Source organism: Brienomyrus brachyistius, chromosome 20 (assembly GCF_023856365.1).
Source record: "Brienomyrus brachyistius isolate T26 chromosome 20, BBRACH_0.4, whole genome shotgun sequence".
NCBI classification, from domain to species: Eukaryota; Metazoa; Chordata; class Actinopteri; order Osteoglossiformes; family Mormyridae; genus Brienomyrus; species Brienomyrus brachyistius.
In genome coordinates, this window is record NC_064552.1 from 13,800,012 (window position 1) to 13,927,315 (window position 127,304).

The 127,304-nt window shown below is 42.6% G+C and overlaps 6 protein-coding genes across 13 annotated transcripts in view; 3 read left to right on the forward strand and 3 right to left on the reverse strand.

The window, feature by feature from the left end:
- Nucleotides 1-3,894, forward strand: part of si:ch211-126j24.1 (phosphofurin acidic cluster sorting protein 2) — a 77,178-nt gene extending 73,284 nt beyond the window's left edge. For both annotated transcript variants that reach the window (XM_048987436.1, XM_048987437.1), the window contains one exon: nucleotides 2,325-3,894. In XM_048987436.1, coding sequence (XP_048843393.1) covers nucleotides 2,325-2,440 — 116 coding nt within the window. In that variant the 3' untranslated portion in view covers nucleotides 2,441-3,894. The remainder of the gene's footprint in view (nucleotides 1-2,324) is intronic.
- Nucleotides 3,895-6,681: 2,787 nt separating this feature from the next.
- LOC125715655 (kinesin light chain 1-like) lies at nucleotides 6,682-23,775 on the forward strand. 2 transcript variants are annotated; one of them, XM_048987451.1, is made up of 9 exons: nucleotides 6,682-7,032; nucleotides 16,660-16,926; nucleotides 17,222-17,452; nucleotides 18,544-18,622; nucleotides 19,037-19,271; nucleotides 19,645-19,732; nucleotides 20,229-20,330; nucleotides 21,576-21,749; nucleotides 22,787-23,775. In XM_048987451.1, exons 2-9 carry the CDS (start codon nucleotides 16,678-16,680, stop codon nucleotides 22,901-22,903), a joined length of 1,275 nt encoding a protein of 424 aa, XP_048843408.1. In that variant the 5' UTR covers nucleotides 6,682-7,032; nucleotides 16,660-16,677; the 3' UTR covers nucleotides 22,904-23,775. The 2 variants fall into 2 exon arrangements, with proteins under 2 accessions (XP_048843408.1, XP_048843409.1); XM_048987452.1 differs by lacking the exon at nucleotides 6,682-7,032 and adding an exon at nucleotides 7,057-7,372.
- Nucleotides 23,776-26,004: 2,229 nt separating this feature from the next.
- On the reverse strand, nucleotides 26,005-34,030 carry sycp3 (synaptonemal complex protein 3). 3 transcript variants are annotated; one of them, XM_048987466.1, is made up of 9 exons: nucleotides 33,838-34,030; nucleotides 32,353-32,518; nucleotides 32,192-32,264; nucleotides 31,428-31,462; nucleotides 31,157-31,274; nucleotides 29,133-29,232; nucleotides 28,919-29,017; nucleotides 26,470-26,574; nucleotides 26,005-26,264 (listed from the first exon to the last, which is right to left on the reverse strand). In XM_048987466.1, the coding sequence occupies exons 2-9, from the start codon at nucleotides 32,483-32,485 to the stop codon at nucleotides 26,211-26,213; spliced, it is 717 nt and encodes a 238-aa protein (XP_048843423.1). In that variant the 5' UTR covers nucleotides 32,486-32,518; nucleotides 33,838-34,030; the 3' UTR covers nucleotides 26,005-26,210. The 3 variants fall into 3 exon arrangements, with proteins under 3 accessions (XP_048843423.1, XP_048843422.1, XP_048843424.1); XM_048987465.1 differs by having other exon boundaries at nucleotides 32,353-32,490; nucleotides 33,838-34,029; XM_048987467.1 differs by lacking the exon at nucleotides 28,919-29,017 and having other exon boundaries at nucleotides 32,353-32,490.
- Nucleotides 34,031-35,213: 1,183 nt separating this feature from the next.
- LOC125715653 (zinc-binding protein A33-like) lies at nucleotides 35,214-41,300 on the reverse strand. Its single transcript, XM_048987448.1, has 6 exons — nucleotides 40,823-41,300; nucleotides 39,010-39,105; nucleotides 38,636-38,866; nucleotides 38,419-38,441; nucleotides 37,955-38,073; nucleotides 35,214-37,421 (listed from the first exon to the last, which is right to left on the reverse strand). The coding sequence occupies exons 1-6, from the start codon at nucleotides 41,204-41,206 to the stop codon at nucleotides 36,859-36,861; spliced, it is 1,416 nt and encodes a 471-aa protein (XP_048843405.1). The 5' UTR covers nucleotides 41,207-41,300; the 3' UTR covers nucleotides 35,214-36,858.
- Nucleotides 41,301-45,200: 3,900 nt separating this feature from the next.
- LOC125715654 (zinc-binding protein A33-like) lies at nucleotides 45,201-52,845 on the reverse strand. The gene is made up of 6 exons (XM_048987449.1): nucleotides 52,380-52,845; nucleotides 49,932-50,027; nucleotides 49,622-49,852; nucleotides 49,430-49,452; nucleotides 49,122-49,240; nucleotides 45,201-46,956 (listed from the first exon to the last, which is right to left on the reverse strand). The coding sequence occupies exons 1-6, from the start codon at nucleotides 52,755-52,757 to the stop codon at nucleotides 46,394-46,396; spliced, it is 1,410 nt and encodes a 469-aa protein (XP_048843406.1). The 5' UTR covers nucleotides 52,758-52,845; the 3' UTR covers nucleotides 45,201-46,393.
- Nucleotides 52,846-67,701: 14,856 nt separating this feature from the next.
- Nucleotides 67,702-118,159, forward strand: LOC125715727 (uncharacterized). 4 transcript variants are annotated; one of them, XM_048987584.1, is made up of 30 exons: nucleotides 67,702-68,160; nucleotides 70,233-70,334; nucleotides 78,977-79,120; nucleotides 85,064-85,210; nucleotides 86,106-86,297; nucleotides 86,711-86,797; nucleotides 87,222-87,313; nucleotides 87,701-87,815; nucleotides 87,943-88,020; nucleotides 89,230-89,345; nucleotides 91,115-91,280; nucleotides 96,251-96,393; nucleotides 96,482-96,542; nucleotides 97,221-97,367; nucleotides 98,581-98,798; nucleotides 98,903-99,023; nucleotides 102,634-102,780; nucleotides 103,746-103,963; nucleotides 104,226-104,388; nucleotides 104,470-104,583; nucleotides 105,811-106,152; nucleotides 109,014-110,891; nucleotides 111,778-111,843; nucleotides 112,663-112,740; nucleotides 113,415-113,506; nucleotides 113,733-113,824; nucleotides 114,026-114,083; nucleotides 114,747-114,946; nucleotides 115,257-115,367; nucleotides 116,811-118,159. In XM_048987584.1, the coding sequence occupies exons 1-30, from the start codon at nucleotides 67,702-67,704 to the stop codon at nucleotides 117,029-117,031; spliced, it is 6,168 nt and encodes a 2,055-aa protein (XP_048843541.1). In that variant the 3' UTR covers nucleotides 117,032-118,159. The 4 variants fall into 4 exon arrangements, with proteins under 4 accessions (XP_048843541.1, XP_048843542.1, XP_048843544.1 ...); XM_048987585.1 differs by having other exon boundaries at nucleotides 104,473-104,583; XM_048987587.1 differs by having other exon boundaries at nucleotides 91,118-91,280.
- Nucleotides 118,160-127,304: the final 9,145 nt, after the last annotated feature.

The window sequence follows — 127,304 nt, forward strand, 5'->3', positions numbered from 1 at the left end:
TCTGTGGACTGCAGGCTGAACTCTGACACAGCCGTAATACAGATGGGAGGAAAAGAACGATGTTAAAATGTAGCAGCTAATGGTGACTGATGAGCAAAGTAACTCCATAAGCATGGAATTTATTGCTTTGAAAGCCGCCATAGAATGTTTTTTTTCAGTAATTTTAAATTGTTCACTGGTGTCTGAATAGGTGTGTGAACTTTGTGTGGTTGAAAAATGCCCAGAAGCGGTTTTATATTAGCTTTTACAACCTTACTATTTGGCCCTAGAATAAAACAGGCTGGGGCGGCATGGTGGTGCAGTGGTTAGCACTGTTGCCTTACATCTCTGGGACCCGAGTTTGAGTCTCCGCCTGGGTCACATGTCTGTGGTCACATGTTCTCCCCATGTCGTCGTGGGGTTTCCTCCGGGTACTCCGGTTTCCCCCCACAGTCCAAAAACATGCTGAGGCTAATTGGACTTGCTAAATTGCCTGTATGTGTGCATGTGAGAGTGAATGGTGTGTGAGTGTGCCCTGCGATGGGCTGGCCCCCCATCCTGGGTTGTTCCCTGCCTCGTGCCCATTGCTTCCGGAATAGGCTCTGGACCCCCGCGACCCAGTAGTATAAGCAGTTTGGAAAATGGATGGATGGATAAAACAGGCTGTGTTTTCCTTTTTTGGTGTGCTCATTAATATGTTGATGAGCTCTGCTCTGATTGGTTGGTTTACAGTGAGGCACTGCATCTGCACACACAGAACTGTACAGTGCACCACTTAATGACATTTCGGTCAACGACACTGCGTTTACGACTATGGTCCTATAAGATTATAATGGAGCTGAAATATTCCTGTCGCCTAGGGATGTCAGTGCAATACATTATTCACGTGTTTGTGGTGATGCTGGTGTAAATAAATCTACTGCACTGCCATTCATGTAAAAGTATAACACACACAGTTATGTACAGTGCATGATACTTGATAATGATAACAAACAACTGCGTTACTGGTTTATGTATTTACTGTGCCTGTACTTCTATCGTTATTTTCCTCTTTCTACTTTGCCAAATGTAACTAATACTCCCATTTCAGCTTAGGCACAATGTTAGCATCGTCATGACTTTGTTTTTAGCATCATAACAAAAACATTGTAATTATTTTGCGTCTCAGTCAGCAAATGATTGTACAATGCCAGCTGCGTCATGCAATTTTAATCAAGAACTCCAAACGTAAGCTAAGCGGCGCGTAAATGTGTTAGTAATGAATTTGGACTCTGCTTTCCATGTTTTTGACTTCAGTGTCGATTACATGCTTGTTTAGCTACAGGCAGCACAAAAGCCTCTTGTCAATGTCACAGACTTCGTAATGTTGTTTGTTACTCTCCTGCAAACCTGAACAGGATTTGCCTTCTTGGCCTGCTAGTAAATAATGATCTTACATCAATGGCTGTCCGTGTATTTTTTTCCTCGCCAGGGGCCCTTGTGGACACTGTGTGCTCACGCCCCTCGAGAGGGAAAATGTATGTTGCAGGTTGTTTAGGTCCATTGGGCTTGGAAGTGGGCGGGTGTATGTTAAGGTTGTGGGTGTGGTTAAGACTCTTACATACCAGTCTAGGATTTTTGAAGGGACTCGTCTTACTGCCGCCTTTTACATATGCGGGATTTATATCTGAGAGAGTGAGGAACAGTGTTTGAGATTCACAGTGTGTCTGTCCCATGTACCAAGCTCCCCTTATTTAATTATGCCACGGTAAAGTCAGATTTTCATTCTGTGACACATTTAATTTTTTTTTTACTTTTCAGACATTTTCAACACTCAATTTCAGAACAAACAGGCCTTGTGTGAAGGTGGTTTGTGTAGCCAGTTGTCTCCTAGTGGTCTTATTATGTATTACAGTCGTGTAATTTTGTCACTCCGTATTTTCCAGTTAGTAAAATATACCTAACGAGACCTTTCCAGTGTTCACTTTGAACGGCTACCTTGTCAAATGGTGGTTTCTGTAACAATCAGCCCATTCCTAATGGTTCAGTCAGCTGTAATTTTGTCACAGGACATTTTTCTTCCAGTGATGTGGACTTTCCAGGGCTGTGTCACTGCTTGATATGAGTAAAACCAGAAAACTTGCCCAGCCGTAGTTCATGTACTGAACGATCTCCACCTGGTGGTATAAGGCGGTATAACAACAAGCAGCAATTTTGTCACTCGACATTATCTCTTTCAGTAATATATACATTAATTTCTTATCTATATATGAAATCGAAGTATATTACCCTGATAACATACCGATGACTCACCAGGTCGTTTCATCTTTCCAGAACATTCTGAGCTTTGTGTCCTCTGCCCACAGTATCCATTGATGGTGTGGAGTGGAATGATGTGAAGTTCTTCCAGCTGGCTGCCCAGTGGCCCACCCACGTCAAGCACTTCCCAGTGGGGATCTTCGGCTACAGCAAGCCTGTGTGATGTCGGTAGCGGCCAATAGACTTTCTCGGGAAAAGAAATTGACCAAGCAAAAACCGTAATCGATTTCCTGTGGAAACTTTACAATCTCAAACCAGTGTTCTTATTTTTTTTCAGCTGTTGATGTTATCGTTGTTGTTTTTTTTTACACCAGCAGAAGGAACAATGAATCTTTTTTTAAGAGTTACGTTGCCACTGAAATCAATTTTGTGGTTAGAAGAGAGACGTCATTCTTCAATGACAGCAGCTGTGTTTGCTGTGTTTGTATCGTATTGTTATCTTTTTATTATTTCTGTGAAATCCAGTGTGGATAACTGTTCCATGTACAATGTTAGGTTTCTTTGATGGGTTTCAGGCTGTGTTGTGCAGATGCTGGTTTTCTTTAGATGCACAATGAGAATGCTGCTGTGATACCCTCAGTGCACCACTTCCAGCAGATATGCTGTTTAATCTTCTGTGTGTGTGTGTGTGTGTGTGGGTGGATGAATGGGTGACCTGCTCGCGTTCTTCACGTATTCTGAGCAAACTGGCCTTTTACTTTTAAAGAACATTGCATAAACAAAGCAAAAAAATAAAAAATCGAACTATACCTTACGGACAGAAGGCAGTATAGGAGATGTTGGCACTGACGTTGAAGGACGGTCTCAGAAGCATGCCTCGGAGGATCTCAGCGGCGTGAGGAGTCACGGGCGCGCGAAACCGACGGAAACCGCTCTCGGCGGGAGACGGTGTGTCATTGCCGGCTGGTTCTCGCCGGGGCATGTCACTCGCTCTTTTCTAATTCTCTCTCTAGCAGCTGAGTACCAAGTGCATATGACTGTTTAGATGTGCATTTACATGGGTCCTGTGTGTAGGTGTGTGCATCACGTGTGGCTGTCAAAATCTCTCTTCTTTTGCTTATTGGCCATGGAATGCTTTTCTCCCCCTGCTGGTAGTTTTTTCACATTTCATCTGATTGTTCTGAATCCTTTCGCTGATGGCTTTGTTCACAGCAGGTTACGTCGCAGTACGTTAAGGTTACATTCGGATGAAGTATGTCCTATCTTCTCTTCTTGCAATGCTTTTGTTACCAGGTCACTCCTAATGAAATCACAAGGTAAACATCAAATGGTATATTTACTTGATTACCCCTATGTGGTTACACCCATCCATCATTGTTTGTACCTGAATTGTTTGTATTATGTATGAGGAAATAGTCATGAAGATGGTTTGGGGGGAGGGTTGCATGTCACTGCCCACAAGTGTGAGGTCATGTGCTTTCTTGATGATTAATGGACTTTAATTCGTTTTTACACTGCGGCTTTTCTTTTGACATTTTGAGATTTTATAGCGAATCAATTTTTCTCCTCTGAAATAGAGGAGGTCAGGGGTTTGCTGTGTTTTTGCAACTGCAAACATGCAGCATCTCTGCAGTTTGGATGGTAGCTTGAGTTTGCCATAGGTGCAGATTGGGGGGGGGGGGGGGTGATGGTTGGGGGCAGGGAGTGAAGCCTCGTTGAAGTGGCCGGCTCTCAGTATGGGGCCCTCTTTGACTCCCAGTGGCCACTGAATGTCTTCATACAGTGATGCATTTCACAACATATGCTCTGTGTCTCAAGCCAAGTTTTTTTTTCGAAAAAAAAAAAACATTTTTCTACCGCTGGGATTTTACAGACAAACCCTTTACAAACTGGCAGACTGTGATGTCTAGTAGAGTCTATTATGTCACATAAACTCCACTGATAATTACCTGCCTGTACAAAGGGATAAAATGTTTGTTTTAAGTGCATTGATGCTATTTTACAGGATATTCATTAAGCAGAAGTTTTAATACTAATGTTTTGATACTTTTTGCATCACACCTGATGTTGCCATTGAACTTACACAAAGACTATGAATTTTGAGTTTGTTTATAAATCCACTTTCTGACTTGAATGAATTAGAAGAGGCTTCACATTTGAAATTCAAAAAGGAGGCTTTTTTTGCTTTTAATTGAAGGTTGCTGTGTAAAAGGATTTCGACTGCTGTTGGTTGACAGGTAGAGTTTCAGCATACGAGCAAGGCCGTGATTTCCATGTGTTCGCGTCTGCATCTTCGTTCGTTCTGATGTGCTGCTCAATGTTGCTGGTGGAAAACTCGAAACTTTCCGTTAATTTGAAGAGTGCCCCGCTTTGGAAATCCCCGGCTTTTATTTGAATTTTGAACCACAACTATGTATTTTTTTTGCTGTGCTGTTTTCCACACACAGTAACCCTTCTAGGCCTTTATAGATGTCGTGTGCATCATCAGTTATATAATGCAGAAAGCACAATATTACTTAATGCCCTGTAAAAAAAACCACTAACTCTGAAAAGTATATTAACACACACTTTAATTCATCGATAAAGTTTAAGCCATAATGAAGAATTAAAACTAAAAGATCATCTCCATTAGTGACCTCTGATTTTGATTAATTTTACTGAATGTTCTAATGGCCAAAGGGAGACATATTAGGAATTAAATATTCTTTCAATAGAAATAGTAACATGTGGATTCTGAACTTAATTTTTAGCCTTGATATTGTTACATTTTGCTGATGTTTAAAATGTTTTATTTCTCTGAGGTATGCACTTTCTAAGCACTACAGCACAATTTTAAACCCCCTGGTAAACTTCATAAATAAAGTTAAATAAAGGAGTAAAATGCATGGGTGTGTAACACATGAACTGTGAATCAAACAAATAATTTTGCATAAAGCTGGTAAAAAAAACAGGAAAACACCCACTGGATCTAACAGCCCTTTCTGTTAAACTTTCACTTTATGAAGCACTATATAATTGTTTTTAAGCAGTAAACCTTTCTGTGAGGGACAGTCTCTTCCTGTCATGTGTGAAAGGTCTGTTGTGGCTAATATAACGACAGGTTATTTAGGTGTTATGTTTATCCATAAGCGGTGCATCTTCACATGTTAATAAAAGGACTATATGTGTTCCTATACATTTTACACCTTTTAAAATGTCCTGTGTGACTTCTGGTTGGCTTCTGAACTGTTTGGGTGTCCTCCTAATCTCAGACTACGACACTCGTCACTGGCCAATGAAAAGAAAGCTTTTTTCTAAGCACTAATTTTTGGAGAGAATCTACGGAGAGAACACACAAAATTTTGTTGAAGCTGGCCTGTCGTCATACTTATATTTAACATTTTTGGCCATGTCTGCTACTAATACTCTAGATAGCAGGCACCTTTGCACAAACTTTGTTTTAAATTATATGACAGTATTTTTAAATTTACCACTAACGGTAACATGGTTCAATATTTGCATGTTTTACAATGGTTGTAAATATATACTGTAATTTTATATTTTGTTTTGTTTTTTTCTCATGCTCTCATGAGCAGCGGTGTTTATTAAAACATTTTTAATCTTCCTTCTGTGTTTTTACCTTTTGTGATTTTCTGGTGCCTGGCAACCTTTCGGTGCACATGCATATACAATTAAAACTAAATAATGCGCAAGATGAACGTCCCGGACTAGACAGACAATATGGCCCCGTAGCACCACCTTGTGGAGCGTTTGAAAAGCCGCGTGGAAATATCACGATGAACAGATACCCTGCGCAGGGGAAGCCTGTCCAGTACAAGCTACATATACACAACACTCACAGGGTTGTACTCCACGGTTAATTAAGTCACCGTTTACTTCAGTTACACCTGGATTTATTGGCACACGACAATTAATTACCGTCTTTGACTAAAACTTGAAAATGAGGAGCATAGACGGGATGCCAGTCCATCCCGTTTAGCAGAGAAGTCTCGTCGAGTTCATATATGTTCAAAGTAAACCAAGACCCTTACTTTACTGTCGTTATATGATTTAAAATTACTAATCTGGTAGCAAGTAGGCCTAGTTAAAATCATGAATAAAGTTAGGAACTAAATAATAAGGCTACTGTAAGCCTATTTATAAGTGTATGAATGTCTGAATAAGAAATTATTCACCATATTAATATGTCTCCTCGCATCAGTGTCAGTATATTCCGTCCTTATATGGTGGAATTCACCTATGGTTTATTAAATTTATGTACTACATCTTAAAAATTCAGTCATTAAAACTGATCACAACAAAACACTAGTGTACAAAACCGCACACTACTACTGCACTGCTTATTACAGTTCAGCATCTTTCTACTTCTTCTTCTTCTTCTAATAATAATAATAATAATTATTATTATTATTATTATTATTATTATTATTATGAGCGCGCGCTAGGGCTACTGGGAGACTGGAGAGCGGACATATTGGATTTAAAGGGACTTGGGAAAAGTTGTTAACTGGTGTAATTCTGTCATTGATTAATTGTAATAATAACGATATTGAATAAGCGCGGTGTTTAATAAACTGGGAGATACATGGCTGATATAACCTCTACACAAAAGCAATTACTATGATGCACCTTTACTGTCGCAGTGCTGTCACGGTGCGAGCCGGCGATGAGCAGCAGCCTTCGGGCAGCAGTAGGCGAGGCTAAGCTGCTTCATTACGAAGGTCTCAAGAAGGTCTGATCAGCTGTGTGGAGCCCAAACGGTGTCTGTGCCGGCTTCCTGTCGCCGACGGAGGAGTCCGATCGTGTGGTGCGATTGTAAGTTATTCTATATTTTAATTCTACTTACGTCTGGTGAAAAGAGGAAGAACGTTAAGTCTTGAAGGAAAAAAGAAAGTATGGCGTTGTTGAACGACTAACCGATTCGGACTGTGTGCACGTTACTGGTTTTAGTTGAATATTTTTTAAGGATCGGATATTATCTTACTTTGTGGACGTCCGGATGTTATCGTCCCTTACTGTGCAAATATACAGGTAAAGAGTTACTGTAACTTTTTACAGTTTACGGCACTAGTCTGTAGCCGTGTGTCTCACTGTCGTGTGGAAACAGCCAGTTTAATACCAGTACCAGATCGACTGACGATTATCTGGAGGGAAGGTAGATCGCTTTTTTTAAGTGACCATATCAAATTAGCTGACAGATTAAAATGTAGCTAAAATTAGACTTTTCACCAAAAGTGATCGATGTGATTGTCGTCCTACTCAATGTGTTCACATGTATCGTACTTGTGTGCATTTCTTTGACAGCGCCATTAATTTTGTGCAGATTGAGTTATGGTATAAGGCAAGGTTATGTCGTGCATTGTTTAATTAACGAGATTGCAATGACCGGTCTCACCACAACTTGATTGTGTTTTACTGGAATTAAAGCGATCCCGATTTGCGGTCATCAAAATGGTCGAAGTAAAATGTCAGCTAGGTCGGCTTTATTTTAGCATTGTGCTTCTCCGTGTAACTAGTAAATATTAAGCTGTCAAGGGAAACGAAACGCAATAGCGTATTTTATGTTATCAAATCACTAGAAATAAGCATTAAAAAAATCTAATTTTCCTGCAGTGTGTTAAACATGTGTGTGTTTTAGTTAATGTAAATTTAAATAAGGACATTTAGGTGTGGTTCATAATGTAAATTTTTGATGCCAGACTGATGATCGAGCTGTCCGGAATATTATGTGAAATGTTAATTTTCCCTCCCGTGGTTTAAGAAGGTCGGTCATCTAGTCTTGTAACTGGAATTACTGGTTGCATCCCGTCCTGTATGTCGGCTTATAGCGCATCTGCCGGCGGAGTCAGGCTGGTATCCCGATTTTCTCTTCAACCTCTAATTTCATAATTTCATAGGCTGTACTTTAAAGTAGCTGCAAATATTATTACTATATTATTATAATATATATTATTTATACTGTTAGGAACCCCCCGCGCCCCCAAAATAAATAAATTACAAAAATCACAGCTAATAAAAGTATTTTTGTTACAGATGACGTCTATAGCTTTCTTGCTGAACGTAGTTAATTCGTCTCCTCATCCATACTTATAAGTTCAGTAATATTCAGCTGCACAGTAACCATGACCGCAGTACTGTACTTTACTACCCGCACCTCCCATGTCCCCTGTATTTCCCGATTTCTTCCCCTGCTCTGCAAGTTTTCCTTGCTTTTCATGACCTAATGCTGGCAGCCATTGACGTGGGACTGACATTGCGTCTTGTCGTATTTCCTACCCAGGAAGGTAGCACCAGATTTGTGGCCCCGGACACATTATTAAGGCTAACAACCTGCACTCAGCTCAATGACAGTAAAGTTGAATCTAACCTAATTTTATATTCATTTCCGTACTAATGGAAGTTACACAAGCCCACAGCCCGGTGGCCTGTACTACGAAGCGGGGTTACTGGCTTACCGGGATAACTTGTCGGATTTAAGGTACCACGTACCGTTTAAATGGACTTCATATTCGTTCACTTACATTTTTCCCAGACTACCTTAAATCCGACAGGTTACCCGATAATCCAGTAACCCCGCTTCGCTGTTCAGGCCCCGGAATCGTTTCAATTGGCCATTCCGGCACTGACAACTGACGATGCAGCTTTTCACGGTTGTGGCAGGAACACTTATACAGTAGTATAGTAGTAGTCGTCGTCGTCTTCGTCCGCCCCCCCCCCCCCCCCCAAAAAAAAGGAAATAGACCTTTACGTTTAAATGATTAAGTTGCCTCCCCCCCCCCAGTATCAAACTCTTCCCTATGTCATGTAGGTAGGTACCGCTACCCAGGAGCTGGATCAGGCCAGTAACCCAGTAACTGGTTATTGGACTAAATACCCCAACAAATCCAGTGTTTAAAGAAAAAATTACCTAGCATTTGTAGGAGTGTAAAGTGTCCACGCATTGTTTATAGACAATAAGTCAAGACGTTTAAAGGTGAACACCCAGCTAGATACAGTAGGGGGCAAATTATTTGCTAGCAAGCTGGTTAATGGCAGAAGTCACAATAATTAAATGGGCATGTTATTTTTAAGTGAAAGGTCAGGGCAAGTTGAGCATGTAGTTGTACAGCACATTGACACGCCCGGCACACGACGAAACACCTCGGGATCCCGGTTGGTGACCCCCGCCCCAGGTCCATACACAGGCCAGTCCCACCCTCTGGAAATGGCCATCTGTCTGCCGCAGCCAGGTATCACGTGGGCGTCCCCTTGGCCTGGTCCAGTTACTAGGTCATCAGCAGTCGAAAAATATGGACGATATATGTAAATCAAATGAATGCTTACATATTTTCATTTGATCATCCGTCAGCCTGGCTGATGCTGGCTCATGCAGTTCAAGGAGATGCAGTTGTATTGTAACAGGTTCTTCTGGAGAGGTGTGATCCAAAACCATTCAGTCATAAGTTCTCATGCAATAGCAGGCGCTGTTAGCTTTTGAATCGGAATCTTTGGAGGCTGTAGCTGCCCTGGTTTGAATGCAGGTCATGGCAGCCAACGTTCCCTGATGGGGCGAAGCAGACAGTGCTCTTGTGGGAGGTGGTATGTGCTGGGTTAGGGGCAGGTTAGGACACTCTGATTGGAAGGTTCAAATCCCATTATTGTCAGAGTAATGTCACCATTGGGCCATGGAATTCCCGATGCTGCTTTCTCAAAAATGTCTGTCGCTTTTCAGAAAAGTATCTGCTAAATACTGTCCATGAGTCCAACTGGTTCCTCAGAATAGCGTCAAAGACGATTATGTCATTCACACAGTCTGTGCAGGTCAGATGGCAGGTAATTGTGAGTGCAGAGGAGAGGAGTACATTATTATTTACCACTGAAGTCAGGCACAGATGCTGAGGTGCTGTCCTGTGCTTGGTGACACACTTTTCTCCACATCACAAACAGTGTAAGAATGCTCTCCTCCTGTGTGTTTTGGTCGTTTTCGCTCTGCGGGACTCCATTACAGCCTCTGCCCTCCCTGCCGGTCTCCTGGACGACGGCTCGTCAGGTGCTCTGGGCAGATGCAAGCATGCGTGGCAAAACAAACAGGTTTGGGGGAGGAACAGGAAACACATTACAGAAGTACTGGGTCCAAACAAAACTAGCTGAACTGTGTGGAAAGGGTGCTGTTTTGGGGTTTTCACAAAGCGCGGTAAGCGAAATGCCGCTTGAGACTTCTTCTTCGGCATGTTACAGCTTCTGGCGCTTAGCTTTGCCTGTCGAAGTTGTCGACGCGGAATCCTGGTGTTTCAAATTCTGTTGGGATTTTTTTTAAAAGCTATTTCAGCATAATCTGTGGCAGCCGTCCGCATTGATATGTCCAGCAAAGATTTGCGGTTACTTGCCTCTCATTTAAATCCGGTGTGTGAATTCTGTGGCATACTCCTGACTGAATAGAAACGGCATCCCACCCGCATCCCACCGTGTTCCAGTCTGAAGTTGGACTAGGCCCTTTTTAATGGGAACGCCTCTCTTAATGCTGCGTGAGTCGGCATAAATCACGCCATTAGTAGTGAGCAGCTTGACAGGCCTTGCAGAAACGCTCCGATAAACTCTTGCAGCTGACATCCTGTTTATTTAATAGTTTTATTCATGAGGTTTGAGGGGAGAAAAGCAGTGTGAATAAACAGCGCTTTGAATCGGACCCCCTGGTAAATAAGCCTCGGCAGCCCGGACCAGTCTGAGGGCCTAGTTCTCCAGCAGGCTGGTGTCCTGCTGGTCTTTGGCCGCTGCTCAGTCCTATGTTGTCCATTGCTGGTGTTTGTGAGCTGAAACAAAGGCCATATTGAGGGAGTTTGTCTTCCTGAGCCTCACTGTCAGCTGTCTGCAACATAGACCACATCTGCGCAGAGGGTCTCGAGAAATGAGTCTTTGACTGGCCATGTTTATGACACTTTTCACTGGTCTGGTTAGCAGTTAATAAGTATGATAGCTGTGCAATTTGTCTCACCTTTTCTTTGGAGAAGAGTGTTATGCAAAACACAGTGCAATAATTACTTTGCATCTTAACAGATCTGTTCAGAAGGCAAGGTGCATCTGACATTTGACAGTGATCTAGACCCTCTAAACTGGGTGTTATTGCTGCTCCCTTACAGGGTATGTGGCAGCTCTTAGTGCCAGTTGTAGTGGAAACTCTACTGATAGGATCAGTTCTGGTGGGAGGGGCATCCATCCTAGCCCCTTCTTATCCTAATGCTCCCCAGATATGACTTTTCTTGTGTTTCTCATTCTGACATCATCATTTTTTTTGTTTGTTGTTGCTTGAGTGTTTCATATGATGCCAGAGGGTGGTCTTCTTGGGAGTGAGTCATGGTGGTCTATCCAAAGGCACTGCAATGTAGCACTGGTGAGTCATCGCTGCTTTTTCAGCTGAGCGTCTTCACAGCAACAAAAACTTCTGGAGCATAGTCATCTTTAGGCATGCTTAGCTTCTAGATGTGATTCTGTGGTCATTTGGAAAGACCCATCTGTGTACTTCGCTGTATGTGTGTTTCATATAATGCGACCTCCTCCTCTTCCTCCCACCTTCTTCATTGTGGAGGTTTTCTATCAGCCTACAGGCTCTCCCCTCATCACCTCAGTGGAAGGCTGCTTTCTGACAGTTGCTAGATGAGTTTCTGGGGGGGGTGTTTTCCTCTGAAGACCTTTCTCCCGGTGATGCATTTGGCATATCAGCATCTTCAGCATCTTCACCAGCACTAACATGGTCATTATCTCAACAGCTTTTTGGAAACCTACTTCTTTTTCCAAGTCTGCTGGACTGTGGATGCACTACTGAAAGTTAGACCACCCCAGGTCTATTTTATGTGTCCAACCACAATGCGTAAAATTGATTGTGCTTGTTCGGTGCCAGTCTTCCTTGTATACAGGCAGTGCCCAGGTTACAAACAAGCTCCAAGTCTGCCTTTATGGTGAACTTTCAGGTAAGTCAGAAATATAATACTGCAGCGCATAATAATAATTATTATACAGCAATAATAACGGTAACTATGTACAGTACTGTGATGTAACTGGAGGCGATGACCCGCTGAAACCACGCAATGTTTTCATGAGCGACACAAAGCACTGCCTGGTGTTTGTTATTATGAACCATTATTTTCATCCATCCATTTTCCAAACCGCTTATCCTTCTGGGTCGCGGGGAGTCCAGAGCCTATCCTGGAAGCTATGGGCACAAGATCGACTTTAAGGCAGTCTCAGTGTGAGTCAGTTATTCTTTAACTCACCGAATGCCTGTACTGCGGTTCAGTCTAATTAACATTTCGTCCACAGGGGCATAAAATTCACGTATTATTTTATTTCAGATTTCAACATAAAATTTGCATTCCAAGTCATTAATGAAAGAACACATTATAAGTATAGTATAAGAATATGTCTGTCTGTGACCTGTGATGCTTTTATGTGTGTGAGTGCTGGTGACCTGAATGTGATCAGTGATCATTTGCATAGCCTCATTTGCATGGAAGAAATTTGTCAAACCAGTTTGATCTGTAAGAGTTTGTGTGGAGTGCAGTGGTCTCGGGATTAGCGCCAAGCTCTGGGTTTTCTGCTGAGCAGATCTGCTGAGAAATAAAATAATATAACAAGACAAGAATAAATAACATTAAGATGGCAGTAAAAATTGTAAAATAAGACAAGTAAGATGGAGGGAAAGGGTAATTGTAGTTGTAAATGAAGATGTACAATTAAAGTGTGGGATTGCATAAAGGGCATGGAGCTATGGGACTCCTTGTTCAGTATATGGACAGCCTGGGGGTCGAAGATTTCCTTCAGTTTCTTGACCTTCAGGCTTCAGTCGTAGCCCTTCCCTGACCACAGCACTGAGGAGAGGCCATTGTTGGCATGGGCAGTCCTTAATTATTTTTGTTGCATCATCCCTGCACTGTTCCTGAGGGTGGGCTGCAGGTTTGGAAGAACACACCCGTCGAGCTGAACGGTGTACCTCTGCTCTTGGTGTACTCATGTCTGGTTCATTCTTGATGAGGTTATGTCATTCCTTCGGAAGCACAGCTAGACATCATTGGTCAAGGCCACCCGCATAAATGACGATTGTCGTGGAAGATGGGTTAGGAACTGTAATGTTCTCAGTTTGCATGAAGGCTGATACCGCTGGGTTTTTTTTCCAAGGGAAAGATGCTGATCTCTCCAGATTTATCAAAGGGTGAAATTAAACACAGCGTTTATGGCACAGGAGATGTTTTATTCAAACCATTCATATAAGAGACGAAAACATTTTGTGCTGATCCGGGTTATTAATTCACTTGTTCTTTCATTGTCTGATAGATAACAAAAACCCACTTGGCTCTTCTTCTTTTTCTTTGCTAGAAAACTTTTGCGTGCGGGTTCAGAAGCGATAGATCCATTTCAGAGGCTTTTGAAAAGTAACACTGCTTTTCACACTGTCTTTTATAACAATTTTTATACTGTGGCGTCGTCTTAAGTTGGCTTATTTTCACATTTATTGTTATGAAGGTTGGATGAACTTCAGAGCTCAAAGATAAGTATTGCTGTTAGAGCTATATACTTGTTTTTTGGTGGGTTGTTATTTGGTAAATGCTGACAAACATCCATCCATCCAGTTTCCAAATCGCTTATCCTATTGGGTCGCGGGGGGTCCGGAGCCTATCCCGGAAGCAATGGGCACGAGGCAGGGAACAACCCAGGATGGGGGGCCAGCCCATCGCAGGGCACACTCACACACCATTCACTCATACATGCACACCTATGGGCAATCTAGCAACTCCAATTAGCCTCAGCATGTTTTTTTGGACCGTGGGGGGAAACCGGAGTACCCGGAGGAAACCCCACGACGACATGGGGAGAACATGCAAACTCCGCACACATGTGACCCAGGCGGAGACTCGAACCCGGGTCCCAGAGGTGTGAGGCGACAGTGCTAACCACTGCACCACCATGCCGCCCCTGCTGACAAACACTGATGCAATAATTGAGCATTTCTGGAGATACATTAATATTATTTGGCTTTATTGCAAGTAGTGACAAGTTTTTAGGATGATTTAGTTTATGTCTCTAAAAAGGCAACACCCTTCCTTTTATTGTAAGGTGGCATGGTGAATTATCGGGACTCGTCAGACCGCTTCTCTCATTCAGTCTACAAGCTTCTGAACATAATGCCTGTGGTGAATAGGAAGTGACCCCTGTAGTCAAACAGCAGAAGTCACTAAGGCAGGTTCCCTTGGAGCCAAGCCAAACTGGTATTTCTCCAGTGTGGACGGCACTCTGCAAGCGCAGGTCTGGCCATTGTCAGCCATCGTGTCTCTGTTACTGCTCAGTAAGATATACCAGCTAGTTTCTGCTGTAGCTTTTTCCGAGCATAAATTTAATTTATTTGTTGTTAGATTTGTGTTTGCAGTTATCTGCGGAAGTCGCATTCCAGACCCATCAGCGATAGGTGAAAATCCACGATATAGAAACACCATATAAATAAACATTTTTAAAATAGTTTAAGCTTGAAATTGTAGGGCTTAAAACAAAACGAAAAGTTCACAAAAGGTTTGCTCGAAACAATCAGACCACAAGCAAGGTACGTGATACGCAGAGAACTGTGATACATCAGGGTAAAATCCGCGATATAGCAGGGGATCACGGTATAGCCACTTAATGCTTTAAGATACTCCAGAATAAGGGAGTATCTTTTCTGTTCCCCCAATCCTAGGAATGACAAAGACCCACTGCTAAAAAACACTGCAGACCTCTTTAAATCCCCACAACCTGGTAGCTGAATATCTTCTTTCCCACCCTACTCCTGAACAATTGTATGACTTCTCTACCCCCCCCCCCCCCCCCCCCCCCCCAGTTATTCCTGTCTGTGCAGCTTGCCTGTGGTTTTTAATGTGTGCACTAAGCTGGTGTCATACTGCATTTTTACAGTGTTTACTTTGCTGTAGCCAGCTTATTATGTGTGAGAGTAGTGTCAGTAAAATCCTGTGACATGTGGAGTAGAGCTAGATTCCATATATAGCTCTGTGGAAAACTCTTAGGCAATCCAAGAAAATGTTTAAATGATTTTCATGTTGGTATAAATCTATGGTATTATGTCTGTAACAGTGTGTTACCTTAACCATTTCATTACCTCCCCTAATGTTACCCCAGTATTTACAGTAACTGTCCAATAGTCAATGTACACTGCCTGGCCAAAAAAGGTCACCATTTGAATTTATGTCTGCAAATGCTTAAGAACCAATGACTGGACCATTATTACAGCTCAGCAACGTTATACAGCAATAAAGTGAAGTCAGCTGAGTACCTGAATCTCCTGAATGGCCAGGTTACACCTCCATCCATCATCAATGGATTTTTCTCTTCCCTGTTGGCATGGGCATATTCCAGGACAAGAATGCCAGGATTCATTGGGTTCGAATTGTCAAAGACTGATTCAGGGAGTATGAGGAATCATTTTCACGCCTGACCACAGAGTTGTGACCTTAACCTCACTGAAGGTCTTTGACATGTGCTGAAGGGTGAAAGGATGAAAGTAAAGGGTGAGATGTTGCATAAGTTTGTGGAAACAGTGCCATGACAAGAAGCTGATTCTGATACAGGTGACACATTTTTGGAAATTTAATTCCTGTTTCAGCTACAACCGCACAAATGATTTGATTTCATGCTCGTATTGCTTTATATGGCAAATGTACACTTGCATACAAGTGGATTCCTGCGTAATACAGTTGCCCCAAGGCACTTGACAAGAATGTGGGGAAATCTGATATTTGTTCCTTCATGCTAAACAGTTCATGATACATGAAAAAGGGAAAGTGGAGCACGATACCAGAAGAGGACCAACAGGGAGCTGGGAAGGTGGAGCCCCTCCATTTGTTTTGTTTGCCCCCCCCACCCCCGTTAACTTTGATTATCTGTATGTGACGGTTTCTATTTGAACAAATACAAAACTGGGCATGTTTGTACTTATGCATACTGTGTAAATATATCATGATGTCATAAAACAACTAAAAAAATAATACCAGAAGGCAATGGAGGAGAGGAGCCACCTCCTCCCCCCCAGGCATGCTAACTTCATATAATACAGAGAGAATGAGGCTGCTTCAATAAAAGCAGATTGAATGCTGTGGTCATAGTCAGAGCCAATGAGAGAGACAGTTCTCCGTGCAGGTATGTGTGAGCCGGCAGTTCGTAGGCCGCACCAATGATGTCACAGATTGCAGGCCACACCAATGATGTCACAGATTGCAGGCCACACCAATGATGTCACAGATTGCAGGCCACACCAATGATGTCACAGATTGCAGGCCACACCAATGATGTCACAGATTGCAGGCCACACCAATGATGTCATTGGTGTATTTTTATTATTGTTCAGAACAACTGCTTAATTCCATAAAATTCAAATAAGAGTGTACTGCAAAAAGTGTAATGCTGCCCCATCCCCCCAACTACTCCTAGGACGGCCCATTCGGGAACATGTCCGTGATGGTTTACCCACGGGAAGAAAAGCTGGAGAAGCTCTCGCAGGAGGAGATCATCTCCAGCACCAAGCAGGTGATCCAGGGCCTGGAGACGCTGAAGAACGAGCACAACACCATCCTGCACAGCCTGCTGGAGGCGATCACCAGCCTGAAGAAGGAGGAGGAGACCAATGTGGTGCAAGAGAAGTCCAGCCTGCTGCACAAGTCGGTGGAGATGATCGAACTGGGGTTGGAGGAGGCACAGGTAGGCCATAGAAAGAGCTTTGTATGGCTGGGGTGGGGCATTGACAGATATGCCAGATTTCATGCTTGCCAGCAGGGGGAGTAGTGGTTGGTGACATATGTTTATATGCAGTGAAGTCTGAGCCCTTTAGTGAGGCAACTGCTTAAATAACATCACTTGTTCGCAGTTTTAGACACAGTAGTGATGTGGGTGTGGCTGAAATAGCAGAAAATAAATTTCCTAATGTGGCCACACTTGTGAGTCATTTCGCGAGCTGCCAGGTGACACCGGACCCCCTCCATGCTCACACCCGCAGGTGATGACAGCGCTGTCGGGCCACCTGAACGCAGTGGAGTCCGAGAAGCAGAAGCTGCGGGCACAGGTACGGCGCCTCTGCCAGGAGAACCAGTGGCTACGCGACGAGCTGGCCGCGAGCCAGCAGAAGCTGCAGCACAGCGAGCAGAGCGTGGTCCAGCTGGAGGAGGAGATGAAGCACCTGGAGTTCATGAGCCAGCTCAGGAAGTACGATGAGGACGCCTCCCCCTTGGTGAGCGGGGCTGCCTTATCGGGCGCTGCCACACGCTCTAGAGCTTTGTGGCTCGGGAGACATGCAGCTTGTCTTTCTATCCGGAATTTGTAAGTGGGTTTGTTCTTTCAGACGGCAGAAGTAAAAGCAGAGCAGCTTTCACAGAGCGAAAATAACCTGTTTTGTGAAAAACTGAGGCGTGGAAAAATTCTCTGGGTTTTTTTTTTTTCTTTCTTCACAAATTGCTTTTCAAGGTAACGGTATTCACTTTGCCTCCTTGTCTGTGCGTCGTATAACTTGGCCTGCAAAATGCAGAAGTAAATGAATGAGAGGCACAAATGTAATGTCCTTCTGGATTGAAAATAAGAATGCCATAATTGTGTTTCAGGCTGAAAGCAGCAGTGAAACATGCTGTGAAATGCAGCTGGCTTTAAATATTAAATTCCTGTGAGAACTTGAGTGATTTTTCACAGTCAGCCAAGAGATTCCTCATAGTGAGACTAACAATGAGTATATCAACAACCCTCTTAGCATTGTCCAGGCTTTTCTTTCAGTCTGTCTCATATTTGCCTTTTTATAAGTTAGCTAACCAACTTCAAGGGCAGTTGTTCCGTCTGGCTCTTCAAGACTTTGACACTCCATGCTAAGAAATAAAGCTGTTTTCATAGCCTGAGGACCTTGAGCTAGACTGAAGGTGGGAAGAAACAGGAAAATTAGTTGGCTTTAAATGCAGTATAATACCATAAATCATGCCACAGTCTAATGAAATGGCCTGCAGCTGAGTTGCAGACCCAACTCTTGAAATTTGATGAGTTGATGAGGAACCAAATGCATTTCCATCGATTCCATGTCATTACAAATTGCTGCCTTGCTTTCATGGCTGGAGATAGCTACAGGTATAAAATAGAAGAAAGCTGACATAATGAAAGAAGTTGATCATCAGAAGGGGCAAAAGGAGGCAAATAATCTTAAATCTCTGAAATATACAGAGGTTTAAGGGGGAAATATACGGTATTTTTGACATGTACCTCAGTCAACAGCAATGCTTGGTATCTCCCCATTGCCTCTAATTGCTTGTGGATTTGACCCAATACCCTCCCACACTTTTACAGGAAGAAAAGGAAGGTGAACCTCATAAAGACTGCCTGGATGATCTCTTTCCCAATGAAGCAGAGGAGCACGTGCATCCAAGTACGTAGTCCTCAATGTTTACATCAGTGTTTCCCAGTCCGGTCCTCAGGGACCCCAGGCAGGCTATATTTTTGCTCCCTCCCCAGTAGGGAGCTGGGAGGGAACAAAAATGTAAACACCGGTTTATCATCAGCATTTACTCAAACAATAATACAATTATTACGCTGCGTTGCTAAAGGTTATGCTCATTTCTATATATTATGTGAAACTGAATTGCTATAAGCTCTAATGTTATTTTATCTTTCCGATGAACATGAATTAAACTGGGTTTTTTTTATATTCTTATGAGAAAGTAGATGTAATGTACAAAATGCTGTCTCCTTGACCCAAAAGACAGTCATTTAAAAGGAGCCCATGTGAAATAAGGGTACCTGTGACAGCATTTAACCGCCCACCCCCCCCGGTCCTCTGCAGCACAGCATCAGCACAGCAGCAGCACAGCGGCAGTGGCGGCGGCCCAGCGGGGTGGTTATGAGATCCCGGCCCGCCTGCGCACCCTCCACAACCTGGTGATCCAGTACGCCTCGCAGGGCCGCTACGAGGTGGCCGTGCCCCTGTGCAAGCAGGCGCTGGAGGACCTGGAGAAGACCTCCGGCCACGACCACCCCGACGTGGCCACCATGCTCAACATCCTGGCGCTGGTCTACAGGTAGGTCAGCCGGGGACAGAAAGACCCTCCTTTTTATAGAAAGTACACACAAACAAGTGCAAAAATGTGTAGGTTTTTTGACTGTTAAAACAGTGTATGCCAGTATTTCTCAGCCCTATTGTCAGGGACCATGAGACAGTCCCTCCCAGCTCCCAGCACACCTGAACCAAACAATCAAAAACAATCATTCTGACATCACAAATGATGGTTTTGCCTGTACCATATTTTCTCTGACTTTCAATTCATTTTGTAAAGGGAATACAAAGGACGGTCATATGACAATGGATACTTATTATTATTATTATTATTGTGTGTGTGTGTGTGTGTGTGTGTGTGTGCACATCACTGCATATTTTTGTGTTTTTACATTCAGGGACCAAAACAAGTACAAGGAGGCCGCCCATCTGCTATATGATGCCTTATCTATCCGTGAGAAGACTCTGGGCAAAGACCACCCAGCAGTAAGTGGCGAACAGGAAGTGAGCCGACTTTGTGGAGGGATGTAGTTTGACAGATATGATAATGGTCAAAATAACCATGTCGTGTATCCAGTGTCATATGAACATCCTTTGTATTCCCTTTACAAAATGTATTGGGGGAACCATCATTTGTGATGTCAGAATGAGTAACTGTCAGTCAAACCCACATTCATTACTTAGAGTAAAAGGGTTAGAGTTTGGTTTATATGAGGTAGTGCCACAGTGACCCCTGTATGCATTGCACTGTAATTACATGTAAAACACAGAGACTGTCAGCTCAATTCAGCATGCACTCTAGAATGTAATGTCCTCTGGATGCTGGCAACTGAGGACTCTAGGACCTGATACCTAAGTCACAGTATGATGAGCAGTGCAGAGGTCAAATCAGAGACAAGCTACCAGTGCATTCATGTAAGTCAGCTTTAGCACAAGCAGCTTAGGAGCAGGAATTTGACCATGTCTGAAATGTGACTGGCAGGTGGCTGCAACACTGAACAACCTGGCTGTGCTGTATGGGAAGAGGGGCAAGTACAAGGAGGCTGAGCCTCTCTGCAAGAGGGCGCTGGAGATCCGAGAGAAGGTAGGGAAGGACACGTCCATGGCCAAGTGGAATGGAAAGCACCTGTCATTTTGCAGCCAAGCAATCGTTGGACCGTGACTTCCTTTCGTTTCAAATGAGCAACAGTGTGTTTGCGGGAAATGCTGCATTTGCCTGTCCCTCAATGATCACTGTAAGAGTGACCATTGAGGATTAGTGGGTGACATGCCTTACAGTGACCTATTCATCTAAACCAGCGGTATGCAGCCCAAATCCTGGAGTGCCAGTATCTAGCAGGTTTTCTATCCTACCTGACGGGTTACTATCTGCCTGAGGTCAGGTGTAGTTCATCAGAGAAGGGGAGGATGGAAAATCTGCTGGAAACCGGCACTCCAGGATCATGGGTTACCTACTCCTGATCTAAACCAGTGTTTCCCAACCCAGTCCTGGGGGAACCCTGGGCAGTTCACGTTTTTGCTCTCTCCCAACTCCCAGCCAATCAGGAACACCGAATACCTGGTGCAGGTGCGCTGGGAGCTGAGAGGAAGCAAAAACATGGACTGTTCGGGGTTCCCCAAGGACTGGGTTGGGAAACACTGATTTAAACTATTACTTCTGTAGTTCATATTAGAGAGAACTCTGTATTAGATTGTAAGTTAGTCATGTGACTGATAAGACAATGTCAAGTACAAATATTCATGGTCAGTAGAACTTATAATTCAGATCAGTTTTATCTGTATAGTGCATTTTTACAACATCCCAGTGAGCAAGTCAGAGGTGAAAGTGGCAAGTAAAAGAAGGAAGATTCTTTAGGAGGAACCAGACTCAAAGGGGGAGCCCATCCTCCAGGGGGCAGCAGAGGAAGCCGTAACCTTAACCAAACCCAAAGGGGTGAGCCCATCCTCCAGGGACCGGCAGAGGAAGTCAAATGAGCAAGATGTCAAAGTCCCAATTCACACTGTCCCAATTTTAACATTTGAGTCTAAAAGTAGGAGGTACGCAGGTGATGGCGTCACATGTAGCAGGGTGTGCAGGATATCTTGATTATTTGGGGTCTCCAGGCAGCACACCCCTGGAGGGGTAAGGGAAATAAAATGTGCAATTAGCCAAAGTAGGGGAGACTATAGGAACTGCAAACAGTTATGTGAGTCCATAATGTAAGCTCCGGCAGATATGGCTATAGCAGCATTAGTACTGTAAGGGAGAACGCAGGCATGGGGAGTCCCTGAAAGCCTTTTTACCCTTGTTTGGTTTCTCTCCTCATTAACGTTCTGGTATTGCAATCAGGTGCTGGGGAAGGATCATCCAGATGTGGCCAAACAATTGAACAACCTGGCTTTGTTATGTCAAAACCAAGGCAAGTATGGGGAGGTTGAGTACTACTATCGCCGAGCCTTGGAAATCTACGAGCGCAGACTCGGTCCAGATGACCCCAATGTGGCCAAGACCAAGAACAACCTGGTGAGAGAAAGTGTGCAAAAAGCCCTTATCTTTGAGTATGAAGCTAAATTAGATGCTGTTATAAAGTTCATAAAGGTGTATTGATAGTGATGCAGTTCTTACAGTGAAGTACTATTATAGCATATTAAATGCATATTGTTGATTAAAAAAATATATATATGGAGGAAAAACTTCCGGATTTTGGCTTGAATTTAATTTCCCTGGCATTGACTGGGCTACAGTGAACCATTAAACCTGTCCGTCACACAGGTGTCTGTTTTACGGTCTACTTCTAATATTCCTGTCTTTAATTTTTTTTCAGAATCTGATTGAGAATACATAATTCACTTCACATATGTAATATTTGTGCTTACTTTTTGTTCTATTAAGCCATATTGGAAGGTGATCTGCAAATAATTGAATCGCCAGTTCAGTTTCATTATCATGATGGAGAAAAAAAAAGAATAACCAGGACACACACACATGCCGATCTTCCATTCATTTCTATGAGAAAAACCCTAATCCCAATCACGACACCCTTAACCCTAACCCTAACCTAACCTTAACCTTAAGTAACCAAACAAAATACAAAAAGGTCTGGTTCAGCCTTGTTTCTTCCTGACAGAAATAGGGAAAAGGTTAATACACTGTTTTCTTCTTTGCGTGGCTTTAGTAAGGATGTTACTCTATCTTCAAGCTGAAGCTCTCACAAGTGATGATGATGATGATATTTAGCTTTTCAGTAGAGTAAATGTAACTTTTTCATGGGTGTCTGTGATTCTTAGAATGTGTATGTGATAAACACCTGTTATTTTGATATGGTGGGATTAGTTTTTTCAGTCCTCACAAGGGCAAACTCAATTTTATAAAAATGTCAAAAGTTTTGCAGTTTGTTTGGTTACTTAAGGTTAAGGTTAGGTTAGGGTTGGGTTAGGGTTAAGGGTGTCGTGATTGGGATTATGGTTTTTCTCATAGCAATGAATGGAAGATCGGCATTTATTACATACATGTGTGCGTGCGTGTATGTTTTTAAATCAAAGTATATTTCTTTTCTGTAGGCATCCTGTTTCCTGAAACAGGGAAAGTACAGGGAGGCTGAGGTCCTATACAAGGAGATTCTCACCCGTGCACATGAGAAGGAGGCTGATGGTAAGCAGGGCGGCTGGAAAGTATAGGCCCAAAGCATATGTTGGATGAAAATGGATTACTCCGCAGGTACAGTACATCTTTACAGGTTCTGTAGGATGGTGCGTCCCAACCCAGTGTGTCAGGAGTGTCCTAAGACTGGGTTGAGAAATACAGATATAGACGGTCTTCTCAGACCACCCCTACAAACGACTGTGACAATCCTCATGGACATTCCTACAAACTCTTTACTTTGTGATAATTGATAATGTCCTGCAAATGAAATTTGATTAGTGCTGGCCAAAAACCTAAGCTGAATCAGCGATGGAGTATGTGACTTCGTACACTAATAAAGATGGGGAAACACACCCCAAGCTGCCTGTGCCCCCCCCCCCCCCAATTGTGTGGGCTTTCTGCATATGTTACTGATGCCCCCCCCCCCCAACAAGATGAACTATATCTTTTTAAGATGGAAACTTGTTCTACAGATGATGAAAATAACTGACGCTAATCTACAGCTGTGAGTTATTGTGTACGTATCAAAAGAGTCTGAAGAAACTCTTAAAATGACAATTTTTAATGACATGCTTAGTCATTTTTGAGCAAAATATTTCATTGAATTCTATTTTAATATAATACTGCATTTGGAGATCAAAGCTTTCAGTTACCATCATGGTGTCTTTCTGTGGTTCATTAAATTTCCTGATGGGTTTGTATTTATTCCCTGGTAGCTTGTAAGAATGAATAAATAAATACAATTTAAAGTGTTCCAAGGTTCTCTTTCTTTTTGCATTAAAGTCTGCCTTATACTTTTACCGTAACTAAAATGTGTTGACTGTCATAAATATGGAGACATTTGTATGACACCATGGTTTCAAGTGTGCTATTTGGATGACACTGAATAAAGCATTTTAAGCATTGATGTTTTTCACTATTTTAAATGAAATTTCCTTTTGGGTTCCTTCTGGATAGCTGATTTTCAAATATTTTAGTATAATTGATATTAATTAAGATTTCTGTGTATGTGTACCTGTTATTGAATGCAATCAAAAAAGTAAAAATGGTTAAGGTTAGGGCTGGGTGGAGGTTTAAGTCATCATGTTGGGAGTTTTTCCCAAAGAAATTAATGGAGCGTCCCTACAAAGATATAATTACAAACCTGTGTGTTCCAATTTTTGTTTCTAAAAGTGAATACTGTTTGATACTGGGTACTGTATATTTTTTTCTTTGCAATATGGACCAAGCAAAGTCCATATCCAATTAATGCACTCCCTAGTCCTTAAGAGTGCATATAGGTCTTAAAGCTTAGAGGAGGAGCTGTGCAAAGAAGTTGCACAGTTAGTGAGTTAAGGTAAAGGATAATATAAAATATTAATTTGGTGTTACAATGCAAAATATACATTTGTATCTGGTATTGTAATTGTTTATTAATCATTAACAACTGAACTGCGTTTTAACTGTATTGACAGGTAATTTAATTTGAAATGAGTGCCTTGTATTTTGATAAAGGCCCAATCCACTTTGCCGTCAGACCCAATATAAAAGTAAACAGACGCTCGGATGCCCAGGCTCATTATGTGGGAACCATCAAGGATGAACACACAAAAAATACTTGCATGCTTTATCTTTTTTGCATTGGTTGAATGCTTAGGAGTAGTATCACTGTGTTTCTGGATATTTTGTAGCATACTTCTGCTGTGGACAAGAAACAAAAGGAAAAGCTTGAAATGAAAAAGTCACTACATCTACATTTGAAGGATTCATGTTTTTAAATATATAGAATTTGTGTGTATGTATCTACAGTATGTGTGAAGCATATGGTGTGAAAAAAGTACACCCGATTTCAGTTCTATGTTTTACATATCAAGACATATATATATATTTTAATAGTCAAACCTTAAGTGAGTATACCTGCATGTCAAACATTATTTGCACCAATGCTGCTCATTTGTTCCCTCTGCTGGTTGTTTTATGACATCAAAGTGCAATTTTATAAAAGTAATGCATTACAGCATGCAATAAGATATAGTAGCCACTGTGGTAGCAGAGTGGTATTTTCCCTAAATCAAGGATGCTAAACAGTCCTGCATCCTTCTTTTGTGCTATTCCAGTTCAAAAATATTTTGGTTACAAATGAAAAACTGCAATTTTCACACAACTCAGTGTAACTACAGTTTTGACTAGTATTGAGCAGGGAATGTATTCAAATTTAGCCTGTAATGAATAGATCAAATAAAATGAGCAAAGTGCAACATCCCAAAGTAAAATATAATTTTAATAATATGTCTCCTTCTGAAAGCCTAATCCAGGATATCTGCAGGTTTTGATTTTAGGTAAAATTTATGAAGTTTTTAGACTTCTTAATGCCATGTCGCAATATTGGGGTCACCCAACCAATTTTTGTAGAATTTGCATTTTCTATCAAAAAAATGGTGTAAAATATTACTTACAGGTTATCTTAGAGCAATGTGTTACATACCCAAAGCAGTCAAATTTGAATTGAAAAGTTTTGGGATTAACTAAACAACTGTCCAAGGTGTGTGGAGCTAGGTGGGAAGGGTGGGGGTGCCAAATAAGGCTTTTTCCTTTCAAAACTGCAAAGGAACTCATTCAGGTCATTGATTAGCTGATTCTCCTTGATTATACTGTAGTCCAAAACATTTTCCATTGGTTGCTAATTTAAACGAATCCCCATTTAGCCTGTTTCCTGTGGACAGCGATATGAGCCATAAATTGTATAACTATTTTCATAAAATTATGAAATCTGAAGTAAAAATGGATGACAGCCAAGTGAAAATGAGAACAGGAAAAACAAAGTAATAAGTTTCACACATATGTGGGTAAAAAGTCGCATCCAGCCTGTTTCCCTTTAATCCCACAGTGATGCTACTACCTATGAATAATTCAATTATATTCAGACGGCATTACTGATATTAACATTAAATTGTTGCTCATTGACACTGCTATGTTATTTACACCCTTTTTCAGTAGTTTTCAATTCAGGGTATTTATATGTAATTAATGTGCATGTACCATAATTGCTATAATTAGCAGCCTGAAGTCACTGGGTGGAGTTCTACGAATTTTGAGTAAAACAAAGGCAAGAAATTAGGCGTGCTGAGCACAAATTAGCACAGACATGAGTGGAGAGTTATTTACTCTTGAAATTTATTCAATAAAACCTTAATTGCACACAAAACATTTTGTGTACCAATTTGTTTGACGCAATCAACAATCAAATCTATGAGTCAAACTTTGTAAAATTTTACATATTTTCTCTGAAATTACAAGAGGCCTCAAAGACTATTGCCGCTGAAAAGTCAAAACGACCCAGGTCACCTGCACAGTTGTGATTCTTCAAAATATCATTGACTGGAGAGATTTACGTACAGTTGCCATCTCTTGTTTTTGCTTGAATGGGAGGGAGGAAAAAGAAAATTGAGATGTGGGTCTAGTAAAAGTAATAATGTGACACTTCTATCTCATTTAAATTTGAATCCCCAGACTATGTGCAACATTAAATGCATATTACGTGGTTTGAATGGCGGAACCGTCTTTTTTTAACTTTTATATAGTTCCATATAATGTAAAGTAATTGAATTTGTTAACTGCTTACTGTGTCCATCAAAATCTTCTTCTGCAGCATACGCATTTCATTCTTCAGCTCTGCCTGCGCATCCATCAGGAATGTCTGATGGCTCTTCTCCATGTCGTCCATGTGCTAAACACACAAAGAGATACTATATTACAGAGATGTTCATGAGTCACCAAATTAAAGTCCAAGTCAAGTCTGAAGTCTCCATCGTGGTTCCAATTTGACATTACTTATTTATTTTTATTTCTGTTAGAATCTGATACGACTAAATGGGAATCACCACTTACATAGTACATCCATCCATCCATCCATTTTCCAAACTGCTTATCGCTCTGGGTCACGGGGGGTCCGGAGCCTATCCCAGAAGCTATGGGCACGAGGCAGGGAGCAACCCAGAACAGGGGGCCAGCCCATCGCAGGGCACACTCACACACCATCCACTCACACATGCACACCTATGGGCATTTTAACTCCAATTAGCCTCAGCATGTCTTTGGACTGTGGGGGGAAACTGGAGTACCTGGAGGAAAACCCCAAGGCAAAGACTTGACCCCTGGCTTTGAAGCAATAAAGTTTTTGTAAGAACCTAAGAACTTTTCTAATGTAGATTTAAATACTTATACTTTTTCTCAAAAATAACATTATGATGAATACATATGTTGAGCAGAACGGGTAAACTTTAATTAGTGTGAACAGTTAAAAAAATAGTCCAAAGAGGGTCCAAACTTGGCAACAATCATGTACACACATACGAACATATACACACACAAACCTGTACCCATATCTTTGTGGGGTCCACCCATTCATTTCTATGGACAAAACCCTAATCTCAAAAATGACAACCTTATCCCCTACCCAGCACTAACCTTAACCACAATTAACCAAACAAAATCCAAGTCTTTTGGCCTTTTAAGTTTTTTGATTGCACTCAGAGATTTGTATAAAGTTGAATTTCTTGTGTAATGTACACCTGGAGAGTTCAATGCTTCGCATGTGTAGAAATTTCAACAGAGCCTTACAGACTCTTAGTGTTCACGAGTCAGAGTCGAAAAAATTATTTGCAAGTCGAGTCGGAAGTCAAGTAAGAGTGACTGGAGTGCGACTCAAGTCTGAGTCGCAAACTCGAGTCCCCATCTCTGCTATATTACTGTGTGATTGCATCATGCCAACAGATGACAGTACTAGGCACCACCACATGGCATCCCATGGCCCCTGGTCTTTACTTAAAAGTGAAACCATCAGTAGTGAGCGAAAATGAAGGAAAGGGAACTGCTAACTGGGATTCATATTGATCCAAGCCGGCTGTCTTATTCTGAGCACTTCCTTGCGTTGTCTTTTAAAATGTCTTACTGTACAACTCAGCCAACAGCTTCCTCTGACCAGTCTCCCAATCAACTAAATAGGGTGTTCATCTTGTTGGTAAGTAATGCTTGATGTTATCACATCATTACTAGCAGTCAATCTCCACAGTCTGGACCAGGATAAGGAGCTGGAAGATGGATGGATACTAAGAGGCAATTTACAATTACAGTATGTTACTGGAAACAAGTCAATATTTTAGACCAATAAGATGAGCCCTCAGTTCAAACTACAGAAAGATCCCCCTTCCCTTCTTGTACAAAATAAAGTAATAAGTAAATATGACTCCATCTATCCATTTTCTGTACCCAATTGTCTTATTCGGGGTTGCTGGGCTTCAGAAAATGGATGGATAGATAAATGATAAATACAGTATGTATTCACATACTGTATCACAACCTGTATCACTTGGCATCAAAATAAGGATGCAAATAATCAACTGTAATCTGGAAGTAGTTTTGCTAACAACATCCATCCATCCATTTTCCAAACTGTTTATCCTTCTGGGTTGGGGGTCCAGAACCTATCCTGGAAGCTACAGGCATGAGGTGGGGAACAACCCAGGATGGGGGGCCAGCCCATCGCAGGGCACACTCACACACCATTCACTCATACTGTACATGCACACCTAAGGGCAATTTAGCAACTCCAGTTAGCCTCAGCATGTCTTTGGACTGTGGAGGGGGAACTGGAGTACCTGGAGGAAACCCCACAATGACATGAGAAGAACATGCAAACTCCACACATATGTAACCCAGGCAAAGACTCAAACCCGGGTCCCAGATGGGTGAGGCAACAGTGCTAACCACAGCACCACTATGCCACCCCCTCGCTAACAACGTGTTCCAAATTATACAGAAGTAAAACATTCCCATGTACCAAGTAATGCCAAACAATAAAATAGGTATATTTTATATGTGGCATGTGGAAGTGTGGCAGGGAAACGTGGTTCAGTCCATAATGTGCCGCCACTTACCGCAAAATATATTGATTAGTCATCAAAACTGAGAGTGTATAGTATAGAATAATAATATACAACATTTATTAATGGGAAAGGCCTTATATTAATTCATGTTGCTTATCCGACTCAAACTATGAAATTATCCCCCACCTGCAAAAACTGTTCATACAGATGTTTGATGCTCTTAAGCTTCTGACTCTGAATGACCCTTGCCTGCTGAATTATCTTTTGCTGCTGTCTGAACAAATTCTGCCAAGAATATGAAGAGAATGAAACTCTGTTATATCACATTTAGTGCTTGTATTCAGCCCTGTGATCGTATACTGGTTAAGCGGTTGCAGGATGGATAGATTGATGGACTCACATCCAGCTTGTCTTCCTGTTCTTTAGATCTCTGTGCATCATTCTCCCACAGTTGCAGCAGAGAAGCCACCTGCTGGCAGTGGTCCTGGGTCAGCTTCTGCCTGCAGGATTAACAAAATTGTATATACAACTTAATGTATCACATGTACTGTTTTGGCCTGAATAAATGACAACCCTATCTTTATAAAGAAAAATGCATTTATTAGACACAAACATATACGAAGTTAACCATCTAATCACAGATAATAGTATTAATATAAGTGGATTAAATTTAAATTTGAAAATAAATATTCCAATAAACTAACTCCATTTTTTTATTTTTATTGGGGGGGGGGAGACCCCACAACCTTAAGCTGGGCAAACACTGTTCAATTTTTCCAGTCGTTTTGTAAACACCCAGCTCACATTGTATGACTTAATCGCAAAAGATGAAAAGGCAAAGTTCACGATTTATGTCCGCACACTATGCGGTCCGATACTCTGATGCGACTTGGCTGCTCACACTACACGAGCAATATGAACACGTCGGACTCCCGTACCCGGAACTGTAAACGTCGACAAAGAAGCAGCAGCATCACCATATGGGTAGTGGCTACAATGCACTGTAAATCAGTGTTTGTTTTGTTTGAATTTAGCATTTGTTGAAAATTATTGGAGAGCTGGAGAAAGTAGGCTACATTCCTAGTATGGCGTTAATTAACACTAAAAACTAAAAAGAAAAACTACTGAAACTACAGTACAAAAAAGAACTCAAAAAGTTTAAAAGTCTGTATGTATGCAAATATATATATTTATGTGTGTGTGTGTGTGTCTCTCTGGTCTCTGTATACACAGGCAGTTCCATGGTCACGAACACTTTGTAAGAATGTCGGAACAGGTATTTACGGTTCTTATTTAATGTCAGTTAGTCAAACGTTTGTTTGTCTTAGTGTATAGTGCATATTTACTGGACTGTAAAGAACCAACATTATAGCATTCCATTATATTTAACTCAAATATTTTCTCAAAACTGGCTTTATGGAAGTCCATTCATAAAACAAGTCAGACGATCTTAAACTGGGGACTGCCTATGCACATACCTATAAGGTAAAACATTATGATCACCTCCACATGACAACTAATGTTGACGATCTAGTAAAAACAGAGCATGTGAAGGTCTGAAATATATCAGGTGGTAAGTAAACATTTGGTGCTTGTAGTTGACGTGAACTCAGAAAAAATGCACAGGGGTAACAACCTGAGTGACTCTAATTAGGGCTAAATAGTTATGATGAGGCGACTAGGTCAGAGCGTCTCTTAAACAGAAAGCGGAATGCTCTTGGTAAGCTGTGGTAAATACCTACCAAGAATGGTCTGAAGAGGGAAAAACCACAAACCACCAATAGGATGTTGGACAGCAAAGACTCATCAATGTGAGATGTAAATGAAGGATATCCCATGTGGTACAAACCAACAGAAGGGCTACTGAGGCACAAATGGCAGATTATTTGGATGATCATCACAGGAATAATGAGTCACAACACATGGTATCAAGCCCTGCTGCGTATGAGGCTGCGTAGCCACAGTCAGAGTGCCCATGCTAACCGGTATCTGCAATTGAAAGCACCTACAATGGGCACATGGGCATCAAAACTGGATAATATATGTGTTACAGAAGAAATCAAATGATCATATAAAACTGTGCATTGTGTTTACTCAGGTTGTCTTTTGTATTATACTAAATTTGTTTGAAGATCAGAAAAAAATGTCATAAGTAAAAATAGAGGAAATCAGGATCAAATACTTCTTCACAGCAATGTAAGTATATAAACATGTACATACACACTAACTGATAACTGCTGCTAGGGATATAACAATAGTTTCATGTCAGTCCACTCCCTTGCTCCAAACTCCCACAGCCTCAGGGAACTCACCAATCACAGTACAGACACTGCACTAAACGTGTGGCCATGCAACCCCTGCACAAATACTGCTTGTAACTTAGTGGCAATGTACCGCTTGCGTTTGTTGTCTTCCCCTGCTCACCTCTGTTCCTGCTGTGCTTTCCAAAGCTGCTCCAGTTTCTGGGTGCTGCCTTTCAGAGATGTTCTGGTGAAAGCCTCCAGACGCTTCTTCTTAGCCTGAATGGCCTTGCTGATGTCCTCTGTAGGTGACATTTCCAGTGATGCGCTTACAGCATGTTGTTTTAAATGCACACTAATAACCAGCCGCCAGTACTGTTTAAACCAGTACCTCCTCAAGAAACAGTAAAAATTAAAACAAGCGGAGATCTAGAAACAGAAAAAATCCTACTTGCCTCCAAACCGCTCCAGCATAGTCTGGACCTCATTCCTAAAAGTTAGGGAAGTTTATTTATGTGGCACATTTCAAACACAGGGGTAATTAAATAAACGAGACAATACATTGTAACAGGTAAGTAAATATAATAAAATACCATAAAAAGAAAAAGACATAATAACAGGTACACTGTAAACAAGAAAAGGACAACTTAAAATTTCAAGGCACTGCACTATACTGCGTGAGATTTTTGAGTTTTGAATAAAACCACCTATTGTAATATCAACTAATTATGTTTTAATATGTATAAAAACTTCACATTTTTAGTTTTACATACAAAGAATTCCTAACAAATGTGCCCACTCTCAGACTCAAACTTTAAAGTTTTTACACATATGAAAAATAAATCATCCGAAAGACAAAGAGTTGGCATATTTGTTAGGTATTCTTAGCATGTAAAAAAAAAAGTTTTTATACACATCAAAGATACATTATCTGAACTAAAAACAATTAGTTGGCACAACAATATGTAGTTGCCCTAAAAACTCAAAAATTTAGTGCAGCAAGTTGCCTTAAAATGTCAAGTCTTATTTTTCTTTTTTACAGTGTAATTATGGTTAAAATACAGTAAAAAGAACCAAGAGTAATAAAAGTACATAACTTACAAGAATTTCTACATCTGGGATCAATAGCGTGTATGTTATCTTCATCATGAAAGGGATCGTGTCATTACATCTGTTCAGCACTGGCTGCTACAGAAAATAGGGTAAGACTGTGACCAACCCCACAGCCAGCTGCATGTCGTCCTCCGCCGATGCACATCTTTTCTTTCCTTTCTCCACTATCGGGGTCTCCTCTGTAAGATGGGATAAAGGAAAATGCATCCGTATAAATGCAGCAGGTGCAGCCGCAGGTTCGCCCGCGGGTGGAGGGTGACCATGCACCTTCCTTAAGGTCCTCTTCTGAGCCGCTCAGGTCACTCTTCCCCTCCCCTATGGCGAAATCGAACACCTGGAGTGGGTCAGTCGCCTTTCCGGCGATTTTGGCTGTCTTCTTCTTCCTCGCTGCGGATGCCATGGTGTCTAATTGGGATGAATCACTTGTAATGCACTTCAAGAAAAAGTTAAAACAACTTAAAATTTCAAGGCAACTTACTGCACTAGATTTTTGAGGGCAACTCAAACTTCTAAGGTTTTAAGAAAACCACCTATTGTTATACCGAGTAATTATCTTTCGTATTTTTAGTTTTACATGCTAAGAATTCCTAACAAAGGTTGTTCCAACCTATTGTCTTTTCTTAAGATTTATTTTTCATATGTGAAAAGACTTTAAAATTGAAGTTTAGCATACTAAGGCTTCACCCATTGCAGTGCCCAGGGGTACAAACACAGTGCTGAAAGATGTGCTGGGCTGGGGTTGAACTGGCAATCTTTGGGTCAGAGGCACAGAACTTTAACTCACTGAGCTACATGCTGCCCCCTATGACTAGGACGCTCTGTGAGCTGAGCCTCTCTACTCACGGGCTAAAGGTCACCAGTTCAAGCCAGCATCAGCACATGTGGGGGCCCTTGAGCAAGACCTGTGACCCCCAGCTCCCTAGGCACCGTAACAGGTAGCTGCCCAACACAGTCAAGTTTGCTGTCATTTCCCACAGGGATCCTCAAAATGTGTTTGCTATTATTTATTACTATCATGTTTAAAATAAACATGCTATCTGAGCTGTTTTGTTATCTTCATTTATAATTAGTTTTTAATTCTTAGAATATTTAACTCAAATTTTTAAGTTTTCACGCATATGAAAGATAAACCATCTGAACAAAAGAGAATTAGGTGGCACAACTTTTGTTGTTTGTAATTCTCAGTATGTAAAACTAAAAATCAGCATTTTTTATAGATATGAAAGATAGATTAGCTGAATAAAAAATAATTAGCTGTCACAACAATAGGTGCTTTTCTACAAAACTTTAAAGTTCAAGTCCTCAAAACTCAAAAATGTAGTGCAGTAAATTGCCTGGAAATTTTAGGTTGTCTGAACTTTTCTTTTTAACCGTGTGGGGGTCAAACGGCTCCCGCGTGACATACTGCCACAACTTTGTTCATGTTATACTTCTATTATTATTACAGTAATAATGATATATGTAATAATAACAAAAATTATAATAATACGCCTTATTATTACTACTACCCATAATTATGATTATTGCCTGCGTGAGGGATAGACAGTGGACAGGCGTTAACTACTTGGCTGAATGAGAAGCGAGTTATATTCCCTCTTTGACATTTAAACTAACATTTTTCACAGTTTTAATGTCCCATTTTAAAGAGTAGTAAAACTTTAAATTATTAAGGTAAATTTTTACCACGCATGTGATACTGTCTGCTTATACACTTCGGCTAGCAAGTTAAAATGCGTTTCCCCGTTTTCTTACCTCACTGAATACGTCGGCGCTTTTGTCACTTTTGTCACTGTTCACACACGTGATTATGTTTCTAAGATACTACGGACTATACTAATAAATAAATTCACAGGGAGTCGAAGTAAAGGGCCGAGCCCATTAACACGAACAGACCCGCTCCTCTCTGACCGCGCAGAAACCGTTAGGGCGCGCGCTCTCGAGGCTGAAGGCTCCTTTTACGGAATTTCTGGTCCACCTTAAATACCGAATGCAATGACGCGATTGCGCCTGCAGGGGGGGCCGCATTTCATGGAGGCTTACCTTCAGAACTTCATTTGACTTTCAATCCGTGTCACCTTAGCACGCTTCGGCTGGCTTGTTACCACTTTGAGGACAGGGCAGTTTCAGTAATAGTATATGTGTACTTTATTACAAAAAGAGACAAACTCGTTTTTCCGATCCCAATTCAGCAGGAATTGAGTTTGAGCGTGCTAAATTAACACGAATTGTAAGTGATCAAAGCCTATTAAATACAGTAGTCAATATTTTTTGGTTTGCCCAGTGCTCCATTCCCCTCCATATCTCACACTGTTCGCTTCTTTAAGTGAAGCTGAAAGTTAGTGATACAATTTACAGTATTTAATTCAAAAGGGCACTATTACAGTTAGGTCCATATATATTTGGTCACTAATGCAAGTTTTGTTAATTTACCTGTTTACTGAAACATATTCAAATTACAGCTACATAATGAATATAGGCATATAGTGCAGACTCTCAGCTTTAATTTGAGGGTACTCACATCGAAATTGGAGGATGTCATGTCTAGCCCTGCCCTCCTTGTCTGTTCCCTTCATTTCCCTTGAGAGTGGCTGCTAATCTATGGACGGTATTTTCTACAAAAAAAAATAAAATGAAAATGATAAAAAGAAAATACAATCTCCACTTTGCCATTTAGTTTGGGTCCTAAATTCTGTGCACAAAAATCCTGCAAAAATGAAAATTTTAATTAAATAGCACCATTTGTATCTTAATTTTCCACTCAAGTGTGAAAAATGTGAAAAATAGAATTAAAAACCCGGGCAGTGGGCGGAGCTACGGATCACTGCTACGCTTTCTCAGTGTGTTTGGGAATTCCGTTGTCTTCGTGTTTCTTGGCCATGGTCAACCTTGTTGCCCAAATTGACGGCAAAGTCACACGTGGCTTAAGTTAGCTACTTATCTGCGGCTTCCGATTCGTTTAGCTTCTTATTCGTACACCTTCACCAGCACAGCCTGCACCACAATCCAACAAACCCCACAGTAGTAACATGCCTTGACATTTTTAAATATTTCACCTATCTAAGAAACATTTATTCCAAAGTATTACATGCACTTTTGTTAGCACAATCTCAGCACTATTAATGAGACGATTATGAATATCATTCTTTATTTTTTCGTTTAAATGAACTTTAAACATACTTGGACGCATTCTTAGCTTACAGATATAAATCACCCTCAAGGACATTAGGGGTGTATATAGGATCTGTTAATGAAAGTCTGGATTGTCCGATCAAAAGTCCTCTTATGCTCCCCGCAAGGCAGTATGTGGGTTTACAATACTATTGATAACGTCAATCTCAATGTTACGATCTTGATTGGATGAGGAGATTTATTTAGTAAAATATGCCCAGGGTACTTCCTGTATTAAAGTATCAGAAGTAGGAGATCCTTTAGAAATAGGTGATGCCTATCCAAGCCAGTTTTTTTTCCATAGTCTTTCTGTTTTACAACATTGATGCTGAAGACAGCCAACATTCTTGCTCATCCACTATAGAACACAGTGCTTACTAACTGCCATGAAAAAATAAACGTTTATTCCAGGTCACAGCAAGTCCATCACCTTTTCCTGACAGCCACAGGGATCTGATGTAACAGTCCGCTGGACATAACTCACTGAATTCCAAGTTCCATTGCCATGCTTCTGTAACAAGCAAAGTCCAAGTTCTCCCTAATAAACAAGTTATTTTAAACATGAGCTTAAGGAACAAGCATTGATGAGACACATTTTCATAATGAAACTCTTTCCGTCAGCAACAGAGCAATCAAAATTTTGTGTAGGAGCAACCAGTCACACAACTCCCTCATCCTGCCAATTTCAACCCCAGCGATCCCAAGCAAAACAGGCAAGGGAGCTGCAGATCTACCAGACCACTACCAGAGCCAGGGAACAGCACCCGAAGACATGTCATTCTTACAGGGCAGATCCATTTCCAGTAGCAGAATCCATGACAACAAAATGGGGCCTGAAACAGCCTAATGCAGAGGAGACAGTCTCGGTGTTATGAATAATCGCTTCTTTCCATCATTGAGATTTAACCTGGTGACCAGGCCTGTACCAGCCCTCTCCTCCTTATATGGCATCTCTTCATTGATAACCCTGGTCTCGGCTTCCAGTATCCCCATATCGCAAAAGATTGGGATAATTGAAACTTTGTTGATCGCCAAGGGGATATTCTCTTTAAATCACTTCCCCAGTGTGATCTCTGTAGGTGAGAGCAAGCTGGTCATGAAGGGATGTCACCTGTTGCAGCACCCAGGGAGTTGGGGGTTAAGGGTCTTGCACAAAGACTCACAGACAGGCCAAGGCCAAGCTTGAACTGGCAACCTTCTAATCACAGGGATGGAGGCTTAGGCCAGTGAGCCATCCGCTGCCCCCAAGCCAGTTATCAACACAGGCAGCGGAAAGATCCTGGATGCCGACACACCGTCAATAACGTCTCTGATTTGTGGCAATATTTGGAGATAGTAAACAAAAGATGCTGAGATATCAAAGGCAAACAGAAGCATTGTCAAAATAAGATAGACAAGACAAAAACAGACGAGATATGACAGCAGCAGCAGCCAGACACAGGCACCATCTTGCCAACCTAGATGCCAAGATAACTTTTACTTTATAATGTTTCCACTCCTTACAGTATAAACCCAACCCTAGCGAGGGAACAGATACTTCAGCTTGTCCCAGGACATCCCAGTTTTCCCACTTCAGACAGTATAAACAATAAAACACAGGCATCCTTACTGGGATAACATTTTTGTCACAGACACCTTTACTGAGCAGATCTTCAGGGCTCCAGCATTACTACCACCTTCTATTAAACATGGACTGAAAAATGGAAACAGTGTCCCAGTGAATGTGTCTTTAAAGGTGTAGATGAGTGACATGTCAGCGGGGTTGAAGAAGGACACCTCCCCCCTGTCATAGTCCAGCTGCACTCTGATACTCTGCAGTTTCCGCTCCAGTCTCAACCAGGTCCGTGGTGAGGTGCCTGCTTTATACTCATTACCATTCCTCAGAAGTACAACCCAGATTCCATCCTCCGGTTTGCATATAATCCCCCCTTTCCTGTTAACAGATCCTTTTGCTACTCCTAGATCCCACTCAGTTTTGTCTCCCACATCCACCTCCCAGCTGTGTTTTCCTGAGTTAAACCCCTCAGAGCCCAGCACACAAACACAGGGGTAGAATCTCTCTGGGCTGTCAGGAAGTTGCTGTTTCATTCCAGTATTTCTCACGCCGATCAGATCATCAGACACAGAGAGCCAGGGGCCTGCAGTGTTTGGGTCCAGAGTCACAGGAGCTGCGGGTTGCAGAAGAAGCTGCAGTTAATAATCTTTCTCAATACAGTAAAAACCATCACTGGAAATAAGACGCCTGGTGAGTGACAGCATAATCCACTCAGATACTGCTCTCTGCTTTATGCAGCCATTTCCCCCAGTACTCACTGTACCAGTGCTGCTAGGCTGAGCTTCCAGTGAGTGACAGTATAACCCACTCAGATACTGCTCTCTGCTTTATACAGCCATTTCCCCCAGTACTCACTGTACCAGTGCTGCTAGGCTGAGCTCCCAGTGAGTGACAGTATAACCCACTCAGATACTGCTCTCTGCTTTATACAGCCATTTCCCCCAGTACTCACTGTACCAGTGCTGCTAGGCTGAGCTTCCAGTGAGTGACAGTATAACCCACTCAGATACTGCTCTCTGCTTTATACAGCTATTTCCCCCAGTACTCACTGTACCAGTGCTGCTAAGCTGAGCTCCCCTCGAATGACAGTGCAACCCACTCAGATACTGATCTCTGCTTTATACAACCATTTCCCCTAGTACTCACTGTACTGCACAATCTCCAGCATCTTCTCCCAGACTCTGAAACTCAGAGAACCCAGGTGTTTGGCCACATCTATCAGCTCCCCTGAAGGCAACTCTGGGTCCTGCAGTGAGCACTGGGTTCTGCAAAGACAGTGACAGACTGGAGTCAGTGATGCAGTGGGGTCTGAAGGTCAGACACACAATAGGAAGGTGGCTGAGGATCTGCAGCATCATTAACTCCACTCAGTCCAGAAGAGCTGCTGACTCACTGGCTTTGCATGTGTGTGTGTTTGTGTGTGTGTGTGTGTGTGTGTGTGTGTGTGTGTGTCTGTGAGAGAGAGAGAGAGAGAGAGAGAGAGAGAGAGACATTGGAATTACACTTAAAATTTCCACTTAATTTTCTATGGATCTTGGAATCATTTAGTCCAGATTTCAGTAGCAATTGAAAATATATAGTTAATAGTTATTACATCTACTATCACATACCTTTCTTTGGTGTCCTCGTAGGCCTAAAAAAGAAGAAAATAATATTAAACTGTATTATGAAAAATATCCATGGCAAACCAGCAAACACCATAAAGAACAAAATTCCTGGGCAGAAATGCTCAGTGTCACTGAGATGTATATCTGCTTCAGACACACATTAGGATTGTTTGTCTCAGCCAGCAAACACACAGAACAATGCAGGAAGATCATCTCCCACCTTCAAGAATGAGATGTCCTCAGCTTCCATGGCCTTCTCAGTATCTCTGATCTTCTCTGACAGGGTAGAGACCTGTTTGGAGATGTCTTCTATCTTCTTCTTCATCCTCTGGCTCTTCTGCACATCTTCCTCTCTCAGTACAGCAAGTCTGGCCTCCTCTTCCTCTCTCAGGAACTGATGGAGTTTCTCAAATTCCTCCTTTATCCTCTTCTCAATGTACTGGGACTGATTCTGATAGTGAGAAATGCTGCGTAAAGCTGAAGGTACATCTCACGCCGGCCAGCCGACCAAAGTTGGCAGCCTTGGAAATTAGAAATTAATTTTTAATTAAAAATTTAATTTAAGTTTTAGTTTCTCAGAATAAATCCCCATACCTTGATGTATTTGGCTGTTTTCACAGACTCTTGTTTAACTTTTGCAAACTTCTCTAGCTTTTCCTTTAATGGACTCAGTGAAGATTTGAGATCCACCTGAGAAAAAATATACAAATGTGTAATGAGAGATACATTCAACATATTGCTTACAGGTAATTAAAACTAAATTTCAGCTTTCATATCTTTCTGGAGCCGAGCCTACAGAGTCCTGGGCGTTGGGTATCCAAAAAGTACAGGGCGCTGGGCAAGGGACACCCAGGAAGTACAGGGCACTGGGTAGGGATCACCCAGGAAGTTCAGGGCACTGGGTAGGGGTCACCCAGGAAGGGATGTTAGTCCATTGCGAGGCACACACACACACACACACACGCAGACACACACACACACACACACACACACAGACACACACACACACACAAACATGCATGCACTCACAGACACTTGTTTTTGTTCATATATTTGTGGGGATCATCCATTTAACCCAATGTTGATCCCAACATTGAAAACCTTCACCCCCACCCATCCTTAACCTTAACCATAAGTAACCCAACAAAATATAAGACTTTCGATATTTTTATTTATTTTTAATTGCAGTCACAGATTTTATAAAATTGAGTTTCCCCTTATAGGGACTGAAAAATAGTCCCCGCAACAGCAAAACAGCAAGTTTTATCACATTTTGGTCCCCACAATGTAATATATAATGACCCATGCACACACACTATTCAGCATGCTGCATACACACGCACATACCACTCAGCACTCTGTACTCTATATACCCTTTATCCATTATATGCTGCATACACACACACATACCACTCAGCACTCTGTACTCTATATACCCTTTATCCATTATATGCTGCATACACACGCACATACCACTCAGCACTCTGTACTCTATATACCCTTTATCCATTATATGCTGCACATTCCCTGTCCTACTGCTGCTATGGTTTGCACGATTATTTATTTATTGGTATTTACCTCAATCTTCCATTTTTTTTGCTCACTTTTGCTGTGAGAATATAGTATCTGTCATAATACTGTATTCATTCAAACTACTACCGTTACTGCTTTTGTTCTGTAATATTGAATTGTTGCTCTTGTGTTTAACTAGTACTGTCTCTCTTTGCTCTCCTCGCACTTGTACAGCTCTGCATGCCCGCACTTGTGTAGTCTTATGTTGTTTTTGTTTTTGTTCTTTGTGTTACACCATGGTGATGGAGGAACCATATTTTATTTCCCTTTGTAGTATGAATATAGCTGAAATGACACTTAACTTGCCTTGAGAACTTGATAGATAATGAATAAATAAATAAACAGATGAATAAATAAATATGTTGAGCTTTTTAAAAGGTCATTTATTTAACAATGAATACTTTCTGATACACGGCTAATGTCCACAGAAGAATACAAAAGGCGTAGGAAATAAGCAGACCTGTTTTGTGTATTAACAAACTGCAACTGTTTTCAGAAAACTGACAGTCATGATCCCTCTTCTTAGTCATCAGTAACAAAAAGTACAAAAGCCACTAAACTAACAATAAATGTAAAATCTCCACAGAAAGCAAGCAAAATTGTTTTACCTATGAATCTTTGTAGCATATGTTTAAGTGTGAATATCTGTCATTCCAGACGTATCCTCATGAGTTTAATGAGCACTTCACGTAGCCCTGTGTTCAATATCAGTGGTATTGACGACATACATGCTAATATTTCAGGATGAATTGGCTGCCACCTCACAGCTACAAGGGTCCATAATTACACTAATATAATATCCTGATGAGAAGATGAATGACGTAGAAGAGAATACCTTCTTATCCTGTACAGCTTCTTCCACTGGACAGAGCTGGTGGTTTCTGTGCTTCTTTGCAGTCTGACAGACCACGCAGAGGAGATCCTGATCGTCCTCACAGAAGAGTAGAAGTTTCTCTCCATGAAGCTCGCAGCGAGATGCACTCTTGTGTTTTAGATGGTTATCCACGATGTTTTTCAAAGCCAGATTTAAAGGAGGATCTGTCATGGCGGACTGCCTCTTGCATACTGGACAATCCTGAGATTTCTTCTCTTCCCAGAACTTCTGCAGACAGTCTCTACAGAAGCTGTGGCTGCACTGCAGAACAACAGGATTCTTAAAGAAGTCTAAGCAAATGGCACAAGAGAGCTCCTGCTCGAGAGATGAAGCTTCAACAGCCATTTTACAGATTCACTAAGTGCACGTTTTTTTTTTTGTAATTTCACTTTCACTTCTCTATTAAGACATGCCTCTGGGATAGTTAGACAACAATATCTCAGCAAAGTCAGAACAATCTTTTTTATAGGAGTTTAGCCATTTAAATTGTATACAAATTGACCTATTTTGGGGGATATTTCAATTTTTGTATCAAGAAGCCAAAATATGAACTGTAAAGTACTTGTAACATTCTATGCTTCACTTCTGATCATCGTTAAAATAATGTCACACCCTGATGATTAATCTCAATTAACTATAGGTTTATCAGGATATAGCGTTTGTTTTAGGCAAAGAGAATAATCTGCCCAGTCTTTAGGAAGTGATTTTGTGGTCGAATCAGTGTTTTATAAAAATAAATTGTTGCTTTAAATTCGCGACCTGACTTTGAGAATTCAGATACGTTTCTAGTGAAACAGTATGGTACAGTACACTGTTTGATGTGAGTATATCTTTGTGCACCTCAACTAATTTATATTTCACTTGGCAAAGAGGTCACCCTGTCTTGATATGGGATCTGATCTATAGAAATCCATCCATCCATCCATTTTCTGTAACCACTTATCCTTTTCAGGGTCGCAGGGGCTACAGTATGAGCGCAAGGCAGGGAACAACCCAGGATGGGTCGCCAAACTATCGCAGATGTATAGAAATGTTTACTCCTATTTGAACAATTGGTAATTGACTGCATGTTCTGTTTATCCAAATATGCTGTCCCACATACATGTCTTCAGGCCCCTTCCAACCCCCCCTCCACATTTCAGGTGGTGACCATGACAATAGGTAAGCTTCACCTTTATTGGACTCGGTCTCCTCCTCCTCAATCAGTGCTAAGGGTTGGGGTTAATCTTGAATTGTGTCCTTTGAATTGCATTTATGAATGATCTTTCATCAGCATTATTAATTTAAAAGTCTGAGATCAGCTGTGACACCCCAGCAATGAGGAAGCTATACAAAAAATGTCATCTATATTGGCTAAATGGCTTTTTTCCCTAGGCAGCACGGTTCCTTAATATCTGCAATTCCTGTTTTACTGATCTTTTCCAGCTCTTGTCCCTAGTGAATCGGACAGGTTTCTGCACAGGCATGTCCTTCCACATTTGAAGATCCAGGTGTGTAGCATCATCCCATAATTCAGCCATCCTCATGAAGTCCTCCTGGAAAAGAGGGCAGACCGGAACCTGTATCTCAGCCACACTGTTGCAGATGAAAAAAAGACTGATAGCATGTATTCTTCTTAGACCTTATAGTTTAAACAGCTCTCTGCATCTGGATGTAGCCTTACTTCAAGCTTTCATATTTCTGCGAGACTTTTTTTCCTCCAAAGAACTCCATTGTCGCATGAATTTTATGATTCATTATTATTCATTATTATGGAGTCTTTTTTGTGTGAATTTTCTTAGATCAACATGAACCTCCCAGGTAGGTATGGTCATCTGTTTCTTGAGGCCAGTGTAAATTTAAAAGAGAAGGTTTTACTATTCCTATGCAGAAAAAAAATCCAAATTCAAATTTAATGTTGCCGAATGGACTATCATAAAAGAAACACAAAGTAATGTAGCTGGTTACAATTTTATAACAGGTTTTCTTAATATAAACTTTTATATGTATCATGGATTACTGGTCATGAGTGAGGGGAAGGTTTCTGGAGGCTGGGATGCTGATGCATGTACAGTATGTTGTTTTCAAAGTTCCTTCGCCCTTTTCGGGGTATAAAAGCGTTATTTTCTTCTCTCTGTCATCCCTTGGTACATGACATTTCTTCATTGCTCCATCATCTGTTGAGATGCTAAAACATCATAACGTCTCTTCACTCAAGATAGATAGTACAGTATTATATATCAATGTACAATGTAGTTTATTATTACAGTACTATATTTAATGTTGGTAATGTTTTGCTGTGGGGATCTTATCAATTACCATATGCATTTACATGAAAATCATGTTATATATCGGGTCTGCAGACGGTTCAAGATGATCTGCGGTTTCAGCTATCCATCGTAGGTCTTGGAATGTATCACGTGTTGGGGGCGACTACTGTATATGCAGGTTTAAACAAGTAATATTTAAGACTTTCAACGACTTTTAAAAGGCAAAGGCAAACAGCATTCAATGACAGAAATTTGTTTGTGTTTCCCATGTGCAAGGAGAGATTCCACAGCTTTGATTCCCATCGTGCTGAGTTTGTAGAACTTCTTGCACAGTGTACAATGAGCCACAAATGTATTACTGGGTTTCAACCATATTACAAAACTGTGAACCAGTTTCCTTCCGAATTTGCAGTTTGCAGGATGACATTACAGGCTAGTGTAGAGCAACTTCTTAGTTACCTGAAGCTAGTGCCCCACCTTCCCCCCGCAAACATAAACAATGAGCTTATCTGCTCATTCCAGTCTGTTTTTAGATAAATTCATGTAATACTTTTTAAGGATTGACGGGTGTCCCGTCCTGACTCATAAAATGATGATCGCAGCAGGGTTGGAAAACCCATCATTCGTGCTCAGATGCTGGAAAACATGATTAAGAAGCCTTGGGTCACACTTGCTGAGGCCATTTATGTGGCTAACGCCATGCTAGATGGTGCAGACTGCATCATACTGAATGGGGAAACCACCAAAGGAGACTTCCCTCTAGGCATCCCAGAGACACAGAGACCTTGGCGGCCAGTGATAGTGGTTTCTGGAAACCTTAGCATGGAGAATCCAACTGAGAAAACCTTGTTACTTTGTTGTGTGTCACATCACACTTGTTCGACCCAGTTGGAACTACCGGTGTTGATGGTATCAAGGTGTCCTTTTAAGATCGCAGCCTCGACATTCATCATTCTCTCGCTGTCAGGAAGGTCTGCCTGTCTGAACTCTAAGTACAGGCCCTGAACCCCAATCATCACTCTCACTTATAACAGACAGGTCACCCACTATGCATAATAACAAAAATATATAAATGATCATTAGCTGCTAGCATCTTACGTATTTGATTTCTTTCTTTCTTTTCGTTAGTACAGGTTTCCAGATCTCAGCACTGACTGCCCGGACCAATCCTGGCATGCTCCCACTAACGGATCAGGCAGAGCTAGCACTTACCAGGGGAGGTAGATGGGTACTTTGGAGGTGACTGGTATACCATACCATCGTTTTGGTAGCTTCTACTGGCAATCTCTGTTTTTATAATAGTTTGGTTACTTTCATTGATTTGATTAAATAACAATTCTTGATTGACTAACTTCTTTGCTTGTTGGAGATCAGCACTCTAGCTTCAAATAATCCATTCATCTATCTATCTATTCATTTTCTGTGACCACTTGTCATGGGTCATGGGAGTCTACATGCCCAAGGCAGGGAACAACCCAGGATGGGGCACCAACACATTACTGGGCGCATTCACACACCATTCACTCACACACCATTCACTCAAACACCATTCACTCACACACCATTCACTCAAACACCATTCACTCACACACCATTCACTCACACACCATTCACTCAAACACCATTCACTCACACACCATTCACTCACACATGCGCACCTACGGGCAATTTGGTAAGTCCAATTAACTTCAGCATGTTTTTAGAATGGGGGGGGGGGGGGGGGGGGGGAGGACACAGTACCCAGCTACCCAACAACCTAGCATAGTTATTATGGGGATGGTTTCATTTAGGGGAACTTTTTATAATTTTCCTATCTTTTAGCATCAGCCAAGAATTGGAAGAACTACCAATTTTGGTGACTGCAGAAACACTTCATTACATTGTATATAGTTCACCATATGTAGTTCTATAAGCATTATAAGAACAAAACAGATTTTGCTTTAGTCTGTTCTGGTTCCCTCTGACCCACATGACGTCACCTAGATCCAGGTCAGGCCCTGAAAATGGATTTTATGTTAACAAGTGAATACCCAGTCTCTCCCAGAATGAAAGCTCATCTGTATAATATACGAAGAAAATATGGGCACATGTATGTGAGACAGCTAACGCTTTTATTCTTGACCACAAACATCTGTATATGCAGTGTGTGCTGTGTGGATATGAACAAAGCTTATGCAGTCCAGGGCTATTGGGGGCCTGAACAAGGCTGGGGAACACCCTGCATGGCATAACAGTCTGTCTCAAAACACGCAGACACACTCAGCAATTTAGAGATGCCATTTAACATAACTACATGCCCTTACACTGCGGGAGATCAGAGTACCTGGAGGAACCCTGCACAACACGGGGGGGAACATGCTAGCTGCATGCGTGCTAACTGCACGCGTGCAAACCGCGGTGGGTTTTGTTATTAGTGTGTGTCACTGCTGAGTGTGTAAGCGACCCACAGCAACACAGTGATGACAAAGCAGGGATGGGAGGAAAGAGAAGGGCAGAGGAGTGACAAAGAAGACAGGAGCAGTGAGGAGTAGGAGGAGTAGGGAAGGCAGGTGTGAGAAGAACCCAAGTCTGCGTCTCCTTCATGCATTACTCTACCCTGAGCACAGTTATTAGCACATGCTCCTGTTTGAGGGACCACAGCGCCTCCTCGTGGTGACATTTTTCTCCCTCAGGCTGCAGCAGCAGTTCACACTGCACCGTAGACCCCACCTAACATGACGTATTAAGTCCGACCAAATCAGAGGATAAAACTGAGTGAACTACATCTCCAGCAGGGCTGCTGCAGAGCCAGCCGTGTCAGTCGGGGTCTGAGGAGGCCGATGTGTGGAAGCAGCAGCTACAGACTGAAGCTGGCTGGGTCTCTGACACTGAACCTTTAACCTCTCACTGTTTCAACTCTGCTTGCCAAGCTGCTCTTCTAGAAACTTTTAGATCTTAAAAGCGTTGGTTAAGCACATTTACGTTTATTCATTTAAAAGATGCTTTTGCCTGAAGCCGAATGATTAGGTACAAGGTCATGACTCATCGACAGAGTGAATACAAACTATTTCCTACAGCACTAATTGATATAGAAAAACACAATTAGAAAATGGGTAACTTTTACTTGATACCTTTCCCACTCCTTACAGTATAATCCAACCCTAAACAGGTGACAGATGCTTCACCTCGTCCCAGGACATCCCAGCTTACCCAGTTCATAGAGGATCTGAGACACTCTTGACACTGGGATGACATCACTGTCACAGACACCTTTACTGGGATGACATCACTGTCACAGACACATTTACTGGGATGAAATCACTGTCACGGACGCCTTTACTGGGCAGATCTTCAGGGCTCCAGTGTTGCTTTCATTATTATTCAGATATGGACAGAAAAATGGAAACAGTGTCCCAGTGAATGTGTCTTTAAAGGTATAGATGAGTGACATGTCAGCGGGGTTGAAGAAGGACACCTCCCCCCTGTCATAGTCCAGCTGCACTCTGACCCTCTGCGGTTTCCGCTCCACGCTGAGGGGGGTTGCTGGTGAGGTACCTGCTTTATACTCATCACCATTCTTCAGATTTAAAACCCATAATCCATCTTCAGGGCTGCATATAATCCCCCCTTTCCTGTTAACAGATCCTTTTGCTACTCCTACAGTCCACTCAGTTTTGTCTCCCACATCCACCTCCCAGTTGTGTTTTCCTGAGTTAAACCCCTCAGAGCCCAACACACATGGACAGGGAAAGAATCTCTCTGGGCTGTCAGGAAGTTGCTGTTTAACTCCAGAGTGTCTCACGCTGGTCAGATCATCAGACACAGAGAGCTTGGCGTGTGCAGTGTTTGGGTCCAGAGTCACAGGAGCTGTGAGTTCAAGACAAAACTGCAGTTAATATTTTTTCTCAATTGTAATAGTAAAAAACCCTCAGTGTTTTAAAGACATCAGTGTGAAGAATATTGCACTGGAGCACAGCCACTGCCCACAGATTTGTTTTCACTTTTGTATTCGGGTTTTGTCTTTTGCTTTCCTTTGTTGCCATTCTTCTCTTTAAGTACATGCAATGGCCACTCTTAAACTGAGGCAAACGTCACTAATGTTCAGTCACTGGACAATAAAACCGACGCTCTCAGAGCTGCTGTGTCTCTGCTTCACGGAGATGCGTCTCACCGCCCACATACGGGAGCACGCAGCTCAATCTGCGGTCTTTACCACCTACAGTACCACGCGGACCCAACTGAATCATCCAGTGACAAAAGAGAAGCTGTCGTTTGCTGCCTCATTAACAGCTTGTCTCCCGCCCAGAAACCAAAATTTCTCTCCTCCCCTATGGCAAGCGGCTCAGAGTGACCAGGACAAACACTAAAACATTTTAAGACAGTATATTTCCTAATATCATAAGACTGTTCAGCAGTTATTAATAGCAGTACTGATGCTGCTGTTGGTTGAGTTATTTTTGTACTGTTCTGGGGAAGTTATGTGGGGGGGAGGGACTCAGTAACCGAGCCCACCTGTGGCACCCTTAGATATGTATGCGACTTGGGTCTCATATAAATCCATCCATCCATTTTCCAAACCGCTTATTCTACTGGGTTGCGGAGCCTATCCCGAAAGCAATGGGCACGAGGCCGTGTGGAAGCTAGACAGTCTAAACAAGAAATCAGATTTGGTCACATATTTGTACGAGCTGTAAAATGTTACTGCAAAGCACTGCATAAATAATGCAGCGGTTTTCAAAACTGCATTTTGCTTCTTCATGCTGGCAATCTAGTGTAAGTTGATTTTTGCCTCCCCATTTGGGGAAAATGGTTAACGATCATCAAATCAGAAGACATATACTGTTTGTACATGCACTTACTTGCATGAAACAGTTTTCTTACCTTGTAAATAGTTTGTATGGTTTGCGAACCGTGGGGCGGCATGGTGGTGCAGTGGTTAGCACTGTTGCCTCACGCCTCTGGAACCCGGGTTCGAGTCTCCGCCTGGGTCACATGTGTGTGGAGTTTGCATGTTCTCCCCATGTCGTCGTGGGGTTTCCTCCAGGTACTCCGGTTTCCCCCCACAGTCCAAAGACATGCTGAGGCTAATTGGAGTTGCTAAATTGCCCTTAGGTGTGAATGTGTGTGTGAATGGTGTGTGAGTGTGCCCTGCGATGGGCTGGCCCCCCATCCTGGGTTGTTCCCTGCCTCGTGCCCATTGCTTCCGGGATAAGCTCCGGACCCCCCACGACCCAGTAGAATAAGCGGTTTGGAAAATGGATGGATGGATGGATGGATGGGTTTTCGAACTGCCCCAATGCTTTTGGGAGGCTAATTTTACATTTATAATGAAATAAAATAGATTTAGCCAATAGATTTCAAATCTTTAGATTTTTGAGTCAACGTGAGATTAAGGCTGAGAGTGTGTCTGTCACGCCAGATGCGTGTGAGTTGGTAACCCTGCACTTGTGTAAATTGGTATGTTAGTAAGAAACATGGAATTTATGAAGCATTTTAAACGCTTTGAATTTCTTTTGTTTGTATTGTACTTTTTAGAAGTAGGTCAATAAATTGGTGAATATTTTCAAAATACTAATAAAGGAAACAGTCATAGGGTTTCGTTATACACCCTTCCCTTCACTCTCCAATACAGCACTAGATTTATTTATCACTAGTACAGAATTATTTATTTTTCAGATGCCTTTGTCTAAAGTGACATGCTGCTGAGGAGGATAACACATCACTGGCATACAGCTGTCTAAAGTACCAGTGCTGCAAAGCTGAGCTCCCAGTGAGTGACAGTATAATCCACTCAAATACTGCTCTCTGCTTTATGCAACCATTTCCCTCAGTACTCACTGTACCAGTGCTGCTAGGCTGAGCTCCCAGTGAGTGACAGTATAATCCACTCAGATACTGCTCTCTGCTTTATGTAGCCATTTCTCCCAGTACTCACTGTACCAGTGCTGCAAAGCTGAGCTCCCAGTGAGTGACAGTATAATCCACTCAGATACTGCTCTTTGCTTTATACAGCCATTTCCCCCAGTACTCACTGTACTGCACAATGCCCAGCATCTTCTCCCAGACTCTTATCTTCAGAGACCCCAGGTGTTTGGCCACATCTATTAGTGCCCCTGAAGGCAGCTCTGGGTCCTGCAGTGAACACTGGGCTCTGCAAAGACAGTGACAGGCAGGGGTCAATGATGCAGTGGGGTATGAAAGGAGTCAAATAGATAAGAGGAAGGTGGCTGAGAGTCTGCAACATCATTAACTCCCCTCAGTCCAGAAAACCTCCTGATTGGATTAATTAAAGACCCTGTGAGTAGTGATTGAAAATATGCAGTTAATAACTATCACATACCTTTCTTTGTTGTCCTTGTAGGCCTGAAAAAGAAGTTTTGCATGGTAAACAATCAGACACCATAAAGAGTGAAATTTCTAGGCAGAAATATCACTAACATGTTTTAACTGCTATATCTGCGTTAGTCACACAGCATGTCTACTTGTCTCAGCCAGCAAACACACAGAACAAAGTAGAAAATTCATCTCCCACCTTCAAGAATGAGAAGTCCTCAGCTTCCATGACCTTCTCTATATCCCTGATCTTCTCTGACAGGTTGGAGACCTGTTTGGAGATGTTTTCTACCTTCTGCTTCATCCTCTGGCTCTTCTGCACCTCTTCCTCTCTCAGTACAGCCAGTCTGGCCTCCTCTTCCTTTCTCAGGAACTGATGGAGTTTCTCAAATTCCTCCTTTATCCTCTTCTCAGTTTGCTGGGACTGACTCTGAAAGTGAGACATGCTGTGTATATCTGAAGGTGATTTTCTCAGTGAAGTTTTTGATTCTCAGAATAAATCTCCATACCTTGATATGTTTGACTGTTTTCTCACACTCTTGTTTAACGTTTGTAAACTTCTCCAGCTTTTCTTTTAATGGAATCAGTGAAGCCCTGAGATCCTCCTGAGATAAAATATGCAGAAGTATAATGAGATGTACATTCAACATATTGCTGACAGGTTATACACAACTTGCTTCTTGTATACTATTGTTCTGAATTACGCCATCCAGCTACCTGGAGCCAAACCCAGGAAGTACCGGGCACTGGGCTGAGGACAATCAGGAAGTAAAGGTCACTGGGCAGAGTGCTGTGTTCCTCAGTCTGGACATTTTTGCTCGTCCATGCCTCAGTCTCTGTGATTCCTGCGAATCCCCTGCAGGGTTTGCTCTAGACTAAACTGCATCTGGGTCGTGTTTCTTCTACTAGGCATGACGTTAAGTAGGTAGTGATACAATAATAATATACACCGTAGAATTGAATATATTTTGGGCTATCAAAGCTAATTTATTTAACATTGAAGATACACTAACAAACTACTAATAAGCACAGTGAAACATAAAATACATAGAAAATAAGCAGACCTGTATTTTGTTTATTTATAAGCTCCCAAAGTATTTATAAAACTGGCAGTGAGTCATGATCCCTCTTCTCTGTCACCAGTAACACACTGTACATGGTCACTATGTCAGGGTCAGGTCCTGTTGTTCCTAGTCTTCCGTGTCCTTTCCCCATATGGCCAGCAGGTGTCGCTGGCCATCCTGTCCCTCCTGTCAGTCTTTGGGTTCTTCCCTGCTCCCTATCAGCTGCATGGCTCAACTTGTTGAACATGTGGCTACCTACAAATCCCTTTGTCATGTGTTTGAATCACACCTGCTCTGTTTTTGTATTTTGTTCCATAGTGTTTCATTTGTATGAGTTTATCTAGTTCCTGTGTCTTGTGATTTGTGTTTGGTTTCATTCTTTCTGTCTGTGCTTGTATTTCTATCTGTCTGTTATTCCCCTAGTGTAGATTCTGTTTCCTTGTTTCTGTCAGTGTCTGAGTTGTTCCCCACCCAGTTCCCTGAGTTAATTAGTTCCACCTGTTGCCTGTTCTTGTGCCTGCCATTGTGTGTTTTCATAATTGCTTGTTGTCCTGGACCCTCCCCGACTGGTTAATTGTCTATGTCTCACTCCTGCTGACTCGTTACCCAGTTCTGTTTTCATATTTAAGTTCCTGCCTGAGTTCAGTTCCCCAGTAGTTCATTGTTCTTCATTTTGCTGTTTGATGTTCTGTTATTTTGTGGCCTGCCTGCCCCATTTGTAATTAATCTTTGTTTATCCCATTTTTGCTTTTGACCCCTTGTGCTCTGTTTGTTTTTGTAGTGGTCCTAGTGTTTTCGATTGTTAATAAACCCCTGTTTCCCTGCAAGCCGCAAGCAGGTCGTCCACCTCTCTGCGTGCATCATGTCTCGCCATCGCTCTAAATCCGTCCTGGTCCATGACACACTGAAGTAAAAATGATAACAGATATCAAAGCAAAATTGTAGAGTAAAATCCCGTTTTAGTGGACTAGTGAAATAGTTTTCCATCTCACGCAGGCAGTATGGCTGCTATAATCCAGGGGTCCCCAACCACCGAGCCGTGAAGCATTTTTTGCCGGGCTGCTGCGAGTGGATAACAGAGGCGCTTTTATTTTGGAAAACACTTCCATCTGTGGCCCATAGGTGGCGATAAGGCAACGCACTTGGTGATTGCAGTAAAATCCCGTTATTGTGGACTCACTTATAACGAAATATCACCTATAACGGATGAAGTCTGCTGGTCCCGGCCGTGCGCCTTTAAGAACATGCAGAAAAAGCATCGGATATAGTGGACTCGCATATAACGGAATTTCGATTATAACAGACAAACAGTTTGGTCCCCAGGGCCGCTTTTAGCTGTAGTTTTATTCGGACATAATGGATATGCAGGCTGCGCCTACAAGGCGTGTGGCGTGCCGGTGATATCCAGTGCAGATACGTAGTCGGGATTATTAATAGTCACGCATCTGCTCAGATAAAGTTGCATTACTAGATGTACAATATAAAAATCTATGCCACAAGTGTGTCTACTGGGGTGTGGTATGAGTAAATGGTGTCCTGTAGTTGTGTTCTGGGCATACAGCAACTCTGGATATAACGGACTTTGGATATAACGGACGTTTTGCCAGGTCCCTTGAATTCCGTTATAATGGGATTTTGCTGTATTACTTCTGGGTTTTCATAGTCTATGTTTGAGTTTGAATTTGTTTCGTTCCAGAAGTGCCTTAATGGTTATTAGTTTTAGCCCTCTGTTCAATATCAGTGGCTAGGGAAGTATTGCGCAGATTCCTGCTAAATATACATTCTAACATTACAGGATGAGTTTGCCACCACTTTACAGCTAAAAGGGGCTTCGTTCATAATTACACTAATATAACATCCTGAGGCAAAAATGCATGATGTAGAAGAGAATACCTTCTTATCCTGTACAGCTTCTCCCACTGGACAGAGCTGGTGGTTTCTGTGTTTCTTTGCAGTCTGACTGACCACGCAGAGGAGATCCTGATCGTCCTCGCAGAGGAGCTGAAGTTTCTCTCCATGGAAACTGCAGTGAGATGCAGTCTTGTGTTTTAAACTGTTATCTACAATGTTTTTCAAAACCAGGTTTAGAGAAGGATCGTTAACGGAGGACTTCTTCTTGCATACTGGACACTCCTGAGATTTCTTCTTTTCCCAGAACTTCTGCAGAAAGGCTTTACCGACACTGTGGCTGCACTTCAGGACAACGGGATCCTTGAGGATGTCGGCAGAGCAGCAGAGCTCCTCGTCCAGAGATGAAGCTTCAGCAGCCATGTTACAAATTCAGTAAACACACTTCTTACTCTTACTGTCTCCCTTTCACGTCTGTGTTAAGAAGCACACCTGGCACAGTTAGATAACTATTTGAACAATATTTAGAACAATCTATTTTTATAGGGCAGTCAAAATCATTTAAGCATAGGTGTTGATTTAGGGGGGGACAGGGGAAAACGTCCGTCTACGTTGAGATGGGGGGACCATAATCATATATTATATAATTCTTGGTTTACAAAAACATAAAACACATACAATAAATATAAGTCATCACATAATTGAGGTTTTTTTCCTGACAGTTTTCACCCACAGAGCCCCTACCCTCTGCCAAAATGGTTTACTCTAAAGTTCTGCTCTGGGGTGCATTTCACAAGTTGTTACCTGATCTAGACAAGCAGAAATCTAAAAGGACTCTGCCAACATCAGATCTACTCAGATACATTACGGTAGCTCTCCTTGAATAGAAGTAAGTGTCAGATATATCATATAAGTGACAGTATAAAGTTTGCCGGATTTCTAGCATAGCCTTCCCACCCCGGGTGAAGTTAGGCCTGATTTCACGTAGGTAAAATGTACATGCATAACGTAAATCTAAAGGATTATGGCAGCTTCAGGCCTGCTCACATACATTAGAACATTGTGAGTGACAGAAAACCCCATAGTCCTCACACTGAAAAGCCTCTGAGCGATTTTTATGCCACTCTGGACTGACACAGACATTGCAGTAATACCTGCAGTAGTGTTGTACTTTAACGCTGTGTAACAATCGCAGACGTATGATGCGACAAAAAAACGCTTTCGATCTTTTTATGTCCAAATAATGTTCATCCTGGAGGTAAAAGGTGTGCTCCAACTATAGGGGGATCACACTCCTCAGCCTCCCTGGTAAGGTCTATTCGGGGGTCCTGGAGAGGAGGGTCCGTCGGATAGTTGAACCTCGGGTTCAGGAGGAGCAGTGTGGTTTTCGCCCTGGCCGTGGAACAGTGGACCAGCTCTATACTCTCAGCAGGGTCCTGGAGGGTGTGTGGGAGTTTGCCCAACCAGTCTACATGTGCTTTGTGGACTTGGAGAAGGAATTCGACCGCGTCCATCGGGGAGTCCTTTGGGGGGTGCTCCAGGAGTAAGGAGTGCCGGGCTGCCTTATAAGGGCTGTTCGGTCCCTGTACAACCGGTGCCAGAGCCTGGTCTGCATTGTCGGCAGTAAGTCGGACTCATTTCCGGTGAGGGTTGGACTCCACCAGGGCTGCCCTTTGTCAATGATTCTGTTCATAGTTTCTATGAACAGAATTTCTAGGTGCAGCCAGGGCGTTGAGGGTGTCCGGTTCGGTGACCTCAGGATTAGGTCTCTGCTTTTCGCAGATGATGTGGTTCTGCTGGCTTCAACGGACCGTGACCTTCGGCTCTCACTGGAGCAGTTCGCAGCCGAATGTGAAGTGGCTGGGATGAGAATCAGTACCTCCAAATCTGAGACCATGGTCCTCAGCCAGAAAAGGGTGGAGTGCTCTCTCCGGGTTGGGGAGGGGGTCCTCCCCCAAGTGGAGGAGTTTAAGTATCTCGGGGTCTAGTTCACGAGTGAGGGAACGATGGAGCGGGAGATCGGCAGGCGGATCAGTGCGGCATCAGCAGTGATGCAGGAGCTGCATCGGTCTGTCATGGTGAAGAAGGAGCTGAGCCAAAAGGCAAAGCTCTCGATTTACCAGTCGATCTACGTTCCTACCATCACCTATGGTCATGAACTGTGAGTAGTGACCGAAAGAACGAGATCGCGGGTGCAAGCGGCCGAAATGGGTTTCCGGTGCAGGCGGAAGGGTTCTCCCTTAGAGATACTGTAGGGTGAGGAGCTCGGTCATTCAGGAGGTACTCAGAGTAGAGCCACTGCTCCGCATCGAGAGGAGCCAGATGAGGTGGCTTGGGCATCTGCTTAGGATGCCTCCTGGATGTCTTCCTGGTGAGGTGTTCCAGGCATATCCCACTGGGAGGAGGCCCCGGGGAAGACCCAGGACACGCTGGAGGGCTTTGTCTCTCGGCTGGCCTGAGAATGCCTTGGGATTCCTGTGAAGGAGCTGGATGAAGTGGCCGGGGAGAGGGAAGTCAGGGTTTCCCTGCTTAGACTGCTGCCCCTGCGACCTGATCCGGATAAGCAATAGATGATGGATGGTTGGATAATGCGCATCCTGGAGGTAAAAGAAGATCATTTTATCACCAGGCACATTTGTTGTCTGAACACTTCTTAAAAACATCTGTCTTGTCACAATGGTACCACACGACAATCTTGACCCCAAGCAATTGCTCAAGCTAGTATCATTCAGACTAACTGCATTCTGCATCCATTTAGCCTCCAGTTCTGTGGCATTGTGTGGGAGATCTGGATTTAAGAGATGTGCTACACAATATGCAAAATATAGATTATTGTCAGAGTTGGCAGGTTCTCTATCATCGTAAGCAAATCATCTAAATTGATTTCACTTCCAATATCCATGGCAATGTGGTTGGTTACTGAATCACCCTGCAGTTCAACTTCACACCCCTGTACAAATCGATTGTGTGATTATGCTCTATACCAGGGGTATTCAGTTAAAATGTAAAGAGGTCCAGTTAGAGAAAATTTCTTGAAGCAAAAGTCTGGAAGATCATAATCTCTAACTATTTAGTGTGATATATATATTTAAGTAGTCTGTTACTTCAACATTACATGTAATCAATACCTGAGTGTCAAATCAAATTAATTCAGTACAATTCAAAACCTTTTTTGACAGTATTTACTGTCACGTGACATAGAACTTCGGCCAGCTGGCTGGAGTGAGATTTTCAATTCAAGATGTCTGCACATATATGTAACAGTTCTTACCCTGTAAATAGTCTGCTTTTGTATTTAACCGTGTAAATACACCTTTGACGTAGCTAATTTTAGTGTTTATAATGGAATAATATAGATTTGCAATAGGATTTTCTGCATGAGTGTGAAAGCGTGAGTGTCATGCTAGATGCTTGAGATTTGGCAACCCTGAAAACGTGCATTTTTTGTTTCACCTGAGTTGATTTATTTAACATAAACATTACTTCATACTTGTTAAAAAGTGGAAACTTCATCAAACATAAAATCACCAATAAATTACATCTATTTATGCAACATGTTATATAATACCTACTGTGTTTGAAAGCTTTTCTGCTGTATGATATCAGGACAGTTTAGGTAGCGGGTGTGAGCTTCGCTGCTGCTATTAACACTAATGGCACATTAGCGCAAACAAAGGGCTTTATATGCTGAACTACGTCTTGCTTGGCGGTTAAAGGTGTTTGACTTTCATTGGTGCGGAAAACGGCAGTTCTACTACTAAACCACTACCGAAAAGACTATAAACACTACCCCGGTTAAAATAGAAGCACCCCGTCAGGTTTTAAATAATAACTTTCTGGTTTTGGTTATCGGTCCGGGTCCGTGTGGGACAGCTTCTGGTTCTGGACCCGGACCGCAGTCTGCCTGTTAGTGACCTCTGCTCTATACCATCAAAATTAAAGCCTTGTCTTATTTCTGTATTGTTAAATCTGGGTCTGCGTGTTACATTAAGATCCACATTAGCATCACCTCCACCCTAACCTTATTGTTGTGACACATCCATATTAACCATGGCCTGCGGCTCTACATCATCCATTTCTGTGTCATTTACAATCTCAGGAGCTAGCCCGTGTACATTATCCATAGCATCCCCTATTTACATCAGGTCCATTTTCATTTAAATCATTTATTAAGGCAAGTAAGAAGGGGTTAAATTCACCATTCAGTTCAGCAACCATCTCAAGCAGTTCAGGGTTCATCACCACTTTATCATCATCGTCGTTTGTACGTATACTTTTAGCTACACTGACACCATCAAAACTAGACTGTCACCGTCTTTCAGACATGTCTGGACTTATTCTTTAGGTACCTCAGATAAATGCACCAAAATATCAGACAAATGATTGTAAAAACAGAAACACAATTCTTTCAGTTGATTCAGAAATTCATTCCAGGAAACACACCCTGCTGGGGAACTCACAGATAGCTGCCAGGATGGTAAAAAGTCAATATCACACTGAACCATTGACTGTGGGGCTGGTAACAGAGTCCGGCTTGTTGACAATGGATCACTGCTTACAGAAACCCTTTGGACTAGTAGTAGGCTTCGTATTTCAGAAGTTCTCCGAATCCAAAATAGTTTGCAAATTTCCCTGTTAAACACACCTGCTAAACCGGGCAATTAGCTGATTAAGGTGTGCCTGAGTAAGTAAATCTGCAAGCTGTATTGGATTCTGGCTCTGCAGAACTGGAACTGGTGAATCCTGTCCTACACTATCCACAGCACATACTTTTATGTTTGTGTCACAATGAACTTTATCTGTAAATCCCCTACCTTGTGTCTTCTGCTCGTTGTGGTAGGCTCCTTGTTCACCTCGACCCTGTACTGAATAAACTTTTATGGAAGATGGATGGATTCAACATGCATTAGCAAAAAGTACATTTACTCTTTCTAGATCTCCATCCCTAGATATATACAGCATAACGGTTCTCATATTTACACTGGTTTTCCTAGATTTACATCTGTGGGGGCTACAGCGGAACTGAGACCCTCTCTACTGAGACCATTCCCTGACATGGCCTTGGAGTTGCTGCATAAAAGGGGATAATCTATGCAGCGAGTGACTCCTTTCTATGTGAAGTCTCACGTTTTACCCATGAGACTCACAATTCTTTGTCTTTGCTGTTGTGTCACGGATTGTGATGCACTTGGGCCAAACAAAAAGTTCAGTAACAGAAATGACCTGCTGTGAAGTCTTATCTGAATGCACATACATATATACACCCCCCTCTTTAGCCCGCCTGCATTCCTTTCTGGGTTATAAACAAATATGCTGGAGGGGTCTAACTGTATGCTGCAAGCTTGGGAAATAAAGCTTAGATATTTGATTACAGGTATATTCTGCAGCTCGACATAAGCGGTCAGATTATTGTTTTATAAGTGTCTGTCTAACTGCAAGTGTTATTTTTTAGTAATAATAATAATAAAAGCAAAACATACCAGCATAAGGAGTCTTTTTTTAATGGTTCACAGTTTTCACCGAATCATACGTGTTTTCCGTCACCCAAATCCCTGTTTTCACTGCAGTTAGGTTGACATGTATGTTGAACACAAATGAATTATAATCTTGAGTCACATATAGACAATGGGAGGTTCAAAGGAACCTTATTTCTTAAGGCATAAATTCCTCAAGAGCTCATAACTTTGGGAAAGTTGATGTTCGCCCATCCGTTTGGCATCTGAGTGATCACGTACCTTTGGCGTCTCCTAGGTGGGAGGTCTCAGCAAGTCTGAATAATTGCAGAGCGTGGAGATCTGTGACCCTACGACAAACGGCTGGCATGATGTGGCCCCCATGTTCATGCCGCGCGGCAACTTTGGCGTCGCAGTGGTGGACGACCTGCTGTTCATGATGGGCGGCTACGATGGGTTCAGAGTCACTACCAAGGTGAAGTTCTACGATGTGGAGACAGGCAGCTGGTACCGTGCCCAGGACATGTGCACAGCCAAGAAATCGTTCAGCTGCTGCGTAGTGCCTTCTCTCCCCAGCATCATACAGCACGCTGCACCTCGCTAGTCTCTGATGGCCACCCAGGAAGAGATAGACCCATCTCCCCCCCAACAGCCTGCCCAGTGGGTAACCTCAAGTACACCCCTCCTCAAATTCTTTCCCTAAAAGGTACAGCGCTTGCAGACAGTGTTTCGATGCTTGCTTAATCTTGTAAAAATGTTGCAATCTAGCCACTCAGTGGAAACATCAAGCATGATCAGTCTAACACTGATGTGGGGGCTCATGCATGTGCAAGAGTGTGTGTATGGCTGTGTTTGGTTCCCTGTGCTGCTAGAGTCCTGAGCTATCAGACATGCCGTTTTACCTTTCCATGTGATCTGCCCATAGCTGTAAGCACACACTGACGGATGCTGTCTGTCACACAACCACCGTCTTTTCTCTCACCAGTATGGCGCCATAAACAAATATATGTGCCAGCACTTCATGTGGTAGCTGCCTAAAATCTCTCTTTCTCTCTCTCTCTCTCTCTCTCTCTCTCTCTCACACACACACACACACGCACACACACGCTGTGCAGATGTGCTGTCACGCTTTCAGCTTGCTGACTGTGTACAGCAGTGCCTTCTGCTTTTTTGCAAAGCACCCGCTGTCGTAAACTGTTGCACTAATGCCTCTTTCACCCATAAAAAGATTGTTCTCTGTCGCTCGCTGATGACATTTCGTTCCATGTTCCCTATCCTCCTCAGCCTCTCCACGGTGGGTGGCAACCTTTCGGAGGGCGGAGCTTATCCTTTTCTGTTTAGTGCTTTCACCCACTGAGCGTGCTGGTGTGTTTGAGAGAGAGTGCACCCCTCACTATTTCCTGCCACCCTCACGTGCAGCTTGTTCTAGAGGTGGGCAGAACAGCTATGCAGGAACAAGGTCCAGAACTTCCTTCTGTCACACTGAGATCATAATCCTGGAGGAAGGAGCAGTGAGTAGAGATCCCTGTTCAGCATCTCTCTCTCTCTCTCTCTCTCTCTCTCTCTCTCTCTCTCTCTCTCACACACACACACACACACACACATGAAAAATGACCCTCACAATGTCAAAATAGCAGCTTTTTATTATATTTTGGGGAACATTTGGTCCCCACACACACACACACACAGAAGATTTGGTCTATAGGCCTTTTGCTGTTACTCAGATCATACCGGACCAGAACCTTAACATCATGGCTGCTGGTTGGATCAGAACTGGGCTGCACCCCCCTCAGTCCAAATTACGTTATGTCATTCAGCAGGTGCATGTATACACAAGTTTCCTCTTAGCAATCCCAGTCAGAAATTTCAAATGTCACCACTGAACTGCTGCAGGATGTTCCCATGATCCCTAAATACCCGCCCCTCACCCGCAGATGACCCCCCAGAACACAACTACAGGACACCATTTACTCATGCCACACCCCAGTAGACACACTTATGGTATAGATCGTACGTTATAGATGATATTCGGTTATAAGCGAGTCCACTATAACGGGATTTTACTGTAATCACCAAGTGCGTTGCTTTATCGCCACCTATGGGCCACAGATGGAAGTGTTTTCCAAAATAAAAGCGCCTCTGTTATCCACTCGCCGCGGCCCGGCACAAAATGCTCCACGGCTCGGTGGTTGGGGACCCCTGGATTATAGCAGCCATACTGCCTGCGTGAGATGGAAAACTATTTCACTAGTCCACTATAACGGGATTTTACTGTAATCACAACGTGTGTTTCCTTATCGCCACCTATGGGCCACAGATGGAAGTGTTTTCCAAAATATAACCCCCTCTGTTATCCGCTCGCCGCATCCCGGCACAAAATGCTCCACGGCCCGGTGGTTGGGAACCCCTGGATTAGAGCAGCCATACTGCGTGCGTGACATGGAATACTATTTCTGTTTTCATCATGGGCGTCGCCGCCAGTAAATCATTAAACGTATCCCCCTCACACTTAACATAAAATATTAGTTTTATGCCAGTTTGCCACCCCCACATTCAAAATGCTTCTGACGCTCCTGGGTTTCATGACTGTTTTTCTCCATGTTAGTATATATCACTAATGTAATATCTGTTTTCTCTTTAACCTGCATGTGTAATTCTTCTCTGCCATCTCATCCAGGTAGTTCCCCAGCCTTCTACCCTATGATATAGCTCACGCTCCCATGACCATCAACGGGAATATAGATGAATGGATAATCAGGATTTAGTTGTCTTTCTTATGTGGTACATCGCTATATCTACTTTGTCAGATAAGTGGACTTTTTAAACAATCTATTGTATCTCCCGCCTTTATATCATATGTGTAGTTCCAGGGAGAACCAATAGATGGCGATATCGTACAGCAATTGGATCTAAAGTACCATCCTGAAATGTGCACTAAGACCGAACTTCATTGATTGCTAGGGGGAAAATTATTGTTATCTGGTACCAGTAAGAATATTACCATAGGAATGCATAGCTGAAGCTGTTTCTCAGGTGCACCAATTGTACAAGCTAACTCAGGAGTCCTAAGAACATATGGTCTTGAGACATTTCCGAAGGTTTAGAGAAACTCCTTTGACCGGATGTGGACAGGAAGCTCATTCCACGATTGAGGAGCATAAGAAACATCTAGGCTTCGGCTTATTTTCACATGGTGGGGAGATGACCAGATGCTGTTGGTTTGCTGGTCGAAGAGGTAAAAATAGAACATAGGCCTTTGCCATAGGTGATTTCCTCCTCTCACTCTTTCGGATGGATGTCTTCAAACCTGCAGGAACTTGCCTAAAAAAAACATAGGCAGGAGCATGTCTCCCCAAAGCAATGACATCAACAGCACATGGTGCTGCTGGCCGTCTCTTCTATATGTATATTTAAAGCAGTCCAGGCCCAATTTTTACCCCCTAATTGGTGGGATAGAGCATGCTTTCAAGTTTCTGCATGGAAACTTCTTATTGGATGTACACACTACCAATTACAGACATGGCGTCCTCTCTGACATCATCAAGTTAAGGGTCTGACTGACATTTGGTAACACAACCACTCCATAATAACAGTGTAGTGTTTTCTGGGGTAGACCTTCTACAGTGATAATGTGGGTTCTTTTAATTTAAAGTTTTACAGAGATATCCTGGATTTTTCATGACTTTGTCAGAGCTATACAAGTCTGGTTGTTAGCTTGGCCCACCGCTATACATGTCACGGCATTTACCGGATTTTTCTCAGAGCAAAATTAATATTGCATCAGAATAACGTATAAGTTGCCCATCCCATGTTCGGTAGCAAGTTAGTTGGGTGCGGTTTTACTTGTTAGATTGGCAGAATACCTAAGCGTTAGGTAATTTTGAATCAGCTGTCAATCACACTAAAATAATACAGTAAATATCCCACGATTTCATTATGAGAAAAGGACAATATTCACAGTTGAGCAGCTGTAAAGACCTTTACTCTTCCATTTTTCTTTGCTTATGTTTATTCAAAGACCTTCTTATTAAAAAAATCTTTACCAGTAAACATTATTACAAAGTAGGAGAAGAAAAGTAAGGAAGCCAATGAAATTGTTCTTGAATTTTGGGATGTGAATTGAATACGTCTAACCGTGAGCTGATGGCTCAGCTTACACTAGGAATATGATATGTCACCACTCTGTTCTCTCAGATGAGATGTATACCTGCTTTTCTAATCAAAATGATTGAAGTACAGAAAACGAGATGATTAGCAGATTAACGCAGACTACCGGATTTCTAACATTCACTGAATTGTTTGAATATGAAACGCTACCTGTTTCAGAATGGCTTTTGTTCCTTTTATGTGTATGGAATCATGGCAGCATGACCATCTGTCTGAAAGTCATATTTCAACTGTTAAAGACGACTGGAAGTTTAATTGGATAGCAAAGATTTTAGGTTTTCTGCGCAATATTTCCTTCTCATAAAGAGAAAATTAAGTTTTTTTGTCCAATGCCCTCCTGGCAAGTTCTGACGTGTTCAAAACGTCTGCCGATGCCACAGAGCAGCGGTAGTCAACCCTGATCCTGGAGTACCGGTATCCGGCAGGTTTCCTATCCTACCTGACGGGTTACTATCTGTCTACTATCAGGTGTAGTTCACCAGAGACCAGGGAGGATGGAAAACCTGCTGGATAGCGGCACTCCAGGATCCAGGCTGCTGACCGCTGCTGTAGTTGGTAAGCTAGTACAGCAGTTTGCAGCTAGCTGATATGGGCTTGTGTTATTTACTGTGTCACACCTTCTAATTTCCATTTGATGTCCATCCATCCACCTGCTGTGGCTGCATACCTGGTACAGGGTCAGGGAGAAGCTGGAGCCTATGCCAGGAAACACAAGCATGAGGGAGGGACCATCCTGGGCGAGATGCTCGGCTGTCAAGGGGCACACGCTCACTTACACACTATGGTAAATTCAGCAGCTCTAAGTCTCCTCGGTGGGATGCAGAAGGGAACTGGAGAGGAAACCTACACAAAAACAGGGACTCCGCACACTTAGAGCTGGGGTACAATTCAGACTCACAGACCCGGAGGTGTGAGGTCACCATGCTGGCCAAGGAGCCATCGCGGCCACCCCCCCACCTTCCCTTACATTTAAACATTTTCACTATCTCTCTATCAGGAACAAAAGGTTTTGACCGCTCTTCGGTCAACTTTCCATGTCAACGAATCCAAAAGCTTGCACCGCAGCCAGAACCAGCATATGATAAATCCAGATTCCTCCATGTTGTTGATTTTACCATGAAACTGCCGTCCGGCTTGGAAATGGAGGGGGAGGCACATTTCAGGTGTGTGATGTAATGTTTTTAATTACTCATGCATGGCACAGAGAATGCCGTCTTTCTTCCCGCCCCATTAAAGGTATCTGTTTTGCAGTTTATTTCCACTTCAGCTCGTTTTAATTGCCGCCTTTATAAGCCACCCCATTCTCAAAACTTCGAAACACTGAAATCCATGCTGTTCTTATTTCTTATGTTACACTGCAGGCTGGTTGGACTGCAGTACAAAAACTCATTTTTCGTGGATGCCCGATTTTTTATTTGTATTAATTTATTAATTAATTGATTTATTTATTTAAGGTGCAAACAAGAAGAACATCAAACATCCAAAAACACAATTACAGGAACAGGACAAAAATCAGACAGCACTATAATAAAATAAATAAATAAATAAATAAATAAATAAATAAACAAACAAATAAATAAATAAAATAATAATAAAAAATAAAAAAAATAATAATAATATGCATACACCTTACAAATTCATATGTATATTTATGAAAATAAGAGGCAAGTCACATATCAAATGAATTAGCAAATGATTACACGGCAACGCGATAAATATCCACAGTCCATGTCTTGATGTATGAATATCTGTATTAGAGGCTCCTACTTTTTAAATCTAAGGATATTTTTTTAAGTGTAATTATTTATGATACATTATATGCTTAACATGGGAGCAAAAAATAATAATTAACAAATTACACACATTAGGGGAAGCGGGAAGCACATTCTCTGTTGTGCTATTCAGCCAGTGTGGTGTCTGTATGCGAATGAATGAATTCCATTGTGTCAAACTGTGTGTTTTGTGTATGGTTAAAGAATTCTATTGTGATTTCCAGATTTCTGTAAAAATGACTATATTTGTCTTGTATGATGCGGTTTATGGATGCACATTTCAAATGTAAGATTTATTTAATGCAGGAGTTGGAACATTCACATCATCCCTCATATCTGATCTCTCTCACAACTGTCTGCCTCAGTGAAACCATTGGAAGACTTACTGGACAAGCACCATTAGCACAAAAGAAGAAGCAGAAGCAAAAAGAATCAGTGAAGTAAGCATTCTGTGCAGCTGGTAGGTGATCACAGTTCAAGTGATCCTTTGTCACTTTCACAGGTGCATCTCTTACCTGGAACTGGCAACCCAGCCGGTACGGTGAATGACATCATAGGTTCCTCATGACTCTCATTTCTTCTCACAGAGATAAGAAGAATTTCTGGGAATGCAGGTGTGAAATTTTGCCAAAGGCAGGAGATGATTACATCGCCCTCTGTTCCCGACCCCTCACTCTCCTCTGCTTCATCCTACCCTGCAGATTTTACAGTGCTGTAAGGGTGAGGCTTATAGCACCTCTAATGTATGGCGAGGCAATAAACGGGGAAAGATCATTCAAGTGTGAGAACCTGATAGCATAAATGTGCTTTTGCAAATGTGCTGTTCATGGCGCTATTTATTACGACACCCGTGGTACCTTACGCCTCGTTCGAATATTGGGTTGTTTCGCTTAGAAGCAAAATATGTGGACGGTTGACAAAAATGCTTTGTTTGAGCAACTGTTTTTAGGATGCCAAGATGACAATTTTGCATTATAAAGTAAAGGGCAAAGTGACAGGGGTCCGGCATTTTCACGAAGCCCTTTGCTAGTCTCAAGGCAAAATAACTCAGATCAAGATCAGTATTGATGCAGGCAGAGTTTATGAGTCTAATCTACTTTCAGCACTTTGTTTGCTCACAGTAAATCATGTTTTGTATTATTGAGTTCTTTTACACTAACCTGAAAATCACATGTCCATGCAGTTTGAAGGAGGGGAGGAAGGACAGAGACAGAAAGACTGAAGTATGAATGATTTCCACTCAGGTTTCTTCGGGCTGAAGCAACATGAGCCCCCAAAAGTTACAATTTCCAGAAGAAAACAAAACCTGCTCTCCATTATTCAGTCTAAAGATACACACAAGTGGGTGAGCTAAGAAGAAGGGAATCTGAGCTTTGGCGAGAGTGTAACAATAGTGCTCACACAAACATGTCACTCTCACATTCTCCTCGTTTACCTAATTTAGGTTCATACAGATTTCTAAACATACAGTGATGTACTTGCACTGTCTGCTTGTGATGTCAGCATTTTGATTCCATCCTGAATAAGATGTACAAAATGACATTAACATTTATTAAGCCACATTGTAATGAATGAATAAACTCATGAATATGTGGTTCGGTGGGCTAAGCCTCTATGCTTGTGATCACAAGGTCGCTGGTTCAAAACCCAGCCTCAGCACGTCTGTGGGTCCTTGAGCAAGGTTCTTAACCCCCAGCTCCCTGGGTGCCCCAACAGGTGGCAGCCCTTTGCAGACAGCTTACTCTACAAAGAGCAAGTTGAGGGAGGCATAATAAAGTGTTGATTATACAAAAAAACATAAACCTGTAGTTGTACAAGTCTACATGCATTAGTTTTTGCCTCATAATGAAATTAATGTTCATTTTGAGTTCCATGAATATCATCAGTTATGGATACAAGTAAAAAAAAATTAAAAGCTTGATCTGATAACAATATCAATAATTAAGCATCCATTCAAATTTCAGGTCTTCAATTCTACCCAACAGCAAGCAGAAACAATAGTAATAACTTATTTTATAGTAACATGAGAAATATTTGAGGAGACAGTTTGTGGAGGTAATGATTGCCTTTGCCTGACAAATTTTTACCATCTCCACTCCATTTATGTCTTTCCAGCACTGTGCATTTTCAACAAAAAGACTATTATTCATTACACAGGAACACGGCATAAGATTAATACACATAGATTGTGGAATCTTGTGGAAGTAATTAGTAGCCTTCTTATGCCCAAATCTTTGGTTCACACTGGAATATGGCATGAGTGAGACATGGGAACCTTGTTTTGTTGGCGTATTTCAAATCAGCGTTTGAATATCTGTTAGAAATCTGTGAGGAGCATCAGTATGACCTAGAAAGGACATGCTTGGAGGCTCGGTGTCCAGAAGAGGTGCACTGCATAAACACTGTCCAGAATGCAGTGCCAGAACTGGCACCTGTTAAATGCATTCATAAGAAATAAATCAGTACCAGTGGTGCAATCCACATCAGTGTATAAAAACAGTGCATTGCAGATTTGAGTATCGGTATAAAACTTTAATTGCATTCCTAAGAGTTTAATGATTTTCTAATATTTGACTATTTGACAATAAATACTGGACTTCAGTATGTCAGTAAGAGTCCAGATTAATAAACTTAGCTGCTCATATACTCATTTATTGTAAGTAGATCCTGTTACTGTGATGCATCTATGACCCCCCCCCCCTCCATTTTCATGAATATTTCTTCAGGAATTGATTAATGAGGTAAATGAAGCACCTCCCTTAGCCTCACATTATGGGGTGCGGAGGTGCTGCAGTTGCCCCTGGAGATGTTCTTCTGGACTGATTGCAGTCATGGCTTGGTGTCTGTGTCGGTGAAATGTGGCTTCTTGAAGCCTGTGCGGATGTGAACATACACCAGGGGTGAATGAAGCAAATATTTAACGTCTTTAGCATGTGTTTAGGGGCACCTGGTTCAAATCATTCACAGGCTGAGTTATTGTATGCTAGTGTATGTTTCTCTACATTTTCTTGTAAAACTTGCTCTGAACCACTTTTGTCAACTTTTTGTAACAACAGCACAAAAAGTAAGACTATTTCCTTGCTGCAAATCGCTTTATCAGTTTTAAACACTTTTCAAATCTTTTTTAACCCCCTACCCCCCTTGTCCTGCATCATTTTAAGCTTTTTCTTTACAGCATTTCCAACTGAGCTGTGTTTCTTTTGACGGTGTACTTGTATGTTGTCTTTTACGACTGAAAAAAGAAAGTTAAAAAAAAACAGGACTGTAAAACGGAGCTGTGGTTCGGGGGTAGATTGCGTTGTTGATGCTTAAGGCATTACCTCATTCCCAGGCTGCACTCGCAGACGATTGGTCTGGTTTGCATTTGCTTCTCGGTCACCTCCTTATCTGAGCAGCCACCCTAATTTGAGATCCTTTGACATGTGAACTTTAAAGCCCTTTTGTTATACCAGTCCTTTCTGCACATGCTCTGACAGGAACTGGTGACTTCACTGCTGTTTTTAACAAAAATCTGCTCTCTCCCTCCCTCTCTCCCTCCCTCTCTCTCTCTCTCTCTCTCTCTCTCTCTTTCTCTCTCTTCCTGTCCTCCCAGACAGCCCGACGGCCGCTCTCCTCTCGCTTCACTCCCTGCTTATCAGCCTGGATAGAGGCAAATTAGTGGCGACTCAGCTGCTGGTGAGGCGTGTGGGGCGTGCCTGTTCCTCGCGTCATTTGCCCGTGCCCCCCCATCTGGGCCCACGTATATCTGTGTGGGGCAGTGAGGGGTGGGGTCAGCCAGCCCTGCATCCTCAGCATTCTGCAGTTGGACAAAACTACCTGGAAAACTGGGCCTCCATCACGTTCGACTCAGACAGCTGCCTCTTCGCATTGCTCTTTCATCCTCTCTCATGTCTGGGAGGGAGAAGGACCCTTTTTGGTGGTTATTTCTGCATTGACGCTTATTGACTCCTGTCGTTCGGAACCTACGACTCAGCCATGTCAGAGAGTGTGGTGAGGAAAATTCAACCTTTCACGATCGGGACCAGGCTGTCTGTCCCCACCGCACCCAAATGCCCCGAGCTGATGGCCGCCTTCTTACCAAGCCAGGTGCTGGACACCTGTAAGGCAGGGACCAGCACCAACCAGGTGTCCTCTGGCACTGACTGTCCTCAGGTGCACGTCGCCCAGGTGGCTGAGGCGGAGAGCGTGCAGGAGGAGGTGCCCCTGGATGATGGTCTCAGCAGTGGAGCGCTACCACAAAGCAGTGCATCGCGGGCCATCAAGAAGATACACATCTCTGGCAGCACTAAACCCACTGGGGATGTGGATGTCCAGTCCAAGCACTGTCGTACAGCTGAGACCTCCGGCTCTGAGGACAGCTACGAGGGAGTCTGCAGCCTCCTACCCAAGATCACAGAGGCCAGCTGTGAGAATAGATCTGATTCCCCCCTTAAGGTACAGCCTATATCAATCATTAATATGTTTATTTGACACCATACCTTATTGACATTATGCATGCATTATCAAAACGGATGTTAAAATGAACAGGTTTTTGCTGTTGCGTAGAAGAAGCCTCATGTAAGTTGACTTTTTTCAGTTTGCATTAATGGCAACTGCAAACTTTACTAAGCCCTGTACTTGATTGCGTTTTATTTAATGATACGGCCTCTGTTTTCCTTGTGCTTCCTGCACACTTACACTGAACACAGACATAAATGATAAACGAAGGCAAAAAGATACCTTTTGGATGGCGTAACGTGGTATTCCCTGTACGCTGGCGTCCGGCTCGCTGAGTGATGTCTAATGGAAACAATGACTGGAAGCAGAAGGAAACAAGCTGAGGAAAAGGGTTTTCTTTTAAAAATGCCGCTCCCAGGTAGCACAGATTTACGTGGCCTGACGTTTAACGTGTCCGAACAGGCAACGCACATGGAGCCAATTAATTTGTTATTTCTTTTAAATGATCTCTAGTAAGAATGGCTAAACGTAAACAGGACGTTCTCCGGTGAGAGCCCTGCCTTTAATCACTTTCACATGAAGAGCAGCTCTGCCGCCTCTTCCTACTGACACGCTCCCGAAACACGCGGCTGTGTTGTGGCAACCATCTGCTAGCACATACACAGTAATGTGCAGAAGTCTTAGGCAGTCAAAGGAAATGATTGTGTGAAAGATCTTCACATTGGTGTAAAAATATCATTTTATGTCTCTCAAAGAGTTCTAAGTAAGCCATTTTAAAACATCACTCTAGTATTTGCAGAAAGCATCCAATAAACTTATATAATTTTAACACCCCATGTTCAGATAATCAACATGCCATTGAGTCATGTGACCAAGCAAGTTAAATAATGAAGTGAGCTGGTGGAGAAATTTAACAAATACATGGAAAGGCTGTGATGTGAAGCAGTGTTCATTGCACTGTCTAACAAGATATCAGAATCTTTTTGCACAACAGGAGAAATAATTGTTCATTTTTATTGTGTTACTGTTCATTTGTACGTGTTCTAATGGTAAATTGTTTTTTTTTCTCCTGAACAAATGTGCACCCACTATCCATACAAAAATCTTTAAACATTTTCTTTGATTGCCTAACACCTTTTCTTAGTAATGTCTATCGTTCAGAGTAAAATTTCACTTCTATTTATGCATTTCTGCTGATAACTTTCAAAGAAGAAATCTTCTATAACTTCCATAACATGTTAACCAGATGGCTGACAGTGAAACAGAATACTAACAACAATAGCAATAATAACAGAAACAACAATAGCAATAATAACAGAAACAACAACAATAACAACAATAATAATAATATTTATTATTATTATTATTATTATTATTATACTAATAATAATGATAATACATTGCAAAAGCCAATCAAAAATGAATGGAGCTAAAACCCTGGATTTTTTATGACATGAACTGAAAACAAATAATAAAAATATAGTAATGATATTTTGTGTGACTGTGTGTAAAACAGATTAATTTGCTATATTTTCAGATACCATACAATCTATGTGAAAAATGTATGCTATTTTTATTAAGCATGTACTGAGAAGTACTAGGACCATGGAACGGCAGTAGGCATGTGCTATGGATTTTGGGAATTACTACAGTCTTTAAATTGTCACCACAAAGGATGACATCATTTTTATATGTTGTTCTCTGTGCATACTCATTGGCTGTTGAGACTGCCAGGACATTACATCAGGTTGGATGTCCTGGGGTTAATTCTCCACAAGCTATCCTGTTGCTCCCCGAAGCTACTAGAGTTAAACATTGCATGCAGCTGTCTACTCTGAAGAATGAGGCACTCTCAGAATGAAGCTGTGTAACATTATCTGCAATACTTTGGATTCATGTCATGGAGGATTTTGATAGAAGCATGTCATTTACACCAGCACCAGACCTCACAGGAATGCCAACTTGCATTTTGTAGCGTACCTAGCAAAACTGAAATATGCATGTCCAGATCAATGCATATAGGTTTCTCTATAAAACAAATATGTATAATTCCTTATTTAATATTGCAGGGTCTCCTTAGGAAGAATGCCGACTCAGAGCCAGGGAAGAGTCAGAGTTCACCTGCTAGTGGATTACGATGTCTTGGCGATAGAATAACATCCACCGATCAGGTATTCATTTACAGTTTTTTCAAAATAAACATTAGCATCATCTCTGAAATATTTATGGTAATTATTTATGCTATAAGTATAATTTTAAGTCTTATTGCGTAGCCTGTTCCTCTAACAGGTGAAATACAATCAACTGCTTTGGCAAGAACAAATGTGTTACATTATATATAGATTTCGAAAGTTAAAATGCACAGGGAATATAGAATCCAGTTCATTTTTGTTTTATTGTTGTTTGCATGTTTATTGAAAAAATGGGAGCAAAACTATTTGAAAGCATTAGGTTTTTTTAGGTTTTGTCTTAAAATAACAGTCCTAAAACTGCACCCAAGTACAGAACACGTATTGAATGCAATTTAACATAAAAAGTCAGCAGATGGTGCAGTGGTTAAAGATGCTTAAGTTACTAGCTGCCAAGTACTTATTCTAAATGGATAAATATCCAGCTTTATAAATGCATAAAACTGTGAGTCCCTTTGCAAAAATGTGTTAGCTAAACAGTGAAGTAATAAAGTACTTTTTAAAAGTAATACGTACTGCAGAATATTATAGGGTATTAGCGGATCTTGGCATGCTATAATATAAAACTATTATTGCCACATGAGGTAATTTGTGTCTCATTGAAAATTGGTTTGGTATGACGTTTGCGATTGAATTTTTGTGTGTGTGGATTATGTTTACATTACATTGTACCCCACAATGTGATTAAAAACCTGTTTATCTGACGTTGTGGGGAGCATTTTTCAGGTCCCCACAATGATCTGGGAATGCAATCAAAAAATAAAAAATGCATCTCGTATTTCGTTTGATTACTTAGGGTTAAGGTCGTCATGTTGGGATCACAGTTTTCCCCACAGGAATGAATCGCCAGAAAGATATAATTACAAACCAGTGAGTGTGTATGTGTGTGCGCGCATATCGGACATTATGCATCGGCATCCGAGATTTGCGTACAGTAGGTAACAGCGTGGATTAAAAAAAATCTGCCCCATCTGGTCACCAATTTGTTGGTCTAAATCCCGGAAATGCAATTTAATCAGAAATCCTGGGGAATTGCAATTATATCTTTTATTATTAAGACATCTTATTGGTTACTGCCACAGTTTAAATGTATGCAACACTTTAATTACTCTACTCTTACTTACATGGGAAGTTTATGTTGCTACATAATAAATGCATTGTTCATGTTTAGGAAATAACATTAGCATCAAATGCAAAAACAGACTGCTTACGAAAATCAAAATGATGCACGAAGTTATCATGTTTGGGCAACTAGTTCAGTTCATAAATTTTTTGCCTTCACGATCCCACAAGAGATTCAAGACTCTTTCTCTATTTCCCGAGGCAGAAATCTGTATCGCACTATGAATCATATGCAAAACAGCATGAATTCAGTTGCACGTATGATAATAGTCTCTTGGAACTTAGGAAGTGATGTCATGCCTGTGAGTGCCAAGCCTGAAGGAGCAATTATTTCATGTCTCGAACAGCCACACTAGAAAAAGCAGGGCTGCAGTTTTCATACTATTTTGGTGTTAAACGTGCGTGTACTTTGTTTTGCCGCCTATAATTTTTATATAGCAAAAATGTTTAAAATGGCAAAGTGTGTGCGCACACACACACACACACATATAGCGTAAGAATCAGATAAGAGGGTAACGATCTGGAAGTATTTTGCGCTAGTAGCACAGCGATTTGCAGTCTTTGCAAAAACAAAGTTTTGAGAGGTGGAAGCAGCGTTTAGCGGAAAATCTCGGTTCAGGATTTAAATGCTGTCCCTGCTGTGTGTGTGGAGCTTCCATGTTCTCCCCATGTTGCAAAGGTTTCCTATGGGTTCTTCAGTTTCCTCCTGCAATCAAAAGACATGCATTTAGGGAAATTGGCAGCTCCTGTTTCCCATGATTATGTGTACATGTGTGAACTCTGAAAGGGACAGGGACCTCATTTAGGGTATTCCCCTATGCCTTGGGATAGACTTCAAACCTATGACCCTGTAAGTGGTTGGAAGATAAATGGGTGTTTACTTATACAGCACCAAAAGGCCTGTTATACTAATGAGTCAAACACTGTAGAAGAAGAACAAAGTATACATTTTTTGATAGCTTCCCTCCTTGTTTTCTAAGATTTCGGTTAGCTGACAGTATTTTTGTGAAGCAGCAACTGGCTGTCTCCTCCATAGCACAAATGCGCTATTAACAATTTGTTAGTATAGATTAGCTTTCTCTCCCTATAAGGTGATAGTTGTAGGTCTGACCTTTCCACCAGCTAAAAGGCACACCAGCTATAGAGCTGGATGGTCGACCACATTCGTAAGGAGGGATGGGCTGATCCACATTAAATATATAAATAACACATTAATATTTATACTTTATATATTATTATTGTTTGTTTGTGATGCATTTGCAGTTCAATCTGAATATCTTCCAACAAGGATAAGCAAGTAACGAATGCTTAAAATGCCCCACAATTTTTCACCCACTGGCATCATGTACTCTGACCATTGAAAATGCTTCTGATGCCCCTGTGTCCATATTAACATAGATAAAAGGGCATGATAATCCGGTTATAAAATAACGCAGCCAAACTGTGTTGTGTTTATGCCAGTGAATTCCAGTCCCAGGGTGATGGTAGATTAATTAAGGTGGGTGTTCAGATTACGTCAGCGTGGCTTGATAAAAAAATTACAAAGCAGACAGCAAAAGAATCATCATCTTCATACCAGGAAACGGTCACTAAACAGGTAACAGGGCTGCAGTTCAGTGATACAGTGGTATGCATAGTTCAGTTCAGTGATACAGTGAAAGTATTTAAAGGTACTTTATATCTATGTGTTTGTGAATGTGATTATTTTGTCGCTAAGCTCCAAGGAATCTGCCATCATCCCTCAGGTTCCTGTGTGGCTGTGGTGGGCTGTGTGTTCCTGCCGTTATGTTTTACTCCAGCTTCATGTTTTTGGTTACTTGTTCTCCCCTGGGGTGCGTGATCCCCATGTCTTTCTAGGTGGGCTGATTGCCCTGCAGCCATTTGCCTGCTGACTTGCTTTAATCCTCCCCTTTCCAGCAGGGCAATTGAAAGACCCGTAACCTGTGTCTGAGACCAGCTCTCTGCCTGCAAAGCAGAGCGCAGGCAGCACTAAAGCACCAGCACTCCTCTCTGTTCTCTCATCTGTTCCAGGATGAGGCCCCTCCCACGATGACATAAGTCCTTAGTATGGGTTGGCAGTAGGCAAGCAACAAGCCACAGTCTTCCAGTCGGTTCCTTATCCACTTAGTTTAACAAGGACCTTAGTCAGCAACGACTTCATCAGAAGTCTAATGCTCATTTTCCCACACGTGCATGTGTTTTATTTAACTTTAGATCACTATTAAGTCATTTTTTTTTATATTTATTTTTCTTTTTTACATCAGAATGCCAGAGTTCTCTAATAGGGCTTTGTACATTCTGGGTACCAGATTTTCAGCAGAAATTAACAATATTGCCTGCAAATGCTGTGATTGCGCCAATCATTATGAACTTCAAACTGTAACTTGCAGAATCTGAAGCCAAGTAAGTTATTACTGATTTTCCTCTGACCTTCTCCCCTGTCTTGTGTGATTGAAAATGTTGTGTAATAACAATCAGGGTTTAAATCATTTATATACATAATAACCACAGAATGCATTAAATAAACGTTTCAAATTTGTGACAGTGTCAAACAAAGGAGCATTTCATGCTAAGATTTTGGAAACCACACGTCCGTCTTGATTCAGTTTCCTCGCACATGTCCTATCCTATTTAACATTTGTCAGGCAGCTACCAAGACTATAGTGACATTTTCCACCTGCATTTTACATAATTTTAAGAATTATTTCTGGTTATAAGTAGTTGTTAGACGCAGAATAATATTTTATCGTATTATGTATTTTTATTTTGTTGCCTTTTATTGCCGTTTTAGCTTTTCTCTGTCCAGGGACCCTGCTAATGTTCCCAACACATGTGAGTGAGACAGCCAATCACAACACGGCAAAACAAAACGGTCAAATAAGTGGCCAGTCTGGAACCGCGCATAACTTGGAGTTCCATTTGTGGATTCTTTCTGTGCATTAATACGAGCAAGGTAATTACGGTTTTAGTGAAAAGAAATAATTATATTAAAGCAGCGCTGTTTGTCGAGATTCATAAGAACAGCCTAAAGATATTTTAACTGCCAGCAGAAAGACAGGAATAGTGAGGACAAGACAACGATACAAGAAAAATTTCAGTGAGGTTATCCGAAATACTGTCCACAGCTAGGCTATATTGGAGCTGCGGAGATACAATGCTAGCAGAAAAATTCCAGTATCTAAATGAACTTTAGTGCAGCCTGATTTTTTTTTTATTAAGAGAAAATTCATATTCATTAAGAGAATTCATATTCAAGCTAGACATGTTCGACAATGTTACCTGCACACGTGCACTGTAGACTAGTTTAGAGGTATGTTGACTAACAGCATCGACTGAATGTAGTGCTGCCCCCACTGAGCAATTATGAAAACCAGCACTGAAATTAACAGGCAGTTATATTAGTCTGTCTGAAATTTGGCATGATCTTGTAATCATTACCAGAGTTGTTATGATCGATGTACATGACGTAACCCATGGGTTCCCAAACGTTTCAGCCCAGGATCCATAAAATAAGTGTCCTCATGTCTTAATAACATAATAAGAGACGCTCATTTGCATACTAAAATAAACATATATAATAGTTCTCTACTATTGATTATAGTCGCATATCTGCATTAATGCGCAGAAGAGATCGCTGGGGTTCTCGTTTCGGCCCAAATTAGCACAGAACCTTGATACCAATTGCAACCGACTTAATCAAACCATTCAATTAGCGTCATCTCACAGGGAATGGTTGTCAGGCTTCTGATCTTAAAGCCAACAAATTGGTTTTAGATGTAGTTTTTTTAGATTTAGTTGTCAAATAGGTTTCTATTTGCCAAATAGGTTTTAGATTTAGTTTTTTTGTTCATGGACGTTAAACTTTTGTTTTGTGAACAGTGTGATAAACTGAGAAAAAAGTGTTGGTGGACATAGTGGTGTGAAAACTTGTTTGAGTCATATTCAAAAGAAATTATATTATTTGGCAGTGACAATATCATAACCTATGTTGGAGCACCCACGCATGTTTTCCCAAACACCAGAGGTTCTTGGATAAAAATATGGTTGAGAACCACTGCTCTGTATTATACTAAAATGAAAATCGTACTCCTGATATGAGCTAACCTCTGCATAATGTACTCTGACCTTTTAAAACGCTGCAAACTATGGCTGCTTCATAATACTGTACCTAACACAATGACTGCAATTATTTTGGTCAATATTGAAACTATGATTGTTTTTGTTGCAGAATTATAAACAGAACACTACCTTTTTCACATCATAAGACCTGTCACTCATAATGAGTGTAGATTTTAAAGGATGAAAGTAATTGGAATTGCAACATGGAACGCACAGAACAAAGGAACAGTATTCCCAGAAAAGGCCTGCAGACCATCAATTCTAACCTTTTCTTTTCAAAACGTACTTTCAGCTAACCTTTTATTTAGCAGTACTCAAAATTCACGGTTCGGTACAAACCTTGGAAATAGTTTTGAAATTAGTTATAGATAAAACTACAAAAACAAGCACAGAAACTGTTGTAAATCAAAGGGAATGCATTTGTCGATGCGTCTTAATAGCAAAACCTCATACATGCTTATTTGCTCATTGTCAAAATAAATTTAAATTTAAAATATAAAATCACAACTGTCATAATGAATTACATTTCGTGTTCTATACTACCAAGTATGATTGCATATCTGTACTGAATTTCCTAGGGAAAAAGTCTTTGGTCTTATCATTTACTCTCCCTAGTGCGATTAAAAGTTTGCGGTACATATTGAATTGCCAAACAAATATCAACATAATATTGAATTGGGACGCCTCTGCCAATTCCTTTAACTATTTTTAATGCTTTAAAGTTTATTTTCACATATTCTGGAAATCATCTTACAACCCCCCTCACGACCCCTTGCGGTCACAACCCCCATTTTGGGAGCCACTGACATAACCTAGGGAATCGTATACTGCCAATTTGACCTTCTATAAGTATCATAAATATATAAGGTATACCTTATATATAAGGTATATATAAGGTATACCCAGTACACCTCAATATAATAACCTTACATGGAAAAGTATGGAATTTGATTTTGCTGCCTTCCGATTCAGGATAGGTATGGAAAAAGGAAAGAAGGCATGTAAATATTTTGATGCTTCCTGACTATCGCAACAAATTGACCTACTTTGTATTTTAAAAAAACATCTGGTTTTACATAGTAAGAATTTTCATGAAATGTGCATGAGCTGAAGAGCAACATCCCAAACCAAGAACTGGGGGTGTGTGTGTGAGGTTTGCGCTTGATTAATCTTCAGGAAATATTGATGTTGCTACCTTGGAATGAACCACCTCTAAAATGGGATAATGGAAGTTTTAATCTGCTTAGCTTGGCAATACCAAATATTTTATCTGATTGGCTAAGAATCCCAATTTTGAACGGAATACAATATTCAAAGTGCACTGTATGAAACTAGCATATTGAGTTTTCGCTTAGTTGTAAATTAAGCTAAATCGACTAGTACACCAAAATATGTGCATAAATGAATGTTGAGTAGTATTTTACAACTCCAGAACTGAATATAAATCTCTTGTGCCACTCTGTAAGTATTGCCAACAACTCGTACAATACAAAGTCAAACTAAGAAAAAACAGCACACATTTGCTCAGAGATGGCACCTTTGCTGAGCTCGGTTGAAACTGTCACTGTCTAACATACTAATGTTACCTTGCTTGAATGAATAAAGGCAGACTGCAGAGTTATTAATGATCCTTGCACTCCCGGGTTCTCATAATGATTCCGGTTTATATTATGGTCCTGTTTTCAGAGAGATGAGACATAGGTCAGCTGAAAGGGTTTGCTTTTCTGGACATTACAGCCAAGGGCTGTGTGACCCAGAGTTATCCTGCTAAATTATCTGAGAACTCTGGCCCAGTTTTTGACTCATTTCCCGTGGGAGTCCGAGTCGCTCAGCAGGCTAAGCCTTTGTCTCTGTGATCAGAAGGTCGCTAGTTTGAGCCCCAGTCTCAACAGAATAGTTCCCTATTATTCAAATCACAGTCGTCGAAGTTCGAGCACGGCTGGTTTTCCAGCCTTTCCTTTACATGTGAGCCAGGCGTGAAGCCTCTGGCCAATCAGAATCAGTAATTATTAAACTAACTACCTGGGAGAACTGAAAACAAGGCCTGGATTTGGAATCGAGGTCCAGATTTAAAGAGCCCTGGAATAGTCCCATGTCTGTGAGCCCGTCAGCAAGGCCCTTAACCCCCAGCTCCCTGGGCGCTGCCCAGTGGCTGCCCCTTCACAGTGAACCCCAAGCTTGCTCTCACCTGAATGTAGGGCAATATGGTGCAATGATATTTTCTCCATGGGGATTAGTGAAGTATCTCCAGTCTATTGTAACTGACATAGCTGGTTCCACTGTAATTCAAAGGCAACTCCAGAAACTGCCATCTCAGTAGCTCAATTGTTTCTTCTTGTTTCTTTGCCCCTTTCCCCTTCACCAGATACCTGAATTGAGGTTTTCAATGGCTCTCATAAAGTAAATGAAGTGGAATGAACTGGAAGCGGCTCGGAATCTCTATCAGCTGTGCAAAGTTTTAACGTCGTTGTTCTTTTTGTGTTAATATCGTGTTGCTGGTCTGAATAATAGGCCGTCTTTGCTCCATAGTATTGCAGATTTTGTTTTATGTATTTTTCTATTATAGAAATCATTATCAAGATGTAATTTAGGGGATGTAATGGGAGTGTGTCTCAGTGGGCTAGACCTCCATGCCTGTGATCCAGAAGTCCTGTCCTTAACAAAATAGTCACATTTGCACTGGGCCCTTGTGCAAGGCGCTAGATAAATGTCTGACCCTGCACTCATATCCCTACGTACTGTACGTGTCTCAGAGGAGAGCAAGAAGGGATATGTGAAAAGAAGCATTCTCTTGTGCAAATGGCAAATAAAGCACAATCTATTTTTTTGTATTATTATTATTATTATTATTTTGTTAATACAAATAATAGATGAATAAGCACTACTGCTATTACTGCTACTGTTATATCATATGTTTAGTAACCGTTGCCTGCTGAGACATACTGTAAATAAATTCAGAACGGATTTGTTAAGATGTTAATTTTCTGTGACCAGATTCAGATGAACCTTGAGGTTCAAAGGTTGAGGACCCCTGTCTTTTGTTCCTTGTAGGAGGGGGATTTGTTATCTTCTTTATGGCCACTGGCTTATTGCCTTGCTTCTAGAGAGCGGAATGACAATCAAAAGTGAACTTAAACCGGGCCCACCTGCTTAATCCTCTAATCTTCTGTCTTCCAACCTCTTATTGTGGTGGGATTTAAACCCATAACTCTGGAGGTTTGAGGCAACAGTGCCATCAGTACTGTAGTTTACCTTTCCTTGAAGTTAACTTTTAATATAATTTTGATGGCGATATGAAACGTAAATGTAATAATAGCATATGTACCTTTAGTGTAGAAGGAAATACCGATTGTTGATTTTTTTCTGTGTTGATCTTTGGACAGGGACTTTTGCTGAGAAGTCAATCTCCCACCAGAGAGCTCCAGAACAGGAATGACCCTGTCTGCAGTAATACAGGAGTGGGCGTTATGCAGAATGATTGTTCCATCACTCAGCGTAACACCTTCTTCAACAGAGAGGTCCTCCAGGTATGGATTACCATTTTTCAGGGCATATGATTTATTTATTTTTCTTTGGATGGCAAATACAGTCAAAGGTTCATTTAGTCAATGAACGTAGATTCAGAACGTTTGCAACAGTATGATTTTAAATAGAATACAGTAATATTATTGTTTTATACATGGAAAAGTATCAGTGTTGACACACCATAGCACAACAATGGAATGTGTTCTCTGCATTTAACTGATATGTGACATAGGAGGGGGTAGCTAATTCAGCATCTGGGGAGCGGTACCTTTCCGAGGGTGTCTTGCTGGTTGGGGATTCAAACCAGCAGTCGTTCAATTACAAGTGCGCTTCCCTAACCGTTAAGCCACCACTGCCCACAAAAAAAAGGGGTTTCCCCACAGGGAAAACCGTCTGAACAAACGCCAAACAGCAAAAACTCCATATATGCTTCATATATATGACATGCACAAGAGAATAGTCCTGTGATTTAGAAATATATGAATAGTCACTACTGAACAGTTTACGTATAACATACATTTATTGGTTTTTGTTATTCCTTTAGCCCGTGCACTAAGTAGTAAATGTATCTGAACATCTGTGAAACTCCGCAAATGCTTTAGAACTTTGTAATTGAGCAGTAAAGCTGAACTTGTAATGAAAGATGAGTATTAATTTTCTGCATGTAGCTGGCAGAACCTTTATGGCTGTTACGGCATTTTCTTGGCAGCCAGGAATAATTGTTCGCAGTTGTGAGAGGATGAGCAGGCCGGGGCCTATCCTCAGAGTTTGGGGTGAAGCAGAGCACGCCGGCAGGCCCTTGGTCACGAGTCACGAGCTTCACATGCACCTTGAAGTGTCTGACACCATGAGGAGGGGAGCCGGTCTGGTCGAGATGGTGACGGATGTGGAACTCGCTCAAGAATAACAGTAACATGGGGAAACAGGCCTGCGTCCCTTTGACCCTGGGGAGCACAGTGGTGTTTTTGTCAGCGCTGGCGTGCTAACGGACTCGGGGTGTGGGTGGTAAGGGGAACAGCTACAAGAGGAACAATTATTCAGAGATGAGATCATTGTTTGGCTGTGTTGCTTCATGCCTTTGGCCTGTGGAAATCAGCCTTAGCGGTACAAAGCTAGTGCTGTTTTGTGGTGGTGCTGACGCTGACAGATAGCACAAGGTCCTTTTTCAGTGTGTTTAGGACGGATAGTTACAGGCTGGAATGGGTGTTGTTCATCCCCCCCGTATGGGGGAATTATATAGGAGCAAATACCTATAGATAGTAATGGTTATAGCAAAAGGCCACATGCCTACCAGCTAACAAGGTACGTGTGCAGAACTTTAGCTGACGTAGCGTGAAAGTCTTCTAAAAGTTGGCAGATAACGTTCTTGCTGTCACATTAATGGGACAAAGGTTCTCTCAATGTCAGCATGATAATTACTACCTGAACTTGCGTTTAATGCAATTAATGCTGAAATTAATTAATGTTATTAGTCTTAGTTGTAGTAGTAGCTGTAATAATGGGGTACTGTTCTGGGGCACCTAAGGAATATTGGACAGTTTTCCAGAGTCCATTGGTGCTGTGCTTTACACAACACTCCATAGGATGCTTGGCGTTGTGCGTAGGGTATGGCATGTTCCTAATGTTTAGTAAACGTTTCTAGAATGAAAACATTGTTAGCAGAGCAGCATGACCAGCTTAATAACACCTTAAAAACACAACATAAACAATTTAGCATTTCCTTCAGTCCGTGGATGTTTTATGCTGAAGCTTTAAGGTGTTTTATTAATCAGTTCCACTGTGAATTTCTACGTCCCCCCGTGAAAATTGAGAAAGTGTAAGGCATCGCTCAATGTGACAATCTGTTTAGGCTTTTTAGACACTTTTTAGTTTAGGTCCAAACTTTTGAGGAACTTGACATGTTTCACGCTACATCTGATGGAATGTGTCACGTTTAATTTCAAAAGTTTGCAGACAAGATTTTGGTGGCAATTATGTAAACTTAATAAAATGATTATAACTATCCATCCATCCATCTATCCATTATCTCCCGCTTGATCCGAGGCCGGGTCATGGGGGCAGCAGTCTCAACAGGGAGGCCCAGATTTCCCTCTCCCCAGCCATTTCATCCAGCTCCTCTGGGGGAATACCGAGGCATTCCCAAGCCAGCCTTGCGATCTCATTCTTTTGGTCACTACCCATAGCTCATGACCATAGGTGAGGGTAGGAACGTAGATCGACTGGTAAATCGAGAGCTTTGCCTTTTGGCTCAGTTCCTTCTTCACCATGACAGACCGATGCAGCTCCTGCATCACTGCTGACGCTGCACCGATCCGTCTGTCGATCTTACGTTCCATCATTCCCTCACTCGTGAACAAGACCCCAAGATACTTAGACTCCTCCACTTGGGGGAGGACCCCCTCCCCAACCCGGAGAGAGAGCATTCTACCCTTTTCTGGCTGAGGACCATGGTCTCAGATTTGGAGGTACTGATTCTCATCCCAGCCACTTCACATTCGGCTGCGAACTGTCCCAGTGAGAGCCGAAGGTCACGGTCCGATGAGGCCAACAGAACCACATCATCTGCAAAAAGCAGAGACCTAATTCTGAGGTCACCGAACCGGACACCCTCAACGCCCTGGCTGCGCCTAGAAATTCTGTCCATAAAAACTATGAACAGAATTGGTGACAAAGGGCAGCCCTGACGGAGTCCAACCCTCACCGGAAACGAGTCTGACTTATTGCCGACCATGTGGACCAAGCTCTGGCACCGGTCATCCCTTATAAGGAAGCCCGGCACCCCATACTCCTGGAGCACCCCCCCACAGGACTCACCGAGGGACACAGTCGAATGCCTTCTCCAAGTCCACAAAACACATGTAAACTGGTTGGGCAAACTCCCATGAACCTTCCAAAACCCTACGGCGAGTATAGAGCTGGTCCACTGTTCCATGGCCAGGGCGAAAACGACACTACTCCTCCTGAATCTGAGGTTCAACAATCCGACGGACCCTCCTTTCCAGGACCCCCGAATAGACCTCACCAGGGAGGCTGAGGAGTGTGATCCCTCTATAGTTGGAGCACACCATCCGGTCCCCCTTCTTAAAGAGGGGGACCACCACCCCGGTCTGCCAGTCCAGAGGCACTGCCCCCGATGTCCACGCGATGCTGCAGATGCGTGTCACCCAGGACAGCCCCACAGCATCCAGAGCCTTAAGCAACTCCGGGGCGGATCTCATCTACCCCCAGGGTCCGGCTACTGAGGAGCTTTTTAACCACCTCATCGACCTCCACCCCAGAGATAGGGGAGTCAACCCCCAAGTCCCCATACTCTGCTTCCATGTTGGAAGGCATGTCGGTGGGATTGAGGAGGTTTTCGAAGTACTCCCTCCACTACACACAGAAGTCCAATAACATAGCACCGCTCGGGTTCAGATTGGGGGTGGCGTTCCTCCCAATCACGCCACTCCAGGTCTCACTGTCATTGCCCATGTGAGCATTGAAGTCCCCCAACAGAACAAGAGAGTCCCCATTAGGAGCACTCTCCAACACCCCTTCCAAGGACTCCAAAAAGGGTGGGTATTCTGAACTGCCGTTTGGCGCATAAGTGCAAGCAACAGTCAGGACCCATCCTCCCACCTGAAGGTGAAGGGAGGCTACCCTCTCGTCCACTGTAGTAAACCCCAATGTACAGGCGCCCAGACAGGGGGCAATAAGTATGCCCACCCCCCGCTCGGCGCCTCTCCCCACGGGCAACTCCAGAGTGGAAAAGGGTCCAACCCCCCCTCAAGGAGACTGGTTCCAGAGCCCAAGCCGTGCGTCGAGGTGAGCCCAACTATATCTAGCCAGAACTTCTCAACCTCGTGCACCAGCTCAGGCTCCTTCCCCATCAGTGAGGTGACATTCCATGTCCCTAGACCTAGCTTCTGCAGCCGAGGATTGGACCGCCAAGATCCCCGCCTTCGGCCACTGCCCAACTCACATTGCACCCGACCCCTATGGCCCCTCCTATGGGGGGTGAGCCCATTGGAGAAGGGACCCACATGTATTGTTCGGGCTGTACCCAACCAGGCCCCATGGGTGCAGGCCTGGCCACCAGGCACTCGCCATCAAGCCCCACCCAGTTACCCACGTCCAGACAAGGGAAACCGTGGATCCAATATTTTTTTCTTCTGAGCCGCACTTCATCTGGTTCCTCACCCAGGACCTGTTTGCCTTGGGTGACCCTACCAGGGGCATAAAACCCCAGGCAACTTAGCTCCTGGGATCATTGGAACACGCAAACCCCTCCACCACGATAAGGTGTCGGCTCCAGGAGAGGTGATTATATGGTCACCCTTAGATTGCATTTTTACTTCAATGAGAAGCAGCAAAAACAAGCAGTTGAGTATTTAAGAGGAAATGGCAGGCATTGTACTTTGTGTTGTGATGAGATGGATTATGGAAATCCGAATGATTGAATATGTCCATCCATACATCTTCCAGTACAGGGTTGCTGGTGACTGGATTTGTTTTTGAGTAATTATTTTCTGTCATTTTCAAGTTTATACAAGAATTTATTCAGACCATATTGAAAACATTTTTTGTACAAAGTCCAACCATCTATCCATGTAGCCATTGTTTACATTAACAGTTTTAATTTGGATTTAGAGAGAAAAAAGTTTCTTCAACATGTTAGTTTGTTGTTTTATCCATAAAAACTACATCTCAATGTTTGAATTCCCATTCTTTACAATATTTAATGATTTGATATTTAATTTAATCTCATTCAAAAGCATAGGCCAGAGGGAAGAAATCAAGTCAAGTGAAAGTGACTGTCCTCAGATATTGGAAACGGACCCCTTTTGTTGCTTTGTTCCTTCTCTTTGCCCCCCCCCCCCCGCCCCCGCCCACCCAAATGCTGGTTTTTCATAATGTTAAATTGTTTATTTAACTGTCTTGTGGATTATATTCCGATAACCAGTTAATAAATTCTTCCTTTTAAATGACACGGTTACATTCTGCCACTCACAGTCTGATGAAAGTCAATGTATTGAGCGTGTACCAAATAAACAGATCTTCTCCCTGAGGTCTTCCTGGCTCAGTATTTCTGGAGTGAGGTTGTGTCCGTAAGCAAGCCACTAAGGCAACAGGCACACCTCACTTAGCAAAAACAGACTTAGTTCCTCCAATTGAACACAACATGTTACTGGAAAATGAAGAACAGTTGCCAGATAATTTGTTTTTAATAATTTGTTTTACACTGTATAACTGCAGTGGAATACTGATTATGGCTGGCCAGATTAGGTCATAGCCTTTCAGGACCAAATTACCTAGCAACGTTTAATGTCTCTCACTATTCCGGATCTGTTTGTCTAAAGTATTTTATTGTTATACGCATATTTGAAATTTGTTTAACTGATGAATTGTTTTCCGATTATGAACACACAAACATTGAAACACATGGTATTTTACCTCAAATAAAATAAAAGGTTGTAGCGTTCTGTTTAAAACTTAGAGGAAACTCACGATGGTCTGTGGCTGGAAAAACTGGATACTTTTCGGTGTGAAGTCAGTAACACAGGTTTTCCAAAAGCGCATGACGTTTTGGGCTGGGGGGGGGCGGGGGGTGAAAGTCAAGGAGGATGATCGGAGCTGCCAGTAAGTAAGCTGTACTGTACTGTTTCTCAAGTGCTGGCAATTTTTCATTGACACTGATACACTGTAACATACCAGGCTGATTTAGCTTAAATTAACTACAAAATAGTTATGTTAGATCACTCAGAATGTACAGTATGTATCTTTAAGACATTGCCTTTGCTAGTGAATTTAGAAGTTTCTCTCATTTGTGGACCCGTCTCACTGGAGTATAATACCGAAGATGTTCTTCAGCAGGGCTGCAAGGTGAAGCAGTGTTATCTAATGAATGATTTGATTGCTTCAGTCAGTCAGTATCTGCCTCTCATTGGGCTTCCCCTCCTTTTCAGGCAGAGCAGTGGATTGATGGGAAGCTGCAAGATTTGAAAGATGGTTATAACACCTGCTGGGCCTCACTTCAGGACTGGGAAGAGGCATCCCAGACCCTGCAGAGAGATCTCAAGGACTTTGAGAATACACTCATACAACTCAATCAGGTGAGATTTGTGTACTCCGCACAGCACAGGTGCTGTAGTCCTACTCATGCAACTAGAGAGGTTAATGAAATAATGACAAACTAGATATTTTAGAAAACGTCAACCTGCTATTGTAGAGCACCGAGGTCGGTGGCGTCAGTCAATTAGCGATTGTCTGTTTCACGTGTCTCCCTTCCACCGGCACTGAATTTTAAGCAGATCTCTACTAAAAGTATGCAGTTCAGTTCAGTCTGTGGTTTTGTGCTGCTCTGTGGTAAATGTATTTCCCAGTCCCTGCGTTTGAAGCCTCTTGTTTTGTTGGTTTTCTACCTAATAAACTCTTGGAATGACCCGAACTCTCATGCTGACAACTTTTTCCTCACTGCACTTGGATCTGCACCCAGTTCTTGTGCAACGTTCACTCCTGTTATTGTCTCATAATAAGGTGAATTAATGCTGACTAGGTACTTATCTTTTTTTTTCTTTTTTTTTATGTATAAATATATGAATCCCGTCCAGTAGAGAAGCATAAATCAATAAAAATGTTTTAACATTTTTATTGTCCAGTACAACATACTAAATGTCTTCACAAGTAGGCAGGCAGAGACATTGAACTTCTCTGTATTTTAATACGTTTTATTTGTGAATAAATTATCCTGTTGAATTTGCTCCTTTCCCTGTTGTAACCCTCGGCGATGAGATAATGTTCAGCACTTGCAAAATTGCACCCATGTCGGGTGTGAAATACCCACTTGAAATCTGTCCAGGAAAACATGACCTTTCTCCTGTGATAATTAAAATGCCGGACGAGGCTCGGGAAGGGATGTTCTCAATCTGTCTGAACTCCTCGCTTCGTTCAGATCTGAGATCTCTTTTCCATGCTTTTCTCCCGTGGGCCGTAACCTGCTGTTTAAAGATGGGGGAGCAGCTTGTGTGTGAGCAGAACCCCAACGCCGACCTGGTGAAGAAGCAGCTCGGTCAGCTCCGAGATCACTGGCACGCCCTGAAGCAGGTGGCCACCAAGCAGGCCGAGCCATTTGCGGGAGCCGGTAACCTACATCAGGCCAACAGAAAAGTGAACAAGGTGGAGGTCTGGATAAAGGAGAAGGTGACCCGCATACCCTGCCTGACAGCATGTGACCTGCCCACCGGGGTTTATATGTGACACTTTTAATGTTCTCAGATGCACACGAAATACCTTATAAAAGTCATTCTGCATTGTGTTATTTGTGACCTGAAGGAAAATTGTTTTACTGCTTTTATCCAAGTAGACTTGGATAAAATTTTGTAAATGTGCATGTATGTGCTATATATCTTAGTTACAAACTTGGGGTAATAGCAAAGGGGAATATTGGGCTTTTTTTTACTTCTTTAGCATGCTTTGGAATCTGGATCTCTTACTTGTCTTTACTTTCCATCCTACGCCGAGGGTATTTCGAATCGCAACGGCACCGATAAAAACGTACATTCCCAATTCATTCGGCTAGAGGCCTGTAAAAACATCAGTTTTATTTTCATCATCAGGAAGAGCAGCAAAACCTGGCAGAGACCTGCAGGGAAAACACTGACAAAATCCAGCTGACTAGAAGAATCCTGGATCTGGAACAGGTGAGTGCTGTAAAATAAAGATGGAACAGGAAAGGTTTCATCATCTCCCGAGTCCCAGCCGTTGTATTTGCTTCTTGTCATGTAAACTGAGTGACTGTAGCTCTGATCCAGCAGTGGCCTCCATGTGTTCCTCACAAATTATTTTGATCTCTGAAAGGATTGAACTTTTCAGTTTGTAAACTGGAAACAAGCCTGTATATATAAAGTTGGTATCAGTTTTTCCATTCGTCTTCACTTAATGACAGCTAAGAGGTACTTTAAATGGAAATGTGTTAGAATATATTAATGTAATGAAAGATAAAATGGCGTTGCACAGTTATAGTAGTAAAATAGTAAAATACTAAAGTAATAATGGAGGCTTACAGTATTGTTTTCCAGGCCAGGTAAGGGAAACACGATATTCATATTTTTCTCTCGGGATTAGGATGAAAAGAACGATCTGGCACCGAAACTGGAGAAATATTGGAGAACTGAGAGCAAGAACATCACTGGCAGCAGGAGAGATGTCAGTGAGATGTAAGCACCATGAATCCACCAGCAGGGAGGGGCAGGTAGCCTCCTGGTTAAGGGGCTGTGAAATCGCATGAGGGGCTGAGGCTTTGGAACTGGACTTCCTTTAATGTAATACTAGGCATCTGCAGATTTCTGTGGATTAAAGTGGTACTAAGGAATCCCCTATGAGCCGGTGACAAGCCGATTTTGCAAGCACGGAAACCAAAAAGTGTATTTTGGAAAGTTCATTAAGTGTTGCGGTAAATTTAGCTTTTATTTTTTTCATTATGACATCCTGTCATGATCTCTTGGATTCATGATGGAGAAACTGATCATAAGAAGTGGAGGAGTTGAAAATAAATACTGGATATAAAGCAGTGACTGTTCTCGCGGGCGGTATCTTTGTTTCAGGTTCTTTGAGATCCAGTCTCGTCTGAAAGATTACCATGAAAGTCTTCAGCTAGCCTTGGAGGTTTCCTCATTTTACCAGCTAGCAGACAGCATCATTAATGCCATTACCAATAAGGTACTTCGTGTGAGTTTTACAGGTCGATTCAGGCCACGTTTGCCTTCAGGCTGTATCGCATCATTTTTCACTGCTATGTTTGTTGAGTCACCTTCTCTTACTCCTTGTTGTTGGTGGTTTGTCTCAGAGCAAAAGCATTTCTGTGACAAATGACCATGGAAGCAGTGGAGATAAAGAAATTAGAGACATAGCCAGTCAAATCACGGTGAGTGTCTTTATTTTCTGTAAAGGCTGCGTATAAGTTTCATTATCATCATATTACCTGTATCTGCTTAGTCATTGTTCAACAAAACTAAAATGGGTATGGCATTAACAAAAAGAAAGAATATATACGATGTATGTATACATAGTTCTAGTCAAAAGTCTGGAGACACGTACTGAAACCCATCTGTAAAGAAATAAAATCATCACTGTAAAAATCAAAATAATGACCCAAAGCACACCTCAAGGTTATGCAGTATAATCTTGTCAAGGAAGGACATGGAGTGTTGTGACAAATGATTTGGGATGGTTTGGGAAGAGTTGGATTGAAGAGTAAAAGCAAGGTAGCCAATTTGTACCCAGAACTTGTGGAAACTCCTTCAGAACTGTTGGAGAGGCATTCCAGGTGGCTACATCTGGGAGCTGGTTGAAAGAATGGTGAGAGTCTGCAATGCTGCCATCGAAGCAAAGGGGAGCTGTTTTAAGAGTCTAAAATTGCAGTATTTGGTATGTATTACTGGGGTGGCATGGTGGTGCAGTGCTTAGCACTGTTGCCTCACACCTCTGGGACCCGGGTTCGAGTCTCCGCCTGGGTCACATGTGTGTGGAGTTTGCATGTTCTCCACATGTCATCGTGGCGTTTCCTCTGGGTACTCCGGTTGCCCCCCACAGTCCAAAAACATGCTGAGGTTAATTGGAGTTGCTAAATTGCCCGTAGGTGTGAATGGTGTGTGAATGTGCCCTGCGATGGGCTGGCCCCCCCATCCTGGGTTGTTCCCTGCCTCGTGCCCATTGCTTCTGGGATAGGCTCCGGACCCCCCACGACCCAGTAGGATAAGCGGTTGGAAAATGGATGGATGGATATGTTTTACTTCAGTCACTGGAGACCTTTTATTATAAATCGAATGCTAAAACAGAGACAAATGTATTAAAAGCTGGTGTGTCCGGGTTTTTGACTGGCACTCTGTATAAATACAGCTTATTTTCATTAATCTGATGCAAATGCTAATCAGCTGGAGCCAGCATGCATGTAAAAGGTTATCCAGCAGGGTCCAAAATAATTACATCCAGGAAGGAAAACTGACTTTTTTTACTCAGCAATGAAGTGTTCCGCAAATACATTATGCAATTATTTTCCATCTTTAAAAATATAATTGCTGCAGTCTCATGAAGTCCTTCTAAACACATTAATTTCCGCCTCCCCCCCACCCAGATGCTGGATCTGTTTGTTTCCCGCTTGTCAAGCTTCCATCCCACCCTGGCAGCCAGGCTGACCCACAAGCAGGGCGAGGTGAAGGGTAGCTGGACCCTCCTCCAGAGCCTCCTCAGGTAGGGCGGCGTCTCCCTGCATGTGGTTCTCCCTGGAGCTAAGAAGCACCAGCGAACAGGACGGGCCTCAGTGTCTGACACTTTAATCTGTACAAGCTACTTAGTACGGATTCATCAGGTCCACTGTCCTACAGGTTCTAATTATTTGGGCAGAAAATGGATGGATGGATACCTTGCTATACAGAATGGATCGATTTAAGATTTTTGTCCTTGATACATGGCAAGGTGCAACAAGCATGTCAACTACGGATCTTAAACCAATTTTATTCAGATTTATTCACAAAACGACATTTATTTTTATGTAAAAAAGGCAGCTGTACGTAATAGTAACACAAGTAGTATGGAGGTATGAAGATTTGCAGTGTTTCATGGTAAATGGATCTTAGTAGTTTGAAGGAGTTTTATATCCCCTTTATGAACTTTAATTCATGAAGAGAACTTTTAATTCTAGAGGGAAGTATCCAGAAAGTCTCTGCACAAACAAGCAAAGAAGTTTAGGAAGAGTTAGATTCAGAGAGAATAATCACCCCCCCCCGGCTCTGCAGTCTGGCTTGGTTTTTTCATCTCAGCACCATTTCTCTGGTTTATGACATTCTAATGGGAGATCAGAAAGCTTGTTTTGGAGGCCAGATGTGATTCTGTCCGCTGGTGCCAAGCCAAAGGCCGACCTAACATGGTCTGGAGGCTCCACACAGGCTCTGCATAGAGATGTGTTCTTTTATTGTACACAAAGAATCTGTCAAACTGGGCACTGTTTCCACTCACCGCACCATTTTTCATACATTCGCCCCTTTCGCTTTCTTTCACATGTTAACACATTTGAGAAAGGCATCCCTGAAGAGTAATCACGATTAAGTTAATCACCACTGTACATTTCAGTGTTATCATTACTGATGACTGTAACACTATAAAAAACTTATTCTCAATATTAAGTCGTCACTTTTAACTGTATTTATGCTAAATACTGGTTTCCTGATTTTTGCATAGTGTAACGTAATTATGGGCAGGCACATAAACAGGTAGTAAAAGTATGGATTAAGACCCCACCCTACCCCACCCCAAAAGTTGGAGACCTGTTGGTAGGGTTGCTGGATACCCCATGACTAAGATTTCTAGCTACAGCTCTGATGTGGGTGGCATGGTGAGTCAGTGGGTAGCCTCCAGGTTTGGCATGATCTTCCCGTGTCGTGTGAATTTCCGCCGGGCTCTCCGGTTTCTTCCTAAAGTCGAAAGATATGCAATTAGGCTAATTGTGGTCTCAAAATTGCCATAATTTTGTGTGCGTGTACCCTGCGGTGGACTGGTTTCCCACCCAGGATAAACCCCAGTTATCTCCGTGCTGCCTGGAACCGACTGCAGATCCCCATGTGACCCTAACCAGGATAAGGGGTTAGAATATGGATGGATGGATGGCTGGATGGATGGATGGATGGATGGATGGATGGATAATGTAATTGTTATTGTAGTTTGGTGCTCAGAAACCTGTTTTTTCTCTGTATTCAATCTGATTGTGATTATCTTCAGTTGAATATTTAGAATAGTGCGCCTATAGGCTTTTATAAATGGTGTATATTCCACCGCATCCAAACATTTATTCAGTGCCCGCTAGCTGGAGACAGCATAGAGCACAGCGGAGCATCCAAGGAGCTAAATATCCTCAAAGCCCATTCCACTTTGTACAAAACTGACGTATGTGACGTTCACATCAATCATTACTTTACTTGTTACTGCAGGAGTTCTGTGTTACTCACTGGTAATGTTCTCTCAAGCAGGAAGGAGGTTTCGGATTCTCCCTCCAACACGCCTGCTCTAACCAGAGAAGATGCTGGTCCGCTGAGCATGTCCAGCGAGCCTCAGGCTGGCGTGGAGAACGAGGCCCTCAGGATCTTGGGAAAGGAAGACAAAGAAGAACAGAACCGACTTAAAGGACATGTGGTGAGGGGCTGCTCACTGCTAAGGGACAGGAGCTGTTATGCTTTACAGCATCAGGGTCACCGGTTTCATTTAGCACCGGCGTAAATAGGAAATATTGTTTATTACAGGAAAGTGCAGTAATGTTTAAGTACTTCTCATATTAGCCTTTATTTTTAGTCAGTCGAGTAAATGAGGTACATACTAATTAATAAATGCAGGTAACCAGGGCTGGCAATGAAGAGCACCCACTGACCACAGGCGAGCCATTTGACCAGTGTTTCCCAATCCAGTCCTCGGGGACCCACAGACAGTACATAATTTTGTGGCAGGGAGCATGGAGGGAGCGAAAATGTGGACAGTCTGGCAGGGAGATTGGAGGGAGCAAAATGTGAACCGGCTGTGGGTCCCTAAGGACCGGATTGGGAAACACTGGTTTAGGCGAAGTATGAGTTTAGAAAACTGAACACTAGCCTGCTGGCCAGTAAAATAATTTCATGTCAGACTACATTCTTCACTGAACTTGCCCGAGTCACTAGTAGCAAAAATTAACCACCCCTGCAGGTAGCGCAGTCTGCTCTAGGGAGACAACCCTGCCGGGGGGTTCAAGTGAATGGCCCCAAACGGCAGAGACGATAAACGGAGAGCTATCGCTCTACCTCCCGCAGTCGCTGAATGTGAAGCCACTAATTTGCAATGGCTTCTTCTATTTAAAGAATGTGTAGCTTAAACGTTTTAAAGGTTGCATTTATATGGGCTTGAAATTCCATGTTTCCATGGAAACAGCATGCCGTGATTGTGCACTATGCAAAAATAGTATGTCAGAACAAATACCCTTTACCTTTACATTCAGAATGTAATAGCTTTAATACTCCTGTGTCTTTAAATGGCAGCATGGTTAGTATGACATTTGGAAGTAATAACAGTAACAAGAGGAATTGGTCCTGCTTTTTAATATATTACAATCTGTAAAGGGCATTTGTGTCACTGGTAATTGAAAGCTCTGTATTGAATTTGAATGCTAGGTTTCCTGGATACATGGACATTTCCCAGATTTGAGGAGCAGTGTTCCTGTTTTTATGATGGTTAAGTTTCCTCAGTTGAATACCTTAGTGTCAGACATGTGCCAGAAAAAGAGGAAATGGTCTCTATTAGTTGTTAATATAAACAGGAAGCCTCCGAGTGGAGTGAAGAAGCCTGTAAGAATGCACACGGAGAGGGTGGGATGAGACCCGAGACCGCAGCATCGCGCATAAGACTGCAGACCTAGACAATGCAAAAGTGAACTTTCTGCAGAGAAATTGCCGAGTTCCTACAATGTGGAGAGCTTAGCTGTAGGTGTTTGCTGGGTAAATAGTTGTCCGGTCATACCCTCAACTAATTGGCAGTCTGTAGCGGCCGTCTGGTCTGAACAGCATCGACCTGCTACTGCAGAGCAGCATGGGCACAGCTGTCAGTCAAATAAGTAATGATTATCCCCACCTGAAGACGACTATTTAAGTCCTGAGCCTCCACTCCCCGTCTGAGTCTTGAGCCAGAGACAGAGGTTTTGTTCAGTGATCGTTGCTGTACTTCTGACCTTACAGCTCCTGTTTTGTTGGGTTTATATAATTATACCTATTCAGCAGATGTTTTTGTCCAAAGCAACTAGGGGTTAAGGACCTCGCTCAAGATCCCAGTGATGAAATCACTCTGCCAGCCACAGGTTTTGAACTGGGAATCTTCCGGTCACAGGCCCAGTGTTCTAACCTGCTGCGCCTCAGCTGCTAACCCAAACTGTAATTCTGACCGCTTTCCCCTCCTTGCACTTGAGTCTGGACCCAGTGACCATGCAGCATAACCATTATGAGTGTGGGAAACCTGAGAGGGACTCTCCGCTCAGCTGTGACCCTTGATCTCTTAGGGTTCCATCACTGTTTTGTTATATTGATGGCTATTACAAACTGCACTAATGAGCATGTTCTTATTTGCCATAATAGTTGTCTACAATCAGATTTACTCTCGCCATGTTTCTTTACGCTATAACCAGTGATTCTATTTGTGACCCATTTGCCTAATTACATATTTTATAACATGATCAAATTTCTATCAGTCTTTCTGATTCTTTAATAATCTGTAACAATATGAGTGCTAAATGATATACAGTAGAAACAACAGGGAATGTACGAGTTTAATAGTTCTAGCTATTGTTGCGTGATTTAAGACTCCCCATGCGCTGAGTCTCCCCGATTACCAAAGGTGACACAAGACGCACAGCTGCGTTTCAGGTATTGCTCTCTCCTTATTGGCCACTTTTACGGCCCACAGCAAGCATCCCATAACAATGGCCACTTGTCTAGCGCTCCCTGGCAGCAGCTGACTGTGGGTGTTGCAGTTATTTATGTTGTATCTGTGGGAGCCCTTGTTATTGGACTTTACGGAGAGTTTTACACAAGGCCGAACAAAAGCCTGGAGTCAGAGACACCTCTCAGTGCCAGCTACCGCCTCCGGTCAACTAGCAAAACAAATTTGTCTCAGTTTCACAATGCTCAACCTCCCTCTGGGGAGCTCAGACGAGACTACAATGCACCGAGTCGCTGGAGGTCTCGGGCCCAGCTGCGCAAAACCTGTAGATAACAGAAAGGCATGACAGGCCGCCCCTGCCCAGGTTCAGGCCCGACTCAGTTACAGGTGTGGGAGGTAGTTTCCAGCGGGTGGCGGCCTGCCAGAGTGGCAGCCGGCCGGCTAAGCGCTGGTGGCGACGGTGAGGCCTGATACCCATCCGCTGTTTCCCGCTAACAGCCTCCAGATGCTGGAGCTGCGCACCAGCTGGGCATGCTGACGCCGATCACTCATGGCCGCCAACATCCCGCAACACGATGCTGGGAATTGTGGAATGAGGCATTCCGCTAGTGAGTGAAGGAAGTGGTGACTTTCAGAGAGTCTGTTTTTTTTCCCCCCTGGTGATAATATATTTTTAATTACCAAACACTATAAATAAGTATCGTTCTAACAATGAAAGTCATACTAAGATGTACGTGAATACCAAGTTAAGTAAGAATGATCACAGGCTGAAAATTGTGCCGAAAACGTATAGCCCTCCTTGAAATGTTTGTTTACTGTTCCATTGTGGAACACTCAGAATGCGTATCGTCATTGTTTTCATTTAAGGGTATAACTAGCCACATAACCAGTATCGCGTTGGCTCTTCTGGCTATAGTGTGTTTCTCTGATACTGCAGAAGAGATAGAGTTGGACATCTTTGCAGTCCTGGATTTCTTATCCTTTGAATGACAATGACAAGCAGTCGCAAGCACGTTCCAGAGTCTATAGCGTTTCGTTCTTACGTAGCTCCTCTTCCTTGCTAATGGCTGCGAGAGGCCAGTTTTGGATGGTTTGGGAGAATTTGTTTCAGACCAAACTAAAGTCATGTGTGTCTGGTTAGTTTTTCATATGGCCTGCAGTAACGTGGTCCTGATTCCCCTCATCCTCGGAGTGAAGGTTCTAGACCATTGCAACTAAGGGGTCCAAACAGGGGCCAGTTTGTCTGTTGGAGGTACCAGATGTATTTCACCTTACTGTGCTCAAAATCGTAATTACACTAGATTGCCACATTAAGAAGCAAAAGACCATTCTAAAAACCAATAAGATGTTTGTTAATGCAATGTTTTGCACTTGCATTTTAAAATTTTAGCAAATATGTAACCCCCCCTCCCTTATTTCTTCTTTAGACTGTCATGCCTTCACGAGCTTGATTATATTTTTGTCTGTCGTTTCCTTTGCTTTTCGCCAGCTGAAGTGACTTGACCACCCTGCGCACCCGCGTCCATCCAGGAATTGTGCTGACGTTTGTGTTTCACCTGTTCCCAGTGCACAAAACTTTAGCCCACATATATAAATGTTAATAATAATAAGAATAATAATAATAATGCATGTATTCCAGACCCACGTAGCATATGCATTTAACGGGGCCACAGGGAGGGCCATGCACGTTGTCATGAGAGCACTGCCCCCCCCCCCCCCCCCGCATCCTCGTCACTGTACTGACTTTTAACTCACAAATCGTCTCCAGCCACCAGTGTCAGATGGCCATTCCCACCTCATGTCGTCAGATCAGACAGCTGCAGGTGTTTCCTGGTTTATATGTAGCCAAAGCATTTAGCTGGATTAATTCCTCACTGGAGAATCCGTGGCCAATCCAGTGAATAATTCAACTGCATATTTGTTTCAATCGTACTTTTTCCTTTGACCGAGATGTTACCTTTTTTGTCTTGCTGACAATCCCAAACTCTTTGCCTGTGCACAACTTTCCTATCAGTTTGAATTTTGTTACACTCTTAGTATTCGCCCCAAGATTATTCTCTGCTCCCCGCTGTCTGCAGTGAAGCCCTGCTTTTTATTCTATAGGCTTAATTGATGAGGAAGGACAGCCACTACATGCAGACTGTCTGCTCGTGTCAGTGTTAAACGTCCTGTAAACCTGTAAGCACTGCAGTACAGGGTCAGCAGTATCAGTTTGTGACAAATTATGGGGGCTTTTGGAGGATAAATTACACTGTAAATGCCTATCCATCACAGTAAAATTTTAATGATGGAGATTTAATACTTCACTTTGAATTGAGGTATAACTTACTGGCTGGTAGGAGCTCAGGGGCGTCGGCATGTCTGCCCCAGTGCTGAAAAAACAATTTGCATGCATGTCATCTCAGTGCAGAGATTCTGACTGAGTAGGTAACATAAATACTCAGTGCTCAAAAGAATATGAGCAGTATATGATCATGTTGGCTTTTAATTTGGGCATATAGCAGTAAAGCTCTGCATTGGCATAAATTCCCAGGCCTCAGCAAAACTCCAGAGTATTTAACACACCCTGTCTAAGTGTACAGACGCCGGGACTCTGTGTGTGTGTGCAGATTGCCAGATTTCATCTGGGAGATTTAATAGAAGACCAAGGCTACTTTTTAGGTGTGAATATGAACTAGCCTCCGTGATAAGACAAATGTTCTTCTTGACAGAGCGTAACAGACCTCGGGGGGGCTTGGAAGCCAGCAGATGACCAGGGTGCGGGGCGGTTTTCAGAAAGCTCCGCCACATCCACAGGAAATTCGAACAGTAATATGGATGATGTCATGGGAAGGAGCCAGAGAGAGCCGGAAAGGTAAGGCTCCACTTAGTTATTCTCCCAGAACAGAAGAAAAATGAGCCATGTAACATGCAACATTAAGGCATTTGTATTCGCTTTGCAGGGAAAAACAGATGACCAGTCCCAAGCTGTTCCTCCCAGAAGGCACAACATCCACAGACAAGGTGATGCCTGATTCTTTTATTACATCAACACTTATTAGAACCTGTTTCTGTTCTTGAGGTTGGGTTAAGTAGCCTGAGGTTGTCGCTGTCCCAGTCGGTTGAGCGATATTAATTATGACGGCCGCGGGATGTCTCTGAGATGATGTAATTTCAGCAAGGATAGCGGGGGCCTCTCTCCTAATCATAGGAGTATGTAGAAACATGTGTGCCTGCAGTCAGACTTAAAGGAATTTTTCTTTTCGTAGACGTTGTGCCAGTAGCAGAGTTTGGGGTTTATGAATCAATATGCCACTTTTTCAAAGAGCAGAACCTCTTCCTGTTCCACCAACGTGCCTTTTCTCGTCCAGATGACTAATAAAGACTTCGATTGGTCGAAAGGCCAGGTTGCCATGGTCTCCTACATCCCAAATCTGGTTAACTGTGAGCTGTCAAAGACCTGTCTGGCTTTATAGATGAGGTTATACTGTCAAGCAGGACTAAAATTACTCAGCTTTCTGAGTAGATTAGGCTGTTTGTTTGTAAGCTAGCATGCCATTTATATATGCCTGTGGTTGTGTACAAGAAAACTGAAACGTGTCCGAACATATTTTTAGGGTATTGAGGTTGTTCAGTGTTAGCTTGAGGTTGCTGCTAAACTGTAGCCCCTAATATGACGAATATGTCGCTGCTTTCCTTCAGGAAGGGCAGCGTCAAAGACAAGAGCAGCACCCAGAAAGTACTAGGATAGAAGGGTTCTTTGTTCAGTTGGAGCTGTTGTGGGAGGAGTTACAGAAGAACCGGGAAGGCCTGGTGGAATACCAGGATTTGGAGAAGCTCGACCAAAAGGTACAGCTTTAGGCAGAACACATGGTTAAGTACATGCTCATGGTTAAGTACAAGCCACATCCATCCATGTCCTAACCACTCATCCCAGCTAACGGGGAATGTTCCCAGATCTTTAGCCAATGTTATGTGAAGTTCTCCTCAAAGTTGGCAGATAATGTTCTTACTGTAATGCTAATGGAACACTATTTTAACATTTTACATTTTAACAAAAGGCCTGTCATTGTTGTATAATATTGATTCATAGTGAAAAATTATTTTATAAAAGCACTTCATGCTCTGTACTGTGGACAAGCGATCCAACCTTGAACCCTTTGATAACCTCTCGATAACCTTTGGGTTTGAAAGCCAAAGTGAGGGCTGCACTGGGGACAGGATGCGAGTTTATCGGGGGGCATGCAAATAGAGATACCAGTTAGCCTAATCGCATGTCTTTGGACTGTGGCAGGACACCTGCATGACACTGCGAGAACATGCAAACTCATTAACCAAAACACCCACCATAGGAGAGCTCTGCGCCACCAACCCTGGATGTGTGTAGCGACAAATACTGCCCACTGAACTACTGTAACATCCTGAGGGTCACAATTAAACATTTAAAAGCAAAAAGAAATGGTGCGTTTGCATGTTCTCCCCATATCGTCGTGGGGTTTCCTCCGGGTACTCCGGTTTCCCCCCACAGTCCAAAAACATGTTGAGGCTGATTGGAGTTGCTAAATTGCCCATAGATGTGCATGTGTGGGTGACTGGTGATAGGCTCTGGACCCCACGCGACCCAGTAGGATAAGCGGTTTGGAAAATGGATGGATGGAAGAAATGGTGCTGTTTATTGTAGTCTATAAACCAATGCAAAAATGAAACGGACTCCGTTATTATAATGGATTCTGTTATTATACTGTATCTAATCAGTTGGAAATTAAGCCTGCCCACTCATTCAGTCATTTAGCCAAAGGTCAAGTACAAAAAATTGAACACTAGCCAACCTGACTGGTAAAACAATGCATGTTGTACTGCATTTTTAGTGAATTAGTAGTAAAGTGAAGTAGTAACAATTCTTCATTTCTACCCTTGTATGTAATTCTCCTATTTTCCTATCATGCAGTTTTACTGGATGGCATTGGATTTACAGATAGATATATCGATCTTCCTCTATTAAACATGTGTCAGAATATAAACAGACGCCTTCTCGTTCTGCTTGCTTTCTGCCACTGTACAGGTCATCGAAGCTTTGAAAGACCTGAATGACCTGGGTTGCTGCTTGCAGTCAGCGGACACTGCTTCAGTTCCCAGGGATCCTGTGAGTGGAGCCAAACAGCAGAAACCCGTCCTTGAGGGGAAGATGCCTTCGTGTGGCTCTGAGATGAACCAGCCACCGAGTGAAGGACATTTGTACACGCAGCAGCTGTGGACACGGTTGCTGACAGAGGATGAGAAGTTAGTACTCTTGGCCGTATGGGGATGCTATTGAATGACAGACGGTAAACTCTCAAATCTTGGAAGATGGAGTTTATCATACCGTATATTGCTGCGCGTTCTAGGTACCAAAGCACGCTGAGAACTCTAAAGCAGGAGAACCTTGATCCAGAACATTCAGACTGGCAGATGGCCCTGGAGGAGAGCCGGGGTTTTCTGGAGAACGGTCAGGGCAAAGTTGAGCAGGTAGGCTCCAAATTACCCCAATGCAACAGTTACAAGCAATGCTGCAGGCTTTATGACCCAGTGAACATGTAATCTCACTATAGCCTGTGTGGTACAGAGGTTTAATACAGCCAGTGATATATCTCCCAATAAAGCAGAAGTGTTGCTGGAGAAATGGCTTAACATTTTGTAAAATTTCTGAATATTGCTTAATATTGCTGAATTATGTTTCCCCAATGACATGTTCTGCAGTTGTAATATTTGTATTTTCTATTATGATTTACCAGTCTTGGTTTCCAGTGAGATGAGCTCATGTCCTATTAATGGTGATAGTAGAAACTCTGGGGTTTGCTGGAATATAATTAGCATGAATGACATTCAAAAGTCCGGTTTGTAATGTGTTTCTGTCATGTTTTCCGCTGCGATTTGGGTTTGGCAGCGCCATTGTTATGTCTGGAAGAGAGTGGTCCTTTTAGGAACAGTGTTTCGCCCGCACTGCAAAAGCTTTGGCAAGCTGGGGAAATGTTTAGCAATGGGAAGTCGGGGCATTGAGGAGCTGTTTATTCAGGTAGAATAAGGAAGCTCACAGCAGTAATACAATCTGATGGATATAGCCAATGGCAGTGCTTACCACCACTCAAACCACATGTTTGCGGGTGGCCCCCTGTTGGCAAAAGACAGTCACTGCGCTTGGAGAGGATGTGACTTTTTGAGTGGACTAAACAAAAATGTCTTTTGATGTAGCAGAGGTTGGTAGTCTGGCGTGGTAGCCTGTAAAATTAGGCCAAGAAGACCTGCACAGGACTAAAGAGGCAGATCTTAGAGTCGTCAGTGCAGCAGCTATGGAGCGATGCGAGAGATATTACGTTACATTTATTAAGCAGATGATTTTATCCAAAACAACATACAGTTGAAAAAGTAATTTAACAGGACCTTCTATCAAAGATACAGTATGCAGCTGCTAGGAGCACTGCAGTGTTAATTTTGCTGATCAAATCTAAAACGAAAAATACTTGTCGATGACATTTTTTCTGTGACAAAAACGGAGCATACACCGCTTGTGTCCCGTCCCGGTTGTGGGTTCCATACCCCTAGTAACCTAACGGCCTGCTATAATGACAGCTTTCCAGATGTTTCTTTCAGGAATTTAGAGTGGAGAGAGGTAGACTACGTGTGTGCACGTGTGTAAGTGCATGTGTAGACTATGACTAAACTTGTTAGTTTCATTTGGCTGCACGTACTGTAGATTTAGAGTAAATATCCTGTCATTTTCATTGACTAAAACTAGACTCAAACAAAAACAAAATAAATAAAATGAATAAATATGACTGAAACTAAGTTGCATTTTCGTCAGAGGACTGAGACTAAAACTACATCAAAATATGGTGTCAAAATGAACACTAGGGCACAGCCTGTTTTGGTTAGTGCCTGACGGTTTGCGAAGCTCAGAGACAGCAATGCATGCTGATTCCGGAAGAGGCCCCGGGTTTAAAACCCACCTTGTTTGCAGTGTTATTATAGCCTGTGATCCCATTATTTGAGAATTCATGAAATTGAGAAATTTTAATTAGTAACCTTTTGGTGACTATAGAGAGCAGTGTGGCAGTTCAGTGGTTAGCACTGCAGCCTTCCGCCAATGGGGGGGGACCAGATTTCCCCCACAATGTGATACAAAATATAACTTTTTATGTTGTGGTGTCGTTGCACCCTGGATGGTATGTCATGAACTTACAATGACACAATTACACTGGGGAAGCTGCCTGTATGTCTTTGGGCTGTGGGTGCAAACCAAACTACCCACAGGAAACCCAGACGATACAAGAAACACATGCAAACACACACAGAGCGAAGGTGGGATTCGAACCCACAATAGTGCTAGGAAACACAATGCCTTCGATGGTAATTATAATAACAATGATAACAGTCCATTGATCATTGCTTTTTACGCGTCGGCTATCAGAGGAGCGGCTGAGGATGCACGGTGACTCGGCTTCAGAGAACATCTGCAGGAACATCTGGATCTCACTCCTGTGTCTTCCTCGCCTGTGATTCATGTGCATTTATTTAGTACTCAGACTACACTTTATTTAGTCTGGCTCTGTAGTCCGTCTGCATTATTTTGCATTCATTTTGCAATTTGCTGTACTGTAGTTTGACACTGGTTATACAGTGAGATCCATTTCACTTTTAACTGCATTGCTTTCACCTTGACACACCTTCCTGCTCATAAAAAGTCATTTAGTCACCCATTGCAGCCTGTTTAGGGAGAAAAACAAAACAAAAGCATTCATGGCATTTGTTTGGTGACAGGTCTTTTATTATTTGCATGATCAATCTGTCAATCAATCAGTTAATCAATCAATCAGATTTTATTTATATATCAGTTTTCCTGCAAATTCAATGCAACACAAAGTGCTTTATATAATAAAAAACAATATCAACCCACCCGTACTGCCACCCTCACCCAAACTATGTAAAATGAAGGGACAAAAGACATGAAAGACATAAATAAAGTATAAATAAATCAGTAAATAAACAATTAAATAGATAAATAAGTGAATAATAAAAAATAGACACGACAATAAAAACAAGAACTGATCATAAAAACAGGATATTGGGAAACAGGAATGAGGTCAGTAAGTTGGAAAACAGACCTGATTCAGCATCGAAGTTTAATTCGTTTGTGTCGTCACTCAGCACTCATATCAGCAGGTGTGACGCTTCAGACCCCCGCAGCTTATACCAGTAACCTGACCTAAAATTGGCAGCTGTTGACAGCTTCATTAAACAGCTTCATATTGCAATTGCTAGCAATGTTTTCGTTAATTTATTTATATTTATAATGTATTTTCAGTGAAAGTACGCAAGAATATTGTTATGAAACACTGCCAGTAATAAACAGAAATATTTATCACTATAAACAAAGCATTTGTTCTCTTTAACTAAAAAGTATGAAATACTTTAAAATGTTTTTATAAGCAGTTACTTCTATTTTAATTTGGTGACGTTTTATTTAGTATTTTTGTGATCATGTTTATTATTTATTGTTAAAAATGCTAATACATGATTAAGGTGTGATGAAAAGACTGGAGCAGAACGAGACCCTCACAGGAAGCGAGATTAAATGGGCATCACAAAGCTTGATTAAGCAAGTGTAACGGGAATGAGTAATGTGTTATTTTGCCATTTGTATGTTCATGATGGGCGGTGTAATAGTGCAGTGTTTAGCATTGTTGCCTCACACCCCTGGGTGTGGGGTTTGAGGCTCCAGCCTGGCTCCATGTGCGTGGAGTTTGCATGTTCTCCCTGTCTTCTGTGTGACCTTGAATAGGACAAGTGGGCACAGAAAATGGATGGATGAGTATAAGTACAAAGGAACTCTTCAGTTTTTGCATTTCTCATATAAATACAAGTCAGGGAAACTAGGTGTCTGAGCACAGGGTCAGCTATTTATACAGCACCCTAGGAGCATTTTTTGAGGGTTTAAGGGTCTTGCTCAAAGGGCCTATGGTGATGTGAATATTCTGGGAACGCTGGGATTTGAACCAACAACCTTCTGATGACACACGCAGAGGCCTAATCCACTGATCCACTCTTCTCATAATGAGCTTTTATGTGGATTTTTTCTCAGACCCTCCTCGTTTGGATCAACCACAGCGTGTCCCAGTCCACCATCCTCAGCATGGACATCTTGGATGCAGAGAGGGACATGTCCATCGACCGGGAACCGGACTGTGCCCGGCTAGAGGTGCTGCAGGAGCAGCAGGACAAGCTGGAGGTCAGAACCCGCTTTGGCTCTTAATACAGAGTCAGGGCACTACAGCAGTGTTTCCCAACCCGGTCCTCAGGGGCCCACAGGCGGTTTTTGCTCCCTCCCAGCTCCCGGTAAAACACGGACTGTCTGAGGGTCCTCGAGGACCAGACGGGAAAAAAAAAAACTGCTCTCCACGCTGGTCACCGGAAGCTGCAGGCTCCCCTGCAGCTGTCAGCAAATTAAGCAAGTAAATCGACACGGGTTTGTAAACAGCATCTGTCAGCACGTGTTCTTCATTACGTCTTATTGGGCTATAAAGATAAGTATATGTTTAATAAATGTTTTCCGTCTACGCCAATTAAGAATGCAGCGTGGCCTTTCAGAATTCTCCTCTGGAAAAGAGGACATCTTGCGGTGACGCCTGGCGTGCCCCGAGTTTCCGAAAGCCACCGAGGGCTCAGGCAGTCCCCGTTTCGCTTAGCGCTCCTTCCAATTATATAAGCTGCAGCATGTGATCCCACCACACAGAGAGCACCACGTCCTGCCAACAAAAGGCCTCATTGTGCGATGGCGTGCGTGCACTTGGGATGGGGGAGTCTCAGGCTCCGGTGGTCCGCTGCATGAGTCATGTTTGGGCCGGTGTTACGTGCATCCCATGTACGCACAGCTGCGCCGCGTCTGATACCACGAGGAGCTGCGTTACCTCACCTCTCTTACTAAAATAGCACTATAGCTGTGGAGCAGACACCTCATTCCTCTGAAGCTCGCTTGGGAGCTTTTTCAGGAATTTTCCCACTGAAGCCTTAGTGTTATCGATTACTACAGAAGTGTTAGAAAGGCAGGCTGTCGCAGCGGCTGAAATATTCAAGGGATCTGGTTATTATTAACGGTAGAGTACACGGGTAAAAAGGCAGAGGTCGCAATGCAGTTGATACCTTTAAGATCTGCTGGCCCCCTCATGGTAGGTTTCTTGGATTGTTCCCTGTCAGACGGATTATGAGAGCATCAGAGAGGAGTTGGTGAAAATGGGGGTGCTGGCCGAGCGATCCGAGGTCACGTGTCCTAGGAGTGACCAAGTCCTGGGGGAAGAGGTTAGGGCGACTCTGGAGGCCTGGGAGGAGCTGGACAGCAGCATGGCGGAAAACCGGGGCCGTCTGCGGCAGCTGCGGCAGCTGCAGGATTTCTTTTGCAAATACCAAGCGATGATGTAAGTGATGGAGAACAGGAATGGTGTCCTTTTACCGCCAAGCCCCCGCATCCATTGCTCTGTTATTCATAAATATCACAAGCATGCTGTTTGATGGTAGCTATTACTATTGCCATGGCAACGTCAATGAGTAAGAACTGTAGTGTTTTTATAAATGTATGGAATATAAAAACATATAAAACAAAATAAATTTGACGTGTGTCAAGTATGATGATAATTTGTATCTCGTGTTTTTTTCGTTCCTGAATTTCTCCCTGCTTAGTTTGTGGCCCGAGTTCACACAGGGCTGTGTCTTCTCTGGGACTGTGGCGAGCTCTGGAGACGGGGGCTCGGAGCTGCATAGGGAGCAGAAATCCAGGCAGTTCCAGGACCTGGCTGCTGCAGGGCAGAAGCTCATCGATGAGGGACATCATCTAACAGAGATGGCAAGTTAGCTTTTCTGTTTGACTGCGGTGCTGGTCTGACTCAGCGCCGTCATGGATGACTGACGGGTTATGATTCCTCAGCAGATCCAGGAACGGACGTGGGAGCTCCGGACCATGCTAGATTGGGTCCGAGGGCACTGGAGTCACAGGAAGCAGAACTCTGAACCCGGAGGCAAGGCAACATCAGAGAAAAAGGTACTGCGGTAATGCACAGCTCTGGTAGAACGTCTGTTGACTTGCCAGTGAATACGATAAGCCAAGTCAGTGTAGCTCTGATATTACTCACAGTTATAGTAAAAGAATTGGATATAATTTCCAAAACTAATAAGTATTGTAGGGGCGCTGTGGTGGTACAGTTGTTAGCACTGGGACCAGGGGTGGAGTCTCTGCCATGGCTTCATGTGGGGAATTTGCATGTTCTCCGTGTTGTCATGGGATTCCCTCAGAGTTCTCTGGTTTCCCCCCACAGTCCAAAAACATGCTGAGGTGAACTGGAGTTACCAAATTGCCTGTAGGTGTGCATGTGTGAGTGAATGGTGTATGAGTGAATGGTGTGTGAGTGAATGGCGTGTGAGTGAATGATGTGTGAGTGAATGGTGTGTGAGTGAATGGCGTGTGTGTGAATGGCGTGTGAGTGAATGGTGTGTGAATGAATGGTGTATGAGTGAATGGTGTGTGAGCGAATGGTGTGTGAGTGAATGATGTGTGAGTGAATGATGTGTGAGTGAATGGCGTGTGAGTGAATGGTGTGTGTGAATGGCGTGTGAGTGAATGGTGTGTGAGTGAATGGCGTGTGAGTGAATGGTGTGTGTGTGAATGGTGTGTGAGTGAATGGCGTGTGTGTGAATGGTGTGTGAGTGAATGCTGTGTGAGTGAATGGCGTGTGAGTGTGCCTTGTGATGAGATGGTGCCCCATCCTGGGTTGTTCCCTGCCTTGCACATATAGATTATAGAATAGGACCTGGACCCCTGTAACCCTGAATAGGACAGGTGGGTGCAGAAAATGAATGGATGGATAATTTTTGGATACAATTTCCAAAACTTACGTATTCCACAGGATATGTTATTGTGAACCTTTTTTTAAACTGAGTTTTGTAAACATAACAAAAGTGGATTACATGAGGAGTGAGTGAGTTTTAGTTTCCAACACTATAACATATGATGAGGAAGCCTGACTTTAGATCACTGGCAGTCTCATCTCAAAAAACAACAAAAATGGAATCTGTGTGTTTTGGAAATTTTGTGCTACACTCAGCAAAATCCTAGAACATACCTAGAACTGTTCTTTAATTGGTATGAACTGAATTACTGTAAAATATAATTTATGTTGACGTGTGAGCTCAGATGCTTGGTTTCCTTTACCTGAAAATATACTGTATATACTCAAAGATAGGTTTACCCTCTAAGTCTTTTTTTTAACAGCCAATTCAGTCAGAGCCCCACCCTGCATCAGAGACGTCCATCTCTTCACATCCCCCCGGTGGCTGTCATGTTCTTCTGGGAGCTGACAGCTGTGATGAGGGGTTGAATAAACCGTGTTCTGAGCCCGAGTCCAAATCTGCACCCACCAACCAGGAGTCACCAAATACAAGCCCTCTCCAGAGAGAGACTCCCAAGTCTCCTGTCTTTGTCCTGACTGAACCCACAGCTCCTTCTCTGGGTGGCACCGTGAACCTGGTCCTCAGCTTTGGGGAGTCAGGGGGAGGCCAACTGCAGGTGCACGACGTCCCAGAGGAAGCGGCTGCCTCCGAACCCAAACACAGGGTACCCTACTCCTATGCTGCCCGTTCTGTTATTATTTAACTATAGTAACCCTCACAACAGCTGCAAAGGGAAAAAAAACTGATTTCCCCTTACAGGGAATAACGTTCCTGTCCGCCTCTTTTGTAGTCATCTTTCACATGCATTTTCATCTTATTACCCAGACAGCTGAATTTTTCCTCTTTGTCGTTTTAAAAAAAAAATGAAGAAAAAGAAGCTCCCAGAGGTCCCGCCGCAGGGCTTTTTGGAAAAATAATTTTGGTAGTGAACGAGAAAGATTTATTTTCAGAGCGCTAAAGAGGTAACAGGTGGCGCCGAATGCCAAGCGCTTGAGAACACGCTCGGCTGTTCTGCTCAGGCACGACGAAGCCGCCTTCCTCCGCCGGGAAGCGGCGCCGCTTAGCTCTGCACCTCAGGACTGAGCCGTAAGCGCAGCGCTCCGGCGCCATTTGCACGCCTTAAATTACGTCGTTATCTGTAAATTCGTAATCCAGGCATGCATACCCCAAGGGGCATTACACAGCATGCAAACAGAGATTAGCTACACGAGAGCATAAAGAGTATTGGAACCAAACCAGTTGTCCATCAATTGTGCTGAGGCGAATGCAATTTGTGAGTATAATTTTAGCATTAGTGACAGAAGAGTGTAATATACAGATTACTTTGTCTCTCGTGCCAATAACGACCGCATCTAAGGGAAAAAGCTAACATTACTTTTCCACGCGTGTCAGTTTACGCGTGTCAGCCTCTTTTCCAATAATTTCCCCTCGATCAGTGTAGATACCTTCAGAAAATATTATACTACATACTCAGATGCATCTCTCCTCCAGGCTGGAATTACGTCCGTGTTTATTTTTCATGCACTTTTGCGTTTTATATTAGATTTAGAAGTTGCTTTTTGGGAAGTTTTCCTTTATTCGTTGTGTCGTGTATGATAGGTGAGAATTGTCAGGTATGGTTCATGAGTCCAGTGTGCAAATGCAATTTGTAGTGAAGTGTTTTCGTAAGCGTTAAGATTCTCTAGGATTTTCTTTGAATCATTAAAGAGCCATACAAGGTAATTCGGAAAGAACGTGAGAAGTTGGCGGTCTGCTCCATTTTAACGTAATAAAATTATCTTTAAGCACAAAAATGTTTTTGAAATGGTTTCATGTGGCGCATTTTGTGTATTCTGTTTGGAGGATGGAAGTCATCTTGCCTAATTCAAATAGAATGTTGTTTCTTTGTGTGGGAAAGGACAGAATCAGTGTTTTTATTTTCATGGTACTAAAAAATTTTCAATTAGATTTGAATGTGTGATGCTCCTATTTTGCATCAACAATTCAGACAAATGACTCAAATTGCCGAGAAACGACCTAATTCGGTTAAGTGGGCACTCACACAAACACAAATAATCTGTTGTTTGTTGTTGTGTGCTGGAGGGACTCGAGGAAAAAAGTGCCCTTCGCAAACCATATGGAGTGTGAATATGCGAACAGGCTGAATTGCTCGAATTACAGGCTTGGCCCCTACAGAGCTTGGATGTTGGTTTCTTCTTGCCGTTTTATGTTCTGCACAATTGTTTGGGTACTACATTGGTAGAGCAACTATGGTTAGTGTTGACAACAGTGATATGTTGCTTTTATGTGCACAACTTTCTGGATCACTATTTCATAGCAAGGAAACAATGCATTTAAAATTATTTCAATCTGCTTTACATGAGAGTAGACAACACACTGTTTTCTTCAGAAAAGCTGACTAAAATTGTTCAGAACAGCAGGTCAAGACCTGGGTTTTTAACCATAGCTCTAGTTGTCTTGAACGGTGTTTCCCAATTTGATTCTCGGGGACCCCCAGCGGCCCACATTATTGCTCTAGGTAGGAGCAAAAATGTGGACTGTCTGGGGGTCTCCGAGGACCGGGCTGGAAAGCACAGTGGAATCTGACAGGGCCGTTAGTTTGATTGTCCCGTACCTGCCTTTTGCCATTACTTATGTCCCGTACATGCCTGATGCCATTACTTATGTCCCGTACCTGCCTTTTGCCATTACTTATGTCCCGTACATGCCTGATGCCATTACTTATGTCCCGTACCTGCCTGATGCCATTACTTATGTCCCGTACATGCCTGATGCCATTACTTATGTCCCGTACCTGCCTGATGCCATTACTTATGTCCCGTACCTGCCTGATGCCATTACTTATGTCCCGTACATGCCCTACAACAACTGGCATGTGTTAGCCTCCATGTTTTCCTGGAGTGTCCTGTATGGCATGACCTCCTGCTTGAGTTCCCATGAAGTTCACTTTGAACTGCTTCCCAGCAGGACAGAGGCCAGACGCAATGTGGCTATTAGCTGAGGAATGTGCAGCAAGACATTCAGAGGGCCCCCACATCACTGAATATGATTTATGAATGTGGCAGCATAGGATTAGTCAAGCAAGTCATAGGTCAAACCATTGCAGCTGTGTACGAGCACTTTTTACACCATGTGATATTGATCAAGTCCTGAGGAGAGCTTGAGTGTAGTAATACATGGCCTTGAGTGTGTGGTACGAGGGTTTATTGCCAATTCATAACAAAGCAGAAGTAACGCTTTGTTTGCATGTGTACTAAATAATTGATTATAGTTTGTTTAGTCTTAGCAGCACCTAAGCTCTCAACTCACTATCCTGTGTGACGTCATTACTAGTAATAAGTATATAATTTACATCCTGCAGTCCATTTCCCAAGGAACACAGGAATTTACATTAGTGTAGTTCATTAATCTAGTTAATGAGGCTGCCTGCTGCACTCAGGTCATCTTTGAGTTATGCAGGTACCTTCTACATTTGATGCATGTATTACAGATCATAGACCATATGATGTCTCTTCTTCTCACTAGGTGAGTGCCTATTTGCATGTCAAGGAGAAGCAAGCCTCAGATCTTCTGCTTGTGACTGGCCCTCCGACCCACATCGTTAGCAAAGCCCAGGTATCCATCTGTCCTCCTGCCACCACCTGCTCCCAGGAAGTAAGCATCACACCCTTCCAAGATACAACTAGGTGTGTCTCCAGCTCCACCTTCAGCACGTTGAAGAGCAAGAGTGAGAAGAGGAAAAAGAGATCCCACAGACACACCATGCGGAGTATGATGGGAGTGGATCCGGAAGACCTGGATCTAGTTCACAGTTGCCCCATCTATAGCAGCCATACCTGGCCACTTGATACAAGGAAAAAGAAAATACCAAAAGCTAGGCTTGCTAACACAGATTGTTTGCCCTATCTTAAAAACCCAGTCGCAAAGGACATTGTTACAAAGCATAAAGGGGATTGTTTTGCTTCAAATGGAAAAATCCCCAGCGAGTGTGACAAGAATCAATACAAATATCTCCCTCTTGGCTCAACTTTGACCTTTGACCTTCCAAAGGACTTGGGCCACATTCCCAGCATTCCAGCTGTCATCACCATAGACCTGCCAGAGACAAATGGCAAGAACGTCTTCAGTAGCAACGTGGGCCAGAATTTGAATACAGACAGGCACGAAGGATTAAGCACTTTCGAAATGACACACTCACCATCAGAGCTCAAAAGAGAGGAATCCAAATCTGACAAAATCACCGAACAAAAGCAAATGCCCTGCAAAAAAGACTCGTGTGAAGGTCCCGAGTCACAAAATTGTGATTTGAACCTAGCTTCATGTCTGCCCCCATGTGAACCCCTACCTGAACAAGAACACACTACCGAGGACCATCTCTGCTGCACTTCACAGAGTGACACATCAGACAAACTCAGTCGTCTCTCTGGCTTTAATAGTCCGTTTGAGGAAGTAAAGCATAATAAGCATAGATCGTTGCCCTTGGGACTCTCTAGTACAAAGCTAAACAATAACAGTCATAGCCCCCATGTGCAAAATCAGGATAACCAGTGTAACAACAAAGCCCATGAGCACACGTCAAACTTATTCAAAGTCAAACACGTATGTCCAAGTGTTCACACCAAAATCCGGGACTTGAACGGACATATATACCATTCTCCTGCTATGTGGCTAAGAGGTCAGGTGAGCTGCTCAGCTGCTAGCTTAACTGCTAGCTCACCTGCTTCAATGTCGCTCAAGACGTCTACCACCAAGAAGGAGGATTCAGCTGACTTTGGCCAACATGTGAAGTTCACTGCTGGGAAAGTTGTAGGTGGTCCTGTTCCAAAGGCAACAGGAGAGGTGGTGGGGTCACTGGAGAAGGAAGTCACTACTGTTCGTAAAAAAGACAATTGCAATTCCTCTGAATCGGGAAATGGTGTTGTGCTGGGCGCCATTCATCCAGATCATGGACAGTTCGAAGAGGAAGAGGCGGAGCTAAAGGACATCTGGAACCGAATCAATGGCTACAAAACCTGCCAGGGTGTCCACGAGAAGCTGGCCCCCGCTCCTACCACACAGTCAAGAAAGCTCACCCCCCCAGACCAGGACAAGCTCTCCAGGAAACCGGTTAATGTGTCTACACACAACCTCCTGGTGGCAGAGTTTAAGCTGCCAGCTTCTATACAGAACCGTCTGGGCTACAACAAAGAGCAGAACCCAGGGCAGGAAAACCTCATGCAGAGAGAAAAGGCATCGTGGCAAAGTCCTCCCTTAAATCAGCAGCAGGGACAACACACAATACTGACAAACCAGACAGCTCTCAGTCTAGGAACATCTCCCAGCACAGACTGCCGTAGTACATCATGGAAGTCGGAAGAAGCCATAGGAGAAAATAAAATCAACAACATTAGCTACTCTTCAATGGTAAGGTTTTCCAGTCACTTATGAATGCATAGGTTTCAGCAGTTCAACTGTGTATTTGTAATATCTGAATATATGTTTTTATCTCATGTCATGTGTACGTAGAACACTGAAGCATCATCCATAAAAATTCCTTTAAAAAAATGTGGTGAGAATAAATAAATTAGTTTTCAACAGGACCAACCAGAGAGCCTGCTGTTCATTCACATCTGTTCAGAGGACTGGACTTCCTTTTGTTGAAACAATATCATGTCAAAGCAATACATTCACTCACCAGTAGAGGGCAGTCTTGGTATATGATCTGAATACAAATATTTCAAAAGTTTATTTTCATTATAAGAGCGTAAAGTCTTGCACAAAGGGAGGCTGTGTTTCAGGACTACTGTATCATTTCTTGGAGAGGAAGTAAGTTCTCCAAATACCTAGAATTCCAATAATAAACAAAGATGCTTTTAGTACATTTAAGGTCTGGAAATAATCACACACTTCATTGCAGAAGGGTAAAAGCCCAGATTGCTATTTCCACAATATTTTAAAGTTATAAAAATGCAATTTTCTTGACTTTCATACTGTGGTTTTAATTTGTAACTTGATGATAATTTAGATTGTAATTGCCAACATGGTTTTATGTAACTATATAAGATTATCTATGTATCTATATCTATCTATATCGATCTATGTATCTCTATCTATAATGAATATTGAGCTCAGGGTGTTATTTGGGGTTATTTGGAGTGTTGCCTCAATACTATTAGTACCACACTGAGGTCATGTGTAATAATGTCTCCTACATGTATGCAATGAAAAGTAACATTTACGATTGTTGTGTCGTCACCTAAACTCAGTCTGATTCAGTGTTTATGGATTCTTGCATTTATACCTTCCCCAGAATGAGGAGGTCCATTCAATGGATGGGGTTTTGGAAATGATGCATCACTCAGAGACTGCAGGAAAGGTGGGGAATAGCTGTGATGTTGGGATGGTTGTGATAGTCCTGATGTTTGCTTTGACGCTGTTAAGGTTTCATACTCAAAAGCCTTATTATTTCTAGTGCCTGTTTCCATCTGTTACACCCCAAACACTTTAAATGGAAATGGCATTCATGTAGCAGGAGGAATATGGCAATATGCTAAGCGGCGACGAGGACAGACTGGCTTGGATTAATCCGCTTTCCCTTCATAGTCAGGAACCCAGACGCTAACTAATATAACAGTGTAGAATCCCAGGACCAGTTTCTCAAAAAATCAGATAAGTTAGCAATCAAATTATAAAAGGGAAATGAATTTCATGTTTAGAAATATTAGCTTCTCTCTTGATTTCTGGACTTTGATTATTCAGATATCTATAGAAAGGAAAATATGAATATAAAAATCAAAATAGTTTATGTTGCCATAAGTATTTAAGACGTAATAATATTGCTTTTACATTATTTAGTAAAACCTGTGACCCAGAGCAAGATAAGCTCTAAAGCTTTTGCGAAGAAGACAATTTATAAAAGTCCAAGGCAGAGCATTTTCTGTAAGGCCAACACAGCTGGACTGTGTGATAACACAGTGTTTATGCAGAGCTCCTCTTCAAAATGATGCATTTGAGAGCAACTCCCTGACCCTCTTGGTAGAGAGAAGGGCTCGGTGTTTTACCCACGTTCATGATGTTTAATGGAAAACATGGTCATAGAAAAGCAGATCTTCAGGGCAGATCCTGGCCCAGCAAAACAGTGCAGCATAGCTTGCCTTCTCTGCTGCACGTCACTGATATGGTTTCATACTTGAAGGCCACCTGGACCACGTTCCACACCCTGCTGCTGAAAGAGTCGCTGTATTTTTACCGGCACAAGAAGGACATTCCGGAGGTAACCAAGACTACCGCTGTGTTGTGTTCGCTATTGTTGCCGCTTGGCAGATTGTTCCATCGAAAATCTGGTCACAGTAGGTTTTTGGTTTTAACCACTTGCTAACTGGCCAGTAAAGCAGACCCATACTGGGATCATTACTTTTAATTACTTTTAATTGAAATCTTGGCCTGCCTACAAGAATGTAGCTACTCACAGCTGAACTTTTTAATGTTTTTCATATTCTTTGCTGAATTATTTTACAGCTCCGGCTAGTACTGGAGAAATAATTCAGCTATTTCCTTTGTATTCAGGACTAGCTAAGTCAATAAATATTTCCTACGTAGACATTTTGTTAATGCAGAGTTCTTGGTAACACTTTACTTCTGGGGGAACAAGTAACTTAGTAACTCGGTTTCTACTCAAGCACAAACCATGAACAAATATACTGACTGCATGAAATACATGAAGCATTATGATTGCTTAATAATGAATAAACATGGTATCAGTATGTAACTATAGCAACTTATTTGCTGGTTAATTAATACATTAAGTAAGAGTATATTGCTACATTATTTGTGCTCCATAAAGTAAAGTATTACCAAATACTCATATGCAATAGTATTACATTTACAGTAAATGATGTCCATCCGTAGTTCAGATGTTTCATTGACACATCCCTGCTCTACATTCAGAGCTCAGCACCTGAGCTGACCCTTGACCTCACCGATGCTGAGTGCAGCACTTGCCCGGAGTGTACAGGGAGATCAAACTCTTTCTGTCTGAGGTGAGCATGAGAACATCTCATAAAAGACTCATCTTTCAATCATGCATAGTTATAATAAATACAGGATGCATCCACTTAAATGCAGTCTACTATAAATCTTTTATTGAATAATACGAAAATGTTAAAAATGGCCGTATACGTTTCCCTGGATCTACAGTGAAGATCTTGTCTTTAATGCCTTAGCGTGGTATTACATGTAAATGTTTCTCCTCCTTTTTGTGTGTAGACTGGGAAATGGGTCCAGGCACCACCTCAGTGCCTCTTCGCCGTTTTTGATGATGAAATGGATGCTGAAGATCCAGGCTATTTCAGCCGAAGGTGCTGAGTTTATACAGTCCCACTGTCTTGCGGGATTCATTCTGTCCTAATGTGGATCATGTGCATTTGTATTGCAGCTGCTCCTTCGCATTTCAGGTTCTGTTCACCATCTTGATCCTTTTCCTTCGAAGTTGCTGCGTGTGTTTGCAGATGCGTGCATGTTTTGATGTTTGTGTGCATGCATGTGTGTGACATTACCAGGTCGGAAGAAAACTCAGAATTCCCTTTCATCATTTGCGAAGGACCTCTCCCTCTCCATGTAAGAAATGCAGCCTCACACACTCCGCTTTGCAGAGGATACACACGCGCAAACACACACATAGACAAAACCTTTCCCTTGTGTGACGTAGCTCTCGATCTTTAGTCATCGTTATTTGTTTGCAAATATTCTGCCCGAGCACGTAATTATTTGCTAAAAGAGAAACTAGCTGTAATATAAAAAGTACTAAGTGATTAGTGTGCACTATTTTTAATTATGCTTTCATAAATTATTACAGAGCATTAAATGCGGAGTGGCCTTATATTTAATCAGTCATTGATCTATCCTTTTTTGTTTAATCGTTCAGTGAATTAACCTGGGTGATGCTTTTAAATTATGTGAAGAAAGAAATTACGCGTATCTAATAAGCAACATAAAATGCTTATTTTTTTATTATCTAGTTGCAAGTAATATCCACCTCACCTGCATTATAGCTACAATAATTCTTGTACTTCATGATATGTCCACTAGAGGGGAGAAGCACTGCAATTTTTTTGATGCTGCAAGGAAGAGTTCTATTATGGCATCAATTCAGAAGGATAAAGCAATACTAGAGGAGACAATAGCACTAAGGGCAGTTTCAGTATCGGTATATAAAGATGATTTAAAGCCTTTTGCAAATCTTTCTTTTGGCCCACAATAACTCAGCCACCTGTTTCCCAGGGAAGCCACCCCAAGCAGCCAAACCACGTGCCACTGCATCCCGGGGACTGACGGCATTTCCTCTTCCACTAAACACAATGGAACATGCAGTGCCAGCGCCGCAGAGTTGGGTGTCATGGCAAGCGAGAAGCCTCTGAACCCGCAGGGGGATTGTGGGGACATGAGGACCACGGCCTCACGTCCAGACCCAGGAAGCACTGGTGAGTGATGCCGTCAGCATTAATGGTTTTTCACGCCTTATTTGAAGCGGTTAAGATTTTCCAGCCTGATTTGTGCAGCAGGCAGTTTGAAGTGTCACACCTTAACATATACTTAATGTAGTAAAATGCACTGGTGTCTTTGTGCTTTGGAAAAATACAGAACAATTCAGCTACTAAAATGTGCAGTTCCTTTTCTGGCCAGCAGGTGAGTCTGGTCGCTGTGGTCACCATCTTCGTTAAGCTTTGGCACTGTTCATTAGAGGATGTCCACTTCCTCACTCCAATGCCAGTTTTATGTCTCCTTCTTCAGACCAGTGCCATTCCTTGACCGGGGATTCGAACCCTGGGCCGGCTCACTCCTACCTCTCTTCCAGCCAAGGCTGCCCCGCCAGGTCGTGCCCCTCACATTGCTTTACCTCAGGTATCCCTCTGAGGCAGTCTCTGCCTCCCCGTCACAGACAATGACCACTCCTTTCCTAGGAGCCTTTCTCACGATGCTGCTTTTATTCGCCATCTGCACAAGTACAGGTACACTGACATGCTCCTTTATCTCCGTCTTCTCTCCTTTGAGACATACCCATACATACTTTGATTTACGGATTAAGGGTCTTGTTCAAGGGCCTGACACATGTGTGACTATTCAGTCAAGGACAGGATTGAAACCGATGACCTTCTTGTCATAAGCACCGAGACTAAACCCACCCCCCAACCCCTGAGCACATCCCCTTCACCCCGCTGTAGCCCACTTGTATACAGTTTACCGCAGCATAAGCACCTCACACACAGCAGGCTACTACTCTACTTTACCCATTATCCCCCATCAAGGCCGCGGCTGTCTTCAGGGCTTCCCCTGGGGGGCCCCCTGCTGTGCCTCCTCCTTGCCACTCGCTGTGATGAGAGTCTGATATATCCAGCTGGGAGATATTCAGCAAAAAGCCCTATAAAACATTACTGTTATTATCCTGACACTTGCGCCTTTTCTAATGAGGAGACAGGTTGTTAATGGAATCGCACGTCGTCGGGAGTCGCTATTAAAGCAACACTCCAGACATGACGTACAGGAAAATTGTTCTCCAAAAAGCAGCCATTTATTTTTAATAACTGGTGGATGCTACATTGCTACCAGAACTAGCGGTGAATGTATCAGGTTTACAGGAGAGCACTTAGTGATGAATTAGGGGGAACGGTATGGTTTAATATAGATGAAATGCATCCCTTCGGTCCTGCGGTGGGTTTTACGACAGAATTCCTCTGGGGCCGTTTGCAAAGCGCCTTAACGTTGCACGCTGAAGTATCGCCCTGCCATTTAGCAGTCTGACGCGCACCCATTGTTGGATTATACCTACAGAATAGTGTGTGTTGGATAAAGGGATACGATTGTATCTTCCATGTTTGTATCAGATCCCTTTACTATTAAACCGTGGCTTATAGATTAATTATACTGTATTCATGCAGTAGCCATGGCGACAGGGGTGGGCCTGGGTGGTTCTGGGCTCCACCCAGATGGAACTCAGCCCCCCCCCCAATTCAGCATTTACCATGAGCGATTCAGCACGATAAAATGATGGTGCCTGACATGAATTTGTGTGCGTGGTTAAATCAGTCACAGGAAATGTGTTATTGAGATGGAAATGTTCTTCCTCTTAGTTTATTTGGTCTTAGTAATGTCTCAGCCATGGGTCATTTACAAACTGATAAAATAATATGCAGCGCAGTCTGTAGTGTGACTCTCTCACCAAAGGAATTGTTACGGGACTGGATCAGCTGATTCTCTGCTGGCACTATGGTTTCCGGTTCCACTGTGTTGCTGTGTCTCGAATGTGTGGTGCAATCACAACCAATCAGAGCGCTCTGCTTCTTTCAGCCACCTATCAGAAGATCACACCTGTTGCCCCTCCCTGTGGGCCGTCTGTGGGCAGTTCCAGCTACTCTGTGACTTTGCTCATTGGAGAGCAGCCCCCCGAGGCCGCTGGTCCGGGGGCCCAGTCGCTATGCCCCGCTGGCCAGCGGCAGGAGCCCTCCCTGGACGCCCGTCTCGCGAGGAGCAGCGCGAGTCTTCCGGAGCAACAGGAGTGTCACCAGTAGTGATAATGTTGGTGTGGATTTACCTCACTGGGGACGGCAGTGTTGTCTCAAAGGCTGGCTTGTGTGCCTGGGTGCAGAGCATATTGCAGTAGGCCTATACTTTTTCACTAAACCCAGTGTGGGACCAGTACAGGCATTTGACAGTACCTTGGGGGCTATTGCAGCATACTCATTCGGATCATCAAATGGAAGAATCCGTTATTAAAAAGGGCCATTGTGTGCATGAGCTGTGCAACATACGGCCAAAAGTATGGACTCCAGCGTGTCATTTCATTCCGGAACCAAGGCTATTAATATGAATTTGTCTCCCCATTGTTGCTATAATAGCTTCTGTTCTTCTGGGACGGCTTTCCATTAGATGTTGGAACATTGCTGGTGGGATCTGCCGCCATTCAGGTTGACTATTGATGTTGGGTGATCAGCTCCCTTTCTGTAAGCTTGTCTGGCCATAATACTTCGCAACTGAACATGCTCCCAGACGTTTGGACCTTCTCAGTCACCTCACTTGTGGTTGACCAAGACAGACATGTGGCAAAGTGACTTGTTGGAAAGACGGAGTCATAGTGCCAAGTGGAACATCACTAACATCTTTTATCCAACCACCCATTCTGCTGCTGATGTATATTACAGGATGTTGCATGACTGTGTGCTTCATTATACATCTGGATCAGCAATGGGTTTGGCTTAATTATGCAATTCCTCTAATTAATAGGGGTGTCCACATACTTTTAGCCATAAAGTGTATGCACCAAAAGATGTTTACCATTTTCTGATCATATTTAATATTTGTCAAAGATTCACCAAATACTCTTTGTTATTGCGTTTCCTCTGCTACGTTTGAAGATGATGGTAAAGAAACCAATTTATTCAGTAATATGTGTTGGTGTGGTGTGTGGTGATAATCTTAGATTCTGTAATAGATAAAGGTTACTACAGAAGTTGGGTTGTCTGGTCAGCAACCAGAAATACACTTTGGATGTAATTGCCTTAACTTTGCCTTTTGTGTATTTAACTGAAATTCATATTCTAACAGGTTTAAATTCACACAGGTTTGGGTACTTATGTGGTTGGAAACTGCTTGCCTTGATTGGGAACCAAAAAATTTCATGAAATAAAAAGTCAACTTTATTTACTGCACCAGGCATGTCATTCCTTTGTTTTGTGATTTTCCTCCACATACCCTGGCTTATTCCTGCAGCCCAACAAGATGCTTTTGGGCTAACTGGTGTCGCTAAATCTCATAGCGTTGGATTGTGTGTGCGTCCCTGTTCCCTGTGATGGACCGGCATCCCTTTCAGGGTGTAGCCCAGCGTGCTTCCCTGTACAGAGTGGCATAGAACTCCAGGCCTTCTCTTCACCCTGGATGGATGGATGGATGGATGGATTCATTCATTCATTCATTCATTATTATTACAGTCAGCCCTCATGCATTCGCGCTTTGTGAATCTGCGAAAATTTCATTATGCTGTTTTTTATTAAATATTTTTAATTTGTGTATGTATTTTTTGTGGTTAGCACACACATAATATTTTTACAACATTTCTGTACATCTTTACGTAATTTTTAATCAATTTAAATCAATTTGACTAAATACCTGTACCCTGTACATACAGTATGCTCTATTTTCACATCACACATTTGTTTTTTTTTTTAAAGGTAATGTATTAAGCTAACTTTAAATGAAATTAAAGTGTTTTGGGAGCATGACTGGGGTCATGTTTAGGGTTTAAACTATAGAAATAAGCACATATTACCATTTTTAGTGAATCTACCAAGCATCCGCAAATCCTCCTCATTTGCGACGGGTTCTGGAACCTGACCTCACGAATGTCCAAGGTCTGACTGTATTATTACACTGTAGTAATAATAATATTATAGTAAGTTATCTAAAATCTATCCTACACCCACTTACATCAAGTCATTAATGAATTGTTAATCCTGGAATATAGAGTATTCTGGCCACCGTCACAAGGCCTAATGTTTTTTCCATATTTCTTGATAGGATTTATCTCATAGTTACAGGTATTGATTTTGCAGGGCAGGAATATTCAAATCTGAAGGGTCTGTTTAATGATCAACTGTATGTTCAACAGAGAGCTTTCAAAATTCAGGTAATTCATGATGTCTTGGCCAGAATTTCCTGCCATATACTCCATGTTTTGTTTGTTTAAATGATTTATGCCAGTTATCTTAGCATTAGACTTTACAGTTTTTAATGATTTAAATATGACTCAGTTGTTTACCAAAGCAGTCCCAGCTGGCTTCCTTTTCTTATTCATATCACAGTCAGGTGCCTTTTGACTCAAACCTTCTTTGGAGCTCAGAGTCTCCACTTCCTCTGATACCTGCTTTTCACATAGTGGCTAATATTTTTGACATTCATAAGACCTGAATTGAAATGATTCAGGTGGGTGAATTTAATGCAAGAATGTCTACAGAATGGTAACCTTAACAGACACTTGTCTAGGTAACAGAATCTGGTCCCAAGCCGTATGTGAATATTTCCACATGGCAATTGAAGAGCAAAACTCCCAAACCCACTCAGTGCATTTTTAGTTGTTTTTGAGATGAGACCGCAAATGACCTGAAGTCAGGCCTCCTCCTCATGTTACAGTGCTGCGGACCAAAACTCACTTGGTCCTCATGTACTCCTATGAAGAACTTCTGTAAAATTCCCACAATGTATCCCGTGGACTTAGCAAGATGTGGAACCTCAGTTGTCGTGCTTTCATTTTCGACCCCAGAAAAACCAAAATCATTTGATTGAAAGTAAATTCCTCTTCATGTGCTTCCAGTAAATGAGTATCACCCAGTGAAAGGTCAGCCGGAGACCTCAGATCCCGCTGTCAGTTAAACCACGACGCTGCACTTCGAGTGATGATGTTCAGTGTCTTTGGGAATGAAGCTTCCGCCGTTCACATCCAGGATTTGTGAGCAAATTGGGAATTTTGTTCACTGTATTATTTATCGATTGACGTCTTCGTGCGTGGCTCTTCCGTCCCCGGCATGAGCTGAACGCTTTTCCCCTGCAGGCTGTGTGTGAGAGCTGTCAGGAGGCAGACTGAGAGGTGTTTATCATGAGCAGCCGGCTGTCTGCTGGCCCTCAGCTCTCCCTGCTAGAAGCTCCCCTAAGCCATGACTTGGCAGAACGTTACGAAAAATAAATTAAACAAAAGCAGCAAACGCGCCATGGTGTCATTATGCTGCTTGTGAAATTGTGCCAAAATGATTCCTGTCAATAATTTACATTGCTGTGTTTCCCTTGATATTATATACCTCATAAAATAAACATTGTAGCCTATTCATGACTTTTGTTCAATTTTAAAACGTGTTCTTCGGCTAGTGTGACCACTCAATCCATGTCAGGGGGACACTTAGAGCTAGGATAGGATTTGTAAACTACCATTTCGATTAATAAGACCTGGATTTTACTTAAGCACTGTGTTCTTGCTGTCTGCTGATTGGTCGGTAGTTTGTAAATTCTGAAGTAGCTCATAGTGTCCCCCCTGACATGGATTAGGTTGTCACCCCATATACGGCCCTTTTGCACGTACATAAAAGTAAATTACCATAAATACATTATTGTCTGAGTAAAGATATTAAAATCAAGAAAGTTACGATCTGGATAAGAAAAACAGTGCTTCCATTTATGAACTTATGCAATGTGTATATATAGATTGTGACGTGACTCGATCGGCGTACTGGGACGGCAGTGGGTCCTTTCACATGCCGCTGTGGAAGAGGAAGGTCGCTCATTTGGTTTCTTTGTCTGGCCGATAGTCTGCCTCCTGACAGCGCCACTGACTGGCCATCCCCAGCCACAAACTCTACGGAAAAGCCAGTTTGAGCCAGTTAGACCCTCTGATATAGTACTTGGTGGCTGCCCAAGACGAGCAGTTGCTCTGTTGTCTAATCTCGAGCGTCGGTAGCCGTGGCTCTCCATCACACATCTAGGTGTGGACAGGACACCCACACTGATGTCCGCCATCTTTTGTTCGTTTAGCTCCTTTGAACAGTCATCAGAAGACAGAAATTCACCTCTGGAAAAACACATGCATTTAATCTTAATAATACTGCATGTGTACTGTCAAAAGGATTTGTAAGTTAATAGCGTTGTTTTACTTTGTGTGAACCTTTTAAGCTCTTCTAAGGGCTTTATTAAGGTACCAAAGCAGAGGTGCTCTTATTCCTTTCCATTTGAAATGCCACCTGTTATGCTGGGCCCCACTCTCCTGTACACGGTTCCCCACCCAAAGACAATCAGGCTTGTTCCACACAACCACAGTGAAGACCTTTCGCACTTCTGCTCACGGTCACAAAATAAACACTCATGAGAGCTTTACTTACAAAAAAAGTTCAAAGGGGAGAATGAAACAAGTGGGTCTAAGTGACTACAGAAGCAAGTGGGTGTAAGGTGACTAGAGGAGGTGGGACCAACCAATCAGATGTCTTCAGCCTTCAGTGAAAATCTCTCTGAACCAATCATTTTTTTCGTTTACATCTTTATGTACGTAAAATTCCCATGGTCAAAATAGAGAAAGCCCATTTACACAGCCAGCGGTCATGTTAGCCAAGGAGGACCTGCCTCTCCTCTGATATGTATGTCTGCAGATCCACGCTCAAGAGGCCCTAAGTTAGATAATCCTGGATGAAACTTGCCCTGAAAAAGTGTAGAGTAGCTTTATCTCATTTACCTCATACAGAAGCGTGTGACACGGGGCGTAGGCTTTAAAACCGGAAGGAATGGAGGTGACTTGGACCTAATGGGAGTCATTAGGTCTATGTCCCACTTAAGCTCCCAGCTAATTTGTTAATTGCTCCAGTTGGAGCACAGTGTTTCCCATGACTAAACAGGATGACACCTAAGCTCCTTAGTAACACGCATGAGGGGCGAAGCAGGGTGGGGGGGGGGGGGGGTATTCCCACCCCGACAGTCTGACAGTGTGCTGCGAACTGAACAAGGCGGTTTAATGGCTTATGTATAAATCTGCTCCCATTTTAATAGGGTCACTTCACCTTTGTGTTGTGGGGACAAGTCCACACAATGTAGTACGTCCTGTTGGGGACATTTTACAGATCCCCTCAATTTTATAAAAATCTGTGAATACAACCAAAATCATAAATTAGACAAAAGTCTTGTTAATGGTTTGGTTACTTATTGTTAAGGTTTGGGCGGGGTAGGGATTAAGGTCGTCATTTTTAGGGTTAGGATATGCCCATAGAAATGAATGGAGAGTCCCCACAATGATAGGAATATATGAAGCGTGCGTGTGTGTGTGCGTGTGTGTGTGTGTGTGTGTGCGCGCACACGTACGTATGTGTGTGCATGCGTGTGACTGTCTCTGAAGGACCCTGGTCCTTGGAATTCCAAATGACCCCAGAAGGCTCGGAAAGGCGACATCGGCATTGTGATTCGGTCCCTTAACATATTCAGCAGCATATATTATAATACATTAGCCTCACATGTCATCAGTGTGCCAACAGCGCATGTAAAGCTCAGAGCTCTTTCTGAACATAAAAAAAAGTTTTCCTCAGGAAAATTGTTAAGTGCGCTCATTGTGAGCGCAGCCAGCTCGGCTAGACGGGCAATAGGGATGTGGAGGTTGACTCAGCATCCGTCCCTTCGCGCTCACATTCCCTCACAAATGCATGCTTGTGCAGCAAAATCCGCCCTGCCTTTAGCATCACAGATGCACTGTATCTTCGTTTTGGCTTTGCAAGCTTTAAAACTGCCCGCGGCATACAGTTTATGCGAACCAAATGTTTGCTATCACATACGAACTGCATCTTGTGCTACTGCAAAGCAGTGGGGTACTCTGTCCAGAGACCAGTACACGGCCTCTCTGTGTGGGTCTCCTTTCACAAGCTGTGTCAGAAACAGTTTGCAGGTGAGCTGGGCCAAGACATTTAGCTCTGTGCGAAGTGTCTGTTTAATTACACAGAGCCACCGCACCATGGCCTTCTGTGTGAGATGGAGTGACTTGTCAGACTGGGGTTAGAGACACCTCTTTACAGCAAAAAGTGCCTGCAATTCCAGTGTTTAGAAATCACTGCAGATCTGCAGTGAAATCATACGTCTTAATTCAGTCATTGTCTATAAAAATGCCAATATAATCACTCCTTTTATAATCAGAATTTCAGCAGTTAATAATCCTGCAACATTTGTTGTAGAAAGCGATGCCATTCTGACCTCACCGCTAAGACAAATCCTCAGATTAGCGGAGATGGATCCGTGCATTTCAAATATTCCTGATTGTAAAACCGCACCTAGGAGATCATGACTTCATGTCTAGCTTCTGACCTTGAGGCCTGTTTCTGTCAGAGCGGCTGAGCAACACAGACGACATCTGCTATCTCTGTGGAACTCCCCGCGAGTCGTGGCCGGGCGATCCAACGCGCAGAGCCGGAAACAGCCCAGTTTAACAATTGCACTTGGCTGAGCACTGGGCCCCCGCAGACAGAAAGCAGAATCCTGAGGGAGGGGGTGATTCACACTCCATTCAGGCTGCCTTCCGCCCACTCGCAGTGACTGACGTCATCAGCATGGGGGGCAGCCAGGTAATTTGGTATTTCACAGGTGTTGCTCTGGGATGATTTGCTGAGGGATGGCTGAGCTCCTACCAGGCAGAAAAAAGGGGGTGGTGTGGAGAGGGAGAGAGGCAGGGAGAGAGAGAGAGAGAGAGAGAGAGAAATGGGAAAGGAGGGAGAAAGGTGGAGTAGTGATGGTGGGAGAGAGAGAGGAAGAGAGAGAAATTGGAAAGGAGGGAGAAAGGTGGAGTTGTGATGGTGGGAGAGAGAGAGGGAGAGAAAGAGAGGAAAAATGCAATCAATTCCTTAAAGTTGGAGCAGTTCCCACAGAAAAGGGGGGTTGTTTTAATAAATTGTTCATGGCAAGCCTTGCATCCTTCAGCCAAAAAATCTACAGCCTCATTCCCCCCCATCAGCTTGCCGACATCATCAGGCCACAGCTGCAGATCTGCAGTTCTTCGGCTCTCTATATTGCGTGCGCATTTCGTTTCGAGCGTGCGTGAACAGAACGATGACGGAGAGGGTCGGAACATCCGCTCCACCGCTTTCCTGTCTTCATGTTTCCATACAGCTAGCCACGGGCCATCTGCTGCATTTGCATGCATGATCGTAATATGAAAATTAAAGCATAAACACTTAATGAGCTCATCCAGTCGAGCAGAAAAGACTCAGTGCAGTATGTTGACTTTGGTCCAACATTCTGCGCCACCTTGATCATAAGCTCTTCTCTGATCATAACAAGGTCTAATTATGAGTGCAGCTCTCACAGATCTAAGAATACGACCAATGTGAGACATTGTGATGCCTACTTTGAATTGGCTTATTTAATCTAGAAACAGCCTCATTAACACCTACATGTACAGGTGAAAAACACATGCTTGTTTGCTACCTGTGAAACCTGTGAATTTAAATATCCTTCCTTTTAATCTCTGACAGATTCCATATGCGTCAGGTAACAAAAACAAATGTTACCCAACAAAGCACTGCAATCTTTGCAGTAGATTTGATAAGCTAATAATCAGTGGTTTGCACTGTTACCTACTGGACCCAGTAAAGCCTTTGCTTAGGTTTTCAGCTTAACCGCAGCATGCATGTTATGCTAATTTAGTTTAATGCCTCGGGATTCATGTCAGTTTAAACCTTATAGTGGCCATTAATGCTAAAGGGCTAATCACTGTAAATATTTAGAATGGTGTACCCCATCCTGGATTGTACCCTGCCTTGCGCCGTAACCTCTGAGACCCCTCACTACCCTGAACAGGTCAAGCGGGGATGGATGGATGATGGATGGATATAAATATTTAATTTGTTATGTTTATGTTATAATCTACTGTTGTCATTGCTTATTTTTACCATGTTGGACTTAAGAACAACACCATACCGCCAGACAGATCACATGTGAAGACCGGGCCCCTGCCTTACAAAAATGCAACACCACATGCTATTGGACACGTCCGAAGATGTGATCTGAAAGACCCGCGAGTGTGCGGCTGCTTATCGCTCATTTACTTCCTGAGAACAGGCCCTCTGGAAGGAGCACGGCGAAAGGCCGGCCCTGGATGTTAGTGCCCGCGTTCACATTTGCCAGCAGACATGCCAAACTGCCAGATGGCCCTGACCCACTGCGGCGAGAAAACACTAAGACTGACAGGCTGGGAGGAGCGAGATCTCTACAGCACACAGACATTCTCTCAAAAGGCTCTGGAATGACACAGCCAAGCACTGGCCTCTAATGTCCAAACTGTCTTAACTGCCAATCATACACAACTAAGCATGCATACATATAATTGGATTATAGATTAATTGTTCTGCTTTCATGGTAATAACTGTAAATTATGAAATGTTAGAAGGATTTCCCCAATATGGAAAGTACTGAAGTAAATGGGAGTTTTACATCATCCTGGCTGGTTTCACTATAAGGTTAAGGTTGATCTTGTAGGATAGAAACAAAATATTCAGCCTTGTGGTATTTTCTACCTCTGTGATGCGCAGCTAATGAATCTGAGCTCTAAAACATATATCCCTTCACCTCTCCTACTGTAAAATGGCGGGTCATTGTCTCGAATCTGATTGCAAATTATGCTGTTTCTTTTCTCCTGAGCTCAGCCATGAAACGACCTTTGAGCAAAGACATAGCTTGCGAACAGCGCCTCGTGAATCTGTCACTCAGGTCCTGGTCCTGGGCCCGATCCTCTACTGTGGGTGAGGTCCAGAGAACCTTGGCTTGCTAGGTGGGACCTTCTTCTTCTGTTGCATAATCCTCTCTTGCAGCCTGCGGGTCAGGAAGGGAGGGTGAGGTGGGGGCAGGATCTGGCAGTAACTGGCGCTGACTCATATCTGACTGGTTTCTGCGCCGCCCGCCTGGCTTGCCATCCCCCACTGACCCTGTTTCCCTGTTCTGACCTTTCGTTGACCCCATTTCCTTATCCTGACCTTTCTTTGACCAGATTTCCCTATTCTGACCTTTCTTTGACCCCATTTCCTTATCCTGACCTTTCTTTGACCCCATAACCCTGTGGCGCTTCTTGCTCCAACCCCATAACGAAGCACCTGCTTACAGCTACTCCAAAGATGCTTTGAGGTTCACGTTTAAGTCTGTGGAGGGATTTTTGAGAATCTGAAAAAGCACTCCACCAAGGAACAGCTACCCCCCCCTCCCCATTATTGTCTCATACTGATCCCAGCTACCTTTACGTTATAATCTCTGTGCATTATTCATAGACCTGTCAAATGAAATGTCACTGCTAAAACCCTTGCTGCAGTAACTTGCTAACACAATGCGAGCCTTCGGCAGAGCTCAGCACCCGGCTGACTGGGCATTATCTACAGGCCAGACCGAATCCTTCTTTGAGAACAGAACGTTTCCATTATTGCCCGCTGACTCAGTGCGTCAAGGGTTGGCAGAGCTGTGGAGGATCTGTGGGGCTCTGGCCGAGGCCGCGCCCGGCAGTGTGTCCCGCCTTCAACCACAGGGCGCTGCGCAAACGCTCTTTAATATTCCAACACGTGTCCGTCAATGTGAACTTATCGATATATCACCATGGTTCTCTCTTGTAGGCCTAGCTACTTATTCAGAGCATGCCAGCCATATGGCAGAGAGATATGAATAATTAAATTCAATGAATTAAGCAGATTATTTGAGAAAAATTCAATGACCCCAGTAGCATTTAGCACATTCACTGCACCATAATTTAAGTTAGTTATATGAAATGTCATGTGGCACGTAGCATTTCCTTTGAGGAGTCAACACATGGCTAAAGGGCCAATTCGCACGTGCAGGAAGTGGAATTCAAGTAAACCAAAATGCTACGAGGACCAAGGGTTTTGGTGTCATATAACTACTTTAAATCTCTACTAGCATGTTGTTATTTACGTTCTTCTTTTAAAGTTGAAGGGCTTTGTGCATGCGACTTTCATGGCCATGATCGGATGACCATATCAAAGTAAAAAAACGATGCATTTTGGAATATCGTACCAGTGTGCTGTCTGTCAGAGGCACCGTAATAAAGTGGGTAGCGTCAGGTGGCCACGAACATGCAGGTTGCGGTCTCTCCAGTGAATGAGAGTTCGCTGCACTAGCGGTTGCATTAACTGTGCATGTTAAAATTCACACTGATACCAGCGTGTGGTTTGTGACTAATTACACGGTGCTCCAAGAGGGATTCACAACAATAATGTGCTTAACTGCTAGTTTGTGAGGATCAGAGAGATAACCAGGAGCAAGGCATTTAATCCCTAAATAAAT

Coding starts and splice junctions, on each gene's coding strand:
- LOC125715655 (XM_048987451.1), top strand. CDS start 16,678: ATGTCCGTGATGGTTTACCCACGGGAAGAAAAGCTGGAGAAGCTCTCG. Junction 17,453..18,543: donor ATGAGGACGCCTCCCCCTTG/GTGAGCGGGGCT, acceptor ACACTTTTACAG/GAAGAAAAGGAAGGTGAACC. Junction 18,623..19,036: donor AGAGGAGCACGTGCATCCAA/GTACGTAGTCCT, acceptor GGTCCTCTGCAG/CACAGCATCAGCACAGCAGC.
- sycp3 (XM_048987466.1), bottom strand. CDS start 32,485: ATGGCATCCGCAGCGAGGAAGAAGAAGACAGCCAAAATCGCCGGAAAG. Junction 32,265..32,352: donor AGAAGAGGACCTTAAGGAAG/GTGCATGGTCAC, acceptor CCCATCTTACAG/AGGAGACCCCGATAGTGGAG. Junction 31,463..32,191: donor GACATGCAGCTGGCTGTGGG/GTTGGTCACAGT, acceptor CCTAACTTTTAG/GAATGAGGTCCAGACTATGC.
- LOC125715653 (XM_048987448.1), bottom strand. CDS start 41,206: ATGGCTGTTGAAGCTTCATCTCTCGAGCAGGAGCTCTCTTGTGCCATT. Junction 38,867..39,009: donor AAACAGCCAAATACATCAAG/GTATGGGGATTT, acceptor TCTCACTATCAG/AATCAGTCCCAGTACATTGA. Junction 38,074..38,418: donor TACGAGGACACCAAAGAAAG/GTATGTGATAGT, acceptor CTGTCTTTGCAG/AACCCAGTGCTCACTGCAGG.
- LOC125715654 (XM_048987449.1), bottom strand. CDS start 52,757: ATGGCTGCTGAAGCTTCATCTCTGGACGAGGAGCTCTGCTGCTCTGCC. Junction 49,453..49,621: donor AGGACTTCTCATTCTTGAAG/GTGGGAGATGAA, acceptor CTTCTTTTTCAG/GCCTACAAGGACAACAAAGA. Junction 46,957..49,121: donor GCTGGGCATTGTGCAGTACA/GTGAGTACTGGG, acceptor TTGAACTCACAG/CTCCTGTGACTCTGGACCCA.
- LOC125715727 (XM_048987584.1), top strand. CDS start 67,702: ATGTCAGAGAGTGTGGTGAGGAAAATTCAACCTTTCACGATCGGGACC. Junction 86,798..87,221: donor GAATCCTGGATCTGGAACAG/GTGAGTGCTGTA, acceptor TCTCGGGATTAG/GATGAAAAGAACGATCTGGC. Junction 113,825..114,025: donor CCAGGCTATTTCAGCCGAAG/GTGCTGAGTTTA, acceptor TGACATTACCAG/GTCGGAAGAAAACTCAGAAT.